The sequence below is a fragment of the Macrotis lagotis genome, chromosome 4 (assembly GCF_037893015.1).
Source record: "Macrotis lagotis isolate mMagLag1 chromosome 4, bilby.v1.9.chrom.fasta, whole genome shotgun sequence".
NCBI lineage: Eukaryota > Metazoa > Chordata > Mammalia > Peramelemorphia > Peramelidae > Macrotis > Macrotis lagotis.
This window is the reverse complement of record NC_133661.1, coordinates 221,747,227-221,891,405: the sequence shown is the minus strand read 5'-3', so window position 1 is coordinate 221,891,405 and position 144,179 is coordinate 221,747,227. Positions and strand designations below refer to the sequence as shown.

At 36.9% G+C, this 144,179-nt stretch overlaps 1 protein-coding gene across 1 annotated transcript; it reads left to right on the top strand.

Moving 5' to 3' along the window:
• Nucleotides 1-31,353: 31,353 nt before the first annotated feature.
• On the top strand, nucleotides 31,354-117,649 carry FBLN5 (fibulin 5; the record flags this gene model as incomplete). The annotated part of the gene is made up of 7 exons (XM_074236268.1): nucleotides 31,354-31,504; nucleotides 55,160-55,276; nucleotides 62,008-62,127; nucleotides 70,966-71,088; nucleotides 73,053-73,179; nucleotides 91,596-91,791; nucleotides 109,497-117,649. Coding segments are annotated over 7 exons (996 nt in total), but the record flags the coding sequence as incomplete, so codon positions are not given.
• Nucleotides 117,650-144,179: the final 26,530 nt, after the last annotated feature.

Sequence of the window (144,179 nt, the reverse complement as noted above, 5' to 3'; positions counted from 1 at the left end):
TCATAAGATGATTAAAAAAAATCTATGTGATGGCTTAGCTTGGAAAAGGGGAAATATTGGAGGAAGGGAGACTTGAAAAAATCCTAAAACTATTTTAATAATCATGGGAGACTATGGTGAGGGCTTCAGCTAGGATTGTATCTATGAATAGAAATAATAGGAAAAACATTGAAAGTTGGATTTAGAAGACTTGATAACTGATTGTATATGGAAGTGGGAAGTGAATGACAGGGGGATTATAAATGAATCCAGAGAGGCAGATTGGCAAAATGAAAAGAACAGTGGGTTTGGAATCAGAACACTTGAGTTCTGATCTAAGTTCTATTATTAGCTATATGTGTGACTTAGGATAAATAATTTATCTTCTTTAGTCCTTAGTTTGCTCAACTAAAGATGGGTTGAGATTAGATAAGCAATAATAATCCTAGTTCTAAAATTCTATGTTTCTAAATCGTCCTCAAAAGCCAAGATTTCCTCCCTAGTCTCCAGAGAATATATCTCTTTGATATAGAGCCTATAAGCAGAATTATCTTTTTCTTTAGCCTTTTTTTTCATGCACTCTGTCCAAATGAGATAGTTCTTCCCTTTTGTTTTATATCTCTAGCTGGTTCTGCTCACTTGATGTATAGTAGCTCAGCTCAGTTCAATTTAGCAAACATTTTTTGAAATAGCTGTTATCTGTAAAGCAGTGAGGAATGAAAAATGAAAAATTATATAGAACCTTCCCTCAAACAGCTTATACTTTACTAGAGGGAACATGACAGTGACACAAATACCTATTTTGCAAAATATATTGTGAGAGGGCCAGGGAGATATAGTCAAAGTGCTATTGGAAAATATGAAGGAGAGTACATATTCACCCAAGGAATGTGGAATTAGAGAACTGTTTATAGAGGAGGTGACCCTTGTACTAGGTCTGAAGGAAGAGAAGTCTTAGGAATTATGGAACAGACAAGGGAATATATTTTAGGTTTGTATGATAGTTTTTTCAAAGCTAAAGGTGGGAGATAGCAAGACAAAATTGGAGAATAACTAGCAGTCTGGTTTGGTTGGAATGTAAACGAAATAGAGTGAAATAAGAGTGAAATGTTAGGTTGGTACCAGATTGCAATGGGCCTTGAATGTCAGGATCCTATAGGCAGTAGGGAATCACTGAAGGCTTCTTAACCAGGGAACGGCATCTGTATATTAGGAAGCTTTCTTTTAGCTTCTGCTGAGGAATTATAAGCTTCTCTCTTTTAGTAAGGGTTTCCCTTGACCTGCAGCCCTACAATGATGGTACAGTGGAGGTATAGTGCAGTATTCTTTTACTTTATTGTCAAGGTTACCCTACTTCCTTCAGCTAGAAAATATTTCAGACCTGAGATCAGGAAAGTGACTCCTAGTCCCTTTTATCTTTATGCATAGTTAGCAACCTCTCTAGTGCCTAGGAATGGAAGTTTTCTCAATGACCTACAAGTTTTTCTTGGCTTTTCTATTATGTTCCTTGGTCCAGCCATGATTTTTTTTCATTATGTTCTGCTCTGAAATTAGCCAGTTATGTGTCAAAAACAGGAGGTGTTGCCAAACTATGGATGAAATATGCATTTAACTGGATCAGTCATATCTAACTTCTCCCTTGCCAGAAAATCCAGGCAGAGGTGAATGTGTTACACCCTATGGTGTCTGGTTGCTGGAAGACAGGAGTTAGGATGATATCCAGCCAGGTGCAACCATCAAGAACATCAAAATTTTGGGCAGAGTAGAGAGCACATGGTGGAAGCCTATTTTTTCAGTGTTTCTTAAATAAGGCATATATGTGGGTATAAATGCTTACATATGTACAAACATTTTGTGTGTGTGTGTGTGTGTGTGTGTGTGTGTGTATAAAATACATTTAGTAGGAGGTGTTATATTCACATTTTCTTTTTTTTTTGGTGCCAATCTATGATTTCAACAATTCATACAGCTCTCTGTACTGATGCAAGTTCATAAGTCCTCCAATAACTTAAAGTCTTAGAGAATTGCCCCAAGCACCAGAAGACTAAGTGAACTGCCCATGGTTACATGGTCTGAATAAGCCAGAGGAAGGATTTGGACCTAAGTCTCCTTGACCACAAAGTCAACCTCTACAGACTCTCATACCCAGAACAATTCAGTGGATTAGTAATTAGGAGATACAACAGCACTGTCAACATAGGGAACAATCTTTTGATCTGCAGATTGATGATAGATATTAGATGTACATGGTGATACCAGAAAATCCTCTGACCCCCCTAGAGTTATCTGCTTCACTGAATAGGGGAACTGTGAATATTGGAAAGGAGAGGCAGCGAGTACCATGGTATTTACAGTTGGATGCCTTACTTAAGAAATAGTATTTTTATTTGCCCCAAGTGAGAAGGTCAGACCTGATTAAGTGATTCTGAAACCTCAGACACTTGGGAAATTTGAAACACATTTGATCAGCAGTGGGAACTATATAAAAACTAAATATAATAAAATATTGAACATAATGTCAGAAATCAAATTTAGTGCTACCACCAATAGTTCTATCTAAATTAATGCATAATTGACTAATAGATTATCTTGCCAAATTTATGAAAATGGCAAAGAACTCTATTCTATCTGTGGGACCTGGGACCTATAACCTTATGGCTCACATTGATTTTTTTAATTTCTAATTTTTTTGAACTTGTCTGTACTACAAAATCAGCACCTTTTTGTATTCTATTTCCTTCTTTTTAGTGCTTTATTTTGTTTATATTGATATACAGAGTATCCCAAAAGCCTAAAAGTGCAGATTAAATGATTTAAGTTTATTTTATTTATTTATCTATTTGTTTGTTTATTTATTGCAAGGCAATGGGGTTAAGTAGCTTGCCCAAGGCCACACAGCTAGGTGTCTGAGACCGGATTTGAACTCAAGTACTCCTGACTCCAGGGCCAGTGCTTTATCCACTGCGCCACCTAGCTGCTCCTAAATGATTTAAGTTTATAACTACACTTAGAATTTGGGGATATCATAAAGTGATACCTCGTTCCTTTTTTGATTTTAACTAGCTACAGGCAAGTTACTTATCTGTCTGAGTCTCAGTTTCCTTAAGTAAAGTAGAGATAATTATCCTTTTTTTAAACCTAGCTCATTGGGTTGTTGTTTACCCTTTGGGAAACTTAAAATGCTCCATATATAGATATGAACAATTATAGTTATCATTTTTGGATCCGAAGCTAATTTCCAAGATTCCTTCCAGTTCTAACATTCTGTGTTTTAAGTTCCATTTTAGTTATGAGTCTCTTTCAACAATATTATTTTGTGTTCTAAGAACCTTGACATCTTTGAAATTATATGATTTTTAAAATACAGTATGGTGTTTACTTATTTCATGTGTTTTCTCAACTAGTCTGTAGACCACTTGAGGGCAGGGACTAAGCCTTATAATCTCTTCAGCATCCTTTCCAGGGTTAATCACATAGTAAGTGCCCCATATAGACTTTTGAAACAGTGGATATGGAAACATTTTTAGAAAGAAAGAATCTGGCTTCAGATTTCAACTCTTCTACCTACTAATTGTGTTACTTTGAGAAAATACAGAAGATAATACTCAAACTATCTACTTCATGTTGTGAGAATCAAATGAGATCATGTAGGTAAAATGCTTGGGAAATCACAAAATGTAATGTAAATTTTGGTTATTATTTGAAAGATTATTTTCATTGTTCTATTAATCTATACTCTTGGTGAGAGTAGTGCTATCTGGATTCCTTACTGAGGCTTGAGAATTCTTTCCCTCTTCCAACTCACATCCCAGTTCTCTTCTTCATTGTAATTCTGTATTGTCAGCAGATAGACAGGACTGAGCTAGGCCAATCAATGTCCAAGAGAGTGTTTCTCATTCTTTAGGGGGTTGTCACTTCCTGGGGCTTTTAGGACAACCTTTTTGCCCCACCAGGGTGATTTCTATTCTACACTCTTACAGTACTGCTGCCTCTTAGAAAACATACCCACTGGTGCCCAGAGCCCCAAGAGAAAGCTCTGCATACTCAGTCTGACAGATAAAAACTTTCAGTGGTTGCCAGGGTGAGATTGAGAGTCAATGATTTCCTCCAAGAATGCCAACTTTATTACCAATAGTAATGGGTCACATTTATATGGCACTTTAGAGTCAACAAAATGTTTCTTCATAACATTCTGTGAAGTTGATAGTGTGTACTATAATCTTCATTATATAGTGATACTCAGAGAGGCAAATTAATTTATGCAAGGACACATAGCTAATAAATAGTGGAATCATGCCTTGAACCCAAATTTTAACTCCCATTCACTCATCTGTAAATATAAATATAAATATAGAAGGGATTTATATCTATGCTTATATCTATACCTATATATATATATATCTTTTTATCTATGTCTGACAATATTTTTGTATCTATTTATATGCGTGTCCCTGTATTTGAATCTATATGTCTGTATTTGTATTTATATCTATCTCTATCTTGTTCCTATATATCTAAGTATGTTTGTATCTACATCTCTATCTCTGTGTGTAACTACATCTATATCTGTGTCCATGTCTTTACATCTTCATCTATAGCTTTATCTATGCCTATAATTAAAGCTTTTATCTTCCTATATGTGTAGGAACTAGATTTATGGTTTCATTAGTTTAAGGAGCTCCTGTTGAGGAATTTCCTTTCTTACTTCAATTGGACACTTTCTTTGTCAACTGAGAGAATTCCCTAGAGCATTGACAGGTGAAATGACTTGCCCAGGGTCACACGAGCTTAAATTTGTCAGGAGGGACTTGAAACAGTCTTTCTGGTTATGAAGTCAACTATCTACTTTATAATATTGCCTCAGAAAATACTCTTTAGAAATCAGGAATATTGTTTTTTAACACCAGTTGAAGAATATATTTCTCCAAGTAACTGTCTCCCCTCATTGCTTCCCTCTTCAATCCCAAAGATACTAGATGTGTTGGGATCAAAGGAGCAAGCACATGGAGCTGCCCCAGTAGTCTTTGGGATGACTCTTTCCTTGAGAGCTGGCAGAGGATTCACATTCATGGGATTCTTTTCCTCCTAATGCATGTCAGTGACCTCTTTTCTCTTTTAGTTGCCAAGCAGAGCAGGAGGGGAGATCAGGACACCAAGCACATAAGGCTGACCTCTTCTGACTCCCACTCCCCCATCCTCTGGTGAGACAGTTCAACAAGAGCCTTGTCACAATTTAGGTTTGAAGGCTGGCTGGGAAAACCAGAGTGGGAGTGGAAGCTTAAAATAATGGAACTACTGATATAATTGTATTTAGAACCTTAGTTCTGGAAGAGACCTCAGGAATTATCTCATTCAATTCCTTTATTTTTACAGATGAAGACATTGAGGTCTAGAGAGGAGAGGTGCCTTGTAAAAGGTCACATGGGGAATAACACATGGCAGAGCCAGTACTAAAGACTAGCTTAGTCTTGTGCCCACTGGACTGCTATTCTCTTTGGAGGTTTGTCAGAATTCCCTGCATCCTCTTTAAAGAATGGCAGGAGAGGCTGCCAAAGCTGACTAATTAGCTATACATATTTCACAAGTCCTTAAAATTCCACCCTAGTTCACTGAGGTCTGGAGAAAATGGACTTTGCATCTGGAATAAACACAAAATTGGCATCTCCAGAAGTTCCCATGAAGCAACACATCATCACTAGAGAGATTAGGTGAACTTTTAAAAACTTTTAAAAACCTCTCTAACTTCCATTTCTGTTGACAAAGGAAATCAACTTGTCTTCTTATGAGTGAGGTGGGGTATTGTGTGGTCTGAAGAAACATGGAGCATTTTGCTCAGCTGATAAGCTCAAACTTGAGGGATATAAACAAGATTCAGATGGGTAAAAGAAATTCATTCTATCTCAAGCTGGGCTATCAAATAAGATCATAGCAACATAAGCTTCCATATGATTCCATAATCTCTTTTTTATGTTACTAATAGGTCATGTTGGTATAGGATTTTGTTGTTTGTAAAGAACTTTATATGTATTACTCTTTTTGATCCTTGCAATAGCTCTATGAGGAATGTCATGAAATATCATCATTACCATTCCATAAAAGAGGAAAAAAATCAAACAATAACCATTAAGCACCTACTATGTGTCAGATATTATGCTAAGCACTGGAGATACAAAAATGAGGTAGAAGACAGTCTCTTCTTTCAAGATAAATGACTTTGGGAAGGGAGCATGCAAACAAATAAATGCAAAAAAAACTACATATGGGAAATAATTAACAGAGTGAAGGTGCTGGAATTAAGAAAAGATAGGGAAGATTTCCTGTGGAAGGTGTAATTTTAGTTAGGACTTAATGGAAGTCTTAGAGTGGGTCAGAAGTAGGGCTGTTAAATAGTCAAAAGGAGGTCTAAAGCAAACTACTTTGGTGGTGTGGTATAATTTGGAGTGTAGCACAGAAAATCATGTAAATGAAGGTGCCTTCATTGTGAGAGAGAATATAGTGGAAGTTATGAGGAAAAGCAGAGGTGAGAACCACAATAACTGGTAGTAGAGACAACTGAGGGCTGTTGTACCCCATGTTTCTGGAGAAATACTATGTGATGCAAGGTATAAGAAGGTAGGGACAGAGAGGAAAGCCACAGGGAAAATCTGTTTTCCCTGTGCTAATTAGAGGTCTGTTTAGGACTTTTGTCTTGTGTGACTTTAAGTAAATGAGCTTCTTTTTCTGGAACTCAAATTTTTCATCTGTGTAAAGAGTTAGACTAGTTGATCTTTGAGGTCCTTTCTAAACTCTAATTCTTATGACTCATCCAGGGTCACATACTTAGTAAATGGAGGGAGGGTACTCTGGTGCTAGGATTTGTTCCTAAACCATCTGACTCCCAATTGTGATGTTCTTTCTACTACATTTATTCTGTTCCTTTGATCTGATGGAGAAATTCATGGTTCTGAATAGGAACTATGTGTAGGCTTATTGATCTCTTATGTCCTACTCATCATATCACAACTTTGCAAATGCTTCTATGTATGACTTGGATCTATGTAGGTATACTTGAAACAATTTTGAAATATAAGTAGATCTGAGATTATTACCTCCATTTGGCATATGAGAAATGTGAGACTCAGAGAGGACCAGAGATTTGCTTGAAATTAGACAATTGGTTTCTCCCAGAGCTAGGACAATAAAGATCTAATCAACAAGTCAATCCCCACATATTTATTAAGGTGGCACTAGGTGGCACAGTGTCTAGAATTCTAGTCCTGGAGTCAGGATGATTCCTCTTACTGAGTTCTAGTCTCACCTCAGTCACTTATTAGCTGTGTGACCCTGTTTGCCTTAGTTTACTCATCTGTAGAATAAGCTGGAGAAGGAAATGACAAGAAAACCCCAAAAGGGATCACATATATGGGACTTTAAGGCAAGAGAACCTTAGCAAATGAAAGTGTCAGGAAAAGTTTGTGTGGAATAAATGTTTATTCTACCTGGCAGAGGCGAGGATAGAGTGAATTCCAGCAGTGGACACTGGGATAAAGGCAAGGAGTTTGGAGATGGAGTAGCAGGTGTGAGAAACAGCCAGAAGACCAATTTGGTTGAATCATGTATAATGAGACTGGAAGAGTAGGTTGGGGTCAGGTTGCAATAAGCTTTAAAAGTCAAAGAAAGGAGTTTATATTTAATCCTTGAGGAGATAAGTTGGCATTGGAGATTATTGAGTTAAGAATGTGACATGGTCAGATCTATGCCTAAGGAAAATCTCTTTGGTTGTTTCTTGGCATATTTGAAATATTTTTTGAGAGGTCATTCCTATAGCATAGGAAGAAAATAATGAGGGCTTCCTCCTAAACCAGTGATACCCTCTAGGGTTTTCCTTCACAATAATACTATGAGCTAGGTAATGAAAATTTAGTGTCAAAGATTAGACTTGAACTCAGGTTCCCTGAGACTAAGTCCAATAGATATTCTTTCCTTATGTCACAGTACCTCACATGTGGCCAAAATTTAGGCAGAGCAAATCATGATTAATGTCCTTAGCAGTGAATTACTCCACAAGGAGGAGTCCCTGCTCCTAAGTCACCAGTTCAAACCGTGGATGATGTTTCCTTTTGCCAGATCCAGGAATGAATACATCAGACGTGCCTGTAGGAAAGAGGTTGTCAGTGGATGGCACAAAGATCAGGAATGAATTGAGGTTGTTAGCAACCTGATGTAATTCCATGAGACATCTGGCATTGTCTTTATGATGCAAGTAGCCAAGCTTACCAACTGGAACCTCTCACAAGATTATTTAGAAAGCCAAGAGCCATAGAGATGGCCAATGGAGAAAAAGGGATATATGGAATAAAAATGAGATTCATCTGGGAAACCATTTAGCCCTTGCCCTCCACCCTTCTCCAGTACCCAGTGATGAGTGATCCTACACAGGCTAGGAAGATTTTCCATCATTTATGCCATAGTAACATCAATCTGATAGCAGCTAGGTGGCTCGATGGACTTGGATTCAGGATGACCTGAGTTCAAGGTCTCTGACATTTAAGAGCTGTATGATCTTAGGCTAATTACTTATATAACATTTTGCATGTACTCCTATGACCCAATCTGCTTTATTATTTATTCTATATGATAAGGTTCCTTCCAGCTCTGAAATTCTTGGTTTATGGCCCCTTCTAAAACTTATAAACTAGGGTTCTAAGTTCATTTCTAATTTTGATATTTTATATAAACATTAGTTTAAAGTCCCATTTACTATAAAATTCTCATGTTTTAATTTCTTTGACATGTTTTTAAGGTTTCTTTCAGCTCTGGTATTCTTTGATTCTGGTAATAATTATAATAATTTTTATTTATGTAGTGCTTTAAACTTTGACAAAAACACTTTTTACAAGGTAGGTAGTAGTATTATTCCAGTTTTATTGATAAAGAAATTGAAACTCTGAGAGATTAAATAATTTACCCATAATGACATTTATTAAGAAAGGAGACAACCCAAGGCTCCTAATTTCAAATCCATTGTATCATGCTGAACCTAATGGCAAATAGAACAATTGTTGACTAAGGGGATCATGAGCAGCTGATACTGAAGTATGGGAGAATAGAAAATGTAGTCAAGGTTCTAGTAGAGATTTAAATAATAAAAATTTACATTTGTATTGTGCTTTCAACTTGACATTTTCACATCCATTATTTCATTTTAACTATATATCCTATGAGATATACAAGTTGGAAATTTTTCCCAATTGTACAGATATGGAAACTGAGGCTCAGAAAGGTCAATGATTTGTCTAAGAACTCATAATTAGTTAGTGGCAGAGTAAGAAATGGAACTTATGTCTCTAGAGTATCAGCTTCTAGGTTTTTTGCACTCGACCACTCAAGAATATCCTATTCTCTCTGAAGTTTATGTGTCACCCTTTGTGCCTTATTTTAAGGTCCAAGAGGGCAAGGAACCATCAGAAACTTTTGGATCTGTGCCTATTCTAATCCTTTCTTAACTCATTGTTTATTTTATTTTATTTTTTTTCCTTGGTCTTATTCAAATGGTCCTTGGACTATAGGTGATAGAGTAATGGGATATTTAAAGTAGAACCTACATGAATGAATTGAACTAGCTGGATTACAAGAGGGCAATTGTCAGATCCACAAGATTTGAAAAATATTTGGCTCAATCCTGTACCTGTGAATCAACAATGCATTTAATGTGCTGTCTTTCTGTATTATTATGTATGTAAAGCTTATGTGTTAAAGTACAACAAAGATATTATTGACTCTATGATTCTCTGCTTCTGTTTCTCTCTGCACCTTTTCACCTTTCTCCCTAAATTTCTATTACTATTTATGGCTCCATCACATACCACCAAGTTATTAATTTCTCAGCGAGGTTTGATAAAGTCTCTAATCTATCCAGTCTTTTATTGCAAATTATCTTTGTTGCAAGAAGTCAAAAAATATCCTCAAGGCTTTTTCTTTCCACTACTGGCTGCTTCATTAAGCCTTTCCTCCTTTTACCTTCTTTAGTTCCTCCTGGTAGCCAGATCCAATAATTTCTATACTTTGTGCATCAGCACACTTTACTTATCCTGATTATACAAGTAAGAAGGAGGTAAGTATGCCATTGATTTGCCACAGAAAATCAAAGGAGGTCTAAAGTTGGTTTTGCCAGTTTAGAACCTAGCTTAGATGAATTCATAAGACTCCTGAAGAAGATAGATTTCTAGAGCCTCCCAACTTCAGATTTGGGTCCTGTCTCTGTTGTTGCAGGAGGGGTGGGAACTTGACTTCTACTTTCAAAATATGTGATGAGGATAGAATAACATTTAACAGTAAGGAGAGTTTTAATGTGAGTATATGTAAGGATTGTATGTTTAAGTTCTTAAGGTTGTACATATAAATTTAACATCAGTATGTTGGAATTGAGTGAGTGGAGGCAGATGGGGGACTTCACTTTTATCCCAATAGTTATTCCACTTATTGCCAAAATTGAACTGAAAATTTCATGCATCAGTTTTGTCATCAGTAAAAAAGGGAATAATCATACTTATATTCTGCTGGCACCAGTGTTTATCACAGTACCTTTCAAATGCCATGCCTTTTACAGTTGCTACTTCATACCTCATACAGCTACAGTAAAGTTCAATGCTTTGTAAATTGTAAGGCACTATATAAATGTGAACTACTATTGCTTATTTATTTACCATTCTGATAACATCCATGCCTAATTGTAATATAAACGACATTCCAGTAGAATGGGCTATTCTAGTAGAATGCAGACTTATTAAGTTAGAAAGCCTTCAGGCATAATTCTGGGAGCAACCTACATGCTTAGCTAGGTTCAGAGAAGTTCATTAATGAGCAACAACTCAGGAAGAATTCCTTTTCATATAATTGTCTTATCTTGGCCATGACTTCTTTACCTTTTCTGCACCTCTACATCAAATCTTGAGGTTGTATGATGGGAAAGAGCACTGACTTTGAAGTCAAAAGTTCTTGTTGTTTATTCATTTCAATTGTGTTTGACTCTTGATGATCCCTTTTGGGATTTTCTTGGCAAAGATACTGGAATGGTTTGCCATTTCCTTCTTTATCTCTTTAGAGATGAAGGAAATGAAAGAAGTGACTTGCCCAGGGCCACACAGCCAGTATGTGTCTGAGGCCAAATTTGAACTCATATCTTCCTAATTCTAGGTCTGACTTATCAACTGTGCCACCCAATTGCCAGTAGTCAGAAGACCTAAGTTAAAATCCTGTCTCTCATCCATGTGATCCTGTGTATATCAATGAGGCTCTTTAAATTTCAGTTTCTTCATCTGTTAAATGAGGGGATTGGACTCTTTCAGGTCTAAATTTATGATCCTTTGATGTCTTCTAGCTGTTGTTCTATGAGCCTATGGCCATCTGCTAATTCACAGAGAGTCTGTGATCTCTTTTATTGGTAAAGGAAGCACCAACTCTTCTTATATGTATTTTGATCATCCTCCAAATCTCCTACCTTGGCTGTGGGTATTCCCCACCAGCAGCTATACAGAGCTGTCTTTTTCTTTTCCAACACACTTTCTCAGTTACTCCTGAGTCTCAGTGATATGGCTATTCCTGCTAATGGTTGTTATTGTTGTTTAGTCATTTTTCTAACTCTTGGTGACCCCTTTTGACTTTTTCTTGCAAAAGCTATTGGAATTCTTTGCCATTTCCCCTTCAGTTCTTTTTACAAATGAGAAAACTGAGGCAAACAGGATTAAGTGACTTGAGAGCTAGTAAGTATCCAAGGTCAGATTGGACTCAGACCATCACCAGTGACACTACAGGGCTGGCACTGTGCTACCCAGCTCCTTTCTGCTAATGGAGCAGATTTCAACTCAGCCATGACTTGCAGTATGATCCTGGGTGATTCTTTCCTGTGTCCTCAAATAAAATCCTTCATTGATAATATCTTCTCAGTGGACTGGTGGTCTTGCTTCATAGCATTTGTTCAGCATTTTGAGTGTACTCCAACCTCATTCCTGCCTGGTAGAATTCTCCACTTCTTTCAAGACTCATTATAATCTTGTACTTGAAACCTGTTCTGATGTCCTTAATGATTAGAACTTTTCCTCTCTGAATTACTTAGCATTTATGTGATTACATATGTATATGTTTTCTTTCTTGATAGAAGATAAGCTTCTTGAAAGTAGGAATTATTTCATTTTTTGCTGCTGTATTATCAGTGCTTAGCACATAGTAGTAGGGCACTCAAGAAATACTTGTTTTAATTGTTTGAGTAATTGACTTGTTTATCTATCTATTATCCCTAGCTCTTGCTTTGTAAATAGGTCCCTTTCTTTTCCAGGCATTCCTCTCTTAGATGATAGATTTAGCTTTTGATGTACTTTATGAACAGCTATGGATGATTAAAAATTTTTCTCAATATTCACCCTATTGCTCTCTAGGGTATTTGACACTATTCATCATCTCCTCTTGGATACTCTTTTCCTTGGATTTGTATACTTCTATACTTTCTTTTTATTCCTACCTCTCTGCCTGCTCCTTTTTAGTCTCTTTTGCTGGATCATCCTCCAAATCTCCTACCCTGACTGTGGGTATCCCCCACCAGGATCTATACAGAGCTATCTTTTTCTTTTCCAACACATTTTCTCAGTGATCTCATCAGTTTCCATGGATTCAGATTCTCATCATATCTATGCATATCTATATATTCAGTCTTAGTCTTTCTATCTCAAGCTCCACAACCAGTCTCTCGAATAGTAATAGTACTCCTAGGACATCTTGCATCCCACTTGGCTACAATAACCATCAAGTTGCTATCCTCTCTACTATTTTAAATTTTTTTTATTTAAGGCAATGGGGTCAAGTGACTTGCCCAAGGTCACACAACTAAGTAATTATTAAGTATCTGAGGTACTCAGGTATTCCTGACTCCAGGGCCGGTACTCTATCCACTGAGCTACCTAGCTGCCCCTATCTTCTCTACTATTAACACCAACTGCTATCTTAAAGGCAAGTAAACCCAGCAACCCAAGTTCAAAAAATTATCTCCCAGATCACCATCCCTGATTTTCTCTCTTGATCCCTAAAGGCATTTTATAGGAAAAAAAATCTTTATGAAGAAGACTTCCCAAACTGAAGACCAAGAAAGACAGTTCATACCACCAAAATCCTTGGTATTCTCAAATAGTTCAACATCAAAAATACATTTGTAGTATTAATGGAAATGACATTAACAAAGATGCATTACCAACTGTTTTGCTGCTGTGTGTTACAGGGCTTGCCATTTGAATAACAATTGAAACTCCCCTTTGGAATCATCCTAGATTCTTCTTTCTCCTTCCCCAATCCATTCTTTGCCAGTGCTGTTGATTCTGCCTCCACAGATCTCTTTCATCTGCCCTTTTCTCCATTCACAAAGCCACCACTAAACTTGAGACCTCCTAAACCTTTCCCTGGACTATTGCAATTACTTCCTAAATGTGTTTTTCTTTTTTCCAGTCTCTCTTCAAGCCATCCTCTACACCAAAGGTGCCAAAAAAAATTGCAGATGCAGTATTACTGAATGTAATCCAAATCAGATAATAATGTAATTAGGAAATATTGAACAAAGTAAATAAAAATGCAATAGAAAAGAGAAGATGTTAATATAGGATTTTCTAAGTCAGTATGAGACTGCAAATGATCCTTATGTATGGTTGAGTGGTTTCTGTATCTGTTTGATTTTTTTTTTTTAGGTTTTTTGCAAGGCAAATGGGGTTAAGTGGCTTGCCCAAGGCCACACAGCTAGGTAATTATTATTAAGTGTCTGAAGTCAGATTTGAACTCAGGTACTCTTGATTCCAAGGCTGGTGCTCTATCCACTGTGCCACCTAGCCGCCCCATCTGTTTGATTTGGATACCACTGCTCTACCCAGTTGCCAAACTGATATTACTAAAGTCCATACTCCACACTTCCATACTCAAGAAGCTTCAGTGACTCTCTATTACCTCTAATATAAGATTTTTTTTTTGTTTTTGTTTTTTGTTTTAGGTTTTTGCAAGGCAAACGGGGTTAAGTGGCTTGCCCAAGGCCACACAGCTAGGTAATTATTAAGTGTCTGAGACCAGATTTGAACCCAGGTACTCCTGACTCCAGGGCTGGTGCTTTATCCACTATGCTACCTAGCCCCCCCCCCCCCCCCCCCCCCCCCCCCCCCCCCCGCACTGGCCTTGGAGTCAGGAGTACCTGGGTTCAAATCCAATCTCAGACACTTAATAATTATCTAGCTGTGTGGCCTTGGGCAAGCCACTTAACCCCGTTTGCCTTGCAAAAACCTAAAAAAAAAAAACTCTGACATTTCTAAAGTCCTTTACAATCTGCTTCCATCTCATCTTTCTAGACTTCTTACATTATTTCCCTTGTATACTCTACATTCTAGGGAATTTCTCATGCTTTTCCATGTATATATCATTCCCCACCTCCCCTGGTGCCTTTGTACAAGTTGTTCCCATGTCTAGAATTCTCTCTCTCTTCAACTGGGTTTCTTCTTTAAAAGCTAAGTTCAAGAACTCTCTCTTTCTTCCTCTGTGTTAGCTTCTTTAAAAGCTAAGCTTGTGTCACCTCCCAATTTCCCAGTTGTTGGTATCATTCCCCTTCCAAAACTGTTTGGAATTCATTTGTATATATTTTCTGATTATTTGAACCTATTGCACCTCCACCCAAATGACTCCTTGAGGTCAAGATTTATTTGGGGGGTTGTCTGTATCCCCCAAATCCAGCACTATGCCTGACAGAATGTCTCTTAATAAATGCGTGTTGAATTTAATTGAATTAGGGATGATCTATTCCAATTCTCTTCTTCTAAAGACAAAGGCCCCTATAATCATAGAAGTGACTTACCCAATATATTTCATGGGTAGTAAGTGGAAGAATCAGAATTTGTTTGACTTATATATCAAGGCTCTGTTTAAATTTCAGTATTCCACAAATCATCTTGAATTACTTCAAATACTAGTAATCCCTCAGGTTTTGCTTCCCCCTTTGGAGAAACTGCTATTAAGTTTCTCATCAAGGATGGAAAAATATTATGGGATAATGATGGATGCAGCAAATGGGTTAACGAACTAGAAAGTAGTGAAGACCATAAGAGATAGAGAAACTTGACTTTTAAATCTCATAAGGAAGGAATCTTTGCCAGGATCAAATTCCAGTTCAGTCTCTTGACAGTCTTGAAGACAGTGTTTCCTTCCAGAAACAAACATAGAAAGCCACAGGCATGTTAATAGGGTCTCGTCAACAAGTACCCTGAAACTCTTCAATCACTGGTCCTGACCAGAAGTTGAGAGAGCTGTAATGGATGTTAAGCCACCCACTTTCTTTCTGGAATTTGGAATGCTTCGTGTTATGGTGTTGGTAGCTATGCTGTCCATATAGCAGCTTCCTAGGTAGCATAGCAGCTGCCAGGTATCCATTATTGATTAACCACCCACAGAGATCTTTGGAACAATCCAGAATGTATACACACACATGGCCTCTCTACTCTGGTGATGAGCATTCTGAGGTCTCCAAGTTGATGGAGCCAAGAATGTAGGGTAGAAAGATTTGGGGAAGCAGGGGTGATGAGGTTATTAAAAACAAACAACATAACATTCCTTAGGGCTGATAATTTCTTAACTTATCTACAGGACTGAGCTACTGAATTTATAAGAAAATTGGCCCTCATTTCCATTCATCAGACTGAGAAGGGGATGAGGTCTTAAAGATCTAGCCCTCATTTCACAGAGCAAGAAAATAAGATCCAGAGAGATTAAGTGAATTGTTCAGTTTAACAAAATTAGTGAAACCAGGATTCCACTGAACTCTTTCCACTAAATCATCTTTGAAGTCTAGTTGCCAATTTAAACCTGGCATTTAATATTCTCAAGTCTCTGGAGTCCAAAGATCCTGGATCCTATGGGTTCATTTTGATGAGGAGACTCCAATAATTTCTTAAATAACTAGAGTTTCTTTTGCAGTAGTTTAACACCCATCCTCTTTTTTCCACTTTACTCTCTCCCACCCCATCCATTGACCTCTTGCCTCTTTATTTCTTGGCAAGATATCTATGTGTATTGTAGAAAACGAAGGCAATTTTTTTTTTACCAGCATTGGGTGTCCTTCCCATGAATCCAGAGTCCCACAGCTGATAAAAACCTGACCATGCAGAAACAGCTGTTTTTTGGCAAGGAGTTCCTGAAAACAATAATAATAATTTAAAAGCACATTGCTACAGAATGGTGTGTGGGAAGATGAGGAATGCATAGATCAGATAAAAGAAGTTACAGATCTTGCCAAGAGAAGACTCACTCAGAGATCTTACTTTGAAATAGCTAAAACTAGTCTGATTTATTTTGTATGAATACAAAATCAATTTTCCAATATGTATCCTATAAAAAGAAATACAACTTATTATTACTATTGGAGAGTTGGAGTTCCTGGCTTTTGGTTACCAAATTTTGCCTATGATAATTCCTCATAATTTAGAAAAGTAGTTGGATTGAACAGCTTCATAGTAGTTCCTATATATGGAAGTTGGATGGGAGAAGGGATTATTGAAACAAAAGACCAATGTGCTCTGAACAACCTCTTGGCATGTGTGCCCATTGGTTGACCCAATATTGAATGTACACTTCAGTGATAAGTGCACGAATCATCAAATTCTGGAATTATAGTGAGGAAAGGGCATAACAGGGTTGGTTAGGCTCTTCCTATCCTTTAACAATGATCTGAGCTCCAGCAATGGTTAAAAGATGGCTGATGGCACTTTCTGTGAAACATCCTCTGGGAGACAATTCCATGACTTTCCTAGGGTAATATTGCAGTGGTTCATAACCCTTAAAAACCTGCAAATTCTTCCTAATGTGCTGTACTCACACTCCTTTTCTTTTATTCTCAGAACCCTAAGGTAGAGCAACCAGGACTATATCCTAGGGTGCTAAAATTAGAGGGTATGCAGCTGCTCCCTCCCAAGTCCCAAGTTTCTCTACCTGTCTTTATTGTAGAAGATTTATTATCTTTAGTATAGAAGTTATCCCTTTAACTATTATAAGAAACTATGTGATATCTCAAAGCATATTCCTTCCCTGGTGGCAACACCCAGATGAATTTCTTGCTCTGCCTCCCTTTCCTCCTTACCAACAGGAACAAAGTTTCCTAGTTGTGCTACTGTTCATTCCAGCCTTGGCAAAAGAAGTAAATAGCATTTCATTGTCATCTGTAGTAAATAAAATTACTATAAAGTAGCTAAAGTGAGCAATTTACACTTATATAGCCTTCTAAATTTTTCATAATGCTCTTTACGGTGTCTCTAATTTTATTTTAATACTATGGTGATACTGCTTAAAGGCTTTGCCACTGGACTGAACATTCTGGCAGGTCCTTCCAAATTGGCCCCATTTGCAGACATATATACATATTTAAACGAGTGTCTATGAATGTGTGTGTTTGTCTATATATGTGTATATATATGCATATGTATGTACAATTATGTCTATTGTGTTCAGGACCAGTTTAGCTAAACTAAAGAGGCTTAACAACAGGTAGATGGCAAAGTGATGAAATTTTAGACCATGGAAGACTAGCTGCTAAGTAAGTTGTGATCCGGGATAGTAATGAAGGTCATGCTGGTAAAAAATATTTAATTAAGAACTGCATGTGTTAAGTGCTGGAGATAAAAAACAAAAACAAAAAAAATCTAAGCAGCAAGAACAGATTCCTTACCTGCAAGAAATTCACATTCTAATAAAAGGAAGACTACACATTAAAAGCTGATTGAGGGGGAGGTTTAGGAAGAGAGGTGGAGAAGGTATTTATGCAGGAACATAATAGAAAAGTACAAAGAGTTGGCAGCATAGTTGGGAGGGGAATGAAGGGTGGTTAGCCTGATGTACCAGGGTCAGAAGACCTCAGGTGCTGTGGGAAGACCAAAAGTGAGGAGGCAGTTGAGGAAGCATAATGGATATCAAAGATCTACCAACTATTTAACAGCTGCTATGACAGATTCTCAATTCCTTTGACCATTGCTGTAGTGCATGAGACTATTCTCTGTCCTGTTTTCTTCCTTTTATTAAATCATCAGGATTACAGTAGTCAAGAAGTATACTGGTGATGAGACAATATGATTCAACAATTTAATTACACAAACATTTGTTAAGTGACTACAATATACCAACCACAAGAAGAAACTATATGCATTTAAGTAATTATTGAGCAATTACAGTGTTCAGTTTTGCTTGGATTGGAGAGAAGTTTTATCTAGTGACCCTTGAACAATAGCTAGATTTAGCCTTCTGCCTAACCTCATAAAAGGTCTATATGTTTCAATTCCATTTCAGTCTAGCTTCCCATGAACACTTAGGAAGTAAATCTCACTGAACACTCAGTTTTTTGTGAACTCTTCCCTAATATTTTTCTTTTTTCCCCCTCATTTGTCTTCATTTCTCTTTAATTTCTTGTTTTCTTGTAATCCCAAATTGGTTATCATTCTAGAAGAAGAAGAATAGGGATAATAGGGGTTTAAAATCACATTTTTCTCTTTATTCATTCATTGGCACACACGGATGATTCATGGTGATTGGACACATTTTACATAAAGACATCAGCATAAGAGGACAGTATATTGCTTGCAATAGAGGTGAGGAGTGAAAAAGGAACCTTAGAGAGATTATCTAGTCCAACCACCTCATCTGTAAAATGAGAAATCAAATCAGAGAAAAAAAAAGAATAGCTTAATATCACATTAGTCCTAAGTTTAAAGTAGGAACTTAAAATCATGTATTTTAGTGTTCCATCTTAATCTTTTACAGTATATTGTTTGTTGAATACACATACTTTTTCCCGCAATGCTAATTTAGATGTTCTATTTAAATTGGGGGAAACTAGCTTGACACAGTGGATAGAATGTTGGCTCTGATCTCATGAAGAACTAAGATCAAATTCTACTTCAGACACTTATTAGTTATATGATCCAGGGCAAGTAACTGAACTGTTTGCCTCAGTTTCTCCTTTGTAAAGTGAGCTGGAGAGGCAAACCACTCAACTATATTTGCCAAGAAAACTCCAAATAAGGTCTTAGAAAGTCAGACATGACTGAAATGACTCAACAATCAACAATTCATTTAAATTTTTAAAAAATGCTCTTTCCCTAGACTGTATTTTTCAGAAGTTTTTCTCTTGGTCATTTGGCTTGGTGATGCCCTGCATGTTTCCAGATGCTTCTTGATTGGGTAATATTACCATGCTGGAATCATGAATGCAAGGCTAATGTGTTTGCTGTTAGAATCCAAAATGACCTTAATGGACTAAAACAATGAGAAGAATCTAATTAACTGAATTTTAAGTTGAAATAAATAATTTTTGCTTAGATCATTCCCTTGGCATATAGAAGACAATAAATGCTTATTCGCTTTCTTTGCCTTCTATATGGGAACAGCTACTCAGTGGGACAGATTTGGGGTGGGAGGAGTAAATAGTAGATCATGAAAATAAGGGTTTTAGTGGATTTTAGGTGTAATATAAATCAACTGAGTGATGTGACTTAGCAACTAAAAAAAAGCAAAGTAATTTTTGTCTTGATTTTCATAGCAGTAGTATCCTAGGTGATAGGGTACTTCACCCCTATCAGATCATATCTAGAATATTATGTTCAGTTTTATGTGCCACCATTTTGGAAGGATATTGATAAACTAGAACATACTCGGGAGAGGGTGATCAAGATGCTTAGATAATTGGGAACCATGCCATGGAGCATTTGTTAAAGGAATTGGGGATGTTTACCCTGGAGAAGAGAAGACCCATTAGAGATATAACTCTTTTCAAGTACTTGAAGGGTTTCCCAGAGGGAAAACTCAAAACAAACATTAGCTTGCCCCAAAGGGCAAAAGTAGGATCAGATGTTTCCTCAGTTTTTAAATGTTCAGTGCCCTAATCTCTCTTGACAGGCAGAGTAGCAACATCATAATAATACTGACTATGGAATCAAGAAGAACTGTTTTCAAGGCTTGCCTGAACTATTGCTATGGCCTCCTAATTAGTCTCTCTACTTCCAGTCTATCCCTGCTCTATTATATTGTTTAAAATAATTTTTCTAAAAAAGCAACTTCATATTACTTACAGGATAAAATACAGTGTCTTACACATAAGAGGGTCCATAGTTATCTGTTGAACTAGAAAAATAGGAAGCTTTTGACCTAAATAAAAGGAAAATTTTCCCTAAAATAATCAGAACTATCTGAAAGTAGAATGAGTTATCTTAGAAAGTAATGTTGTTTTTATCATTGGTGGTCAAAAGAACTTAAAATTACAGTTGAAAGGGACCTTAAGGATCATCTAGTTTGATCTTATTTTGCTTAAGAGAAAATTGAGGCCTAGAGAGAAAAGTAACTCGTCTAAGGTGACTAGTAGTAAGAGGCGAGGTAGGAGTTGAAACTAGGTCAATTAATTTCAAATTCAGTGCCCTTTCTATTATATTTAAAAATATTTTTGAATGAAGGCTGTTTTGTTGTAGAAATATTGCTTAGTCATTTATGCCAAAAAAAATTTAAATTATTGTTTTTCAAAAATAATTGGTTTCCTTTGTGATCTTGTGCATTTTATGTATTTAAAAACATTATTCTGAAAAAGGGTTCCTTAGGCTTCACCAGACTACCAAAGGGTCCATGTCACTGGAAAGTTTAAGACCCCCTGAGCCCCCAATCTAGATGACTTCTGAGACTTTTCCAATACTGTGATCCCTTGAGTCTTCAGTCTATCCATAGAATCTTCATTTTGTTCTTTCTCTTCCAATTATCAGTTCATTCAAGGAAGAGTTAATTCCCTTGAGTAATCCATGACACCTATTCCTTAGCATCTCAGAACTGTGAATTGTCAAAGAATTTTAGTTCTTAAAGAAGTTGACTTATATTTCATAAGTTTTTATGAGAGCTTCCAAGAAGAAACTTGGAGTAAGTTTCTTCAGGTCTAAAGAAATTTCAGATAGGTTTTTTTGTCTCATTATACTTGTATCATCAGTGATTAATCCAAAAATCTGGCACTTTTTGGACCCTTATATAATAGTAACAGTTGGCATTTATATTGTGCCTATCCTGTATCTGGCACTGTGCTGAGCACTTCAGATATATCATCTCATTTGATCCTAACAGCAACCCTGGTAGGTAGATACTATTATTATCCCCATTTTAAAGTTGAGGAAACTGAGGCACACAGTGGTTAAGTGTCTTGCCCAGAGTCATAAAACTAGTAAGTGTCTGAGTACAGGTTTGAACCAGTCTGTTCCTGATCCAACATATGATACACTGTACCACTATGCTGCCTCTACTCATATGGCTGTTGATTGATTTCTAAGGTATTCCTTTGTTCTAAAACTACAGCTTTTTATTAGAAATGATTTACCCCCCAAATGAACTGAGGTTCAAACTGACTTGCCCAAAGACACAATTGGTTAATGATATAGTTAGACCTAGATTCTCAGTCTCAACTTGTGGTTCAGTACTCTTTCCAAAATATTAAAACAATCAAAAGAACAAATAAACCAATCTAAGCTCTTGTGGGAACTGCCTAAGTCAATGTTCACTCTTAAGGTTGGGCGGGTTGCTGTCCTCAGTGGTTACAAAACCTCAAGGCATTCTTAATTAAAGCAATTAAATAAATAAAAAGATGAAAGAAAAACATCATTACCCCTTAAACTTTTGAACCAAATCCTTCAATCTTGGAATGAGGGCCTAATAATCCACCTTTTGAAAATTGGATCTCAAAAAAAGAAAGTCTTAACAATTCAATAGCTAACTTCTGAAAACAGGTTGAAATGTAGCCAGGCCTTACTATAAAGGTATCAGAAATTGGGTCACATTCCTTAGATCTAGAGGGGTTACAGGAAGAAAGAAATTGGTGATTGGTATGGGGATGCCCCCAAGCACAAGTCAAGCAATTACCCCAGTCGTTTTGGATACGGCCTGGACTGCCTTTTTTTCAGCTAGGCAACAGATGAGGAAAGCCAGCAAGACAGAATCAGGAAGAGTTGAGTTCAAGTTCAGCTACAGACCATAGTGGCCATGGAATCCTGCTCAAGTCTTAACTTCTTAGTGACTTGGACAACTTGTTAAAACTATCACTTGTAGAACAAGTGCCAACTTACTTTGGCAGAGGGAATTTCTTCTCCAGGAGTTCCTTATAGTAATGAAATCACAGTTTCAATAAAAAAAAAACAGAAAAACAAACCACCATGAAAATGTTAAAGACCTAATAATAATGCTAAATACTATAAAAGGCGAACTTTATTCTTTGTATAATGTGTCTTATGCTGCTAAGCTATGAATTTTTAAAATTCAATTTACTTTAAAAATATTGTTGTAAATCAAAATGACTTAGAAAAACTATCAATAGAATCAAACCTAGGAATAAATCTCTTCCCTTAGTTCCTCTTTATATAAATATCCCATTCTTCTAAATGATTTTTACTATATATATATATATATATATATATATATATATATATATATATATACATACATACAAACCAACATTTGTTCCCTCAATGGTGGTTGCTGTATAGGCAATATAGAAATAATCCTGCAACAGGAATCTTGATTTTACAAATATTACCGTGTTTGAACCTCATTATATTTCTGGAGGAGGTATTATGATCTCTATTTTACAGCTGAGGAAACTGAGGCAAAAAAAAAGCTAAATGACTTGTCCAGGGACACCTAGCTAGTAAGTGTCTGAGGTCTGAGTAGGATGGGTTGTAGTTCTGTCTTTGTCACTAAAAAATTTCAGATTCTGTTTCCTCATGTGTAAAAACAGCAGTTAGGCTAGATTATCTGTAAAGTATTTTCTACCTCTAAAACTATAATCCACTGCTAACAAAGTGTATCTTACCTATTTATAGTGCAGCTATGGAAATCAAATTAAAAAGTGCAGCTGAACATGCTTTGAAAGATACAAAATATATTATTCAAAACTGATTGAGCTAGTAAATGTTGAGGGAGGGAAGGAGGAAGGAAAGAAAGAAGAAAGGAAGGGAAAGAGGAAGGGGAGAGAAGGAGGAAAAAGAGGAAAGGAGAAAGGGAGAAAGGAAGAAAGGAAACTTAGTTTCTGAGGACTGGGGAGTTTTGGAAGTACTGAGGGAAGTTCCAAGATGAGACAGCATAGCTTGGAAATCTGGAGGCCAGGAACAGGGTGGGAAAACTCATAAACTTACAGAATCTCTGAGTTGGAATAGACCTCAAAGACCCTCTATTCCTTCTTACAACATACCAGAAAAATAATTATGTCTTCTTTAAAGATATCTGAGTTAAAGGTGCATGGCAGCAGTTAAAGGTACAAAAAATGAGCAGCCTTTAGGAAAATTTTTTAAAGAATTATTTGCTTCCTGAACAAGCACTAAAAACTGAAGGACACATGGATTGCAGATGTACTGAGAATTCTCTAAGCTAGTTCTCCAGGACTGAGATCTTTAATTAAACAGGTGTTTGGGGAGTAGGTCCTGAATAGCTTCCAAGCTTGGCTAAGCTACTCTCCTTGGGAAATAGCACCGTCCAGCCCTGCAACAGGCCTGAAACTGGCTTTGGTTTGAGTCTGAGGAATGTGCCATTGTTATTTTCTACTTTCTTATCGAGTACAATTAGTTTGAGGGGAGAAGGAAAAAAAAATTTAGCTGGGAAAACATGTTATTTCACTGGGTAAAAATTTACTACCAAGGAAATAATTTTATTAGTGTCCAAAAAAGGAATAATGAAGGAACTTGGGAAACATAATACCCTTCATTTTATTTTGGACATTCTATCTCTATGTCACCTAGCTAAAATGTTTCTCTTTGGCTGATGTGTGTTCTTATAAAAGAAGAAAGATGAAAACTAGGTCATAGACCAGTAAGTAGTAGCTCTTTCTTACTTATTCACACAAGAGAGGGCAGACTAGATGTAGATAATTCATCCAAATTACAAGCATATATTAAGTGTCTACTGTATACAAATCATTATGCTACAAAGTTTAGGTAAGCCACAGTCACCTACTTTTGTATCTTTCAAACATGTTTAACGTCTATCCCTTTTCTAATCCATGATTGCCAAAAAAGATTTTCTTTTAGCACAAATCTGACCTTGTCAACATCTTTCATCCCTCAATAAACTCCACTGCCTTCTAGTTATCTCTTTTTAAAAAAAATTATTTATTTAAGGCAACGTTGCCCAAGATCACACAGCTAGGCAATTATTAAGTGTCCAAGGTTGGATTTGAACTCAGGTCCTCCTGACTCCAGGGCCAGTGCTCTATCCATTGCGCCACCTAGCTGCCCCTCCCCTGGTTATTTTTTTGGTCAAATTAAAACTGTTTTGCTTGTCATTTAAAGTCATAACTTGGTTCCATCCTACCATTTCAGTCTCATCACACATTATTCTCTTTCAGCAATGTAGTCTAGCCAATCTGGCCTCTTTGCTATTCCTCCTAGGATACTCTTATCTCCCTTCTCTGAGTCTTTGAACTGAAATACTCTCCCTGCTCATGTAGATTAGGTTTAAGAGTCACCTTCTATGAGGTCTTTCCTTTTCCAGCCCCCCTTCCTGCTTTCCTACCTCCTGGTGCCTTCTCTGCCTAGGTTATCATGTATCTGCTTTGTTTTTATCTATATATGTGCATGTTTCATCCTCCATTGATAGAACTGAGATTTGAATCCAGACTGAGATTTGAATCCAGGCTGTGATTTAAAAATGTAACATTCTTTTCACTACAATAGCACACTGGCTACCTTATTCAAGGATCAATGGTTTCATTGGTACAGGGACACCATTCTTTTATGTAGATGACAATCTTAGGCCTAATTAAATAGTTTTATGAATCATTATAGTTGAAACACTTTAACACTTCTTGGTCAAAAGAGAAGTGTCTCCAAAATGAGTTAGGATGGAAAGCGTCAGATGATCCACTCTCAGATCCACATTTTAAGGTTTATATTTTAAGGCCATATTAAACCTGATGCTCCTCTAGCATAGTTTTTTGAGAGCCTGGGCTCATTTGCAAGTCCTAATTAGGCATTAGAGAGGAATTTAGTAGAGAATGATGCCAAAGAATCATTCATATTTGGTGGAGGAATGAAAAGGCACACACATTAAAAAAAAAAAGTCACCCCCCCCCTTAAGTACTCAGTTCCCCCTTTGTTCTATTCCAGTCACCTCTTGGGTCAGTACTAATGTCAGTGGGGCTGGGGCATGTCTGGGAGACATGGGAAGGAGGGCCTCCTTGGCTAAATTCTTCCTTTTGGAACTTCCTGCCTGTGAGACACTGTTACATGTTGCCAAGGATAGTTGCAAAGTCTAGACTTCTAAAAAATGGAATAAATTTCAATCTTTCTTAAATATTATGAGTGTTAAAATCTGGAGGCAGGGTAATAGACTAAATGACCCCTCCAATGGCTATGGTATCTGTACTCTATTTTCAGAAATCACTTATTGAATATCTACCAAATCCCTGGGCTGCTAGGTGGCACAGTAGATAAAGGGCCAGAAGTCCAGAAGACTCATCTTTCTGAGTTCAAATCAAGCTTTAGATACTTACTAGCTGTGTGACTATAGTCAAGTCACTTCACCTTGTTTGCCTCAGTTCTTCATTGATCAAAATGAATTGGAGAAGGAAATGACAAACCACTCCAGTATCTTTGCCAAGAGAACTCCAAAAGTGGTCACAAAGAGTTGGACATGACTGAAAAATTACAAACAACCACAAACAAGTGTCCAATACTGTGTTAGATATCATGAGGATGAAACCAACAAAATAGATGGAGAACCTGCCTTCAAAGAACACTTGTTATCATGCTGGGGGAATAAAACATGTCTGCTTGGATCAGCTATAGATAAAAAAGGAGTTATGATTGTATAGAGCAAACTATAACAAGTTTCAAGACCATTAGATGGTACCTACTCCTGGACCTGAATTCAAATTGGGAAGATCTGAATTCAAATTGGGACTTAGTCACATACTTGCCACTGAACCCTATGTAAATTATGATTAACCTCTGTTTCAGTTTCTTCACCTATAAAATGAATATACTAATAGTATCCACCACCTTCCAGTTGTGGTGAGGATCAAATAGGATAATATTTTTCAAGGTGCTTAGCATAGTGACTGGCATTAGATAGGCACTTAATAAATACCTGTTTCCTTCAAGGGTTCAATAAATAAGAGAATGGTCAGAGTGGACTGAAGGAAAGGTTTTCTGGAAGGGGGAGTCTAAGTCAGATCTTTTTTTTTTAAGGTTTTTTTTTTGAAAGGCAAATGGGGTTAAAGCGGCTTGCTCAAGGCCACACAGCTAGGTAATTATTAAGTGTCTGAGACTGGATTTGAACCCAGGTACTCCTGACTCCAAGGCTGGTGCTTTATCCACTGCGCCACCTAGCCGCTCCTCTAAGTCAGATCTTTAAGGAATTTTATAATATGATCTGGCAGAAGGAAGGGTTGAAAAGACCACTCAAAGTAGAAGAAACAGAATGATTGTGAGTAGCATAGGGATATTCTGGTTTTGGCTGAAGGGGAGAAATTTAGAGAGTTTATGTGACACATGAATTCCTTGAGGAGAAGGAGGTGAAGGGAGTATGAACTCGAGGCCAGCCAAGGAGCAGGGAAGAGGAAGTTCAGATTCTAGCTGGCTAGTAGGATTGTAGACTGTGTCCTAATTTCTCCTTGGCTCTGTCTCTCCATTTCCAAGAGAAATTCCTCATCAGACCTGGGTCCTTCTTCTCCCCAGAGATTTCTCTTCCTTCTTTCCAAATGGATCAACAAGTAATAATTCTGGTGGCAATTAGGGGGAATGAGTGGATAGGGACCTAGATCAGGAGTCAGGAAAACCTGAATTCAGATTCTCAGCTGTGCATCATGGGCAAGTCACTTAACCTCTTACTGCCTTAGTTTCCTCAAAAGTAGAACAGGGATAATAATAGCATATCCTCTCTTGGATTGTAGCAAAAATAAAATGATAATTGTAAAGTGCTTTGCAAACTTTAAGTTGCTATATAAGTGTTAGTTATAATTGTTATTATTATTATTACTATTACTTCCCCTTTTTAAATTTATAAGATAGAAAATATATTAAAGCCTTCCTAGAGGAATAAAAAGAGCAGGGGACTCAAATCTAACAGATAAGACTTGCAGACCTTCTGACTCTAAGGGTCTGTCCATTCATTATAATAACAAATTGTCCCTTCCATTCAACTAATTTCTCTTAATTTTTGTATTATTCTTACATTATGAATTATATAGTTGATTTAAGGGCAAATTTGCTTTACTCCAGATAAAAGACTGGTAAATAAGAATGAGCAAAATGTCAGAATTCTTGGGTCATTTGTTGAGGAGTAATAATCAGTATTGGAAGTCCTGTGCAAGAGATTGTAGGACTTTCAAAGAAGTAGAAGACATTATCTTTTACCTAGAGGAACATACAATGAAGCTAGGGAGCAAGACATATAAAGATAAAAAGAGAATGTTCACTATAAGGTAAAGTAAAAATACTAAGAGATGGATGAGCAGAAATACCACAGGAGTTTCAGAAAAGAGAGAACTGGAGAATGAGCCAGGAAATTCTGTTTTTATCCTTGCACCACACTTAGTAGCCCTATAAGCTTGGGCAAGTCTCTTTTCTAGTGTTCACTTTCTTCATCTGTACAAAGGGAGCCTTCACTAGATGGGTTTTTCAGATTACTTCCACCCAGCTCTAAAATCCCTTGAGTTTCTGAGATCACTTTAGGGTGGGATAGCTAGGGAAGTCTTCAGGATGAAGAGGAAATGCTTAGAAATGATTCCTTTTTAAAGTGGGTTTTGTGAAATCACAGCAGCTGTTCTTCAGGATAAGAATCTCTTTGCAAGACTGAGACTTTGAGAAAAATGAAGTCAGAGAAGCAATATACCTTAGATTAGTGGAAATGCTCATTTATGTTCCAGTGAGGTTCATTGTTAAACTTTGATCTGCTGCCACATTCTGGAGAAATCAGAGAACCACTGGTCTTTTTTCCCCCGCTGCCTAAGGGAGTCAATTTTCCCTTATAATAGAAAGATGAAGGGAAACCTTAACCCGAAAAAGGGAGTGTAGGAATATATTACAGTTGAATTGCTTCCCAAGATACTTTGAGGATTGATAAATTCTCAATTACGTGGAGATGTAATTGCCTCCATTTATACTACAAGGGGTTGAAGCATCAGAGCCAATACTAAAAAAAATGAGATAATGAATAAAGAATTAAATGCCTGCTAGATTAACTCAGCATCATTTTCTTTCAGATGGAGGTAACTACTCTTGAATTAAATTCATCAAACACATACATATCTTATATAGCCTTTCCCATTAACCCTTTCTTCCATCCCCCCCCCCCCCCCCCAAACCATAATTTGCACTTGAAAAATGAAGATAGTCACTCAGGTTACTTGTACTTTTCCACTGAACCAAAAAAGGAGACCATGCCAAAGAATGTCCTTGGAGTGATTCAATGTACTTTTCTTTCTGTTATTTAAGTCAAATATATTCAACATAGGCATTTCAGCTGTGAGATGGAATGTACGAAGAGTCATTTTTGCCCTACTTGGAAGTACAAAGTTTGCTTGTTCAAGGGCTCCTTTCCAGTGTTTGTCATGTTTGTCAGGTGTACTAATTGTGTATATAAGAGACTATAATAATAATAATAATAATACCTATATTATTATATTTCACCACTAAAATATTTCTCCAATGCTTCATTATGGCATGGAAGTGACCTAGGTTCTTTTCAAAGACCATGTTAGCAAGTGAAAAACTCTGAACTGCCACTCAAATTCTAGCAAAGCTAAGTGTTCATCAATTGCTACATCTCCCTAGGGCCATATGTGCTTTATATTCCACCATGAGCATCTTTTAGCCATCTGCTCTAATGTTGGTTTTTCTTCTTCTACTTCTTTTTAGTTCTGAAACCATAATGAAGGTAATACTTTAATTTCTACTCAGAAGGATATGTCAAACAACTCCCCTACAGCTTCTCTCACCATCTCTGTTATTCCAAAGCAAAATATCCTTCTCTGGCCCCACTCCCCCAATACATGTTGTCTCCTTATGTTAGATAGTAAGTTCCTTGAAAACTGGGACTAGAGTCTCATTTTAGATTTTTCATTCTCAGAGTTTAATATAGTTCTTGACACATGGGGCTTAATAAAGGCATTTTTGTCCATTCATTAAGAAGACTGGCCACCAAGTGATTTATTTTTCTGTCTCATCAATGTTTGAAGATGTCTATTAACTAGAGAAGGATTGTGATTTATGTTAGGCGGTACAGTGATTAGAGAAGCTGGATCTAGGTCAGGAAGACCTGAGTTCAAATCCTGATTTAAGCAGTTCTAGCTGTATGACCTTTGACAAGTCATTTAACCTTGTAAAGTGGGCTGGAGAAGGAAATGGCAAATCACTTCAATATTTCTGCCAAGAAAACCCAAACCCAAAGGGATTATGAAGAGTTGGACACTTCTGAAATGACTGAATAAAATGCTAATTATAGCTATTTTAATATAAACACATATCTAGATATCTATGCTACATGTCCTGCATATGGTATATTACATAAATACAGAGTGCTGGGAACTGCCTTCAGTCATTCTCCCATTTCCCCCTGACTTCCTTATGTCTGCTCTCACTCTCTATTCATTGTAGGATAAGAAAAGCATAGAGTGAACATTCCTGAGACAATGTTTTTCCCAGGATAAAATTGTCATACATCATTCACTGTGCCTGAACAGTGTAAATATGTGCTGGCTGATAGTATATTTATTATCACATATTTGAGCTATGGATTATTGCTGAAGGGGCAGCTTGCCAAGTATTATTAGTCTCCTCCCCTGGGAAACAATGCTTAATGGGTAGATCTAATTGTGATTGGAAGGCAGAAATGGGCATGAACATGGAAAACATTTGATATCTCTACTATATGTCTGAAAGCTAAAAAAAGCCTTATTGTTAGATCCAATGGTGCAGTGGATAGAGGGTTGGACTCAGACTCAGGAAGAGCAGAGTTCAAATCTGACTATAGACATTTACCCTGTGATCTTGGGCAAATCACCTAATTTTTTTCCCTCAGTTTCCTCATAGCTCCTCCCTCCCAGGGTGCAGGGGATTTAAGAGGATCAGGGAAGGCAGTGGTGCAGTGGTTAGAGTCAGAGAGCTCTTTTCCCTGAGTTCAAATTTGTCCTCAGACACTCACTAGCTCTGTGATCCAAGGCAAGTCATTTAACCCTGTTTGGCTCAGTTTCCTCATCTATAAAATAAACTGGAGAAGGAAATGGCAAACCACTCTAGTCATCACTGCCAAGAAAAACCCAAATGGGGTCAAGAAGAGTTGGACACAACTGCAAATTGACAACAACAATACCTCCCAGGAATATTTTGAGGATCAAATGAAATAATTGTGAAGTACTTGGCACCATATTGTTGTTAGCTATTTAAAATTAGTATTTGTTATTATTATCCAGAGACTGTCCTCTGCATTTGAAATTAAATCACATAAAAAGTTAACCATGTTTGAATTTAGTTAAATTCAAAAGACATTAGTTAACGAACTATTTTATGCAGACAAATATAGACCTTTAAGATTATAGTGTTCCTTGTGTTCAATATTAATTAGACATTTGCTCCATCTTTCATAGAGACCCTATATGGTATTTTGGAATCCATTTTAAGAGAAAGAAACAGTCAGAAAAATCAAGTCATTTGTCCTTGGTTATACAGATAATACATGAAATTCAAATATAGGGCTTCCTGATTCCAAGTTCAATCATCTTTTTATTGTACTTAACTTTTTCAGTGAGGCAATGAGGACTTGGAAAAAAAGGGAGTCTACAGCCAGTCAAAGAGATACAAGGTCTGAGAAGGGCTTCTTTCCTAAGGAAATACAGACAAACTTGAATGCTTAGAGGGGGGTAGATCTAGGTGGCAAAAGGACTGAAGAACAAACCATATGGAAATCTTTTAAAAGGTCTTGGTGATATTTGTCCTGCAAAGAGAAGACTTAGAAGGGATTTGATAGTTGTCTTCAAGTATCTGAAGGGTTATCAAATGGGAAGAGCATTAGACTTGGTGCCAGATAGCTATATTTGAAACAGTTAATAGAAGTTATAGAATTTGATTTTGACTCTGTGAGAAGGAAAAATTACTAACAAGCAGAGTTGTTCAAAAGTAGAATAGCCCAACTGGTAAGATAGGGGATCTTTCTCATTGGAGGTCTTCAAACAAAGTGATCACTTGTTGGACAATTTTAATGGATGTTATTTGAGTTTCAGATTAGAATAGATGATCTCTGTCTTTTCCAGCTGTTACATTCTGAGATGTAGTCTGTGCCCATATAAATAATTGCTATCTGTGGCTGCTCCATTATTGACAATGGATCTAACATTTTTTGGTATCTATCTCTTTTGTAGATGTTGATGAATGTGCAACAGATTCTCATCAGTGCAACCCTACCCAGATCTGCATCAACACTGAAGGAGGATATACCTGCTCTTGTACAGATGGATACTGGCTTCTGGAAGGCCAGTGTTTAGGTAATGCCTCTTTTTATAATTTAGTTTATCTAGGGCGTTAACAGTAATAAGGATTATAGTGCTTTCTAAAGGGTTTTTGAACATGCCCTGATGACATATGGTTTAATTCCATCAATTCCTGAAAGCCCTCTGCCATTGTTATCAATGTCATTTTTATAAAAAGGCTTCAGGGCCTAAGATTTCATGGCAACATGTTCTACACTGTATAAATAAGAGCAATGTAAACCTAGTTCTGACCTCTAGGATTAAGAGTGAGACCTTGAAGGTTGGAATGTAGCAAAGCAGGCATAGGAATCCGTTCAGAGATAGACATATTTCTTAGGGTCCAGTTTGGTTAAGATGCAACAATTGAAGTACACCCAGGATAATCTAAGTTCACATATCCTTATAAAAAAAATAGCATCAGGCTATATTTGCATTCCCAAAGCTTCATGAGAAAAGATTACCCATCAAAACCTGCCAATTGAACATTTGTGTCGTACATTTGGCATTTGTAACATGTTTTAAAATTTTTATTATTTTGGGTTTTGTGCCCATTTTTCTTTCTTTGGGTTGTATTTTAGGCAAGGAAATGAATTCGTGGTGCTGTCCAGCTGTCATGTCAGTTTCTATGGGTGTGATTACTGTGCTGTGTTTTCCTGGAAAAAACCTTGTCAATTTGAATTTTCTAAGACAAGATTATGTTGTTTGAACGTCCCCCTTAGAGGAACTGGGAAACATCCAAAAGGAGTTCCTTAAGGCACAAAAGGGAGGGAATGGGTGTTTCTCTTTCCAAGGTTTTCTTGATGAGTAAAGTTGAGTTTTAGTGAAATTGTCAGGATCACAGATCTTTCCCAGGACTAAGACTGCTCCATGAAAGGATGGGTTGAAGGAGTTGAAGTTAAACATCCCCATCCCTAAGATCAGATGACTTTAAAGGAATAGAATAACTGTCTTCAAGTATCTGAAGGGACATCATTTTGCAGAGGGATTAAGATTTGTTCTACTTGACTGCAGAGGGTATTATAGAGAAACATGTGAGAAAAAGCATCTCAAAGTAGAAGGGACTGCCTCTTTCACTAGATGGCTCAGGTATAGATTGGATGACCACTTGGGAATATTGCAGAGGGGTTAATGCATCACGGAATTGTTAGACTGTATGTCTCTGAAGTTTCATGATTCTATCTACACTATCTAACATCTTGAGCCAGGTTTTAATTTATACATATGCCAAATTAGAGCATGTGGGCCATTATATGATCACATGAGAGATAATGTGTATTTTTATCACCCCTATTTATTATCACTAAATTTTGTGCCCCTGCTTTGAGCATGAATAGATTAGTGGCACAGCTAATCTACTTCACTTAGACTGAACACTTGTGTCTGTTTCACAGGAAGTGAATCAAATAAGATAGGTGAATGATAAGAAGAGCAACGTAGGTAAGGAAAATTGCTGATTTTTGCCATCTTCAACTGTGGTGATATTTTTATTCCAGGGGCACAGATTCTGTGACTTATAGTAACCTGCCACAACTTACTAAAGGCACCTTTAGAAGAATTTACTTTTATGCTACAAAACCAGTGACAGATAATACATGCTCAAGGATGCCTTTCCTTTAGGAAGTCTTATAGGATGGGTTCTCCTCTTAAGGCTATCTTCTTGGCTTTAACTACTATGCCCAACTGAACTTTCCTGAAGTGGTCATCATTAATCTTGAAAATTAAATAAACAACAAACACCACAAAATTCCAGAGGAGTTTCAATTTCCATTCTGAGCAGTTGCCTTTATCTTCCTCTTCTGTTTTTTTAGCTCAGGCTTTTGCCACACCCCTCTCTCTGTTTCTCATGCCTGGACTTTCCTGTCACCCAGCCCAGGCTGGACTGAGAATGGGATTCCCTGCCCATTAATCTTTGGACTGATTCCATTTCTGTTTCCCAGTCTTCCCTCCCTTCCCAAGTATTGTGCTGAAAGCTAGGTATATGACCTCACTAAGATCTTGTCTGACTCACCTAGAATCAATTCCGGACTTTTATTGTCCTTGAGATATAGCTGATATATTTGTAATTCAGGTTCTTGGTGACTTGTGTGTGCATATATGTACATGAGAGATAGAGAAAGAGAGGGGGAGACAGAGACCAAAACCAAGAGATTAAACATACAAAGTGAAAAAAGAGATTCTTGGTCAGAAGAAGTTGAGTGTTTTATCACTTAATAGTGATGGTGATGATAACAATTCACATTGATAGAATACTTCAAGATTTGGAATGTTCTCTCTTTACTATAGCCTTGTATAGAAGACTGGGCCAGTATATCCTCCATTTTATAGATAACATATGAGGTAAAGTCCCTTGCACAGTCATATACACACACACACACACACATATATATATATATATATATATATATATATATATATATATATATATATTTATACCAGTTTGTACTCTTGGTTTATTCTAGTTTTCCAAGCCTTATCTTTAATTAAAGGTTTTTTTTTTACCTGCATGGGCTATATGTAACAGTCAATGTTCCAGTGAAAAGGGTCCTGAGAATTTACTAGTTCTAGGGAAAAGGGTGACCCAGTGAATAGAGTGCCTTAAGTCAGTTAGACTCCTCTTATTGGTTCAAATCTGGCTTCTGACAATAATTGTATGGCTCTGGGCAAGTCACTTAGCTCTGTTTGCTCATTTGTAAAATGAGCTGGAAAAGGAAATGGCAAATCAGTCTCGTATCTTTGTCTAGAAAACCCCAAATGGGGTCACAAAGAGTCAGACATGCCTGAAAAATGTTTGAACAACCATGCTAAGTGCCAGAGAAATTTAAAAGAAAAGGGAAAAACACTGTCTGCTCTCAAGGTGTTCAGATGGAGGAGACAACATGAAAACAATTCTAAATAAGTAAAAAAAATATATATGTATATGTATATGTATATGTATATTACCTTTCATATATATATATATATACATATATATATATATATGAAGATTTTATTTATTTTGAGTTTTACAATTTTCCCCCCAATCTTCCCCCCCCACCAGAAGGCAGTCTATTAGCCTTTACAATGTTTCCATGGTATACATTGATCTAAGATGAATGTGATGAGAGAGAAATCATATCTTATTAGCTTACATTTTAAGGGAGAGTTCATCCCATTCACATTCAAAGTTATAATTACTAATTCTTTATTGCCCTCCATGCTATCTTCCTTCTGTTTGTATTTTTCCCCTTTTCTCCCTTTATCCATAGTCCCCAGTATTTTGCTTCTGGATACTGCCACCTTCAGTGTATTTGCCCTCCTATGTCAACCCCTCCCATTTCTTTCCCCTTCTTCCTTCCCTTCTTTCTGTTAGTTCCCCTTTTTCTTCCCCTCCATGTCTCCTCCCTCCTCTTTTCCCCTTTTAATACTTGAAAGATAAGATAAGTTTCTGGGGCAGCTAGGTGGCATAGTGGATAAAGCACGGGCCCTGAAGTCAGGAGTACCTGGGTTCAAATCCGGTCTCAGACACTTAATAATTACCTAGCTGTGTGGCCTTGGGCAAGCCACTTAACCCCATTTACCTTGCAAAAATCTAAAAAAAAAGGATAAATTTCTTAATTAACTGAGTGTTTGTGTAAGTTAACTTTAAGCCAGATATGATGAGAGGAAGATTCAGGTGGTTCTCAGCTTCTCCCTTCTTCTCCTCTATTACAATAGGTCTTTTGTACCTCTTAATGTAATGAGATTTACCCCATTCAATCTCCTCCCTCTTCCCATCTCTTTAGTGTCCCCCTTTTTAAGGGGGTGTTTTTTTTAGGTTTTTGCAAGGCAAATGGGGTTAAGTGGCTTGCCCAAGGCGGCACAGCTAGGTAATTATTAAGTGTCTGAGACCGGATTTGAGCCCAGGTATTCCTGACTCCAGGGCCAGTGCTTTATCCACTGTGCCACCTAGCCACCCCGGGGGTGTTGTTTTTAAATCATTCTGAGCCACAGAAAAGTCATGAGTGTCCATCACTTCTGGCTAAGTATATTTTCTCTAAAAGAGTTACAATTCTCAAGAGTTATGAGAACCTTTCTCCCAAGTGGGTACATAGATAATTTCATCTTATTGGATAGCAGTTTTTGTTCCCCCCCCCTTTTAACCTTTTCATATGTCTCTTGAGCCTCCTGTTTGATGTCCAAATTTTCCATTAAGCTCTGGTCTTTTCATCAGGAAATGTTGGAAGTCTCCCATTTTGTTAAATGTCCATCTTTTCCCCTGGAAAAGAAGGCTCAGCTTTGCTGGGTAGTGGATTCTTGGCTGCATTTCAAGCTCCCTTGCTCTTTGGAATATCTCATTCCAGGTCCTGTGACACCTTAATGCTGATGCATCCAGGTCCTGTGTAATTCTTACTGTGGCTCCTTGATATCTAAATTGTTTCTTTCTGGCTGCTTGCAGGATTTTCTTTTATCTGATAGTTCTGGGATTTGGCCACAACATTCCTTGGTGTTTTCATTTTAGGATCTCTTTCTGGAGGAGATCAATGTATTCTTTCAATGACAATTTTGCCCTCTGATTCCATGATATTAGCGCAGTTTTCCATCACTAAATCCTATAATATTAAGTAATGGCTTTTTTTTTCTTCAGTGTTTTCAGGAAGACCTATAATTCTCAGGTTGTCCCTTCTCAATCAGTTCTCAAGGTCAGTGATTTTATTTCCCTTTTGTAACTCCTTTTCCAATTGGTCAATTTTATTTTTGAAAGAGTTTTTCATTTGACCAATTGAGGTTTTGAGAGAATTACTTTATTTTTGCATTTGTCCAATTGCATTTTCCAATGATTTGTTTTCTTGTTGAAAGGTGTTAATAGTCTCTCCCAAATCTTCCAATTGATTTTTAAACTCCTTCCTGATTTCTTCAAGGAAGTCTTTCTGTGTTGGAGACCAGATCACAATCTCCTCAATGTTTCTAGGTCTCTCTAAGTTAGGGTCTTTTCTTTCTAGGAATTTTTCTATGGACCCCCCCTTCACCCTTTCTTTTGGCTGATCTTCATTTTACTACGACCCCATCTTCATTTTACTACGCCCTTATGTTGGCAAGTGGCTAGTTCACAGAGATTTGGTGTTGAGATCCCTAGAGGCTTTACTCACTGGGTTTAGTAACTCTGCATGGGCTGGCCAGAAGGCTGTGTTTGCTTTCTCTGGAGTGTCTGTGATCTTAATTTGAGGCCTTCTCCCTTAACTTGGAGTGGATGGATGAAGCTGTTGAGTATTTTTATCTTTGATCAATGGTGGATTTTTCCCTAGGGCAAGGTAATTGCTCTCCTTATTCATAGCTGAGGGAGGTCTTCTGCTCACAAGCCTGGGGCAGAGGTGGGCTGTAATTGTTTGTTCTCAGAAGAGGCTTCAGCAGAAATGAAGCACTAGAACTCTCCTTCCAGCTCTGCCAAAAAACTCCTGACCTTCAGTGCCACAACCAATGCCTCTGTTCACTAGTTGGCTGATCATGCTAGCCCCGCTTTTCGGCTTTTAGGCTCTAGTCTGTCCTGCTGATCAGGTTAGTGGAGCTCTCAGACTCTCACCCACCCTGTCTCCAAACAGACTGGTCACACTTTCAGGGTCTCAGGATTTCACCCACCCTGCTGATCAGGCTAGTCTAGTTCTCAGTCTGTGACCCTGTCCCATGCTCTTGTCAGAGTCAGCCCTCTGCGCCCAGTTCACCCATGATCCCGGAGGACAAACCCTGAGGTAGATCTTCTTCTCCTAGTTTCTCTTTCTGGGTTTTGTGGATCAGATTTCTGTTAAGAGGTTTGTTTCATATTATTTATGAGAGAAGATCAACAGATTAGCACTGTGCCTATCTTCTCTGCTACCACCTTGGTCAGAAGTCCTCTAAAATATATTTTAAGATAAAGTGAAAGATAGACTTTTTAGAAGTAAATCAGGGAGTCAAAGAGATGTAGGTAAAAGGGGAAAATATTCTAAGCTTGGGGGACAGTAAAAGTCACAGAAAGACAAACCAACCAACCAACCCACAGAATATTTGCAAGGAAACAGAGTCCATTGACATTAAATCACAGACTATGTAGAGGAGAGTAAGATGTAAGAATGACAGATTATCAAAGGCTTTCAAAGTCACATAGAGGACTTTCTATTTGACACTAGAGGTGGTAGGGAACTAGTGAAGTTGATCGAATGGGGTCAAGTGTGGAAGGGCAGCACTGGACCTGCACTTTAGAAAAATCAGTTTGACAGGTGATTATAGGATAGACTGGTACCTCCTAGCATGAGGATAGGAGTTGTGACCTAGCACTTGACTCATTGAAGAAGTAAGAAGAATCTTCTGGAATCTTCTTCTTTGAAATTTCCTTTCCTTGGGCAGTTAGGTAGCACAGTGGATAGACTACAAGCCCTGAAGTCTGAAGGACCTAAGTTCAAATTTGACCTCACACACTTAATAATTAGCTAGCCATATGACCTTGGGCATGTTACTTAACCCCACTGCCAAACAAAAACAAAATTTCTTTTCTTCTATGGCCAAAGGGCTATAAAAGCATGACTTGGCAATGCCACTGCTAGGTCCATATTCCAGAAAAGATGAATTATGGGAAGAAAAATATCTCTATAGGGATATTTATAGTAGCTCTTTTCTGGTGGTGAGGAGCTGGAGATTGAGGGGATGCCCATGGTTGGGGAATGAATGAACAAATTGTGGATATGATTGAGATGAATTGCTGTCCTGCTATGGAAAATGATGAACAGGACAATCTCAGTAAAAAACTTACATCAGCAGATGCCATGAGAAATGTCCCTTATACAAAGTAACAGCAATATTGCAGGTCTATGAGCTGTGAATGACCTATCTTTTCTCAGCAATGCTGTGACCCAAGAGAACTCTGAAGGACTTATGATAAAGAAGACTACCTACCCTAAAGACAGGACTAATGATGTCTGAATAGAGACTGAAGAATGCTTTTTTTTTTAAATTCACTCTATTTTTCTTGAGATTTCTCTTTTTGGAGGGTGAAGGATATGTCTATTCTTACAAAATGGCTATTGTAATAATGTTAAAAAATAAATAAGTAAATAAATAAAAATGAGGCTCAAAAAAAAAAGAAATTCCCTTTCCTTGGTTCTATCCTCTGGGATAGAATTTCTTCTAGAACTCCAAATATAGAGAAGCCCCTAAAGTCTTAGTGCAGCTACCAAAAAACTTAGACTTTTAAAACATCCTATGTTTGAAGGCAGCTATCAGGTCTTCCCTACCTCTACTCCACACTTTATCTACTATAGGTTAAATAAACAGTCTTACTTTCTTCACCAATTTATATTATAATTTTAAAACCGTGTTTTCCAGATGACTTACAGCTTTTCATTGTTGTTCATTGCCCAGGAGTAAACATAATATTCCACATTCGATTTTCCTGGGATACAATACTAACTAATAATAATAAAAGTTGCAGCCACTTAATTTCTAATGGGTGCTTTCCCTATATGATTTTCCATTAGATGACACTGATCTGACATACTTATTCCAGTAGGTGGCACCATCTTATAAGTATCAGCTAAAATTAATTCACTTAAATTCACTTAAGTGCCTATTATGTGCAAAGCACTATACTAAGTGCTGGACATACAAAGATAAATTATAACATACACTTCTATGTTCTGATGACTGGGACATGGAGGGGAATGCAACATGTATAAAGCTAAGCATAATACAAGTAGTGTATGATGGGGTTATACCCATACAGAGAGTCCACTCAAAATACTTGAGGAACATATGAGAAGGGAGAAAGAATTTTTAGTTTAAGAATTAATGGGGGACTTCCGGCGAAGATGGCGGAGAGAAGACAGGCACAGTTCTAAAGTCTCCTGATCTCTTCCCCATTTATCACATGAAACAAACCTCTTAAAAGAAATCCGACCCAAAAAACCCAGAAAGAAAATCCAGGAGAAAGAACATCTACTTCAGGATTTGTCTCCCACAGCAGCTTTGGCGGAATTAGGGCGGGTGAGTCTGGGCTCAGAGGGAGGATCAGCTCCAGATCAGTCAGATTAACAGCTGAATTGGAACCTGGAGTCTGAGGGCTGGAGAGCCGGACCTGCTGGATCAGTGGTGGGGCTGGATGAAAGGGGCTCGGGTCCACGGGGAAGCAGAGGCGCTGGTGTTGGTGTTGTGCCCCTGGAGCTTGGGGACCAGGCTGAGGGGACAGTTCTGGTGCAGGAGAGCTGCAGACATCATCCCTGGGCTCCTCAGGTCTGAGAAACTCTGAGTCCACGCCTCCATTGCACAGAGGCCCAGATGTGTGAGCAGAGGAACCAACCCAGCTGGGGAATGACCTCAGGCCAGGGTAAAGCCCACCATTGACTGAAGGCAGAAGAATTCAGTAGCTCCAGCTCTTCCCTTCAAGCAAAGGGAGAAGGCCTCTCAACCAAGGTCACAGACACTCCAGAGCACCTCCTACTGGCAAGCCAGAGAAACTGCACTCAGTAAAGCCTTTAGCAATCCCAAGCCCAGGTGAACCAGCCCCGCCCCCCAACTCAAGGTCTTAGCATAATGAAGAAGGGTCAGCGGAAAGGTGGATCCACAGAAAAATTCCTGGAATGGAAAGACCCCAACTCAGAGAGAACTGGAACCTCTGAGGAGAATACAATCTGGTCTCCAGCACAGAAAGACTTGAAGAAATAAGGAAGGAGCTTAAAAATTTGGGAGAGACAATTAATACCTTGCAACAAGAAAACAAAACCTTAGAAAGTATAATTGGACAAACACAAAAGGAGAATAAATCTCTCAGATCATCAATTAGACAATTACAAAATGAGAATAAATCTCTCACATCATCAATTGGACCAATACAAAATGAGAATAATTCTCTCAGTTCCTCAAATGAGCAAATGCAAAAAGAAATTAATTCTCTCAAAACCTCAATTGGTCAAATGGAAAGCTCTTTCAAAAGTAGAATTGACCAATTGGAAAAGGAGTTGCAAAAGGTTAATGAAGAAAACTCCTCCCCCCAAAAAAGAATGGAGTCTACAGAAACTAATGACTCCATGAGACAGCAAAAGTCAGTTAAACAAAATCAAAAAATAGAAAAAAATAGAAGCAAATGTAGAATACCTCATCAACAAAACCACTGACCTCGAGAATAGATCGAGGAGGGGCAACCTGAAAATTATAGGACTTCCTGAAAACACTGAAGAGAAAAAAAGCCTGGACTTAATATTACAGGATCTAGTGATGGAAAACTGCCCTGATATCATGGAATTGGAGGGCAAAGTAGTTATTGAAAGAGTACATCAATCCCCACCAGAAAAAGATCCCCAAATGAAAACACCAAGGAATGTTGTGGCCAAACTCAAGAACTATCAGATAAAAGAGAAAATCCTGTAAGCAGCCAGAAAAAAACAATTTAAATATCAAGGAGCCACAGTAAGGATCATGCAGGACCTGGCTGCATCAACTTTAAGGGATTGGAGGGCCTGGAATGAGATATTTCAAAGAGCATGGGAGCTTGGAATGCAGCCAGGAATCTACTTTCCTGCAAAGCTGAGCCTTCTCTTCCAGGCAAAAGATGGACATTTAACGAAATGGAAGAATTCCAAAAATTTCTGATGAAAAGACCAGAGCTAAACAGAAAATTTGGACATCAACCAGGAGGTTCAAGAGACACATGAAAAGGTAAAAAAAAAGGGGGGTGGTAAAAGGAAAAAAATGCAATCCAGTGAGTTGAAACTGGCTATATCCCAGCATGGGGTGGGGGGAGATTCTCATAAATCTTGAGAAATGTAACTCTAACAGAGAAAATACACCTAGCCAGAAATGATGGACATTCATGACCTCTCCATGAGACTACTATCCAATGGGATGTAACTGGCTTTAACGCCACTTGGGAGAAAGACTCTAATAACTCTCAGGAATTTTAACTCTATTTGATAGAATATACTGAACTAGAAGGGACAGACACTCAGAATTTTCTATGACTTAGATAGAATGATCTAAAAAAAACTACCTCCCTAAAAAGGGGGGCAGGAAAGAGATGGGAGGAGGGAGGGGATTGAATGGGGTAAATCTCATTACACTAAGAGGTACAAAAAAAACCTATGGTAATAGTGGGGAAGAAGGGAGCAGAGGAGAAACAACTGAATCTTCTTCTTATCAGATTTGGCTTAAAGTCAACTATACATACTCAGTTAACTTATAAAACATCTAACCTTTCAAGTATTAAAAGGGGAAAAGGGGAGGGGGGGTGGAGAAAGGGAAGTGGAGTGGGGGAAATAAGGGGAAAAAACAAAAGGAAGGGAAGGGAAAAGGGAAAAAGGGAAAGGGGAAAGAAAGGGGAGGGTGTGATATAGGAGGGCAAACACACTGAAGGGGGTGATATTCAGAAACAAAAGACTGGGGAATATGGATAAAAGGGGGGAAGGAGGAAATACAAACAGAGGGAAGATAGCACAGAGGGCAATAAAGAATTAGTAATCATAACCTTGAATGTGAATGGGATGAACTCTCCCTTAAAAGGTAAGCAAATAGCAGAGTGGATTAAAAACCAGAGTCCTACAATATGCTGCTTACAAGAAACTCATTTGAAGCAGAGAGATACATATAGAGTAAAAGTAAAAGGTTGGAGCAAAATATATTTTGCTTCAGCTGAAGTAAAAAAAGCAGGGGTAGCAATCCTTATCTCAGACAAAGCAGCAGCAAAAATAGTGTTAAAAGAGATAAAGAAGGACACTTTATCCTCCTAAAAGGTACCATAGACAATAAAGTCATTTCAATACTGAATATAAATGCACCCAGTGGGACAGCACCCAAATTCTTAGAGGAGAAGATGAAAGAACTACAGGAAGACATAGACAGCAAAACTCTACTAGTGGGAGACCTCAACCTCCCACTATCAGATCTAGATAAATCGAATCATAAAACAAACAAGAAAGAAATTAGGGAGGTAAATAGATTGTTAGAAATATTAGATATGATAGACTTATGGAGGAAACTGAATGGGGATAGAAAGGAATACACCTTTTTCTCTGCAGTACATGGAACTTATACAAAAATTGACCATGTACTAGGACATAAAAACCTAATGATCAATGGCAGAAAGGCAGAAATAGTGAATACATCTTTCTCAGATCACAATGAAATAAAAGTCATATGCAATACTGGGCCAAGGAGATATAGACCCAGAACAAATTGGAAACTGAATTTTAAAAAATGAGTGGACCAAAAAACAAATTATAGAAAGAATTAACCATTTTATCCTAGGTAATGATAATAATGAAACAACATACCAAAACCTATGGGATTCATTCAAAGCAACTCTCAGGGGATACATTATAGCTCTAAATGCTTATATGAATAAATTGCAGAAAGAGGAAATCAATGAACTAAACATGCAACTAAAAAAATTAGAGAAAGAACAAATCAAAAATCCCCAATTAAATACCAAATTAGAAATTCTAAAAATTAAAGGAGAAATTAATAAAATTGAAAGCAAAAAACTATTGAATTAATAAATAAAACCAAAAACTGGTATTATGAAAAACCAATAAAATTGATAAACCTCTGGTCACTTTGATTAAAAAAAAGAAAGAAGAAAACCAAATTGCTAGTATCATAAATGAAAAAGGTGAACTCACCACCAATGAGGAGGAAATTAAAGTAATAATTTGAAATTATTTTGCCCAACTCTGTGCCAATAAATTTGATAATCTAAGTGAAATGGATGAATATTTACAAAAATATAAGTTGCCTAGGTTAAATGAAGAAGAGATTAAATACCTAAACAACCCTATCTCAGAAAAAGAAATTCAACAAGCCATTATTGAACTCCCTAAAAAAAAATCTCCAGGGCCTGATGGATTCACAAGTGAATTCTACCAAACATTTACGGAACAATTGGTTCCAATCCTATATAAACTCTTTGGAAAAATAGGGAAAGATGGAACTCTGCCTAACTCTTTCTACAAAACCAATATGGTACTGTTACCTAAACCAGGAAGAGTTAAAACAGAGAAATATAGATGAATATAGATGCAAAAATCCTAAATAAAATCTTAGCAAAACAATTACAACAAGTCATCACTAGGATAATACATTATGATCAAGTAGGATTTACTCCAGGAATGCAGGGTTGGTTCAATATTAGGAAAACTGTTAGTATACTCAATTATATGAACAACAAACCTTATCAGAAATCATATGATCATATCAATAAGATGCTGAAAAAGCTTTTGACAAAATACAGCATCCATTCCTATTAAAAACACTAGAGAATGTAGGAATAAATGGACTGTTCCTTAAAATAATTAGCAGTATCTATATGAAACCATCAACAAGCATTATATTCAATGGGGAGAGGCTAGAGCCATTCCCAATAAGATCAGGGGTGAAACAAGGGTGCCCATTATCACCACTACTATTCAATATTGTATTAAAAATGTTAGCATCAGCAATTAGAGAAGAAAAAGAAATTGAAGGAATTAGAATTGGGAAGGAAGAGACAAAATTCTCACTCTTTGCAGATGACATGGTGGTCTACCTAGAGAATGCCAAGAAATCACAATTAGCAATTTTAGCAAAGTTGCAGGTTATAAAATAAACCCTCATAAATCCTCAACTTTTCTATATATGTCTAGTAAGAAACAGCAGGAAGAGCTAGAAAGAGAAATCCTATTCAAAGTAACCTCAGACAATATAAAATATTTGGGAGTCTATTTGCCAAGACAGACTCAGAATCTTTTTGAAAACAATTATAAAACCCTTCTCACACAAATTAAATTAGATTTAAATAACTGGGCAAATATCAACTGCTCATGGATAGGTACAGCTAATATAATAAAAATGACAATTCTACCAAAGCTAAACTATCTGTTTAGTGCCCTACCAATCAAAATTCCAAAAAATTACTTTAATGAGTTAGAAAAAATTGTAAGTAAATTCATATGGAGAAATAAAAAGTCAAGAATTGCCAGGAGCTTAATGAAAAAAAGTGCAAAAGAAGGTGGCTTAGCCCTACCCAATCTAAAATTATGTTATAAAGCATCAGTCATCAAAACTGTTTGGTATTGGCTAAGAAATAGAGTGGTGGATCAGTGGAATAGACTAGGTGTAAAAGCAGGAAATGATTATAGTAATCTGCTGTTTGATAAACCCAAAGAGTCTGGCCATTGGGATAAAAACTCCGTCTTTGACAAAAATTGCTGGGATAATTGGAAGTTAGTATGGAAGAAACTTAGATTAGACTAACACCTCACACCCTTTACCAAGATAAGATCCAAATGGTTACAGGACATAGACATAAAAAACAATACTATTAGCAAATTAGAAGATCAAGACTAGTCTACCTGTCAGATCTATGGAAAGGGGAACAGTTTATGACTAAGGAAGAGTTGGAGAACATCACCAAAAACCAATTAGATGATTTCAATTACATTAAATTAAAAAGCTTTTGCACAGATAAAACCAATGTAACCAAGATCAAAAGAAATGTAGTAAATTGGGAAGCAATCTTTACAACTAATGATTCTGACAAAGGACTCATTTCTAAAATATACAGAGAACTGAGTCATATTTTTAAAACAAAAAGCCATTCCCCAATTGACAAATGGTCAAAGGATATGCAAAGGTAATTTACAGATGAGGAGATCAAAGCAATCCATAGCCATATGAAAAAATGCTCTAAATCATTAATTATTAGAGAAATGCAAATTAAAGCTTCTCTGAGGTACCACCTCACACCACTCAGATTGGCCAGTATGACCAGGAATGATAATGATCATTGTTGGAAGGGATGTGGGAAATCTGGGACACTATTACACTGTTGGTGGAGCTGTGAACTCATCCAGCCCTTCTGGGGAGCTATTTGGAACTATGCCCAAAGGGGAACAAAAATGTGCATACCCTTTGACCCAGCAATACCACTACTGGGTCTATACCCTGAAGAGATGAGGAAAAAGGGTAAAAACATTACTTGTACAAAAATATTTATAGCAGCCCTGTTTGTGGTGGCAAAGAATTGGAAATCAAGTAAATGTCCTTCAATTTGGGAATGGTTTAGCAAACTGTGGTATATGTATGTCATGGAACACTATTGTTCCATTAGAAACCAGGAGGGACAGGATTTCAGGGAAACCTGGAGGGATTTGTATGAACTAATGCTGAGTGAGATGAGCAGAACCAGAAAAACACTGTACACCCTAACAGCAACATGGGAGTGAGTTCAACCTTGAAGGACTTGCTCATTCCATCAGTGCAACAATGGGGAACAATTTTGGGCTGTCTGCAAAGGAGAGTACCATCTGTATCCACATAAGGAGCTGTGGAGTTAGAACAAAGTGCAAGGACTATTCACTTTAATTTAGAAAAAAACCCAGATATCTTATTGTCTGATCTTGTTACCTCTTAGACTTCTCTTCTCTTTAAGGATATGATTTCTCTCTCATCACACCCAATTTGGATCAAGGTACAACATGGAAACAAAGTAAAGACTGACAGAGTTCTTTCTGTGGGGGGGGGGGAGTGGGGGGAGGGAAGCAAGATTGGGGGAAAATTATAAAACTCAAATAATGTCTTTAATAAAAATAAATTAAAAAAATAAAAGAATTAATGGGGGCAGCTAGGTGACGCAGTGGATAGAGCATGGCCCTGGAGTCAGGAGGACCTGAGTTCAAATCCAACCCCAGACACTTAATACTTACTTAGCTGTGTGACCTTGGGTAAGTCACTTAACCCCATTGCCTTGCAAAAACCCTAAAACAAAACAAAATTTAAAAAAATTAATGGAGGGATGACTAGATGGTGCAGTGGATAGAGCACCAGCCTTGGAGTCAGGAGGACCTGAGTTCAAATCCAACCCCAGACACTTAATACTTACTTAGCTATGTGACCTTGGGCAAGTCACTTAACCCCAATGCTTTGCAAAAAACAAAAAAATAGTTAATGGAAAGTCCTTTAGAGATAATGACAACTGATCTTATGCTTGAAGGAAGAGAAGAATTTAAAAAGGCATCAACAAGAAGGGAGTGAATTCCCTACTTGTCTCTTCTAGGGTCTTGCATATTGAATTATCTTCTCTCTTCCTAATTTTTGACTTCCTTTTATTCTTTGAGTAGTACTAGACAGTGCATAGAAAGCAGACCTCCAGGAAGAGAAGCCTTGGGTTCAGACACACCCCTGACACATATGGGCTATGTGACCCATGTGGCCCTGTATAACCTGACTCCACTCTACATGATTATGCATCATTAACTTGTTGGTATTGTAGGCAATTCTCCAAGACTATAAACTGCAGAGAAGGAGCTGACTTGTACTGATAGAGAGAGTTTCCTTATATGGGAATTTCTTTTAATCAATTAAAGTCCTTATCCCTATTTTCTCCTTATTTGATTCTTTTCTCATTGCCTATAATATGCTCAGATTTCTCTCTTCCTTTAAATATCTTCATTAGATTCTACTATCCTTTCAAGTAACCATACCATATCTTTCTTCTTTTTCACAGGAAAAAAAAATTGTTTATACTTGTTGCCAACACTTTCTGGCCAACCATTTGGTTCTCTCTTGCTCTTGCTTGATTTCTGACTCCTTTCCTTGACTGAAACTCCTCTCTCCAAGATCAGCAATGACTTCTTTATTGCTAAATTAAATGGCTTTTTAATTGATTTCCATCCTTTTTGATCTCTCAGAAATGTTAATGCTGTTAACTACCCAACCATAGATATTTTTTCCTCCCTAAATTTTGGTCAGTGTTTTCTTCCTACCTCTTTGACAATTCCTTCTCTGTCTCCTTTGTAGGGTCATCATCCTTATTTCATTCCTTCTATATTCTCTCTCACTGGTTGTATCTTCCAAATTTAGGTTTACTACCTTTATTTCTGTCTTTTTTTAAACATAATCACTTTATTTATTTTCATGTTACTACAATAGTCTTGTTGTAAAAATAAACATAATCCCCCCCCTCCCCTGGCAAAGATAGAGAAACCTCAAGAAAAATAAATGAGAGGGAAAAAAGTATACTTCCTTTCTGTCTTGAGACTATTCCTGCATCTCTAGTTACTTGTCAGACCTCTTCATCTGGGTGTCTCATAGGTAACTCAGATTCAACATGTCCAAATTATCTTTCCTGTTTTTAATTAATTCTTAATTCTTACATTCTAATTCTTTCCACATCTTATTAATTCACCTATCCCCAACTCTGCCAACATCCTTGACAACTCAACCCTTCTCTATCTGATAACTCTTCTCATTGACCACTGCAATAACCTCCCTGCATTCAGTGTCTTACTTCTATTCTTTCCTGCACACAATTGCCAAATTGATATTCTTAAAATGCAGATTTGATCATATCATTCCTCACTTTGAGAAGCACTAGTTCTTTTGCCTTTAGGATAATATACAAACTTCCCAGGTTGAAGTCTACCTTTCGAGGCTTATTATATATTATTGGACATCATTCCACTTTCTGTACTTTTTTTGTCCTTTTTTGTCTAGAGGCAGCTGAGTGACATATGAACAGAGTTCTGGACCGGGAGTCAAGAGGGTCTAAATTTGAATAATTACGCCCTGAGCAAATCATTAGAATGCAGGCTTCTTAAGGCAGGGACATTTTCCCTTTTTCTTTTTGAATCCTCCTTGCTTAATACAGTTCCTGGTTAGTAGAATGTACTTAATCTATGATTGTTGACCCATTGACTTAATGACCATACTCCTCCACCTCTCTAATGAAAGAAAGACAGAGAGGCAGCTACATGTGCATCGGATAGATTACTGGCCCTGGAGTCAGGAGGACCTGAGTTCATATTTTGCCTCTGACACTTAATAGCAACTGAGTTGTATGACCTTGGGCAAGTCACTTAACCTCATTGCCTTGAAAAAACTGGAAAAAATGAGAAAAAAGTGCATTCATTTTGTCAACTATTCTCCACAACTGAGATTTGTTAGTATGATTTCAGAGTGCAGTTCTCATTAGCACTGTTCCCATTGACAGTCCAAATACCTAAAGATAACTTTTAAAAACCTTTCTTTTCCTCTGAGTAATAGTGATAAGAATTTTACATCAGAAGATGGGTTTTTTGAGTAAGGAAGTGGCATTAGGGCAGGCTTTATCAGCATTGTGATACACTTTCCAAAACTTCATAGTAATATATTGGAAAAATCTTTCTATTGGGAAAAGTTGTCCAGAGACTTTATAATAACTGGGAAAAGAATGAAAGTGTCAGTCATTCAGATTCCTACTAAAAAAAAAATAGCTAGTCCTTATAAGCCCACAGATACAGTGTGTCTAAGCAGGTGTGTTAGTGTATACATCATTGACTGAATGCCCATATCCAAGCCTTTTGCATCTCAAAAGGCAGATGCTTCCCTAGAGACAGTACAGATGGGGAGAAGAGCTGTGTTTATCAAGTGTTTATTGTCTCTTCTGGCTCAAGGAGTGGCTCCATTCTTTGCCCTCACATCCTGGTGTTGATTGGATTCACATGTCTCTCCAGTTGAATTGTTACTCCATACTCCTCCTAAACCAATCTTTTGTTCTTGACAGCTGAACACATTCATTCTTAATGACCTTGGCCAGGAGTCCATTGGAACTATGCTAGGGATTCCTTTCCTGTCTTAGATTAACTCATTCCCTCTACAGACAGTTCTTTATACATATGCATAAATACACATGTTATATATTTAGACACATATTTATTTAAAGAAATTCTTGGAACTAGAAGGTAGATTTTTAGGGAGAATAAAATTAAGGGGAAAATAAAATTTTAGGGAGAATAAAATAAAATTAGCAATATTTTTACAGCCAGGAAAAAAAGCTGTGATCATTGCTTTATATAATTCCTTGACTGCTCCAAAATCTATAACTTATGTGTTAAGACAAAGGGCTAGACCATATTAATGGTCTTACAACAGTATCTGATGTAAGAGTTTTTTTTGGTATTTGCCTAATAAATGTGGTTCTTTGAAACCAGGGCATCATAGTTGCTTAATCATCTGGCACAATGCCGACAGATAGAAGGTATTTAATAAATGCTTGTAAAGTTGAATTGGACCACAAGATCAGGCACCTTAGGCAAAAAAGTAGAAAAGAATTGGTATCAAGATCTTGCTTTCTTGGCAGTTGAGAAGTCAACTCTCTTGCTGAGTGTGTATTATATTAAGTGGATCTTAGTAGTCAATCTCTAGGCTCAAGCTGGTTTCTTCCTCCTCTGCCACAGGACATTTTCAAAAGCCACTACCTCTGGCTTTTGATATGTCCTAAGGTAATTATAAATAGATAAACTATCTGATTCATTCATTAACATCCATTTATGCATTCATTCATTAAACATTCAAAGAGGGGCGGCTAGGTGGCTGTGGATAAAGCACCGACCTTGGAGTCAAGAGTACCTGGGTTCAAATCTGGTCTCAGACACTTAATAATTAACTAGCTGTGTGGCCTTGGGCAAGCCACTTAACACCATTTGCCTTACAAAAAACAAACAAACAAACATTCAAAGAGGATGAATAGCTCCTCAAGGTCAGTTACAGCACTGATGGCAAATTCTTCAATCTGAAAAAACTACAAACCAAGACCAAAGTCGAGGGAGTGCTGGTGCAGGATCTTCTGTTTGCAGATGATTGTACACTCAATGCAACTTCTGAAGCTGAGATGCAATGATGTATGGATCAATTCTCTGCTGCCTTAACTAATTTTGATCTAACAATTAACACCAAGAAAACACAGGTGCTCCATCAGCCAGCACAACACCATTCATATGTGGAACCATAGATTACAGCAAATGGAGAAGTTTTGAGTACTGTGGAAAAGTTCATTTACCTTGACAGTGTCCTTTCCAAGGAGGTACACATTGACAATGAGGGTGACAAATGCTTGTCCAGAGCTAGCTCAGTATTTGGGAGGCTTCTAAGAAATTGTGGGAGAGAAGAGATATTAGACTGACTACCAAATTGAAAGTCTACAGAGCCATTGTGCTGACATCATTGTGAAACCTAGTCAAGCTACCAGTGCCTTGTCAGGAAACTGAATCATTTCTATTTAAATTGTCTTAGGAAGATACCAGACACTGAGGTCCTTTCTCAAGCTAAACTGTCCAGCATTCCAACATTACTACAGAGAGGCCAACTACGATGGGCTGGAACTTTGTTGGAATGCTAGATGTATGTTTGCCAAGAAAACTATTTTATGGAGAACTCATACAGGGCAGGTGCTCACAAGGGGGTCAGAAGAAGAGATACTGAGACATCCTGAAAATCTCATTGAAGAACTTCAGAATTGGATTGTATAGCATGGGAGACACTAGCACAGGACCGCCTAGCATGGTGTACCCTCATCAGTGAGGGGGCTGCCTTCAATGAGGAAGACAGAAGTGAAGCAATTGAAGCAAAGGAAATGTGACATCTGTAAGTTTAGATAACCCACCCCAGGTGTTTACATGGACTATTTGTGCCCAACCTGTGGTAGAACATTCCAAGTTCATATTGGTCTTATCAGCCACAGTGTCTCCCTCCTCTGCCACAAGACATTTGCAAAAGCCACTTCTGACTTTTGATATGTCCTGCAGTAATTATAAATAGATAAACTATCTAATTCAGTGTCAAACATAGTGATGTCATTTTAGTTTTCTATTATTTTATAATAGACACAACTCTAATTTCAATAAGAAAAGTCACATTTATAACATTTGTGTGTATTTTGCATAACATTATCTCACTCAACCTTGACAATAAATCTGTGAAGTAGATATAAATTTTTTCTCCATTTTAAAGATGAGAAAAATGAGGCTTAGAAAGGTCAAGTGATATCCTGGGTTTCACTGAAGGTAAGTGTTGGAGTAAGCATTTGAATTTGTATCTTCCTGATTCCAGGTCCTGGACTCCACTATTTTTGTCCCTTTTCTGCCTCATTGCAAATAGCAATTGCTTCTGTCTTGGCCAGAAACCCTAGGGGGTCATCCCACCTCCACCCCCTTGATTTTTTTTTTGTACTATGCAAAAGACTTCTTGCTTCTTTTCTTTCTTACCTGCTTTAATCACAGAGAAACCCTGAGTGTCTATTCTCCAACTTAAAAAAAAATCCTAAAACAATTTTCTTTTTTTTTTTTTGTAAGAGGTTGTTCTTGATCTCTTTACTTTTTCTCACTTTTACCTAACCTTAGTGACCATTTGTGACCTGGGAAAGATCTAGCTTTAAAAGGCCAAGATCTCCCATTGCAGCCATGGCCATCTCCTGTCATCCTGATCTATATCTGGTCATTGGACCCAAATGACTCCAGAGGAGAAAGTAAGACTGGTGACTTTGCACAGCATCCCCTCACTTAAATCCAATCCACTTGCATGTAATGACATTTTCCAGATGTCATGGTCTTCTTCAAGAACAAAGAATAAACAACATCTGCCTTATAAATAAGTCACATAGTAAAGGCCATTTCAATAATTTTGTGCATGGGCATATTCTCTGCAAGGATCACAATGCTCTCTAACTTAGTAAAGAGATTAACAGTTGCAATAGCCTAAAAAATCATCATCCTTTGATGAATTTAGTAAAAAGGTTCTATGAATTTATAGTACCTATCTAGGTTGCTACTTAGTCAACATACATACTTATCCATCATTGAGATTATACTTTAGGTCTTCCTAGATTGGTAGGATTTTGGGAAGAACCCAAGGTTCCATTTATGAAATAATAAGACTTCAGAATCAATGAAGATTAGCAAAGGATTTGCAAGTCATTAGATCAATCAACCAGCTTTGTTGATTAACACCCACTGGAATGGAAAGATGAAATGAAATAATTTTTGTCCTCAGGTAAGTTCATAGGCAACCTATATATACATATATGTATAAACAAAAAATATCAAAAATAATTATAAAGTAATTTTTCAAGGGAAGGCAATAATAACAGCTAGAGTATAGAATGAGTAAATCAGAAAAAGTTTCCTGTAGAAAAGGTGTTTAAGTTGAGTGTTGAAGGAACTTAGGGAGTATAAGAAGTGTAAATGAAGAAGGGATGAATTCTTGGAATAAGGGACAGCCTTTGCAGCTGTCTATTTAAATCAAATTCAATTAAAATTTTTTTCCTAGCCATGTATTTGAACTGAATTGATTGCTCCTGGGGTGAGGGTGGAGTTATCCAAGAAGCATGAGATATAATTCTTATCCTCAAGAAATTTATTATTGAATTCTCAGAAGGGAATAGTAGATAGGCCCCAAGTAGATAGGGCCCAAGTAGATAGACCCAGACCAAGGTGTATTCCCTTTCTGGATAAAAGATCTCAATGCTAAAACCAAAGTAAAAACCAAAGGTTGGGTCAGGAACAAGGGTTCATTGGAAATGCAAAAGCCAAGAGTTGATTGAGATGATAATCTGGGGGTCAGCAGGAGTTTTTGAGATAGGGAGGTAGGTAAAGAGGTCAGAAGGCATAGTGCTAGAAGTGTCAGGAAATGATTGTCTGATGCAATCTGTTTCTTAGACTGTCTGATGCAATCTGTTTCTTAGAATTACTACTCTTTTATTGTGGTAGTGTATTTTCCCCCACCTTGCACTGCTTAGATATATAGACTCTCACATGGATATGGGTACTGGGACTACCCTCTTTACCTGCATTATATTAATTAAGGGCAGCTTGCCCTTACCCACAGTGGATAGAATACTGGGCCTGGAGTTCAAATTTGTACTAGTGGCCCTAAGCAAGTCACTTAACAATGTTTGTCTCCACTTCTTCTATAAAATGAACTGGAGAAAGAAATGGCAACCCCCTCCAGTATCTTTGCCAAGGAAACCCCAAATGGGGTCATGAAGAATCAGAAAAGAATGAAATGACTAAACAACATATTTATGAAGTATATAGATGGGCATTGTCTTTTTCTTGGAACATCTGCTTTTCAATAACTTGCTCAAACAGCTGCTTTTCTTCCTTAGGTGTTGATAGTTAAGGCTGATAACCTTTATACAAGGTATGATGGATAGGCAGATTTTACTGAAATTTTCTTTAAAAATTTTCTGGTAGCCTTTGCTTTCATATCACTTTCATTTCTGAACATATATCCCTCCCCACTTAACTATCTTTTGTAACAGAATAAAATGAAAGAGAAACTCATCAGTTAGACAAAACTAACACATCAACCGAGTATGATAGAAATATCAATGTTCTACATCCATAGCCCCTTATTTAAATAAGGGAGGAAAAAACATTTTCCTATGTCTTCTCTCATAATTATTGTGATGTTATTTTCTTGCATATTTCATTCTGCATTAGTTCATCTGTCTTTCCGTTCCTTTTATGAATTCTTTGTCATCATCATGTCTTATAGTATAGTAATATTTCATTTGCTTCATTTCCCACAATTTGTTTTCAGTTCTGCTTTAAACATGTCAATGCATGCTGGAATGAGTTCATACTGCCCCTCATAAAAGTGATTAAATTTTTAGTGTGATTATTTATTTACCTTAGAAATCAGAAAACCACATTTGAATTATTGTTTTGTTGGCTGTGTAGACTTATTGTTATGGGAAAATGTTAATAACACCAATTAAATTTAAAAGTGTGTCATGTTTACATTTCCCCCCCAGAGAGCCAGTCATTAAACATTGACTAGCACATTCCTCTGAATATGAGTTCTTTCTTCCTGCCTTTGACTTCATTGGAGTATATTCCTAGAAGGATTATTGAGCAAAAGAATATTGACATTTTGGTCATTGAAAAACAACAATATATTTTCAAATTGTTTTCCAGAATTGACAGCCCCATCAACTCTATAGTCTGTCTTCCTAGCCCTTCAAACAAATAAATATCAGTCTTTTATTTTTGTCAATTTGGTGATTGGAAAATCTGGTAACAAAGGCTACCAGAAAATTATTCGAATTTTTCATTATTGATGATTTGGATCAATTTTTTATATTGCTGTTAATTATTTGATTTTTTCTTTTGAAAACTCTCTATCCTTTGACCATTTATCCACTGGAGAACAACCCTTGGCCACTTGATGTTTTTAGACAAAAAACATATTAGATGAAATAATTTTACTTCCATAGAAAAAAGGTAATAAAATGTCCTAATATATAATAGTATCATAATGGGTCATTGCATTACTACTGGGGAGTTTTTTATAATGGTACTTGTTATTGTGTGTGTATATATATATATATATATATATATATATATATATATATAGTGTATTATTGTGTATGTATAGTATATTATTATTCTATAGAGTATGCCTTATGTGTTGGGTGTATTTTTGGTCATTTTTGTGTGACTCACATTCATTTAGGTTAGGGACTTTCTATTGTAGTCATAATAGTGTCATAAGCATTAGGATGATGATAGAAGATCTAGAATATTAGAACCAGAGATCATTTAATCCAACCTTATTGTTTGCTAGATGACTGAATTAAAAAAAATAAACCACACACACAAATAATGGCTTGTTTGAGTTCATATATAGAGCTTCTTGATGGCCTATCTGGAACTTAGAATTAAGTTCCTTGATTATTGGCCTAAAACTCAGGTTTAGACTCCTTCTAATCTACCATGATGGCAGTGGTGGTGAGGTGATATTTATTAGTTGAGATAGCAATGTTAGTAATGGTGATCTTGATGGGAGGAAGGGAATGCAGATAATGGGGATGAGGATGGAGATGGAGATGGGGATAGAGATTGGGATGTGGATAGAGTTGAAGAAGCAAGAGCAAACTGACCTTTCTTTCCTTTATATTTTCAGACATAGATGAGTGTCGCTATGGCTACTGTCAGCAACTATGTGCTAATGTCCCTGGCTCTTATTCCTGTACATGCAACCCAGGATTTACCCTCAATGAGGATGGAAGATCTTGCCAAGGTATTTCTCATTGTGCAATAACTTTAAAAATTGAAAACCTAAATTATATTTCTATTTTAAATTTACATTCAGAGCCTGAACTTTTTAGACATGCTAAAACATTAAAAGATATCCCCTTTCCTCATTGCTCCTCTTGAAAGCTTCCAGAAACGTAAGTATTGATCATAGTCAACTACATAAATTGTCCTGTGGGCAGGAAACTCTCCTGGGGTAAGAACTTCAGCCAACTATCATAAAGCCTAGGGTTTCTTAGACACAGCTGCATTTGATGTCTCATATTTGAAACTTGCCTTATTTATTCTCTTGGTTCCTTGAGAGCTATGTCAACAATCAAATTCAAGAGACCAAACCAAACTTTTCAAAAAGAGCTCCTTTATCTATGGTTCATTTCTCTTTTTCCTCAAAGAGCTAGGGACTATTTTTGTGTTTACATTGAAATTGGAAGCCTTAGGATGAGGAACTTCTCCTTCCACTGCTGCTGCACAGTTTGTAGTCCCAGAGAGTTGCCCAGAACACTGGAAGTTAAGTGACTGGTACAGAGTAATAGAGCCAGTGTGTATCAGAAATGGAATTTGAATCCAGGTCTTCCTAGTTCCAAGGCTCACTCTACTGCAATATGCCATACTGACTGGAAAAATTAAAAATGATTTTAAACAGAGTTTCACGACATATTAGGCATCCTATCTCCCCCCCCCCCCAGTACCCAGTAAACAAATATGCCTTGGTGCTTTAGCTCAGGTTTACAGGTCTCTCTTGCCAAAGAGGGGAATGGGTTAAACCCATGGATTTTCTTAAATTATTATTTTTTTTTGCAAGGCAGTGGGGCTAAGTGGCTTACCCAAGGTCACACAGCTATGTAATTATTAAGTGTCTGAGGTCGGATTTGAACTCAGGTACTCCTGACTCCAGGGTTGGTGCTCTTTTCACTGTGCCACCAAGCTGCCCTGATTTTCTTAAATTCTTAATGTACTACAATGTCTCTTGAGGGACAGAAACAATCCATTTGAATGGTCTTAGGGAGATTCTGAAGAGCACCAGGCAGGAGAAGATATCAGATTCTGAAGTACTTTCTTGAATTAAACTTTTTCAAACTCTACTACAGACAGTGCAGCTCTGATGGGCTACATGTTCAAATGTCAAACTTATGCTTGCCAAAGAGACAATTTTATGAAGAACTCACACAGTAAAGGTTCATAGGAGGGTCAGAAAAAGTGATACAGGGATACTCTCAAGTCTGTCTTAAGAACTTTGGAATTGATTTGTAACATGGGAGATACTGACACAAGACTGCCTAGCATGGCGTGCCCTCATGAGAGAAGGTGCTGTTCTGCTTGAACAAAGCAAAATTGAAGCAGTGCAAAGGAAATGTGGGATGCACATTCCAGGTATTCTCATGGACAGTTTGTGCTTGATCTTTGGTAGAGCATTCTGAGCTCATGTTGGTCTGATCAACCACAGTCAGACAACTCTAACAGAGTGATGTTGTATCGGTCCTTTTGGAGAACAAAGTACAACAACCAATCAATGTACTAAGATCAGTGCTAAAGGACACATTAATATCCACATCCTGATATTTTGGCTCTGAGTTCCCTTGTATAGAATGGGGAGGGCTTGAAACCTGTTTTCACTTGTCTCCAAGTCTGGGGGTGACACTGCTGGTCTGTGTTGTGTTTCTTACCCCATTTTCATCAAAGCCCTTGGGGAATCTGCACCTAAGCCCATTCACAAAATCCCCAAGGATACATCCCTAAGCATAAACTACCATGGATTTGTGCCCAAATATGCCCACAATCCGCTGGTGTTGGTTCAAATTCCCTCATTCCTTATAGTGCCATTGCTTTCTAACCTTACTTATTCTCATGATATATTTTAATCTTCATTCCTGCCACTAGTGTTTCATTCTTCTAGATCTCTGAATCTACTCAATAAATATATCACTCATATATTCATGTACCCAGAGGTCTATTTCTACCTCTCTATATACTATTTCATTGATTACTAGTGTCAGGAGAATGATCTGCCTGCTATTTTTTATATCTGGTGGGCTAATTAATATCTAACTTTTCTTTCTTCATCTATCCAGAGTGTTGCTGTACCTTTTCTTGAATCCATATGAGTAGATACCCAGACTTAGACCTGCTTGCATTAAAATTCCACCTTAGAGTCTAAACAAATCTCTCAGTCTTTCTGAGTTTGTCTCCTCATCTGTAAAACAAGGGGTGCGAACTGGATGACTTGAAGATTCCTTCTACTTCTAAATCTATGTTGCTATATAAAAGACACACAGCTGCTTCTCCTTAAGATTTGAGCACCTGGGTCTGTTGAAATAGGAGGGGCTCACACAGTTTATTGGAGTCACAATTTATTGTGAGTCCAAACTATTTGACCTTGGGTAAGGTCAGTTCATCTCTTTGAGTCTCATATTTAAAATGGAAATAACACTTGCACTATTTCATAGGCTTTTTGGGAAGAAAGTGCTTTATGGATGCTCACATGTTATAGAAATGTGAGTTATTACAACCTTAAGGGCAGGATGAAGCCTTTGTAGTCTCTATGGTGGGAGGGGTAGGTTGTTTTCCTTTCAAGCAGGGCCCATTTGGGCAGTTTTTATGTCTTTGTCTGTAACCTTCCCACCAATCTTAGGGCTATAGAGCATGAAACTCAGAACAGAGGTTACTGCATAATTTCCCTTTCCACCCAAGTCTCAACAAAAGCATAACGAAACAAAAGTACAGTCTGGTTTTCACATAATCAATTCAAATGCTGATAAGTCAGAAAAACAAATACCACTACTAGCCAGCAAGGTTCTCATCTGATCTTTTCTTTTACTCAGGAAGTGAATATGGCCTTCAGACCTCAGGAATTAGGGCATGTCCTGTGGGGGGTCGTGGGCCTTGGCATACTCCCAGTCAGTCAGTGCAGCAGACACAGAATGAGGTCTTTGTCTCAAGGCTGTCACCAGACTTAACAGGGACAGTTTCCTCATTGCACCATTAATGGTCTGGCCTGCAAGCTTTGGACCTGGCTGGGCTAAGTTAGATGAAGGATATTATGACTCAATCAGTTGGATCATATCTACATTGTTGGATAAACAGGAAGGGATCAGAATTAGAGTTTGATCCCATGTTCCCTGTTAGTCACTCCTCCAAGGCAGTGCCTGAAAATAAATGATTCTGAGAAATTTCTATTGTGCTCATATTGTCAGTATAGGTCCTAGACTGTTGGGGTTGGCAAGGACCTTTCAAATCATCTACTCCAGGGATTTTTAACCATTTTTATGTCACCAACTCCTTTGGTAGTCTGGTGAAACTGAAAGATTTCTTCTCAGAATGACGTTTTTCAAAGCTTGAAATAATAATAATAATAAATGCATAATTATAAAAGAAACTGATTATATTGAAATAGTAATTAAAATATTTTTAAAAGTTCACAGGGCAGCTAGGTGGCACAGTGGATAGAGCACTGGCCTTGGAGTCAGGAATACCTGAGTTCAAATCTAGCCTCAGACACTTCATAATTACCTAGCCATATGGTCTTGGGCAAGCCACTTTAACCCCATTGCTTTGCAAAATCTAAAGAAAAAAAAAGTTCACAGACTCAAAAAAAAATTCACAGACTCCAAATTAAGATTCCTTTATTTCAGGGTGGTTCAGAATCCTAATTTTACATAACTGAGGCCCAGAAATAGAAAATGATTTGCCCAATAAGTAATATGTGGTGAAACCAAGACTAGAATCTGGGTCTCTTGACTTAAATGCTGAACTTTTCCTTTGGAGGTGCCAATGAGGAGCAAGCAGAAGTTTAGGCATCCTTGTGCACTAGCTCTTCTGCAAAGGACAGTTCCTGGCTCCTTTCAGTGTGGGAGGATAAGGAAGTTGGATACAATGTTAGAGGGTAGCTAAGTGGCACAGTGAATAGAATGCCAGGTCCAGGGTCAGGAAGATTCATCTTCCTGAGTTTAAATCCGACTTTAGATACTTATTGGCTCTGTAACCCTGGGCAAGTCACTTCACCCTGTTTGCCTCAGTTTTCTCATCTGAAAAATGAGCTGAAGAAGGAAATAACTAAACCATTCCAACATCTTTGCCAAGAAAATCCCAAAAGAATCAACTTTGTGTCAATAACTTTGTGTCAGCAAAGAGTCAGCTCCTGAATGATAACAACCAACTGTGTCATACTTGGAAAACTAACACAGGGAATATCTTATGGCCAGCAGGATCTGTTTCCCAGGGTACTGGAATCTAGTAGCCAGCTCAGGGTGTGTGATACCAGGTCAGGTCAGCTTGGTTATAATGCATATCTTCCATATCTTGGATAGACATGTGATGAAGAATGATATACATATTCAGAACCAAATTGTCTGCTAATATTCTCAGGAACAAACATACCAACTTTGAGGGCCAGGTAGGTTTAGATACGTGAATTTGCAGATTTGTGCTATGGAAATATATATTTTTTAATCACCAATGCCTCATATGCACAGTCAATATTTGTAATAAGAACACACTATTATAGAACATTTTATGCTTTTCAGGAAACTTTTATATGTTATCTCATTGGATCTTCACAACATCCTTTGAGTGAGATAGATCCTACATAGGTTTTATGACCTACTCAAAGTCATACAGTTGGTTTGTGATGGAGTCCAGATTTAGATTCTTTCTTTACTCCTAAACAGTAGTAGGGAACCACATGAAGGTATACAAAAGGTGACTGGAGTATTTTCTTGGGGCTGTTTGTCTGTCTCATTTTTCTAGAATGGCAACAGCTGGAGGGGCATTTTCCATTGCCATCCTAACTTTGGGCTCCTCACTCTCTTGTCCCTAAGTGATTCCCATTAGAATAGCCCCAATCTCCTCATCTCCCATTCAGCCTCAATCTCCACCTAGTAACCAAGCATCATGGAAATTTTCTTGGTTTGGTGGGAAGCTAGTCTAATCCCAATTTCTACTAAAGAAAATGAACCTTTGTTTGATAGATTGGAAAGGGATGATAGCATAATAGAATCAAAAATTACAAATTGAATTTCTAAAATTCAACTCTGTAGTCAGAGTTCATTCTAGCTTCCTCATTTTATAGTTATGGATACCAAGCTATAAATAATAAATGACTCCTCTGAGGTTATATAGCTAATATGAAATTTAATAATAATGATAATAACAATAGATAAAATAATAACTAGCATTTTATAGCACTTTAGGTTTTGCAAAATTTTTTACAGATATCCTGCAGCAAAGCTGGGGAATAGGTGCTATTATTCCTATTTTCCAAATGAGGAAACCAAGGTAGAGTAGAGGCTAAGTGACATCTAGGAAGCCAGTGCTATTGTTATCCTCATTTACAGATGAGGACACTGAAACAGAATAGAAGTTAAGTAACTTATCCAGGATCGTATAGTTAGTAAGTAGCTGAGACAGGATTTGAACAGTCTTTCTTAATTCCAAGTTCAGTACTTTATCCACTGCACTGCCTAGTTGCTAGAGATGACACTAGACATTTGCTTCCCTGCTTGGTTTCAGTTTTATGGGTCAAGATGTCTTACCCACCCAGGAAAAGCTCATAATTTCTAAAATTACAAATTGAATTTCTAAAATTCAACTCTGTAGTCAGAGTTCAAATTCAACTTCAGATACTTAATAGTTGTATGACCCTAGACAAGTCACTTAGTTTCTTCATTTATAAAATGAGGAAATGACAAACCACTCCAGTATCTCTGCTAACCCCCCTCCCCCCACAAAGGTCCCAAAGAATCAGGCATGACTGAAAATGACTAAACAAAAAACCACCATGGAGTTAAGTCTTGACTGGCACTATCTCTCTCAATCTTCTCTACCCTCTATTTGGAGGGTGGGGATGGGGTAAAGTACCAAATTCCTTCCAGAATCTTCCTTTGTAGAAGACAGAAACTGGATTAACTTGCTTTGTTTCCACCGAAAAAGATATCCCTGCATTCAGTATTCCCCTGCTGTCCCATCTTGCTACCCCGTCTGGATTCCTTGCCTCCTTTTGTATGTTGTCTCTCGCTTGAGATTGTAAACTCCTTGAGGCCAGGGGCTTTCTTTTTATCAGTTGTATCCCTAGTATTGGGATACTGGCTCATGATGGATACTTAATAAATGCTCACTGAATTGGATATGAACAGTTATTACTGATTCCGAATATAGCATCCTATCTACTGTGTCCTACTGCCTCGCCATAATTTAGTTTAACCCTTTCCTTTTTTTTTTCAGAAAAAGAATTTGATTCTCAGTCACTCAGATCACACAGAATTAGTAGCAGAACTGGAACTTAAGCTAAGGACTGTGTAGAGCTGGGATCCCTATCCCTATCTCTATCTTTTAATTTCCCTTTAAACAAGGACCTAATATATTTAAGTAACAATAATACTAACTCTTTTCACTTGTATAAGGGTTTATAGTTTCCAACCAGATCGTGGTTGTTAAAGGCAGTGGTCTATAGAGTAAGAATTCTGGTCTAGGAAATTTGAGTCAAATTCAGACTTTACTGCTAATTAGAATATGGCCTTTGCTAAGTCTTTTAAAACAAAAAAACAACTTCTTTGGATCTTTTTTTTTTCCATTTGTGGAATGAGGAGAATGGTCTAGATAATTTCTAATGACCTTTTTAGGTTTAAATTCTAGGATCCTTTTCAGTTGCATCAATCTGTACTGTTTGACATGGAAGGTATGCTGTGAAAAAAAAGGAAGTAATGAACTTTGTTTCCCCTCCAGATGTGAATGAATGTATGACAGAGAATCCCTGTGTACAGAGTTGCCTCAACACATTTGGCTCTTTCATCTGCCGCTGTGACCCTGGCTATGAACTTGAAGATGATGGTGTCCACTGCAGTGGTAATAGCCTTCAGAGGGGTGACCCCCATTCAGTATCTGTGGACTGGAGAGAGAATGGGGTTCTTTCACAGCTATTTCCTCCCACCTTCTGGCATATCTTTTGTTTATAAGCATATTTCAATAAGACCATAATCCATAGGAAACAGATGTGAAGTTAAATTGGTGAGGGGAAGGGGTTGGACTGGGGCTGAGAAAAAAGCACTAACAAAATATCCACAGGCAGAACTAGTATTTGGCATGGGTACTTGATAATTGTCTACCCTGTGCATGCATGCAATTATTCCTTCAATAAAACTTTTATAAAGCACCTGATACACACTGGGAAGGAACAATATATACCTTTTATACACAATGATTTGTCAATGCATTAGAGAGGTACAAAACAAAAAAAAAAGCTATGTGAAGTTTCTGGATGAAGATCCTGGTGGTTCATGGAAGACATTGTGCATTTAAGTTAGGCTTTAATAAATGGGTGAGTTTTCGATAGGTGAGGTTGGGAAGGGGGAGCATTTCAGGAACAAGGAAAAGTGGCATGCTCCAAGGCACAAGTCATGGTGGCATGAGAACACAGATATTCTTGGGGGTTAGAAAATAGCTCAACCACTCAGTTTCACATTTTCACATTTCTCTGACCCTTTGGTTATTTCATACTATAATATAAATTGTCCTTAGTCCAGTGAACAGTGCTTTTACTTAATGAATGCTTAAAAAATGAGTGTGGTATGAATGAACAAGCATGGTGACCAAGTGGTAAGTACCTGTCCTCCCTATGACAGCAGCAATTAAGACAATACTAGAAAGTTTGACTGATGCCAGATTGTGGATGTCCTTGAATGCTGATCTAAGACCATTACTCAATATGTGATAGGAAGTCATTAAAGATTTTTGAGTAGTGACAGCTTCAGTTAAATGCATATAAGGATTATTCTGATAGTTGTACAAAGGACAGCTCAGGGAAAGGAAAGGTATAGTTGTCTAGGTGGAAGGTGAAGAGAATATACTAGTGTGGTGACAGTGATGATAGAAACAGGGTGATGAATATAAGGTGGAGGTGGAATTGAAAGGACTTGGTAAGTAGGCAGTAGAGGAAGAGTCAAAGATGATACTAAAGTTTTGAAAATGGGAGAAAATGATGAAGTCAGAAGGGAGAACATCTTTATGGCCAGAGATTTAGTGGAGCAAAGTGTTGTCTTTCTGGAGGTGAAGGGAAGGGGGAAGACCCCTATTATAATTTCTTCTTTTTGTCATTTGTCTTGGAATTGACTAGAACTCTAAAGGACAACACAGGACAAGCTTAGAAAGAATCTGGACTTTTAGTTTTTGTTCACTTGAAAAAGAAAAGAGAGAAAGGAAAGACTGCCATTTTGATAAAAGATGTGGAATGAAAAATCTGAACTTTTCTTTGGAGCTATTCTAGTATTCTTGCTGCCCTGACTTGAGGTTACACAATCTGTTATTATGGTACTGAATGTGTACTGTGCCTTTCTCCCTTTTCCATTCCTCGAACCAGCACTTAAACAATGATTGGTCAATTGGAAATTTGGGAAGTATAACCCTGGATCATGAATACTGTAGCATAATGTTACAAATACTGTAACAAGGGAGTGGCCTTTTCTCATGGCCTATGCCATAGTCTTCAGATGTCCTCTCTCCTTTATAGGGTCAGAGGTGTTCTAGGACTTCCAAGGTATACCATTATAGACTGTAAACTCTGGTACTTTCTGGAAAGATTTGGTTAGGGTGTGAGGGATGCATTATATGTTTGTCATTTGAAAACTAGTTTGGCTATGACCACCAGAGATATGACCATCAGATAATAAATTATTTTGGTCATTATTCATAATAACCAGCTTCCAAATACTTGTAAGGGAGAAAGTATTGACCTAATAAAATTACAAATTCAATACAGTTCAATTAAAAAAAACCTAACATTTTATTTGTGGCTATTTTCAATTACAAGCTGTTAACCTGCAAATTTAGAGCCCAAGCCCAATCAGTCCCTGCTCTGGAGAAGCTTACATTGTATCTGGGAAGGAAAAAAGATATATAACTAAGCATACAAACATGTTGAAGCATACAGACATCAAGAATTTATACATTGATGTGGCTACATTTGATGCAAACCTACAAGGGAACCTGAAATATTTTGTAACTCCTTACTCCCATACCACAGCTGCTGTTCCTGCAAAGTTGGGTGCCCCCTCCCTCCCTCCATTGAGCTATAGACATTCATATAGGCTTGAGATTTTTCCCTTTTGCAAAACAGATTCTCAGAGTTAGCTACTTAGTCCAAACCCACACTTAGACATGAATATATTTTATATCTCTGACAAGCAGTTGAACCTTCTGTCATTAGTGATGGGAAAGAAGGCAACAAACTTTTATTAGGTTGCTACTATGTGCTAGATTCTGTGCTAAGTAGCTAATTTTTTTTTCAAGGCTCATTTGAGCTTCACAGCGGTCACATCAGGTAAGTGCTATTGTCCTCAGTTTACAATCCAGAAAACTGTGGTTAAGTGATTTGCCCTGGCTAACCACCTAGTAAGTGTCTGAGTCTACATCTGAACTCAGGTCTTCCTGACTCCATGCCCAGTATTCTATCCACTCTGCAGCCTAGCTGCCTGATGGAATAACCATTCCACTTTTAGGTAACTCTGCTTTTAGGAAGTATTTCGTTATATTGTATTGAGCTGAAATCTGTCTCCATGTAGCTTAGTTTTGCCACATAACAAATTTAATTCCTTCCACTTCAGATATCTATCCACTCTCCAATTCCTCGTGTAAGTTGCCCTGAAAGAGTTATTGATTTAATGAAATAAGGATCTAATATAAATTCACTCTATTGCCTGAGTGTTCATCTTCAATTTACTCCATTCCCCTCTTGACAATATAGCTGAAGTCTTCTCAGTCCAATCTTTTAAGTCAGAAGCCATTTAGTAATTATTCAGCTCTAAAGGATATTCAGCTCCTGGTTATTAAAGGAATCAGAAATTGCCAAAAGGCATAGAGAAATCCAAATGCCATTTTCCTCATGAGCACTAAATCTTTTACCAGAGTTGCTAACTGATGCAAAACTGACCTACTTACTGGGGTCAGTTCCTTATTTTTTCCTTGTCTATGTGGATAGTGAACAAAAGTAACAATGACACAGTAGGTTCTCAATTATTTTAAGAAAGGCTCAAAGAAAATAGGAGAAGCTAAGCCCTGGATAGTCTTCCTCTAAATCACTGAAAGTTGACTAGAGGGGAAAAAAACCTGGGCTATTTTTTCCTCCCTGCTCCCATATTCCTCTTTTCCTTGCATACCTTATTGCTTTGTCTCTGAGACTATTTGTAAAGCCATTAGCTAAAACTTTACGGGATTGTCCAGATTCTTTTCTTGAACTGGAATTCCATTGCATTGAATAGAGTTAAGTCCTTTTTCATTTAAACCAATTGGGGAAAATGTCAGTTAGAATAGGTGAAATGTTTAGAGAATATTTTAATAGAAATACATTTTATTATTTTTAAATGAACATACCAATTTCGAGGAATATAAAATGCTAGTTTGTTGTTAGAATAAAAATTTTTCAAAATCTAAAGAGGCAAGATAGTTGATTCTTTGAAATATGTTTCTTTTAATCTTGCTTACATTATTTCCTTAGCAAGCTATTTTTGTGGGGCAAAGATTTAAAATTTTTAATACCTACTTCCTGTATTAAGTATCCAGCAAGTACAAGTCTCTGGGAGGTCTATAGAACTATGGTAAATGATACAGGGCTTTCCCCTACTACAGTTTAAGTACCTTTCCTTCTGAGATTGCTTTCTATCTACCATCTATATATCTGCTATCTACTTAATGGTTTATATGTTGTCTCGCTCTTTAGAATTGCACCCCTCAAGGGCAGAGATTTTTTCCCCCTTTCTTTTCTTCCTTTGCTTATAGTTTACTCTTAAATGACTAACTGATAAGACATTCACAAAAAGTGCAACAGAAAATAGAATATCCCCTGGATTTGGAGTCAGAAGACCTAGGTTCAAATTCTGAAACTTTCATTTCCTACCTGTGTTGTCTTGGGAAAAGTCATTTAATCTCTCTGGGATTCAAGTCTCCTTCCCTGTTAAAATGAAAAAATTGGTACTTGGTAAATGAAGGAATTGGTATTGCTATCAATTGGTATAGTGGCTAGAGCATCGGGTCTGGAGTTAAGAAAACCCAAGTCTGGTCTCAAACACTAACCATGTGATGCTGGACAAGCCATTTAATCTCTTTTTGCCTCAGTTTCCTCTTCTATAAAATGGGGAATACCTATCAAATGAGTCAGCACCTACCTAGCAGGGTTGTTGTAAGGATCAAATGAGATGATTTTGAAACACTAGAAACATAGTAAGTGCCATATAAACAGCTATTATTGTTTTTAGTAGGAACTTAAATATTTACTGAATTGAATTCAGAGAGATCAGTATGACAAGCTGCTAAAATGACTCTGATCAAAGGTCAGATAACTTTAATGCTCTAATAAAAGGTCAAAGATACTTAATGCTTTGGATATCAAGAGAGATCATTGTGGCCTAGATCTGTCAAAGATTTCTTCATAGAGGAAGGTAAACTTGAACTTGGCCTAGCATCTAGCACATACCTTATATATAATAGTACAGTTGGTGTTTATTGGATTGGATAGGTAGAAAAGAGAAAACATTTTGAGTAGGAAGTGAGGAGGGGGAGCATAAAGGAAGGCATAATATTAACAGCAACTCACATGCATATATTGTATATGTGTATATATTTACATATATATGCATATTTACCTTAACAGGCCACACATGAACATATGCACATATACATACAAATACATGTATGTATGTATCTTTCTCTCTATCAATATCTCTATTTTTTTATAGATTTTTTTTTTGCAAGGCAATGGGGTTAGTGGCTTGTCCAAGGCCACACAGCTAGGTAATTATTAAGTGTCTGAGGCCAGATATGAACTCAAGTACTCCTGACCCCAGGGTTGGTACTCTATCTACTGCGCCATGTAGCTGCCCATATCTATATTTTTTCTTTTTTACAAAACACTTTCCTTCCAATAGATCTAAGAGGTATATGCACTGTAAGTATTGGATTTCCCAATTTATAAATCAAAAATACTGAGCCTCATACAGATGGAACAATTATTAAAGGTGATAGAGTAAACAAATGGTAGAATTGAACCTTGAACTCAGGTCTTCTGATTTATTTCAGCAGTCCTACCTGACAATACTGTTTCAGCATACTCCACATATAAATCACAGCCCTGCTAACTTCTAGCACCGGATATAGTACCCCCTAGTGGTCACATAAAATTCGTATCTGAATTATGTATTTAGAATAGCTTCTTACATTGGTTAGGTGCTTTTACAGCATATGCAGTATTTTTACATCTGAGTTGATCCTCCTGATAGAGCTGTAAGAAAGACAGAACATGGTAGGTCTAATAGTTTAAATTGGTCAAATGAAGAAACTAAAGCTGAGAGACCCTAAGTGACTTATCCAAATTACACATCTGTTAAGTGGGGGAGCCTTGGTTTCTGAATGAAAATATCCTCACAGTCCTATGAAAATGTTAATATTTCAATAATGTTCTTCAGAGGATATAAATTTAGAGAAATAATTCTAAAATTGAGAAGATCAGTTACTGTCCCAGAATGGTGAGCAACCATCTCATGCACTTAGCTTGTATTTGGGCCAGCCCCACTCATAGGATCCTAAAAGTGGTATCATGCAACCTCAGATCCCTTAAAAAATGCCTTAATTTAAAAGATCTTCTAACTTCTAAGTGATTTGGAGTCCAGAGATTCTTGGGTGAGGATTTCAGTAGAAATGAACCAAGAAGCTCCTCATTCTAAAGAAGTAAGAAGTAATGGCCATTTCAGGGGGAAAGAGGGTGATAGAAGCTGGCTTTCCCTAACATAGTAAATATGACATAAGGGACAGAGTGCTGCAGTTGGAATTAGGAAGACATGAGTTCAAATATTGCCTCATATACTTCCTAAAATGTATGACCCTGGAGAAGTCAATCTCTCAATCACAGGTTCCTCAGTTTGGGGACAATAATGCTAGTGTTATTAAAATTAACAAGTGAGACAATATTTATCTACATATCTACTTTACAAAATTTAGTGTGTGAGATAAATTCAACTTTCAAATCTGTATACTCAAAATAAATTTTGCAAGAATGTGGCCCTTTTCTAAGTGTCACTAAAAGGCCACTAAAAGGAAGAGAAAAGGACTTTTCATTCCTGCAGAAAGAGTTACATCAGGTTTACAACACCTGCTAGTTTCACAGACTAGAAAAGGAAACTCATTTACAAAGTTACCTACCCTGGGTAATTCTAGCTGCTAATGGTATGTGAATCAGGGAGTAACCTGAGGACAGGTCACATGGGAAAGAAGAGAAAGAGAGAAAAACATGTTTTTTTTGGAAGAGTAATCAAATGAGGCTCAAATGAAGGCCATGCTGCCAAATTCTGCCTGTAATGAACAGTTTCATTATTTGGGAAAACTCCCATTTCACTCACCATGGCTGACAGTGAAAAATTATAAAATCACCCTTACAATAGCTTCTCTTCTCTTTATTCTGGCCCTTCCCAGTCCAAAGGATAGGCCAGAGAATACTCTCTCTGCCAATTTTGGGACTGCCTGGAACCATTCATAAAGCCCCAAAGGAATAGATATTTCATATGCCTTAGGAAAACTTCTAAAGCAAGAGAAAAGCAAGAAAGATATATTCTCTTCCCTTTTTCTTTCATATACTCAGAAATTTCCTTCCTCAGCAGTGCTTTTTTTTAAACTTACTGTAACTTTAAAATAATTGCTAGGCTCGTAGATTTAGATTTTAAAAGTCAACTAGTTGAATCCATCATTTCACAGATGAGGAAACTGAGACCCACCAGTCAAGTGTCATGCCTAAGATCACTAGAGATAGTATCTAACAGAACTAGGATCCAAACCTGTCTTCTGATTAAAAACTCAGTTATCTTTCCTTTGTATAAAATGGCTAGAGAGATTTTGAAAAGGCAATAGATTCTCTGTCTACAGATTTATAGAATAAGGATAGAATTAGTTAAGTTGGGGGAGGGTCATCACTATAAAATGGGTGAAAATTTTGATCACAGAAATCTCTACTAATGTATGGAAAGGTCACATATTTATTGCATCACTGAGGGAGTTAATAAGGAGGCAATATTTATCTTTCTATCCCTTTTGTAAAACTTAAAATGCTATATAACTGGAATTATCAGTCTGTTGAAATATTGGGAGGAATTGGTATCCAGGAATACAACACTTTCCTAATGTAAACCCTTAAATTTCATGAAAAAAGTCTGCAGGACCAGAGAGGAATTCCACATATAGAGAAGATCAGCAGATAAATGGACCCTTGCTCTTGTCATTTTTCTAAAACTGACCTTATCTAGAAACTTACTATTTCTCTAATACATCTTCAGTATAATATAGTGGAAAGAGTATTGGGTTTGGAATAAGGGGATTTGGGTCTGAATCTTGGCTTAGTTACTAACTGTGTGAATTAGCAAAGGTCTCCCTCCAAGTTCTCAGTTTTCTTCCTTATTAGTATAATTAGGGGGTTGGACTAGTAAATATTTAAGGTATTTTTCCAATTATAAGTCAAATGGCAAATAGATTGATGGGCAGGTGAGTTACTAGAAGGTCTCAACAATTAAATATCAGACATGAGTTCATCATTCAATTCAATTCAATTCAAGTCATCTAGTATGTATTAAACATCTCTTATGAACAAAGCACTGTATTCAACCATTGGGACTACAAAGACAAAACTGTCCCTGCTCTCAAGGTATTTATATTCTTGAGGAAGGATATGAAGGATACGCAGTCCTAAATGCATAACATTTTGTGAATAGGGTGAATAATTAGAAAGATCAAGAAATGCTTTTCTAGGTAGCTTCTGAGGTTAGCCTTGAAGGAAGCTATGGATTCTAACAGGTAGAGGTGAGAAGGTGAGGCCCCAGTGTGTAGGTTAGTTTCTATAAAGACAGGTAGGTAGAAAAATGAAAATCTAAGTTCAGAGACTAGGAAGTAGACTAGTTTTGTTTTGTTGTGGTCTGAGTTTGGGGAGATAAATTTATCTCAAACTATATCATGTTTTAGATTCAGATAATTTGAAAAAAAATTAAATGAGTCCACAGTCAAACAGATTCATTCAGTTCAAGGAGCAATAGGGATCTACTTGAGAATTATATCGAACTTCTCAATCACTGTGACATCTGCACAAACTTTGACTTGAACTGAGCTCCCTGCAAGGGGCAGGGAGGAGAAGAAAGTTGGGACAGAAGGAGTAGGAGGGTTACTAGGCTTCCACCAATTCCATGTGTATACAGGCAGTACCCTGAATAGATCATTTTCCAGGAATCCATTGAGACAGTGTAGTACAATGGAAAAAACAAACCAAAAAACTTCATGTCTGGAATCAATGAAACTAACTCATTATTAAGTCAATCACTTTGACTGTAATTACTTTGCCTCATCTGTAAAATGAGAAAACTGGACTGAGTGATCTGTAATTTGAAGATAAGGTCCTTCTATAGATAAACACCAATGACCCTAATTTAGACCTGAAAATGGCACTGGAAAGCATGCTATCTCCATTTTTCCTTTGAGGTTTTTTAATTACTTGAAAAATTGAAAATTTTACTTGATTTTGTAACTGGTAGAGGTAATAGAGAGGTGGGGGGACTATATTGACATTTTTAGTGAATTTGTTGAACCTCTTGTGACAGGCAATATAGATATGTCTAGGGAAAGTTGACTTTAATTCAGCAGTCTTTGTACTTGTTGCCCCCCCAGATATGGATGAGTGCAGTTTCTCTGAGTTCCTGTGCCAACATGAATGTGTAAACCAACCTGGCACATATTTTTGCTCTTGTCCTCCTGGTTACATCCTGCTGGATGATAATAGAAGCTGTCAAGGTAAGTCAAAATGACAGAAAAAAGCATATGAGGCAATGGGGTTGGTAGATTGGGGAAGGGAGGGTTATGTTCAGTTCTGTGCCAGATTCTGTTCCATCTTTTACTGCTGCTAATACCAGAGACAGTACTTGGAGTAAGGAGCTGTATGCACCAGAATTTATACCTCTTCTTCCTTTTTTGCTCTTCTCTTCCCTGCTACTAAGTAAATGGGATTTTTAAAGAGAAGGAATGGAATATATCCCACTGACTACTGGGATTAGTGATCAGAGATTTGTGTCCCTTGGTGTTACATTTGTCGATAGTTGTACTTTTTACTATCCTGGGAACAAATGATTTTTTGCCTTTAGCTTAGATTGGGATGATGAAAGACATGGTCAAGTTCAATGGAAATTGAGAATTATCTCTGAGTATTTAAAGCCACAAAGTCAGAAGACCTTTACAGTAATTTTCACCTAGAGGGCTCCAGACAAAGTCTATGAAAGAAATATGAGGTAGCTTTGTAGTGTTACAGACTGGTAGAAGTAGAATCAAAGTTTTATCCCTCTTAACCTCCTTAAAGATCTTGATAGATCATTCAAGGGCAAGGAGTTTCTCAGGGCTGCATTATGAACATCTCTCTGAGAAAGAAGGTGTGATTAGAATCTGGAAACAAAGAACTAGAATGCAGATATGAGGATAGGTGATGTGGAAAATAGGTGACGTAAGGTCAGAGGAGCTTAATTATGGAATATGATTGAATGGAAAAATAGGAACTAGAGCCAAGAAATCCACATCCAGGGTGGAGTGGAAGCAGGTGACATTGCAAGAAATATGCAGAAGGTGGGTTCTGATAAAGCAGGTAGCCTACTTTGCATTAACACTATCTCACAATTGTTGGTAATTATATACAAACTCCCTTTTCTACCTGCTAGTGCTCCCACAATCCTCTGCACTTGTGCTTGTTGGTGATCAACAGATTGGGCTAATCCATTTGATGATCCATGATTTCTATATCCAGAAACTGATATAGCTTTAGAAACAGCTGAACTGAATGATGTTAACATAGCTTCCAACTAATAACTGCTTAAAAAGAAAGACTCCACTAGGAGTGCTCCAGTTGAATTTGGTTTGGATCATACCAGTTGAACTTGGTTTGGATCATAGAACTCAACAAGCTGTAAAAGATGGAGAGTCCTTGAGAGTTTTAATTCAGTCACTTTATCTTCCTGAATCTACTGAATTCACAATAGACTTTGTACCTCTCAATGGTCTCTCAGAGCCTACAGCTTGCTTCTGTTTTGGCTGGCAGGTCTCTTTTGTGTTATCTGTTCTATCAAGAGATAATTCTAGAAAGTTGTAATTGAAAAGAGCTGTCAAGTTCCTTTATGAGGGTCTCTCCAGGTAAGTTAGCCAAGCCACAATTGCCTTGAACCATATTCTTAGACTGGTCTGTTTCATACCAGGACCTCTCTTGATTTCCAGTGCTCTTCTGGAGGAAAGCTTTGGTCATACTTTTCTCCTCATTTCATTGAAAAATACTGAGGATGAATTTAGTCACAGTCATTGAAGGTCCACACTCTTGCCCAGTTAAGGAATAGTACAACTATTCTGTCCTCAGACTTTCCCTAGAACTTTTTAAAAAAGCTTACATTCCCTGATTACCAGGTCTGCCCTCAACTTTTTATACTCATGGCTTGTCTATACCACAAGGCATCAGGGAGCAAAGGAATAACAAGGAAGCTAACAAACTGTGTGGAAAAGATGGCCTCCTTGTGCTTTTTTAGTTAACAAAACAAAACAAAAAATGTTTCAAACTATCTCTCCTTCTATCTTCCCAATTCCACACAGAGGCCTGCTGTATTGAACTATATAACTAGACTATTTTTTGGGGGTGGGGGGAGGGTGGTGTCAGATCTGTCATTACCCTACTTGGAGATATCTCTTCAAAAGTTCTTCATTGACTTTGTTCCCTTTTTGCCTTTCAGATATCAATGAGTGTGAGCACCAGAACCACACCTGCATTCTTCAGCAAACTTGTTATAATTTGCAAGGGGGCTTCAAATGTATAGATCCCATTCGCTGTGAGGAACCTTATATTCAGATTAGTGACAAGTAAGTTGTATATTCCCAAGTGGGAGTAATGGTATGGTGGAAAGACAACCAGATTGAGTCAGAATCAATCAATCAAACGATCAATAAGCTTTTATTAAGTACCGTGCTAAGCATTAACAATGCCAAAACAAAAGGCAAAAACAGTCTGACCTCAAGGAGCTTATGTTGAACAGGACTTCTGTTCAAATTCTAGCTTAATTCCTAAGACCATGAGCAAATGACTTTCACTCTCTGTCCTTATTTTCAAGAGGTATCAACAGAAAGGTCAAATATATAATAAAATAGGATGTGAAAGTGCTTCAAGAATGTGAAGTTAGCACAAATATCAATCAATAGACATTTATTAAATACCTACTATATACCATGCTCTTTACTAAGCATTGGGGGTTACAAAAAGAGGCAAAAGACTGCTTGGTAAATCTTAAAGCACTATATGAACTCAAATTATGATTATCACTTGCATGTTCTAATAGACCTACAGCCTTATCAGTATACTTATGCCCTGATTATCCATCTTGGATAATAATTTATATAGACCCTTTGATTCTTTACAATTCCCATCCATATCTTTCTTAAAATTTTCTATAATAGAGAAGTTTTCTTTTGGTTTCAATAATGTTGATTATCAGTGATTTTAAAATAGGAGAAACTAGGAAAATTCTGGCACATTTTTTCTATTTGTTTTATTTTAAGTAAAAAAAAATTAAGATTATCATCAAGTAACAAAAGTAATACTATTCCAAGGAGCCATGAAACAGGAGGGGCATGTTCTGGTAGAGATATATGGAGAATTTTTTTAAATTTCAAAATGAGGGAGGGGTCAAAGTGAAAAATGTTAAAAATAACTCATGGCACAAAACTCATGAATTACTGTTCATAATTTGTAGCATAATTCTTTCTCCAAATAGACTGAAATTGAACCTTTCCTTTTCTATTACTTTTCAATATTATTCGAACAAGAAGTCATAGACATGAGGGTATAGTTAAAAGAATGCTGGACTGAGAATTGAGAGACCTGGGTTCCTCTATTACTGTCCCTTATACCAATTAATTGTGGGATCTGTGGCATCTCAAATTTTCTGAGTTACAGTTTGCCCATCTTTAAAATGAAGAAAGATTTCAAGGGAGATGGGAAAAAACTTTATCTTTTGTCACTCATCTCTAATTGAGATTTAGCATGATCTTCAATTGTGAATTAAAAAATTATTCTGAGAAGAGAAGTTCATAGCCTTTACCAGATTGTCAGAGGTCTATGACACAAAAAACTATTAAAAATTATAGTAGAGATGACTCAACAAAATCAATCCAATTCAATATTTTAAAATTACTGTTGTGTACAGAACATTCGAAAATCTTTTACAACTCTGTGACTCTCTGTTCTCTTGATGACAAAAGCACATAAAAACACATTCCTTCTGGTCCCTCCCCTTCTTTCCCCTCCCCTCGATCACTAAGGAAGAGACCTCCTCAGAGGATATTTATTTAGGTCAACTCATACTGAGACAGGAATCTTCTCTATTCCCACCTAGTGGCCATTCTGCATTTGCTTAAAGACCTAGTGATGGGGAATTCTTATTTCCCCAGGCAGTTTATTCCATTTTTAGACAGCTCTCATTAGGAGGTTTTTTCCCTCCTTAAATTGAATGAAATGTACTTCATTGACACTTTCTGTCTTCCTAGTCTGGGCCTTGGGGAAGAACAATAAGCATAACACTAATGCCTTTTCTATATGATACCTCTTCACTTGAAGCCAGTCTCATATGTCCTTCCTGCCAAATAATGTCCTCTCCAGGCTTAACATCCTCAGTTCTTTAACATGAATATTTCTTGGTTTTTTCTGCCCTACCAGTCTGTGTCCTCACTCTAATATTAATACCTAGAACTAAACATAATAATCCTAGAAGTGATTGACTGGCACTCCATTCTATTCCATTCTCTAGCTGCCCACATGAGGTGCATGTCATGGTATCATCTCCCTGATATGATGGTCTTTGACAAGAACAAAGGACAAACATATTTTTTAAATTAATGTTATTTTTCAGTTAAAAAGTATTTGTTTTCGCTCCTTCCATTGCCCTTCTTATTACTGTAAACAAAAAAACAAAAAACAAAAAAAGCAAAAACCTTCAACAAATCCATTGTAATAAATATGCATGTCAAGCAAAACAAATTTATGTATCTGGTATGTCCAAAAAAATGTATGTCCCACGCTTCATATTTATTCTGACACTCTTTCTCAGGAGATTGTAGAATCCTTTATCATTTTTCTTCTGGAATCTGTCTTTCAAAATTATTTATTTTCTGTGTTGTTATTATATAAATTGTTGTAATTTTGCTCACTTCACTGAGCATAAATTCATATAAGCCTTGCCAGGTTTTTCTGAAATTATCCCTTTTATAATTTCTTATGGCATAATAATTCCCATTACATTTATATACCATAATTTGTTTAGCTATTCCCTAATTTTTTTGGCACCCCTTATATTTCACTTCTTTGTCATCCCCCCCCCAAAATAAGAACATATATGTCCTTTCCCTCATTTTTTTGATCTCTTTTATGGTATAGGTCTAGGAATGGTGGTGCTAGATCAGAGGGCCGAAGGTCAAAATTCACTAGGGCATGGTTTCAAATTACTTTCCATGATGACTGTACTAATTCAACTGACAGTATATGAATGTGCATGTTTTCTCACAGCTTTTCCAACATCTGTCATTTCTCTTCTTTGCTATTTTGATGAGTATGAGGTAGAACCCTGGAGTCAGTTTTATTTGAAATTCTCTAACTAGGGTGATTTAGAGCATTTTTTTCCTCAGGCTATAGATAGTTTGGATTTCTTCTCTAGATAGATTCTATGCCCACTTATCAATTAGGGAATGACTTTTATTAATTTGAATCAGTTCCTTATCTAATTTAGAAATGTGATTTTTATCAGAGAATCTTGCTACAAAGATTTTTTTCCAGTTAACTGTTTCCCTTCCATATAGCCATGTCTTCACCTTCTCCCCCTGCTGTTGTTGCTGGCTACTCCCCACCCCTGAGGATGCCGCACTATCTTTCCTCTTTCTATTTCCTATTTACTTTTTTTTTTTTTTGCAAGGCACTGTAGTTAAGTGACTTGCCCAAACTAAGGACTTGCCCACAACTAAGTAAGTATTAAGTATCTGAGGCTGGATTTGAACTCAAGTCCTCCTGATTCCAGAGCCAGTACTCCAGCCACTGGATCACCTAGCTGCTACCTCCTATTCTCTTTTAATGCTTCATTTAAAATTGTCAAAGAGGAATGAAAAAATGTTTGATGCTTCTAAGATCTTTGTGATGAGCAAAGCTTTATAACATGCTAATTGGAAAGTGATGTATTTAATAACCTTTAGAAGAAAGCCATGCTCTCCACATTTTGACTGTAGAACCATTGGAAGTCTTAGCAACAAATTACTGCTTTATTAAAAAAAATTAAAATTGAACACTGAATTCTAGGATTCAAATCTAAGGGCTTCGAAGGAAACTAGATGTGAAGGCTAGGTCAGCATGATGGCATAGGAGATAGAGTATTAGAGCTGGAGTAATGAAAACTCCTCAAGTTCAAATCTGACCTCAGATAATTACTAACTGTGTGAACTTGGGGAAGTTACTTAATCCTGTTTGCCTCATGGCAAATCACTCTAGTATCTTTGCCTAGAAAATCCCAAATGGGGTCATGAAGAGTTGGGTACAACTGAACAATACAAGCAAACATAGAGTTGGAGGTGAAGGAGCACATTGAGACACAGGAGCATTGTCTGATAAGCAGATTCATTTGACTGGAATATAGAGAGTATGAAGGAAAGCAATGCTTAATAATCTCAGAAAAGTAGACTGGACCCAGATTGTAAAGAGCTTTAAATTCCAAATACTGGAGTTTATATGAGTCCTAAAAGTAATAGGGAGCCACAGGAGTTTACTGAATATGAGGGTGATATGGTCAGATTTGCATTTTAGGAGAATCCCTTTAGTAGCTATGTGGAAGGAGAACTGGGGTGGGAAGAGATTCGAGGAGGAAGATCAATTAGGTGGTAGTATGGGTAAAAAATAAAAAAAGGCCTGGACTAGGATGGTGGCTGTGTGAGGGAAGGGAGGGGATGTATTGTGGAGAAAGAGTCAGCAAGATTTGGTAACTGAATATAAGGTAGTGAGGAATAAGGAACAACTGATGTTGACTGAGATTATAAACCTGTGTGCCTGGAAAGATGGTGGTGCAGGCAAACTCATCTTCATTCCTTGATAAGGCATCAGAATTTTGTGAGGAGGCCAATTAGTTAATAGTCTAGGACAGAGTACTGATTCCATTATCTTCCTTTTCATATTCATCTTCTATTCAGCTTTCAACATAATTATCATTTTAAGACTCAGTTAACTATGTCAATGATATTTAACACCTTTTAGCAATCTAGTTAATTTGACATTCTCTCTCTCTCTCTCTCTCTCTCTCTCTCTCTCTCTCTCTTTCTCTCTCTCTGTATATGTATGTGAGTGAATATATTTGGAGTTTTCTTGGGGAAAAAATACTGGTGTCATCTGCTGTTTCCTTTTCCAACTCATTTTGTAATTGAGGCAAATGGAATTAAATGACTAACCCAATGACACACAGCTAATAAATATTTGAGGTTGGATTTGAACTTGGGTCCTCCTGACTCCTGGACTGGCACTCTATCCATTACATCACCTAGGTGGAATTTGGAATGTCTAATTGCTTTTAAGACAGCTCCAGTGCCAAATCTTTTTACTTTATAGGGTTTTCTCCTTCCTTAAATTGTCTTATATTTTCTTAATCTGTATAAATGTTGGAATCTCCTTCAGAATGCCCTCCTCAAGGACAAGGGCCTGCTCTATTTATTTATTTATTTATTTATTTATTTATTCATTCATTTATTTATTTATTCATCTATTTATTTGTTTGTTTGTTTGTTTGTTTTTGCCTTTGCATTTCCAGGACCTCCAAGCACAATATTTTTTTAATTAGGGGGTCTGGAACTAGGGATCTAGAACTAAAAGTCTAGGATTAGGTACTAGACTTGCAAATTTATTGCTATAAGGAAACCTCAGGGAAGCAGTGATTTGCAACTTTAGAGTCTTAGAGAACAGCCTAGGGGAGGCTGTGATTTGCTCAGTCACAAAGCCATGTGTCAGAATCAATACTTAAACTCATTTTGCTGACTCTGAGGGCAGCTCTCTATCCATTATTCCTTACAGATAGAAGGTATTTACTAAATGATGAATTAACTGAAATAATTATAATTGATAGGGAGAGACAGAAAACAATGAAAAAGATACAAGAACAAAAAACCCCAGCAATCTGGGGAAGAAATAGTTCTACATACCAAAATCCCTTCTTGAGAGCATCTCAAGCATGGTAATAATAGTATGACTCATATTTCTAAACTATTTTTAAGTTTGTAATACATTTCCCATATGTTGTTATTTGTCTTTCATTCTGGAAAAGGACAATTGATATGACAAGGGTTATATCTTAATTTTCGAGTGAATTGGATTTACGAGAGGCAGAGCTATGCAGAGTCATTAGCCTCACTCTTTTCTCCAGGGAATCAGAGTCCAGTGGCAAGGCATAAGTCAGGATGACTATTGTTGACCTCAGATGCAAAGGCCTTTATAAGCCAGTCTTCTTAGTTTGAGACAATGTCCTTCCAGTAGTTAAAAGCTAAGTAAGAACTGAGTGACAAAGATGGCTTAGTTTGCCTTCTTAAAAGTTTCAATCTGGCAGGTTCATATTTCCTGTGAGAAACTGAAGTGTAATAATTCCATCTAATTCTAATTTCACTTCAGTTCTATTTAACCATTTAAGAGTCAGATTGGCTTTTTTTTGGTACTAAATAATATTTTTTCAATTATATGTAAAGATAGATGTTGATATTTATTTTTATAATATTTTGAGTTTTAGATTTTTTTCCTCCCTCCATTCCCTTTCTCCTCCCCAAGACAGCAAAAAATCTGATATAAATTTTAAGTGTTCAATCAAGTTAAACTTATTTCCATATTAGTCACATTGTGAAAGAAGAATCAGACAAAAGGGAAAAATCACAAAAAAAAGGAAAACCAAAAACCAAAAAAAATGAAAATAGTATGTTTCCATCTATATTCAGACTCCATATCACATCTCTAAATTTGGTTAGCATTTTCATCATGAGTCTTTTGAAACTGTCTTGGGTAATTTTATTGCTTAAAGTGTTAAGTCTAGCATTGTTTACCATCATACAATGTTCTTGTTACTGTATTCAATGTTCTGCTCACTTCATTCAGCATCAGTTCATGTCTTTTTGAAATCTGACTGGTCATCATTTCTTTTTTTTTTTTTACAATTTTGAAATTCTTTTGTTTTATAAAAATATTTTATTTGTTTCCCAATTATATACCATAGTAGTGTCTACCAATATTTTTTTGCAAGGTTTTGAATTTTGCAATTTTCCCCCTCCTTCCTTTTTCTCCCTCCTCCCCCCAAGAGAAGGCAATCTGATAGTCTTTACATGGTTTCCATGATATGCATAGATCAATAATGAATATATTAAGAGAAAAAATATCTGCTTAAGGAAGAAAGAAAATATTAGGGATGGCAAAAGTATGCAATACTTAACTTTTTAAAAATTAAAGATAATAATTTTTGGTCTTTGTTTTTTCTCTGCATACAGATGGTATTCTCCATAACAGAGCCCCCAAAATTGTCCCTGATTACTGCACTGATGGAGTGAGCAAATCTGAGAAGGTTAATAATCATCACTGTTGTTGTTAAGGTGTACCTGGTTCTTCTGTTTCTGCTCATCTCATTCAGTATCAATTCTTGCAAGGCTTTCCAGACTTTTCTGAGATCCCATCCCTCCTGATTTTTTTTTTTTTTTTTTTTTTAGTTTTTGCAAGGCGAATGGGGTTAAGTGGCTTGCCCAAGGCCACACAGCTAGGTAATTATTAAGTGTCTGAGGCCTTATTTGAACTCAGGCACTCCTGACTCCAGGGCCAGTGCTCTATCCACTGTACCATCTAGCCACCCCCCGATTTCTTACAGAAAAATAGTGTTCCATAACATACAAATACCACGATTTGTTCAGACATCCCCCAATTGATGGGGAATTTCCAATTCTTTGCCACCACAGAGCTACAATGAATATTTTTGTACAAGTGAGATTTTTGCCCTTTTTCATGCTTTCTTCAGGGTATAGGTTCAGTAGCAGTGTTGTTGGATCAAAGGGTATGCACATTTTTGTTGCCCTTTGGGCATAATTCCAAATTGCTCTCCAGAAAGGCTGAATCAGTTTACAATTCCATCAGCAATGCAATTGTGTCCCAGATTTCCCACATCCCTTCCAACACTGATCATTATCCTTTCTGGACATATTGGCCAATCAATTTGCATTTCTCTAGTCAGTAATGATTTAGAGCAGTTTTTCATATGACTATAGATAGCTTTGATTTCCTTGTCTGAAAATAACCTTTGCATATTTTTTGCTGGTTATCATTTTTTCTTTATTTTTTACTTAATATTTATTCTCATTTTGTACAAAGAATTTTTTATTAATAAAATATTCTTGTTTAAGAGTAAACAAAGTACCTCCTCCCCCCATAAATATAGACTTGCTTGAGCAATAAAGTAAAGGGGAGAGAAAAAAATTAAAATTAAAAAAATAATAGTAATAATTGTAGGTATGGCCAGGTGGTGCAATGGATGGAGCACCAGCCCTGGAGCCATGAGCACCCAAGCCCACATCTGGCCCCATAAACCCAACAATCACCCAGCTGTGTGACATGCAAGCTACCCGAACCCCACTGCCCTGCAAAAACCAAAAAAAAAAAGAAAAAAAAAACCCAAAATAAAATAAAATAGTAATAATAGTAGGGCTGGCTAGGTGGCAGACAGAGCATTGGCCCTTGAGCCAGGAGCACCTGGCCTCAGACACCCAAAGATCACCCTGCTATGTGGCCCCAGGTGGGCCACCCAGCCCCATTTTCCCTGCACCCCCCCCCAGAATAATAATAATAAAAAATGTGCTTGAGTCTTTGCTCCAACACCAACAACTCTGTCATGGGTGGATCACATTCTTTATGATAAGTCCATCGCAAAAGTTACTTCCATATTTTTCCACCGTTGCCATTGCTGATTGCAACTCCCTCCTTTCTTATTTCTCCACTACCATGTACTATATTTTCTCTCTCCTTTCACTCTGACTCTGCTGTAGTGTAGCTGAGTGGTGCGGCAGACAGATCCCCCATACCACCCCTTAGGCCCAGCATCTACCTGGCCCTATGGTCTCGGACAGGCCTTCCAATCCCAGCTCCTTGCAAGAAGTAAAAAAGAAAATGTGTTATATCTGACCACTCTCCCCCCCATGATCCATCCTCTCCTCCATCACTCACATCCCCCCCCTTCCTCCTGTCCCCCCCCTACTTACTCCAGATGCCTATACCCCATTGAGTATATATGCTGTTTCCTCTCCTAACCACCTCTGATGAGAGTGAAGACTCCCTCATTCTCCCTTTCCATATCATTGCAATAGCTCATTGTAATAAAGAAAAATCTTATTATATGAAATATCTTGGCCTATTCCCCCTCTCCTTTTTCTTTCTCCCATTACATTTTCCTTTTTTCTCGTGACTCCATTTTTACACCATATTTTATCTTCAAATTCAGCTTTCTCCTGTGCTTCAACTATAAAAGCTCCCTCTACCTGCTCTATTAACCGAGAAGGTTCATATGAGTATTATCAGTATCATTTTTCTATACAGGAATACATGTAGTTCATCATCAAGTCCCTCATATTTTCTGTTTCTCCTCCAATCTCTATGCTTCGCCCGAGTCCTATATCTGAAGATCAAACCTCCTGTTCAGCTCTGGCCATTCCAACAGGAACATTTGGAATTCCCCTGGTTCGTTGAAAGTCCATCTTTTTCCCTGAAAGAAGACATTCATTTTTGCTGGGTAGTTGATTCTTGGCTGCATTCTAAGCTCTTTTGCCTTCCAGTATATTATATCCCAAGCCCTATGAGCTTTTAATGTAGTTGCTGCTAAGTCCTGTGAGATCCTGACTGCAGCTCCATGGTATTTGAACTGTGTCCTTCTGGCTGCTTGTAATATTTTGTCTTTGACTTGGGAGTTCTGGAATTTGGCTATAATATTCCTAGGGGTTGGTTTTTTGGGATCTCTTTCTTGGGGGGATCAGTGGATTCTGTCCATTTCTATTTTGCCCTCTGCTTCTAGGATATCAGGGCAATTTTCCTGTAGTAATTCTTTGAAAATGATGTCAAGGCTCTTTTCCTGATCATGACTTTCAGGTATTCCAATAATTTTTAAATTATCTTTCCTAAGTCTGTTTCCCATATCAGTTGTTTTTTCAATGAGATATTTCACATTTTCTTCTAATTTTTCATTTTTTTTTTTGGTTTTTGAAGTATTGATTCCTGATTTCTGGTAAATTCATCAATCTTCTTGAGTTCTATTCTTTGTCTGAAGGATTTGTTCTCCTCAGAGAGTTTTCTTATCTCTTTTTCCATCTGGCCAATTTTGCTTTTTAAAGCATTCTTCTCCTCAATATCTTTTTGAACTGTTTTATCCATTTGACCTAAGCTGGTTTTTAGCATGCTAGTTTCTTCAGCATTTTTTTTTGATTTTTTCCTTAACTAGGCTTCTGACTTCATTTTCATGTTTTTCCTGCATCTCTCTCCTTTATTTTCCCAGTTTTTCTTCTAACTCCCTCATTTGATTTTCAAAGTCTTTTTTTTTGAGCTCTGTCATAGCCTGAGCCCAATTTCTGTTTTTATTGGAGTCTTTAAATTCAGAAGCTTGTGCTTCCTCATCTTCAGACTGGGTATTTTGATCCTTCTTGGGCTCATATGCAAAATATTTCTCAATGGTCTTCCTCTTGTTTCTTTGTTCATTTTCCCAGCCTAAAGCCTGTTTTGGGGGTGCTTCCTGAGCTTTTGGGATACTCCCACAAGGATCTCCGTGTGTGAGGCTCTGTCCTCCCTCCTGGTCTGTGAATGACCATAAGCGCCCCCCTCTGCCATGGGGCTGAGGTGGGGGGAGAGGCTGCTCTTCTATTGGGGGGGCCTAGACTGGGATCAGGATCTGAATGTGGTCAGAGCCCCAGCGACCTGATCTCAGGGGCAGAGGACAGAGCTAGGCAATCTCTCTCTTCACTCCCCTCCCTAAATTCAATGGGCTCATGCCCTGGGGGCTCCTGCTTAGGGGCTCTGCCTGCTTCTGTTCCTGGATCTGGGCTGCAGTGGCCACGCTGCTCTCTGTGTGTCCTGAGGGCTGGGCTTCATGTGCTTGCTCTGGCCTGGTCATCATTTCTTAAAGAACAATAGTATTCCATTATAGACATATGATACAACTGTTCAGCCATTTCCCAATTGATGACCATTCACTTTGATGTCTAATTCTTTGTCACCAAAGAAAGAGCTGCTTTCTGTCTGTCTGTCTGTCTATCTATCTATCTATCTATCTATCTATCTATCATCTATCTGTCTCTCTATCTGTTCATGTGGGTCCTTTTCCATTTTTAATGATCTCTTTGGGATACAGATCTAGTAGTGGAATTGCTGGATCAAAGCACATTGTACAATTTTATTGATTGTTTAGCATAGTTCCAAATTGCTTGCCAAAATAGAGTTTACAATTCCATTAACAATACATTAGTATTCTAATTCTCCTACATCTTTTCCAAAATTTATCATTTTCTTTTCCTTTATTTTAGTCAATATGGTAGGTATGAGGTAATATCTGACAGTTATTTTAATTTTCATTTCTCTAATTAATAATGACAGCGTATGATTTTAGATAGCTTTAATTTCTTAATCTGAAAACTGCCTGATCATATCCTTTGATCATTTATCAATTGAGGAATGATTTGAATTCTTATAAATTTGATCCAGTTATATGTATATTTTAGAAATGAGGTCTTTATCAGAAACATTGACTGTAAAAATTATTTCCTTTTTTTTTTTTTGGTTTTTGCAAGGCAATGAGATTAAGTGACTTGTCCAAGGTCACACAGCTAGGCAATTATTAAGTGTCTGAGGCTGGATTTGAACTCAGGTCCCCCTGACTCCAGGGTCAGTGCTCTATCCACTGTGCTACCTAGCTGCTGTTCTTCTATTTTCTTTTAATATTAATTGCATTGGTTTAGTTTGCACAAAATATTTTTGATTTAATATAATCCAAATTATCCATTTTGAATTTCATAATGTTCTCTATTTCTAATTTGGTCATAAATTTTTTCTTTCTTCATAGACCCTGAATATTCTTTGCTCTTCTAATTTGCATATTGTATTTTCCATTATGTAAAAATCAAGTACTCATTTTTTAAATTAGGTTTTTTTTTTTGCAAGGCAAATGGGGTTAAGTGGCTTGCCCAAGGCCACACAGCTAGGTAATTATTAAGTGTTTGAGACTGGATTTGAACCCAGGTACCCCTGACTCCAGGGCTGGTGCTTTATCCACTGTGCCACCTAGCCACTTGCTTTGTACCTATTTTCTGCCATACTATTGTCCAGTTTTCCTTTTTTTGACAAATAGTGAATTCTTATCCCAGAAGCTAAAGTCTTTGGGTATATAAAACAGTAGATCACTATAATCCTTAACTATCATGTCTTGTGTATATAATCTATTCCGCTGATCCACCACTATTTCTCCACCAGTACCAAATCAGATTAAACTTTAAAAAGAAATGTTTGCTTCGTGGATATAACAAAAAAAAAATAGACTTCCCCCTTCTTGTAGCTGGGAGCAAAATCTTCCTTACTTTCCCTCTGTCTCTGAGAAGGGAAAGGAGATTAGAATCTCACTTTCTACAGAGCATAGTTTCACCAAGTTACAGATTCAAAACACCCCTGGTCTTGTATAGCAGGACCCTGACTTTCATGGTTTCCAACAATATCTGGCCTGGTATGTCTGTGTTGAAACAGATCAAAATCACAAGCCATATTCAGGTCTAAATGGGGAGGAGAAAATGGGTCTTCCACACCCCACTCCCCCTTCATCCCACACAAAGTTTTAGTGTGTGGTACCCATGTTGTAGGTGAGCAAGATTTTCACAAACACACACACACACACACACACACACACACACACACACACACACACACACCCCTTTATCACCAGAAAGAGAGCAACACTGCTCTAGTTAAGTAATTTTAAAGACATGACTAGTTCTACCTACATAGGCAACAGCAAAAGGCTAGTCCTACTCACATGCTAGGGAAAGTCATCTCCCACATGGAAATCTCCATCTTAAGTGTACAAATGAGGAAATTCAGACAGGTGAAGAATATGACAGGATAGGAACTCAAGTCTGCTTAACACACAGCCAATTATTGCTTTTTATTACTTCGATACTAAGATCAATCTATTATCTCTTCAATGTGGACAACTCCCTTCAATGGGGCAGAAGGCAATCTAGTTATGCTTTTTCATGAGAGAACCAACATATTTAATGATATAATTAGGAGAGTTCAAGCATAGAGAATGTTGGATTGAATCTAATAAGATGAAATTTAATTGAAATAATTGTAAGATTTACTCTTAGTTTCAAAATATTAATTTTTATAAATGCATTATAGGGAAGATAGGACTAGGTAGCAATGAGCCATCCATTAGGTGATAAATTCCTTTGTCAAAGCAAAACATGAAACAGAAAAATGCAAATTGGCTTTTAGTGGTAGAAAGGCAGAAGGAAGGACCTAATTTATATGCTATTGTTTTAAATATGTTATTTTAAATAAACAATATCACATATTGCTGGATAAAATGAAGCATATAAATATTGACATTTTCAATATAATTGAAGAGGATAAAAAGGAAATTGCATCAAAAAACAAGAATGTCTAGAAAAGGAAGTTTAGTTAGAGTAAGGAATGATCAATATAAACTCCATTATTGTTGTTATTCAGTAATTACCAACTGTTTGTGATTCCATTTAGTGTCTTCTTGGCAAAGATATTGGTGTGACTTGCCACTTCCTTCAATAGTTCATTTAACAGAAGAGAAAACTGAGGTAAACAGGGTTAAGAGACTTGCCCAGGGTCACACAGCTAGTAAGTGTCTGAGGCTAGATTTGAACTTAGGGAGAAGAATCATCTAGACTCCAGGCCTAGCACTCTATTCACTGTGCCATCTAGCCCATGTAACCCATTTCTACCTCCATAATGCCAAGAAATCTAGAACAAGGCTTCTAGCATATTGGATGAATCTCTCATGGAAAGGCAAAACTAGATTGCCTTCTGCACCATTGGAGGGAGTTGCCCACATTGAGTAGATAACAGGTTGATCCAAAAGTAATAAAAAAAATAGTAATTTAAAAAAGGAACAGTCTATTTCTAGAGTCAAAGAGCCCCTTCATGGACTTTTCTTAAAGATTTCACTTTAAGAAGAGGCAGACTGACTGCTCCTCAAAGATGAGACAAAAGAGATCTTGGTTTTTTATTTATTTACTTTTTTATTCTCATTTTGTACAAATGTTTTTCTTTACATTAATAAAATACACTTGCTTACAAGTAAACAAAATACCCCTCCCCCCATGAATATAGATAGACTTGCTTGGGCAAAAAAGTAAAGGGGGGAGAAAAAAATTAAAATAAAAAAAATAGTAATAATTGTAGGTATGGTCAGGTGGCGCAATGGACAAAGCACCAGCCCTGGAGCCATGAGCACCCGAGTCCATATCCAGCCTCGTAAACCCAATAATCATCCAGCCATGTGACATGCAAGTCACCCGATCCCCACTGCCCTGCAAAAACCAAAAAGAAGAAAAAAAAAGACCAAAAATAAAATAAAATAGTAATAATAGTAAGGGTAGCTGGGTGGCAGACAGAGCATTGGCCCCTGAGCCAGGAGCACCTGGGTCCGAATCCGGCCCCAGACACCCAATGATCACCCTGCTATGTGGCCCCAGGCAGGCCACCCAGCCCCACTTGCCCTGCACCCTCCCCCAAATAATAATAACAAAAAATGTGTTTCAGTCTTTGTTCCAACACCATCAACTCTGTCATGAGTGGATCACATTCTTTATGATAAGTCCATCACAAAAGTTACTTCCATATTTTTCCAATGTTGCCATTACTGATTGCAACTCCCTCCTTTCTTATTTCTCCACTACCATGTACTATATTTTCTCTCTCCTTTCACTCTGACTCTGCTGTAGTGTTGCTGAGTGGCGCAGCAGACAGATCCCTGGTCCTGGGGCCAAGAAGCCCTGAGCCCCCATACCACCCCTCAGGCCCAGCATCCACTTGGCCCTATGGTCCTGTGCAGGCCATCCAGTCCCAGCCCCTTGCAAGAAGTAAAAAAAGAAAATGTGTTATATCTGACCACTGTTCCCCCATGGTCCATCCTCTCCTCCTTTATTCACATCCCCACCCCTTCCCCCTGCTCCCCACTCCTTCTTACTCCAGTTGTCTATACCCCATTGAGTATATTTGCTGTTTCCTCTCCTAGCCATCTCTGATGAGAGCAGAGGTTCCCTCATTGCCCCTTGCCTCCTCCCTTCCATATCATTGCAATAGCTCATTGTAATAAAAAAAATCTTATTATGTGAAATAGCTTGGACTATTCCCCCTCTCCTTTTTCTTTCTCCCATTCCATTTCCCTTTTTTTCTTATTTACTCCATTTTTACACCATATTTTATCTTCGACTTCAGCTTTCTCCTGTGCTTCAACTATAAAAGCTCTGAGATGGTTCATATGAATATTATCAGTATCATTTTTCTATACATGCAGTTCATCCTCCTTAAGTCCCTCATATTTCCCCCCTCTCCTCCAATCTCCATGCTTCACCTGAGTCCTGCATCTGAAGATCAAACTTTCTGTTCAGCTCTGGCCATTCCAAAAGGAACCTTTGAAATTCCCCTGGTTCATTGAAAGTCCATCTTTTTCCCTGGAAGAGGACATTCAGCCTTGCTGGATAGTGCATTCTTGGCTGCATTCTAAGCTCTTTTGCCTTCCAGTATATTGTATTCCAAGTCCTACGAGCTTCCAATGTAGCTGCTGCTAAGTCCTATGTGATCCTGACTGCAGCTCCATGGTATTTGAACTGTGTCCTTCTGGCTGCTTGTAATATTTTCTCTTTGACTTGGGAGTTCTGGAACTTGGCTATAATATTCCTGGGGGTTGGTTTTTTTGGGATCTCTTTCTCTGGGGGATCGGTGGATTCTGTCCATTTCTATTTTGCCCTCTGCTTCTAGAATATCAGGGCAATTTTCCTGTAGTAATTCTTTGAAAATGATGTCAAGGCTCTTTTCCTGATCATGACTTTCAGGTATTCCAATAATTTTTAAATTATCTTTCCTAAGTCTGTTTCCCATATCAGTTGTTTTTTCAATGAGATATTTCACATTTTCTTCTAATTTTTCATTTTTTTGGTTTTGAAGTATTGATTCCTGATTTCTGGTAAATTCATCAATCTCCCTGAATTCTATTCTTTGTCTGAAGGATTTATTCTCCTCAGAGAGTTTTATTATCTCTTTTTTCATCTGGCCAATTTTGCTTTTTAAAGCATTCTTCTCCTCAATAACTTTTTGAACTGTTTTATCCATTTAACCTAAGCTGTTTTTTTAGCATGCTATTTTCTTCAGCATTTTTTTTGGATTTCCTTGACTAAGCTGCTGACTTCATTTTCATGTTTTTCCTGCATCTCTCTCCTTTATTTTCCCAGTTTTTCTTCTAACTCCCTCATTTGATTTTCAAAGGTTTTTTTGAGCTCTATCATAGCCTGAGCCCAATTTCTGTTTTTCTTGGATTCTTTAGATGCAAGAGCTTGTGCTTCCTCATCTTCAGACTGAGTATTTTGATCCTTCTTGGGCTCATTTGCAAAATATTTCTCAATGGTCTTCCTCTTGTTTCTTTGTTCATTTTCCCAGCCTAAGCCTGTTTTTTGGGGGTGTTTCTTGAGCTTTTGGGACACTCCCACAAGGGTCTCAGTGTGTGAGGTTCTGTCCTCAGGTGACTCCCCCACTGCTGTGAGCTGAGGCTCCCAGTGCCCTGGGGCTGCCTCCGGGAGGCTGAAGTTCTTTTGCTCTGGCGGGCCACCCCTCTGGCGGCTGCCCCTCCGGCCCCGGGGAGCAGAGCCTTTCTGCTCTTTTCCAGGTTACCTTGAGTAGGAGAACTGCCTCACTGGGTCCCTTTGTGGGTTCTGTCTCTTGAAAGTTTAGTTTATGAGTTTTTATCAGAGAGCTCCTTAGACTGGATCCCTTCATGTAGCTATCTTGGCTCCGCCCCCACAATCTCGAAATCTGGTTTAAAGATAAGTTGGAGACAATTGACTTTAAGGTCCCTTCCAATTCAGAGATTTTGAAATTCTGTGATTATTATTCCCTTCTTTATATATCAGAAAACTAAAGTTCAAAGAAGTTGTACATTAAGTTCATAAAAATAGGGCTGTTATGAGAATTGAATTAAATATTAGATGTAAAAAATTATTTAAGTGGAAGGTGATGAAGAATCTATTTTTTGATCCTAGAATGACTAACCTCCTAATGAGAATATTCTGCACATAGCTAGACTGGTCCTTGGATAGCAAACATAGTCTGTTTTAAAAACTGTGACTGGAACTTTTCCAGACTGGAAAAGCTTATTCTGCTCTGGCAGAACTGCGGAAAGCCCAGGAACCATTTCCATGCCACAGTGAAGCACTGAAGGAAGAATTTTGTTGAAAAATCAGAGGAAGGCCTCTAGTTCTTTGGGAAGAACTTCTATGGGGTATTGCCTGAAAGATATGGAAAAGCACTGTATGGGATGAGAAGACTTGGATGAGTTGTAAATTGCATCAGTGGAGGGAATACTTATAGTAGTAAGTTTTTTTAAAAAATTTTTATCTATGTTCTAAAAAACTGGTCAACTAGGTTTACTCTACAGAATGTCCCCAATGTCTTAGTGCAGTTTTAATCTATTAAATCTTTTTTTAAAAAAGATTTTATTTTGAGTTTTACAATTCCCCCCCCCCCATTCTTGCTTCCCTCCCCACCACCCACAGAAAGCAGTCTGTTAGTCTTTATGTTGCATCCAATGGTATACATTGATCTAAGTTGAATGTGATGAGAGATAAATCATATCCTTTTTTTTTTTTTGCAAGACAAATGGGGTTAAGTGGCTTGCCTGAGGTCACACAGCTATGTAATTATTAAGTGTCTGAGGTCAAATTTGAACTCAGGTACTCCTGACTCTAGGGCTGGTGCTCTATCCACTGTGCCACCCAGCTGCCCCAAGAAATCATATCCTTAAGGAAGAAAAATAAAGTATAAGAGATATGAAAATTACATAAGATAATAGTTTTTTTCTAAATTGAAGGTAATAGTCTTTGGTCTTTGTTCCAACTCCAAAATTCTTTCTCTGGACACAGATGTGCAGACAGCCCAAAATTGTACCTGATTGTTGCACTGATGGAATGAACAAGTCCATCAAGTTTGATCATCACCCCCATGTTGTTGTTAGGGTGTAAAATGTTTTTCTTGTTCTGCTCATCTCACTTAGCAACAGTTCATTCAAATCCTTCCAGGCTTCTCTGAATTCTCATCCCTCCTGGTTTCTAATAGAACAATAGTGTTCCATCAAATACATATACCACAGTTTGTTAAACCATTCCCCAGCTGAAGGACATTCACTTAATTTCCAATTCTTTGCCATCACAAACAGGGCTGCTATGAATATTTTTGTACAAGTGATGCTTTTACCCTTTTTCATAATCTCTTCAGGGTATAGACCCAGTAGTGGTATTGCTGGGTCAAAGGGTATGCACATTTTTGTTGCCCTTTGGTCATAATTCCAAATTGCTCTCCAGAAAGGTTGGATAAGTTCACAGCTCCACCAACAATGTATTAGTGTCCCAGATTTCCCACATCCCTTCCAAAACTGATCATTGTCCTTTCTGGTCATATTGGTCAGTCTGAGAGGTGTGAGGTGGTACCTCAGAGATGCTTTAATTTGCATTTCTCTAATAAGTAATGATTTAGAGTAATTTTTCATATGACTATGGATCGCTTTGATTTCCTCAACTGTGAATTGCCTTTGCTAATCTATTAAATATTAATAAAGCAATATATAGGGATAATCTGTATGATATAACTCACCATCAGTAACCAGAATATAATATTCTCTGGTTAACCTGGACAATAAAGATTTTATATTTGTTGTTCCTATTGAAATGTTGAGACAAGAACAGAAAGGATCTAAATTCACAGCATTGTAGTTGGTACAATATAAGCTCTTTGAGGTCACACAGGATTTCATTTTTTGTCTTTGTGTCTGACCCCATATAGTACCTTCCAGATGGTAGATTGTTGGTGTTTCAATTTCTATACTGCTCAACGTGTTAAGAAAGGGAAAGAAATGCAGCAGGTCATATGGAGAGGATTTGTATAGTTATACTGCTATTTCTTCCTCCTAAAGTCGCTGTATGTGTCCAGCTGAAAATCCTGGCTGCAGAGACCAGCCCTTCACTATCCTGTACCGAGACATGGATGTGGTATCAGGACGTTCTGTTCCTGCTGACATCTTCCAAATGCAAGCCACCACTCGGTATCCTGGTGCTTATTACATCTTCCAAATCAAATCGGGGAATGAGGGCAGAGAATTCTATATGAGGGTAAGTGTTCAGTTCTAATGATTATTAACAATTGTTCTTCTAATCTTAAACACCAAAGATTTATAGGATTGTGTTGATGGATTTGGATGTTCTCAGGAGGCAAAGGGTAGGTGGGATGGGCAAGGAAATAGCTTGGTATGATGGAAACAGAAATAGGGGGCCTGTATTCTAGTCCCAATTCTGCCCCTATTTTTGGCATGACTTTTTCTCAGTTTTTGCATCAATAGAATGGAATAATTGGGACAGATCAGATTGTCACTTTATTCTCAGTCTGTGACTCCATATTGTTACCCCAACTCAATTAAAAAGCAATTGAGAAATATTTACCACAATAAATAAAATAAAAAATAAAATACAATGTGATTTTTTTTTCAAGTCATTATATAGCTTACAGAAATCCCATTTCTATTTGAGTTTGACACGATATGGATAAATGACCTCTAGGATCCTGCCAGCTCCAACATCCCTTGTTATATATATTCTAATTTGTGTCCCTAGGTCATTTCCAGTTCTAAGTTTCTAGCTCTAACTAGTGTAAGTGGAAAGATCATTGGATTTAAGATCTGGGTCCAAGGTTCAGGTCTTCGACTTTTTAATTAAATGACCTTGAACAAATAGCTTAACTTCTTTAAGCCTCAGTTTTCTCATCTGTAAAATAGGACTATCAACTTCATGAGGCTATTGTGAGGAGAGTATTTTATAACCCTTAAACCCATATAAATGTGAAGTTTTATAATGATTAAAGGTCTTTCTAGCTCTGACACTGGGTGATTCTGTGACAAAGAAGACATGGTTCATTTATTGTAACTCCAATTTGGCTGGTAGAATGGTACAAACAAAGAAAATAATGCCTTAAGGTTTTTTGTTATCTTATAAAGGAAGCAAGACAGAGGATCATACTTATATATTACCAAGTTTTCTGTGGGATATTTTTGATGTCTTCTCTATCTTTTCTCCTTACTGACCTCCCTATCCAATTATTTCCTGTTATGCTTGAGACTTTTCCTTTGCATTATATTTAAGGGTTGTGGGAGTGATTGGAATGAACCCCTAGGCTGGAAAAGGGATTTTTATGATGAAAAAGAAAGGTAATGGTAGGATAAGAGTGAAGGTTCCTTCTCATATAATCCCAAACCCATAAATAGCTACTGATTTCTGATTGATTTATATGTCTGTGAAAGCTTTTGAGGTGCAAAGTTTAGAAGATTATAAGAATTGGTCACTGCTGTAGTAGTTATATTTTGATATTTCTAGACTGAGGATCTTTCAAATATTTATTTGCAATTTGGAATATAACTGGAGGCAAGTATCAGTTTTCTAGGCTTTAAAGATAGATGCTGTTGTGATAGCTGGTCACAGATTGAAAACCTCTGGTAGGTACTGGGAATGAAAGTTAAAAAACATCACAAACTCTCCCAGAGCTACAATTACTGGGGCAAATTCATTAGGATGTAGTGAGGTACAAAGGACAGTTCCACCAAGGATAATATGAATCAGGAGGGGGAAAGTTTTACCCTAGTACAATGGAATGCACAGGAATGACTGAAGGCTTACATTAACATAAAGCAATAGAAGAGGATGATGATAACATGTGGTCCAGGTTGGCTGGAATATATATTCCAGTATGTGCTGGGACAGCTAGGTGGTGCAGTGACTAGAGCACAGGCCCTGGAATCAGGAGGACCTGAGTTCAAAACTGACCTCAGACACTTAATAATTGCCTAGCTGTGTGACCTTGGGCAAGTCACTTAACCCCACTACCTTAAATAAAAAAGAATAAAAATTTTAACATCTGTCACCCTAGTATGTGGATGGTGTGGTATGAAATAAGGCTAGAAAAGATAAGCTAGATCCAGTCTGTAGAGGACTAAATTGACTAATACTAAATTGAGATGTTTTATGTCCTATAAAATATAACTATAGTTGTAGTTATCTAATGCTTGGTAGTGTTTTATCAGCTCCCTGCCTCTTATTAATTAAATGACCTTGGGCAATTCATTTTCCTTCTAGGGACCCTAGTTTCCTCACCTATAAAAATGTGAGGATTAGACTAGATGAACTCTAAATTCTTATGAGATAATTTCTAGATCTGTATATCTAGTCCTAGTCTGTCTCTTGAGTTCCAGTCCCACATTGCCAATTGCTTTTTGGAACTCTTGAGCTGAATGTCCTATAGATGTCTCAAATGCTGCATTTTGTCTCTAGTCTTTTCTCAGTTTAACTATTTCTGTCAAGTATATCACCATCTTCCTAGTCACCCAGGCTCACAAAACTAGTGTCATCCTTGATTGCTCAGTCCCATTCTCTCCACCTTTCTAATATGTTGTTCAATTCAATTCAGTATACATTTATTAAGCACCCACCAATGCCAATAATCAGTAACGGATGCTAATTGCTCGGAATACAACTAAGAAAGAGACAGTCCCTGCCCTCAAGGAGTTTATAATCTAATTGCTGGTGATACAATTAAGAAAGAGGGTCCCTGTGCTTAAGGAGTTTATAAATTAATAGGGAAAGGCAACAAAAAAAGTAAGTGGGAAAGAGGGGGGCTGCCAGAAGTTACCTAAGTTGGTGGTATGGAGTCTAAACCAAGTGGAGTAGCTGATGGAAAGATGAATTAGTTGGAAAGTTCAGATCCTAGCTCTCCATAAAAGAAAGCTTTGTGAAGGTTTAGTTAGTGCTCACCCTCCAGACCTCCAATTAAACGGAAAAGAAGGCTGAGGCAGTTGAAAAAGTGTTGAGTATCCAAAGCAAAGTCAATTAGCTTAATAATGAGATTCCAGATGATCATTTTATAGGGTAGAGTATGAAGTTTTGTGTGCTGCAAACCAAGAATACTGATGGGAAAGTGGAGAGTTTCATCTTTGACACATCTCAAATATATCCCTCTCTCTTTACCCTTATAGCCATCACTCTAGTAAGACTTACTTAGACTTGCTTTCCCCCACTGCAGTCCATTTTTCTGCTCAGTTGTCAAAGGGATTTTCTTAGAACACAGGTCACTGCCTCTCAACCCCTCATTAAACTCTAATGACTCCCTATTATCTATATCTATATTCTTGTTCTATTCCATAAAATTTTTTGTGATTCCTATGACATTGTCTCTTTGCATCTCTAGATCACCTTGTTTATTATAGTAATAAACTCTAGTGGATTTCTATTTCTTCTAGAATAAAATAGACACTTCCATGTATGACATTTAAAGCTATTTACTTTAGGACAAGTAGGTGGTACAGTGGATAGAATGCTGCTGGGCTTGGAGTCCGGAAGATGCATTTTTCTAAGTGACTTTAGGCACTTAACTAGCTGTGTGACTCTTGCCTCAGATGATTAATTAGCCAGGCAAGTCACTTAACCCTGTCTGCTTCAGTTTCCTCATCTGTAAAACAAGCTAGAGAAGGAAATGACAAACCATTCCAGTATTTTTTTCCAAAAATAAAAAAAAACTCAAACAAAAAAAATCCAAATGAGTTCATGAAGAATTAAGCACAAATGAAAAAGAATGATTAAAATACTAGTCCTTCATTAAACATTTATTAAATGCCTTCTAAGTGCCAGGCACTATTTTTAGTTGTTCTTTTTACAAATATTATCTCATTTAACCTTCACAACAGTGCTTCTAGATAGATGCTCTTATTATTCACATTTTACAGTTGAGGAAACTGAGGCAGATAGCAGTACCTTGATTTTCCCAAAGCCACAAAACTAGTGTTTTTTTTTTTTTCAGGTTTTTGCCAGGCAAATGGGGTTAAGTGGCTTGCCCAAGGCCACACAGCTAGGTAATTATTAAGTGTCTGAGACCGGATTTGAACTCAGGTACTCCTGACTCCAGGGCCAGTGCTTTATCCACTGTGCCACCTAGCCACCCCACTAGTAAGTTTCCAAGGCCAGATGAACTCAGATTTTTCTGACTTCAGTCCTAGCACTTTATTCACTAGGTGTGCCTAGTGAATTCACTAACTGGATCATGGAGTTCATGAAAGATACTGGGGTTGGATATACAGATTTGGGATTCATTTGTATATAGTTGAAGTCATGTTTATAATTGAAGCCATGGGAATGGAGAAAATTATCTAAATAAAAAAATATAAATTGGAAAAGAAGTCAGATTAGAGAAGATTGAGGAAAGAGATTTTTTTTTTTAGGATTTTGCAATGCAAATGAGGTTGAGTGGCTTGCCCAAGGCCACACAGCTAGTTAATTATTAAGTGTCTGAAGCCAGATTTGAAGCCAGGTACTCCTGACTCCAGGGCCAGTGCTCTTTCCACTGTACTATCTAGGCGCCCCCAGCTAGATGATTTCTAAGCTCCCTTTTGGTTCTGAAGCTATTATCCTATGGTATATAAAGCCTCTTTTAATTAAATTCTACAGTCCTATGGTCATTTTTTTAGAAAGACATACTGACTCTGGAGGTCTGAAAACATGGGTTTAAATTCTAACTCTGACACTTACTATCTATATACAAGTCTTTGAAATGACAGTGAAGTATAAGGGTCAGTACACTAGACTTTGAGTCAGAGACCAAGGCTGAAATCCTGCCTTAGACACAAGTGACATCACCCTGGGCAAGTCATTTAACTCCTCTTTTTCTTCATTTCTTCATATGTAAAATGGGGGATATAGACCAAATGGTCTTTTCCAACTCTAAATCTATGAACCTATGTCTAACCATGTATCTTTTGCCTTTCCCTTCTCTAGTGATGGCAGAGTGGAAGCAGGTACTATTCAGATAGACAGCTCTTGATTGTATCTGATCATGGCTTTTATCCTTACTTCCCCCTCCCATTCTAGTGCATGCTATTTGTGGTATCTGGAACAGAATGAAACATCACTGCTGTGGACCTCCCAGGAATACTACTATTTACCACAATGGCAGCTTAAGGAGAGAAAGTATCAGGAAGATTTGTGCTACACCACACCTCTCAGCTTTAAATCTGTACCCAGATAAGTGGAGCAGTATATAGAACCCCGAGTCTAGAGTCAAAAAGACCTGAGTTCAAATCTGAATTCAAACACTTAAATAGGTATATGAATCTGCCGAAGTCAGTTCATCCTGTTTGCCTCAGTTTTTTCAACTGTAAAATGAGCTTTGTGATAGCACCTAACTCACAGGGTTACTGGAAGGATTCAGTGATATAATTCTAAAGCTTAGCACACAGCCAGTGTGCCTGGCATAATAGGTTTGCAATTTGCCCTACTCCTTTTACTTTTCTTCACAACAGCACCCCCCCCCCCCCCTTTTTAAGGCTTTTTGCAAGACTTAAGTGGCTTACCCAAGGCCACAGCTAGGTAATTATTAAGTGTCTGAGGCTGGATTTGAACTCAGGTACTCCTGACTCCACGGCTGGCGCTCTATCCACTACACCACCTAGCCACCCAATCCATGCCCTTTTTTCATGACCATGTAAAGACTGGTTTCATCCCAGATACACGAGATTCCTTCCTTCTCTCTGACTCATGTTGAGATCATAGCGAGACAGAAGAGGACAACAGAACTACCTTGTTGCCACCACCAAAGGATGCTGTCTCAATTTAGCTATCAGCCATTGATGCTCCAGGTCTCCCTCAATATATGGTATTTGCCTAACCTTCCTCTGTACAATGATGCCTCCTCCTTGGGATTTTTTGCTCTTGGACTCAGTCCATGATTCTTGCCTTGTCCTCCTGATCAGCTGCCTTTGTGAGCTCCAGGTTTTGACCTTAGCCCAAATTTCTGTTTGTTCTCCTGGACCTTGGTTTTTTGACACGCCCTAGCCCACACCCTTCCATCTCCAGGTGTGTTTTTCTCTCTTAAGGCCTATCTCTTGCCTCTAATCTCTGGTGTGCAATGACCTGATTTCCCAAACCTTTAGGGGGTGGAGACACAGAAGTTATCCTAAATATTTTAATGCCAAAAGCCAAACAAGAGGGAAAAAAACAGGGGTTACATACTTGTAAAATGAGTTCCTTTAGGAGATAGCCTTATTCTTTGTATTTACATTCTCAGAATTAAGCACATTTCTGCCTCATAAAAGGTACTTAATGTATTCTATATAAGTTCTAAGAATTCATATTCCAACTTCTTGTCTTAACTGTTTCATCTCAGGTACTGAGGTAAAATTTTACCTTTCTCTCAGAGTCCTTCAAAAGTAAAGCATGATAATGAAATGTAATTTGTTTGAGCCCTCACCAATATGCTTTCTCCTCTCCTAAACCCCAGATTATTATCGAGACTAGTTTAGTCAGTCAGTCTTAAATGACTTTTACAAAAGGTTATTTACTAAGGTAATGTGGAAAAAAGAGTTGTGACATTTTCCCCCTACTATATTTAGAGGCTATGGTTGGACTCAAGCTTAGGGATAAACCACTGCTTCTGGTTGTTGGAAGTCCTTTCTTCCCATTCAAGGATACCCAGGAAGTTCCCCTTAAGCATAGTAACTCTGCTTGTCCTTGGCTCCCAATGCAGACACTGTCATTGCTGTCCTGGGAGACAATGCTAGGATACTAAAGAGAAGATCAGAAATCCAAAATTTTCTGAACCCTTTAAAGGCTGTGAAAAGTCCTCTGGTGAAGGGGAAAGAGAAAGAATATTTGTGCAGTGCAGAAGCCTAGGCCTATCTTTCCCTTCCAGGTGGTTTTTTACTCAGGGGTGTTACTGGAAAGTCAAGCTTATTCTAATTTTTAGAATTTTCTGATTCCAGATCACTGGATGCCTTTATACAGGAGCTAGAGAACATGATAAAATTCCTCAGTCAATTGGAACAGACTTGTGGTTTGATATTATTCTACTTGATCAAATGGGCTTTTGAAGACTGAGTATAAAGCTTATGATTGATTATCTTATTATTTACTTTAAATGGGATAGGGTTGAATAAATCAATCAGTCCTATCCTTATATTTATAAATGCTTGTTTATTAATTGTTTGGGGAGCCTTAGGGTTCAAATAAATGATTGGTTCTGGAAATGGTTTTGGCCAACTGTTTCATCTACTAGTATATAGTGAAGTTTCTGGATTAGTTTACCAATTAGGAACAGAGGAATTCCCTGAAATTTCAGGATCTTTATACCAAGAACTCTGCGTCTTAAGTTAAATGGTATATTTTCTTATCTGTTGGGATGAACTGCCCATTGGTCTGCCCCTTACCTCACAAGGAATTGTCATCTAGTAGACGATATGAAAGAATTAATTTAATAGATCTTGGAGACTTTCATTATTTTCTTTTAACTTTAAAATAGCTAACTATTGAATTCATTGGCTTAGCTATAGAAGCAGAAATAATGGTAAAATAAGTCAGTTCCTTCAGGCAAGACCCAAAGCCAGAATTTTTCTTGGAATACACTTGCCCTGATTAATCTTTTTTTAAAGAAGATTTGGCCAGGTCTACTTGAAATGAATTAGCAGAAAGATTCACTAAATTGGGGGGGGGGGTAATTAACCACTGATTGACTCATACTCTTCTTGTAATATATACTCACACAGAGTCCTATCTTCATTTGTATCCAAATCTACAGCAATTCTTCCAGCATTCCTCCCCTCCTGACAGAAATGAATAATATATAATATGGAAGAGCCTCTCTAAGTTACGGGGTAACAGATCTGGTTCATAGATAATTTGATCCAAGGTACAATAAGAACTAGGCTTATCCATATGTTATCCTGCCTACCTCATTGGATAAATGGGGATGTCTTGATAGAGATTCCCTTTTTCTAGTCCCCACTCTGAGAACTGCAACTTTCCTAATACTCTTCCTATTCCTGATCCTTGAGATTAAATTCCACAATGATCAGGATTACCAGTCACAGTTTTGGTGAATTCTGGAGCTTCAAAGGATTTAATAGATTTGACCTTCATTCTGCAAAGATAGCTTCCCTCTAGGCCTTGACTTCTCTTTCTGGTTATATTGAGTTAAACAGCAGGCCCCCAGTTCTATCTGAACTAGTGATCCAGGAGATTTTGTCTTTTTTTTTATTCAGTATGGCAATATTATAATTGTTCAATTTTTTTTTTTTTTTTGGCAAGGCATTGGAGTTAAGTGATTTGCCCAGGGTGATATAGCTAAGTCTGAAGTCAGACTTGAATTCAGGTCCTCTTGACTCCAGGGCCATTGCACCACCTAGTTGTCCTCTGCCCAGTCTTAATATCAACCATTCATATACTTCCAAGTACTTCTTGGCCATTTGTTGCCATGATTTTCTTAATTTTGATATTGCTTGGAATTTAGGAAATATAACATCTTACTTAATATATTACTAGAAGCATTGGCTGCAGTAGATATCTACCTTCCCTAGATATGGCCCCTAGGTAGACTATAACCAATTGTCTCTTGCCAATTCTGGGATTTCTGGAATATATTCAATTTTGGGACATATTCATATATCATCATATTGGTCTTGTAGTCTTGCTATTAACTTAGTCCTAGAAGCATGAAACCCAACTATATAATCTACGCATTCAAGAATTCCTCAGAAAAAAATGTTATAAAAAGAATAAGGAAACCTTCTGTGTCTCCTACCAGGCCTTTAATACGGAGCAGGGAATTGAGGCTTTGCTATGATTAAAGAGTCTTGAATTCTACTATTATCTGGAATTAATATTGGACCAGCTGGCTCAGATGGTGCAATTAGTCAAACCTGGCCTCCAGGGAGTGTCCAATCTGATTTGGATGCTGGAGGGTAATGAGCAGAAAATACCCTTTGAGATATGTCATGGCCCATATGAATATTGGAGTAGGCCATATGGCTTATACAATGACCCTGCACTATTTCCTGGGTCCACAATTTCCATTTTTGAAGAATTGATGAACAGTGCGGCATGATGTAGCTTGGCTCAATAAAAGTCTCATCTGTGTCTGAGATCTCTCTCAACATTTTGAAACCATCTGAACCATTCTCCAGTGCCTAGACTAACACCACTGCCAATTGAAAAAGTAACAACTGAAAAAGAAGAGATGGAATTCATGGAGAACTTATATAAATTCACTTAAGGGGAAAGTTGTATTACAATACCAAGAGATATGTGATGTCTCAAAAGTTTGGAAAACTTCATTTTCAGTTTTACCCTGATAGACCTGTACAGAAATATTTAAAGGCATTCTAATAGCTGTCAGATGCAGGTAGTATATTCTTTGAGATCAAATAACATATTTCCTTGTCTTCCTTTTGGCAACAAACATCTCCCCAAATTGGTGAAGGTGTTCCACCAATAATATTTGTACTCATGAAAAACTTCTAGGGAATTGATGGTATCCCAGCCCACACTGAAAAGAAGAGGAGGCCGGGCAAGGGTGTGCTGGTTTAACAACCAGATTTTTGGAGGAAAAAAGTATTTTTGATATATTCAAGTTTAATTTTCTTATTAAGATTTTCTCCATCAGAGGTTTAAAAAGCATTTTTAGTGTTTATTTCTGAAATGTAAATGATCATCAAGATAACTAGGTGGCACAGTGCATAGAGTGCCAGGCCTGGAGTCAGGAAGACCTGAATTCAAATTTGGTCTTAAACATATACTTAAATACACACTAGCCTTAAAAACAATTAAATATATGTGTGACCCTGGGCAAGTCACTTAATCCTGTTTGCCTCAGTTTCCTCATCTGTAAAATGAACCGGAGAAGGAAATGGCAAACAACTCCAGTACCTTTGCCAGAAAATCCCAAATTGAGTCAGAAAGAGGCAGATAGGATTGAAATGATTGAACTACAACTGTTCATGCTGAAAATTTAATAAAAGGTCCTTGAGAGCCAATTCAAACTAGATTCAGCACACCCCCAGAAGGCTATCATGGCTCTGCTTTAAAAGGACATTCTATCTGACTGGTTTCTCATGTGAGTAGTCACCCTTAATTTTGTCTTTTTTCCTCATTTGTACTAGTGCTTTCTCACACCTGTTCCATGCAAGTCTTCTGTCTGTCCTTAGATCTTCGGCTCTTGGACTCAGTTCATGACTTCTGTTCTCAGGTTATGGATTGTTTACCTGTCTAGTCCTGCCTTCAACCTCAACCCACATTTCTATTTACTCCTTTGGATCTTGATTTAAACATTGCTCCCTTTCTCTTCAGTTGTGTTCTTTACCTCTGGTTTTGTTGATTGTTTCTAATCTCTCTGACACTTCAGGCCCCTTTGAACACCCTCACTTATGACCTTGGGCCTCAGTTTATTCTCTTTTCATCATCTATTTTCTCAAATATAAAATGAGGGGGGTGGACTTGTTGATCTCTGAGGTCCCTTCTGGTTCATTGAACCAAAGTACTAAAGCCACAAGCCTCCTCTCAAGTTAAACAATTCATAGCCTTTCAGTTGCTGAGGAATTTTCCATGTTTTATGTAAGAAGAAACTTGAGTACCATCTTACCTTTTCTGACCCTTTCTGTGCATTATTTTTCCTATTTAGCACTGTGTTCAGGACTGACATCCTCAAAGTCAGTATAGATTGAATATTGCATAGAGAGCTGTCCTTAGAGCCAGAAAGACCTATGTAAAATCTTATTTCTGACACATTTTAGCTATGGGACCTGTACTAGTCAATTCACCTCTCAATACTTGAATGAAATTATATGGAAAGTGCTATCCTGCTGTAAAAGTGGGAGCATCTTCATTTGAGAAATCTACCTGCATTAATACATAGGTCCAGTTCCTTATCCCTACTAATATTATGTATGATAGTTTGCCTGAATTTCCTTTTAGAATTTAGCAGTTGAACTATTACTGAGGATTTTAAGGAAACAATTCTGAGCCAACAACAGCTCTGAACAAGTACAGTCTCTCTCTGTTTCTGTCTTTCTTACTCTTTCTCTGTCTCTTTCTTTCTCTCTGTTGCTTTGTCTCTGTCTCTGTCTCTGGTATCTGTCTCTGCTTCTCTCTCTCTCTTTTTCTCTCTCTCTCTCTTTCTCTCTCTCTCTCTCACTGCTGGATCAGCTCTTTTGGAACCCTGTTCTTTCCTGTGACCCGTAGAGAGTGCAAATGAACTGTCTTGATGGATGACTGGTATTTATTGTCATCCAGGTGGTTTGGGGACATGATCATATCTGGCAAAGGGGCCACAGTCACAGGATTCTAACCATGCCAAGTTTTCTTTTACATGATCTGTATGGAGTAGAGTGACAGAGCCAAGCTGAGCTGACATTCTCCAGCCTGGCTGTTTCCTGATTGTCAAACAATGCTGATCACACATGAAAATGTGCTCTCTGATCTAAGGCCAAATTGGGAGTGTATATGCAAGAAGGGGGTGAGGGGAGAGGGGTGGCTAGGACTGCATTGGTCTGGGTGGGCCAGGGACCCCTTTCCTGTTTAGCAAAGGTAGCACCCTGTGGGGGCAATGATCTTCAGCATCCTTCAGGATCCATTTATCATAAATACTGTGGAGAGGTTGGCATGGTTTTCCTTTAAGGAATGTGTGATTGGGATAAATCATTTTGTCAGTCTCTTCCTTTTCAACATTATTTACTCAGGTGAAATCATGTAAGAATGAACTTCATAACTCACTGATTGTTAGGAAAGGAAAGAACTTCACAAACCATCTAATAGCATTCTCCTTTTACAAATGAGAAAACTGAGACCTAGAGAGGAGATTTTTGCTCAGAGTTATACAGTCAGTCAGTTATAGAATTCCAGTGATCTCTCTACATCATAAAAATGTCACAATGCGTAGATGTGAGAGGGGTTGTATCTCCCTCCTTCCCTCCTCTCCTCCTCTCATCCCCTTTTTCTTGTCCTGGAAGTGGTTTTACTTCATCACCAGCAGAGAATCTAATGATGAAGGGCAGGGGACTTAGGGACAAGAAAGCACTGTGGAATGGAAAGCACATTGGTCTTAAACTCTCCCTACAATTACCAATTATATGAGCTCAGGTAAATCACATGACCTATCTGAACTTCAGTTTCTTTCTCTGTAGAATGAAGATAATACCTCTTGCATTCCTTGTCTTACATATCTGCTATGAGGAAATTATTTATAAACCTTAAATACAATCAATCATTACTAAAATAGGGAGTATTATTGTTTCTAAAACCCAGATGAAAATAATAGCAGCAGGAGTCTACATAGACACTGTCCCTCTCTCTTACAACACTCTGAAGATCATAGATTTAGGATTTGAAAAGGACCTTAAAGATCATTCAGTCCAAACCCCTCAGAGACTTATCCAAGATCATCCAACAATTATTCAGCAGTCAGGCTATTTGAACTTAGGGCTTTTGACTTCAGAGATATACTCTTAAGGCTCTCTGCATCATGCTTCCTCACTTTTTTGTTTTTGCAAGGCAATTTGGGTTAAGTGACTTGCTCATGATCACACACAGCTAATCAGAATCAAGTGTCTGAGGCTGGATTTGAACTCAAGTCCTCTTTACTTCAGGGCAGGTGCTCTAATCCATTGTGTAATCTAATTGCCCCATTGTCTCCCACCTTTACAGCTGATAGTGGCTAAATCCCCTGAGAAGAGTTAGCATGAATTCAGCGTTGGTCTATATGTAATTGACTCTCCTATCTATCTATACAATCTTAGTCTTTCTCCTGAACTCCAATACTACATATTATCAGTTCCACTTGGACATTTTGAACAGGATGCTCCATAGGCATCTCAACCTTAAGATGTTCAAAATAGAACTTGTCTTTTTACCCAAATCCTACTTGTTTTCCAACTTCCCTATTATTATAAAGGACACATTTCTTCTAGAAATCCAGGCTTGCCACCTTGATGAGAAAAGATGAGCTCTCTTTTGAATATGTTGAGTTTGAAATGGCTATGGGAATCTAATTCAAAATGTGCAATGGGCAAGTGGTGTTGTGGACAGAGCACTGGGCTTGGAATCAGGAAGACTCATCTTCATGAGTTCAATTCCAGCCTCAGATATTTACTGGTAGTGTGATTCTGGGTAAGTCATTTCACCCTATTTGCCTTATCTGTAAAGTAAGCTGAAGAAGGAAATAGGAAATTAAGCATTGGATATGACTGAAACAACCAAATAATAATGATGACAACAAAATGAATAAGAGATAATAAATGAATGAGATGATAATAAAATGAGAGAGAAACTAGGGCTAGATAAATACAGCTGAAAGTTGCAGAGATAATCATTAAAACCATGGGAGCTGAGATCACTAAGTTAAATGGGATAGAGGAAGAAAAGAAAGAATTCAGGACATATATTTGGAGGGGGGAAGGGGATAATCACCTTTAGAGTAGGATCTAGTAAAGGATACTAATTAGTTATGGTTACACAGGAAGGAGACCCAGGAGACACCAAAACCTAAAGAGAGTATCCAGAAGAACAGTTTCAAAAGTTAAAGTGAATAGAGTGCCTGGCCTGGAGTCAGGAAAACAAGACCCTAGGCAAATTATTGACCTTGTCTGCCTCACTTTCCTCATCTATAAAATGAGCTGAAGAAGAAAATAGCAAACCACTACAGTATTTCTGTTAAGAAATTTGCATATGGAATCACAAAAGTCAGTCACAATCAGAATGACAAAACAACATAATGATTCCTTCTTCTACCTTATGACCGCTAAACCCTATATCCCTCAATTCTTTCCCAGGCCATCACCCCTGCACTAGCTACATTCTCCTTTCTCCTCTGAACTTTGCTCTTATTTATTTATTGCTGAACTGATTTAGACAAAAATCATACAGTCATACTGACTGAGTCCTGACTCTAGGCCAAGAACTCTATTCACGTACCACCTGGTTGCTTCAAAGGAATCATATGATAGGGAAAGGTGGGGATAATAAAATATTATCAGATAAAGAAATTTCAGGGGCAGCTAGGTGGCATAGTGGATAGAGCACTGGCCCTGGAGTCAGGAGTACCTGAGTTCAAATCTGGCCTCAGACACTTAATAATTACTTAGCTGTGTGGCCTTGGGCAAGTCACTTAACCCCATTTCCTTGCAAAAAAAAAAAGAAATTTCAATATTTATGAGCATGGCAGTGGAACATATATATATATATATATATATATATATATATATATACACACACACACACACATAGGTAATAACAAGATCAAAAGTTTGATCCTTTCTTTGTGATGCTGATATGGAATAAGGTAGTTAAGAGAAATTAAGTAGATTGAGGAGAAGTTAGGGTCTTTGAGGAAATATCAATACGTATATTGAAGTCTTCTAGTGTAGTGGAGAGAAAGTCTGGGACCACACACTGAAGGAAGCAGAATATCCTGAGACTCAAGAGATAACAGCCACTATAATTTTTATTGGAGAATATTTTTTGGATTGAATGAGGAATGAAGGAGAAAAGGTTACTGGATGATGTTGGTAATGGGAGAGCCTGGAAATGGTAATGGGGTGGAAATACCTCTTTTCCATCATGACCAGTGACTCAAATGAAAATGAAAATGGGACTGAAAATGGTGGCCAGGAATGAAGTGTCATTCAAAGGGAGTTAGGCCTCAGTGAGAACCAGACGATGTAGGTATGGGGAAAGGAAAAGGCTTAAGAAAAAAAAGTAAATTTGTTAGCTATGGAGTAGGCATTCCAGAGAAAGAAATAAATGGAGTGGTAAGTCTGGAGTAGGATTATGGTGAGGGGTAAAAAAAGGGGATTTGGTTGAGGGAAATGACAGTAAGGGAACAAAGTAGGAGATGGGAATGGAATAATGACAACCAAGGAGTTCAGAATCTTGGGAATAATTTGGAAATTTATGCTAACCATTGAGAAATGGGTCTAGAGAGAGGTCTGTTGAGGAAAGAAAATGACTAGATTTTTTAAGGTCCTCTGTTGAGGTCTAGCCTGGGAAAATTTTTTTGAATCTTAATTCTGTTCTATCATGTGTTAGCTCTCCTCTCAACTTTGTATCATTTGCAAATTTTTTGTTTAGATTAGATGTATATTTTCTTCTTGAGTGCTTCCCAACACTTCCTGCGCTGACACAGTGTTCCACTGTTAATTCTTTTTTTTAAAATATTTTTTTTTATTTAAGGTGCATTGGGGTTAAGTGACTTGCCCAGGGTCACACAGCTAAGTAATTATTAAGTGTCTGAGGCCAGATTTGAACTCAGGTACTCCTGACTCCAGGGCCAGTGCTCTATCTACTGTGCCACCTAGCTGCCCCCGCATGGATAATTCTTGACAAAGGAGGGACTCATCTCAGGTTTCCTGACTCCAAGATTGGCTCTCTAGCCATCATAACACACTACTTCTCCCTGTGCCTCAGCCTGGCCTTTTTCCTTTCTTAAAAATCTTAAGATACTGCAATCACTCCTTTCCAAGGTGACAATTATTTCTACTTTAGGATCCAGTTCCTTCTTTTTGGTAAGAATCAAGTCCAGCAGAACAATTCAACACATTGATTCCTCGTTCTTTTGAAAGATGGAATTTTCATTAAGGCAAACTAGAAAATAATTCTTATTTTATTTTTTTAAGCATTTCCTCAATTGATCTGAATATGGCATGATCTCAAGATCCATTATCTCTTTGGTTTTGTGCTTTGGACTCTCTTCATCTTTCTCTTGTTCTTCCTAATATGTGATAGACAATATGTCAGATTACCAAAAAGACACTTTATTTTTCTTGTTGTTAACATTGTCTCTGCTTTTTTTCTTCTTCTCACCCCTACTACATCTCTCTTAATTCAATCTGTTTGCATTACTTTTTTTGTCTCCTCTCTTGCATTGTTGATGCATACTGAAGTTCATAATCCATAAAAATTCTCCAGTCTCTTTTGGACTAACTGCTCTTTAGCCATGTCTCCCCCATGTTATATTTATGAAGTTAATTATTTGAAACAAAACATAAGACTGTCACTCCTTATTAAAAGTCATTCTATTCAATTTAACCTAACCTTGAGATATTTGTAAAATGCTTAACATAATGCCTCACACATAGTAGATGTTACATAAATACTTATTCTCTTCCCTTGTCAAAATGGATGTTGGTTGCCACTGGATTCTTATATAAATTTTAAAGAGAGGTCTTGTAATAGAAAAATATTCCTAAGAAGAAAACTAATTATAAGGTCTTAGTCTCTTATTACAGATTAATACGTCTAATCCCAGAACATTCTTTAGTTCTAAACTTACTTTTCCTTTCCCTTTCAGGGGAAAAGCCTTGATATTTTCTAAACATACAATTCTATTAGGTCTTCTCACTTTCAGCCTTTTTAATTATTCCATTCCTTTTATTTTTTTTATTCATGCTTCTATTTATCATTCTTTCTCTGGAGGTGGATAGCATCTTCCTTCATATGTCCTTTGCAGTTGAATCAAGTAATTATACAAAATAACTTTGACCAATATTGTTGTTCAAACAATATTGTTGTTACTATATACAAAGTTCTCTTGGTTCTGCTCATTTCATTCTTCATTACTTTATATAAGTCTTTCCTTATTTTTCTAAAATCAACCAGCTCATCATTTCTTACTGCACAGTAATATTCCCTCAAAATCATATACTACAACTTGTTAGCCATTCTTCAATTTAATTTCATTGGAATGAATTACACTCTTACACAGACATAATCCATTTATGTCCTTCCTTCCCACCCTATATTTTAGGCGTAACTATGAGATTGAATATGTCTCTTTGCTTTAAGACCTTTTGTTTGTTTTACTTGTTAGCCAGCTTTGTGCATTTGAAGTTAGATATCTGAAGTCAGATATTTTATTGATAATTCCTTTTTTGTATTTTGTCTTCTGTGAATTGCATCTCTACTGCTATTCTTCCTATGGTAACTGCTTGTACCTTCCTATGCTGTGGCTACTCAAACTCAGTATACTTGCCATTTGTCTCCCTGCCTTTTTTCTCCTTTTGATTAGATGTACAAGATTCTGGGCTATATCTCTATCTCTATCTGTCTCTATCTGTCTCTCTATCTGTCTCTCTATCTCTATCTGTCTCTCTATCTCTATCTCTATCTCATCTCTATCTCTATCATCTCTATCTCTATCTCTATAGCTATAGCTATAACTATATCTATCTGCCATCTATATCTAATTATGCATATATGTGCGTACATATGATATGATGAAACTGCATCTTAGAGAGTTGATGTTACTTTCCCAAGATCACAAAATTAGTCATGACAGAATTGGATCTAAAAACTAAAATCTCAGTCCCTAGGATTTTCCTTTTCTGTCCTGCACTGCTTGAGAATCTAGGAAAGAAATGTTCTTCACTATGGAACTGGTCTCTCTGAATTATTGTCTTATTTGATCTTATCTCTAACACTTAATTCTAGTGATTTCCCTTTATTATCTTCAATTTATCCTGTACCATATTTTGTTTGTACATAATTAATTACATGTTTTCTCCTTCACTAGACTGGTAGTTTCTTGAGAGTAGGGATATTGTTTGCCTTTTTTCTTTATTTCTTTTTTGTATCCATAGAACTTAGCATAGTCCCTGACCCATGTGTCCTTAGACAAGGGATTGTTTCTCTGACTTTTAGTTTCCTACACTTATGACTATTGTGGTTATAGAGGTGGTGAGTTTTCAAAGATTCAAAGTTCTGGCAGGTCTCACCAGACTAATAAAGTTTTGAGTATGGTCCAATTACCAACATAGCTATGGCTCGTTACTAGCAGGTGGGTCATAAGGTGATGAATTCTTTGAGTATGGCCAATCAGGAACCATACTAAAAAGTAAACAAACAAACCCTAAACTTCAAATGGGAATAAAGTAGTTCTTGTGAAAAATTGCTCTGAAAACCTTAAGATGCTATAACAATGTGAGATATTTTTTACTATTTCAGTTTTGTTTCTATTCTCTCTATAGCAAACTGGACCCATCAGTGCCACCCTGGTGATGACTCGTCCTATCAAAGGGCCTCGGGACATCCAGCTAGATTTGGAAATGATCACTGTAAACACTGTCATCAACTTCAGGGGCAGTTCTGTCATCCGACTGAGGATATATGTGTCACAGCATCCTTTCTGAGTCCTAAGCTGGAGTTTTTAACACTCCTCTATGCCAGAGAGAAGAGAAAAAAAGAGAGAAAAAGGAACTTTATCCCTTTCCTGCTGAATGTTTTTCTCAGGAGTCAGTGCTAACTCTGACTCCTCAATCAGTATCACCCTATTGATCTGCTGGTCCATGACACTCTGAGGGAAGCACTGCCCCCATCCCCAGAAGTTTCTATGATATGTGGAAGTGTATTATCACGTAGCTCCTTTTGATATCAGTGGTGATTTTAAAATTTGGTTATTTCTGTCTTTTTTTCTCTGATTAGGTTTGACCAGGGTATGATTATAATGCAAGGGACTGTGAACACCTCTCCTCTGCTCAGTCCTTCCCTTTTCTTCTTTCCCCTTCCTATCTGGAGCTCCAGTGCTGCTTTGCAATGGCCCCAAAGAACTGGTGGAGAATACTGGGTGTAGCTAGTTTGCTCTTGCATGTACTGAGAAGGCTATAAAAGTCAAATTGTGGCAGGATGTAAGCATTTTTATAGAGTTTGTTTAAAAAAAAAACATGTCTGGAATTGTCAACCATAAAAGAAGTTTCAGTTGTTCCTAAATTTGTCTGATGGTTTAATCCTTTCTTGACCATCTTGGGCTCATGAAAAAAAAAAGAATGGGAATGGGGAATATGGGGGTGGTATAAAAAGGTTTCAACATGTCCTTAAAAATTACTTTCATATTTGATTTTTCCAAACCCATTTTCATACCCATTGTAGCACAGCATATGATAATATATATATATATAACTAACTTCAGTAGTCTGAGGATTGATGGTTCCACCCTTTGGAGTAGATATTCTTTTCATAGATGCAAAGTCCAATTGTTTCACATCTTACCATATGGTCTTCATGAGATACCTTGTCTGAAAAAAATCATCATATGATGACCAACCCTCTAATGATCACCTTTATCATAATAAGTCATATTTACATAACACTTTAGTATATGAAAATACAAACATCAAGCCAATTCAATGAGGTAGGGAGTACAAGAAGTGTTATCTCCATTCTATAGATGAGGAAACTGAGGTTTAATGAAATGATTTCCCAGAAATATTTGGAACAATTAAATGACCAAGCCAGGACTCAAGTCCAGGTTTTCTGAATCCAAGTGCAGTATAATTTCTACTACAGTCCTTTGTCTATTCCAGAAGGACCCTTTAATCATATGTTCTCTAGAATTATTCCACAAATAAAATTTGGAGGTAGAGGACTCCAACCCAATTCAGTGATAAAAAATATATATATATATTTTTTCACCTTGACTTGCCATTATGAGACAACTCTAGATTTTACTTAGCCCTAGAGTTATTGAGGCCTAGAGCAGAAAGATCATGAATCATATTAAAGTAAACTATTTTCAATAGTTTTTAGTGAGGAAGGAGAGGTTAATCTTGAGTTAGCCAATGGATTTGTTATATTTTGATCCTTAAATCTTTTAAACTCTTGGGAATTCAGTCTCCTAATCTAGAAAATTAAAGGACTAGACTAGATCTCTAGGTCTTTTTTCAGCTACAAATTTTGTGATCTATTTTTTAAAAAAGATAACTGCTTGTTAGTATTCAAAATCATCCAATGTAAGGATGAAATAAAGTTTTGGTAGACTTTATTAATCTAGAAAGTCTGTCAAGTCCTTGCCACAAAGTGTACTTAGATGCTACTCAGAGTATCTGACTAAACAGCATCTTTCCTGTTTATTAGAATCTTGGGTTTTTTTTCCCCTAAGATATTTTTCCCCTAAGATATTTCTTTTAACCCTCCTAAAATCTTCCACTCAATTTGGTAGGGTAAAGTGGCAGATGTGGAAAGTGAATGCCGCTGACTGAGGTTACAGACTTAATTTGTGGTATAGGATGGAGAGGGACTATCAAGGCAATTTGGTAATGGACTTGATGGTTGGTGCTCTGGAATCCCCAAGGGAATTTGAGGTCTTGGTAATGATGACCAATTTGGAGACTAGACAGGTAAGTCTTGATCTCTAACAGTAAATTCATTACAATCAAGTTGGAAGGTAACATTGATTTGAGGTAGTTTTTTTAATTAGTTAAGTAATTTGTTGGGAGTTATATCTTATTTGTTTTATAGCTGGAATGGACCTTAGTGATCATCTAATTACCCCCCCCCCCCAATTTTACAAATGAAGAAACTGAGACCTGAGAGGACCAGGTTGGATGAAAATGATGCAAGTGGCAAGTAGCACCTCTGAGACTGTACTAATATTCCCCCTCTAAAACTGTTGGATCTTCATTAGGGAAATCACCTCATATAGATTCTTGAATAAGTGCCAGGAAAAGCAGGGAGTTATCATACCCTTTAATAATAATAAAGGTTGTCCTTTATTCTTGAAGAAGACTATAACATCAGAGAGGTGATGCCATGACAAGCACATGAATTAGATTTGAATGAGGGGGTGCTCTGCTAAGTCACCAGCCCCATTTTTTCCCTCCAGAATCATCTGGGCCCAGTGATCAGATAGGAATCAGGATGACTGGAGATGACTCTGGATGCCAGGCAATCAGGGTTAAATGACTTACCCAAGGTCACACAGCTAGTAAAAGTCTGAGGCTGGATTTGAACTCTCACCCTGACTCCAAGGCCAGTGCTCTACATATAGTGCCAGCCCTTTTTACTTTCATGTAGATATATTTCCTCCTCCCAAGAAAGAATCCTGGTATGCCTTTTTATGAGGAAAGATATTTTTATATGTCCACACTGCCTACCTGCTCTTATAGTCTTTGGCAGTTTTTAAACTGAAAACAAGCACCTTCAAATTATTTCCATTTGCAATTATTCAGTCAAGTTCTACTGACCAAGAGAAAAACTGCTAAGAACCAGACTCACAGCCTGGAAAACACACATCTTGTTATTTCACCATTTCATTCCACACACCCTGCTGTCTGCTGGTACAGTTCCATTCTCTAGACTCAGATCATAGACTTACAGACTGTTAGAGTTGGAAGGAACCTGATGGCTCATCTATTTCAAATCCTTTTTACAGATCAGGAAAATATGGGAGACAGGGTGGAGAAGTATAAAATCCCTTTCTCTGAAGAGGACTTGGGTTCAAATTCCATTTTAGATGCTTACTATCTATGTAATCTTGAACAAGTCACCCTACCCACTCAGGCCCACATTTTCATATCTATAAAAAGATAATGGTGAACTAAAGTATCTTTGAGATTCTTTTATCTATAGATTCATAAGACCTAGATCCAAGATAAAAATACAGTTTTATCTCCCCCACCCCCCCACCTCATGGATTCTTCCCTTCTCATACAGATCAGTGAGGAGAGGTAAGGGTCTCAGATATTGACTTCCATTTTGGACTTCTGCACTTATAACTGCAAACCTGTACCGCTGAGTTCTTAAGTTTTAACACAATGGAAGGATCAGTTTTCATTTTACTCCTGGAAAAGAAGAAAAAGAGACTGAATCTTGGTGATTTAGAGACCCATTAGCCTCCAAGGTGCCATATCTGGAACTAAACTCAGATCTCTTAGGTCTGGACCTTGTTTGTTCACATCAAAATGTGGCACAGAGCAACTCATAAAAACCTTCAAAGACTCAAGGGGCTCCTTGGACATTAGATTGCTCTTTCAAAACAATACTGTGATGAGTTAAGTGTAAATGAATCAGGAGCATGTGGCTTCAATTTTCCTCAAAATACACTTGGGCTTAAAAATTAAAGGGGGGAAAAATGCTTGGGGCAACGTGTGCACTGTATTGCCAAACCCCAAACATTTGGGAAACAGTTCAAGAGACTCAGATCATTTCAACAAACTGTTTGCTTCACCCACCCCCAGGGAAAAGTAGGATGTTATTATTTTCACAAGATTGAGGATAAACTGGTTTTTGGGGCAACAACATTGTCTTCCATTGTGATGAGGATTGTTCTCCTCTATCACTTCTTCAGACATAAATCTTCCACACTTGACTTTAGTTAATCATTTCCTATGTTGGTGGAATGGGATTGCTTTCTCCTCCTTACCCTACCCTGCCTGAACACAAGAATTTAGAATCACAGAAAATTAACTCTCTAGAGACCTTAGAGAGACCCATCTCAGGGGGTTTTAGCTTGGAGTCTGTGAATGTTTTGGTAAAAATATTTTGACAACACTTATTTCAATATAATTAGTTTATTGTATGCTTTTGAAAATATAATTCGGAGTCCATAGACTGCACCAGACTGACACAGAGGTTAAGAATCACTAATTCAGATTAACCTAATTTTTCAGTTGAGGATCCAGAGGGTAAGAGAAGAGGAATCTTACCCAAGATCAATATCTAATTAGATCAAAGGAAACCAACCTTAAAAGGGGGAGAATAGTGAATTAGGATTTAGGACCAACAATCAGAATCTTTCCCAAGTTATAATTTTACCTAGTGATTTACTCATCATAGTGCTTTCTAAATGGGACAAAACTCACCTACCTATTATTATTGACTCATATGCTTGAAAACCTAGTTGGGTAACAGATTTGATCCTTGGGATGCTATTTTCCTAGTCTATGAAATCATTTAATTAATTTAGAAATTTTGATTTTTATCACACAATCATTGTAATTCAAATGTATCTTTGAGGCCCCAAAACTATTGTTTTGCAACCACAAAAGAAATTAAAGGATGTAGTAACAAACTGTGGAAAAAATACTAGACAAGGACATGGGAGAGACAAGCTTTGGTTCTAGCTCTGGCATTAGCTAAGTAATCTTGAGCAAACCACATCTCCTCCTAGCCCTGGTTTTCCTCTGTAAAATTAGAGGACCAGACTAGAAGCTCTTGAAGGTTTATTTGTAGGTCCAGCAATGTGGGGATCACTTAATCTATTTGGGCCTCAATTTTTCTATCTGTAAAAGGAGAGGAGTAAAATGATATGATTTTTAATATCCCTTACAGTTCTAAATTTGTGGTATGGTATTTTTAAAGACTATGAATGATAGTCCTTGCTAGGAAGCCTTACCATACTAAAAAGCACCCCAACTTTGGGAGAAGAAGAAGAGAAGGTTTGAATATGATTAATCATTTGAAGAAAAATGTTTTTGTTGCTGAAAACTTGTAGTGAGACTTCTTGATCTGTAATTGCTCCCCAAGAAGTAACAATAATCAGTAACTATGAGTGAAATGAACTCATTAAAAAGTGAACAGAAGTGTCAGCACAGAACAGATTGTTAATGGACTCTGATACTGGAAATCATGCTTTAGATGGCAATGATTAGCACTTTTTTTTCAGGTGACTGGAATGCTGTTGAGCACTAATGGCAATTCAAAGGCAGCCACACACAGAGCACTGTCACATCTATTGAAAGACACAGGATAGAGAACTATGCAATTGTGGTGCATTGGAGTCCTGAAAAAACACAGTGCTATTTGGTTGGCAGGGAGTCACAGGGTAGGTTTCACTTGAGGAAGGAGAATTTTTTGGTTTTATTCTGTTTCTCTTTCACCTTGGATCTTTATCTGATGCTCTCTTTTCAATATGCTATTCAATTTACATGAACTACTCCAGTCCTGGCTTACTTCTTATGATGTCTACTGTAATTTGAAGTAGTAAATGGCTAAAGTTTTTCTGAGGCTTTATATACAAATTCTTTCTTAATTTCTTTCTAGAATAGAATTAGATTTGCTATAATATTTATGAAGGGCCTTCAATATTACCCTTGTGAGAGTATGGCTCAATAACTTTTATCAAAAAATAAAAATATATTTGGGTCAAATTGGTCAAAGTCAATGAAGTTAAAATAAAGTCTTGCATGTTTAAACATGAGTTTATTTTAGTATGCTATTCCTTTATGCTGGCAATTGTAATGATTCATTAGTATGTATATTTCTTACTTTTTGAAAAAAATGGATATTTCCCCTTCAAATTTTATAGTTTCATATAGGGTCTCCCTCCCTCCCTGGTCCTATTTTATCCAGAAATGCTGAAAGACAATAATTTTTAAGTATTTTTCAAACACTGAAGCCTTATTAGATCATAATCTATTTCCTTTGGTAAAGTTAATGGTCCTTAATTAAAGAAATGTATCATTCTACATATTCAAGGAGAACAAATGATTCACTGCTTTGGATTTTCTTTCTATGATGAAGGATAATAACTGATCACTATTCACTGATTGTTGAACTCTAATAATAACTTATTGTTGGAATGTCCTCTTCTTTTCTAAGTACTCATGCTTCAAGGTTCATTCATCTTATTCCCTGATGCCCTGTAAAATCACTGAGTTTGGCAAACAGGTTTTATTCAAACTTTAGTAATATGTACACAGTAAGTGCTTAATGAATATTTATTATTTAATCATCAGGTGGAATTGCTAGTCACTAACATGAACCTATTCAGAAGGAAGGATCAGGTTCTGGGCCAGTTTGATGTCCATACTGGTGTTTATCGTGCTTTACCTCGTTGAACATTACTACTGGGGAGATAACAAACTTTCTGTGATTTTCAGAGTGGGCAACTTTCCCTTCCTCAATTCCAGTGATCCCTCAGAGTTGCTTTCTAGTATATGTAAATTATTGTGAATTTACCCAATCAGAATCAGTTCTTTACACCCACCTCTAGAAAATTTCTCTCCTGAACTCATTAAGTGATTTTTGTCATAATAGCACCATCTTTTCATAGGATAGACAGCAGTGTATATAATAAAACATCTACCACATGGTTGTACACTAATAAACCACCTAGATTCAGATAACCCCCTAGAATAGCATAAAGATCACACTGAAAACAGTAATTCTAGGAAAATTACCATTCAGTTTACTTAGCTGCCTGGTTACTCCTAAGGTCCAGCAAACAATACAACAGTCTACAACTGATGTTCCATTCAAATCCAGTATGGCTAGTCTTTAGGTAAAACTACTAGAACTCTGAACTTAGGACTCAACTTCTCCCAAGATTCAGAAACTAAGAACTCTAGACTTAACAATGGGAGTCAAGCATTCAGGACCAGTTGCAAAATGAATTCCCTCTAGATGTTGCTTTTCTTTTTTAGTATTCTTATACTAACATGCTAACATCATCCTGGCTAGTTTCTTATTTGTGGAACAAGAGAAGTTTCCTCAGCAACAAGTCCCCACAAGGAGAGCTTGCAACCATTCCATCCTTGCATTATCTCATTTAAACTTCAGGACAGCCATGGCAGGCTCCTGAGAGGAGGGATGAGACAAAGTTTCTATGCTTATTTTCTGGTATTTTCCAAGTAAATCATCATGTTGTGTATAAATAGAGAAATTGTTGCCTTCTTGTTGCAAATGTTTAGTCAACAAGTATTTATTAATAGAGTCAGCCACTGTTCTAAACTCTAACGATAGAAAAAAAAAGCAAAACACTTTCTGGGAATTCACAATCTAATGGAAGATACACATGCAAGCAACTATGTTAAAACAATGTCAGATGATATATATACTGGGTACATCAGAGACTCTTCCACTAAGGGGGATAGGGAAAAGTTTCTTGTAGAAGGTGGAATTTTAGTTGGGATTTGAAGGAAACCAGGAGACAAAGAAGAGTAAGAGAATTCCAGGCATGAGAGATTGCTAGTGAAAATGAATGGTGTCTTTAGATGAACTATTATGTGTCTTTAATTTCTATGTTTTTTCTCATTACTATCACTAGCATTCCTAGAACTAAATCAAACCATATTGAGGACAGGGGGGCATTCTAGTTTTAGTCTACTCTTTATTGACTTTGATATAGATTTTATATCATACTTAAAATTGGTCCTTCAATGACTATACTTTTATGATTTTTAGCATAGATGTTATACTTTGTAAAATGCTTTTTTTGGAAATCTATTGATATAATCATATAGTTTAGGTTGCTTTTGTTTTTTATAGGAGTGATGATGTTAATTGTTTTTCTAATTATGAACTATCCTTGTATCCTTGTTCTTGGCTGCATCCAGCTCTGTAATGGTGAATTATTTTTCAATATATTGGTGTAGTCTTTTTACTAGGCTTTAATTAAAATTTTTTTTTGCAACAATCACAGTGAAATTGGTCTATCATTGCTTTATCTATACTTCACTGGTTTAAATATTAGAACCATATTTGTCTCATAAAAGGAATTTGACACATATTTTTTTCTCAAATTTTGAGAATAATTTATTTGTTAATTACTTTAAAATCTGTTAAAATTCATTGGAAAATCCATGTCAGTGGAAGGTCTTTTTCTGTGATAGGAAAAAAAGGGTTTGAACATAATCCAATTTAACTTTTAGAGATTGAGTCTTTTAATATACCAATTTGTTAATTTGAATATTTTCTCTTTTGCAGATAATAATCCATTTAAAGAATTCAAATCTGATCAATATTTTCTTTCTTCTCTACCTTATAACTTCCTTTTCCTTTTTTTTAACTTTTGTAATTTACTTCTCTCTTTTTTTATCAACATAATTTGAAGTTTGACTTTTTTTATCTATGATTTTATCAGTAGAAATAGCAGTAAATATATTTCATTGCCATCTGTCTTGCCAGTGGCACTGAAGTAAACTATTCCCTTTTAAAATATGAACTCTGAGAAGAGGAACTATTCACTTTTTTGTAAATACCTTCACTGCTTAGCACATAGAAAGTGGTTAATAACTTCTTTATTCATTCTTTCCTTCATTCACTTAATTATCTAATTTTCAAGATTTCTCCTTTTTGAGCTTTTACAAAAGTTTCTTAAAGCTAAATGCCCAGTCCATTAATCCCCTCTTTTTTACTTTGTAAAAATATATTATCAGAGATTTAGTTTTTCCTCAGAGGATCACTTTAGTTCCATCCCCAAATTTTGGTATATTTTTCATCATTATTCCCTTTCATATAGTTTTTGTTTCTGTGATATATTCCTTGACTTACTCATACAGGATATTATGATTAAGATTTCACTTTGGTCTGTATTTTTACTTTTGTTCCATATTCATTGTTTTTTTTTTTTTTTGTTATTGTCTTTGTTTAAATTACTTAGGGTTCTTTTATTGACTTCTTGACTGTAAGTACATAAATCATTATGTGGATAAGCACAACCAAAACTAAGAACATACTCTTTTCTTTTTCTTTGTTTCTTTCCACATCCAGTTTAGTGTGTGGTAAAAAAACAAAAATACAAAAACAAAATCCCCCCCAAAACTTCCTCTCCTTCCTCCTTAGTATAAGTCACATTCTTTTGCAGTGCCCTTTTTTAAGGAAAGCCAAGACACTCAATAATTTAGTCAAGCAAATTGTTTTTATTTATTTCAATTAGTATAAACATTCTTAGTTATTTTACCCATTTTACTTAGTAATGAGTATGGATAGTCTCTACACCACATAATAGGAATCATTTAAGTTTTTGGAAATTTACTATAGAGTATACCCAACCCAACATCACTTAAGTACCCAAACTAATTTTAACACCAAGATGGTGAATTGGAGGTCTGAGGGTAAAGGGTATAGGGAAATGGATATGGACAGAGATACCCTCTAGCTGTGGACAGGGAAGCTGGGAGCCAAATTTTGTCTGATTTAGTCTCTATGGGGGTTACAATCTGTCCCCTCTAGGCTCCAGGAAAATAGAATGATTTTTTAAAAGAGTGATTTCTTTACAAATTTCAGGTAATTATAAATGTAGACTTTCTGGTTCTATTTTGGGGGGTTTGGTCTCCTACAAAAATGGGCTATTTGTCTACAATTAGCAGTGCTGACTGGATAGTTATGATTAGTTTTTTTAAAAACTGATCAATCAACTTTTAGCAGATGAAATTTGCAATCATGAGTTTTTATGCTAAAACACAAATATAATGATGTCATATGTCAAAGTGATTGTTGAAGATTTTGTGAAAAAGTCATGAAAAATAGATGTGGCCACCCTGTCCAATTAAAAGAGTATTTGTGAAGATAACCAGATATCCTGATTATGAGCATCTGGTTATCAGAACTACAAAATCAAATTGTTTACATTCTTAGGAGCTTAGAATATCCATGATCATTACTTATTCAAGATGGAGTCACTCATGCCAGAAGTGCTATTTAATAATTATGTTATAGTCTACAAAGGATATATTTTGTATTTTTCTTTCTTCTATTCTTTTCTAATTTTGTTATACTCCAATGGATGTTTTTTTGAGTAAAAATCATGTGGTGCTGCGAATTGGTTTTTATTTTTGAAATTTCCAGTCAGATATCATTAATCTTTTTTTTGTTTTTAGGCTTTTTGCAAGGCAAATAGGGTTAAGTGGCTTGCCCAAGGCCACACAGCTAGGTATTAAGTGTCTGAGACCAGATTTGAACTCAGGTACTCCTGACTCCAGGGCTGGTGCTTTATCCACTGTGCCACTTAGCCGCCCCCAGATGTCATTAATCTTTGAGATGAAATGTCTTCAGCAATTTATTCGGTTATATTTTGAGCTTCTATATTTCAGTTGGGTTTATTCAGTTCAAAGAGGAATATTAAAATCTATTACAGTCTTTTTGTAGTCAATTTTTTCTTTATGAATTTAGATGCTGTGCCATTAGAAGCATTTAGTTTGATATCGATATTATTTTATTATCTATCATACTTCAAGTTCAGTGTGGTATCCAAGATATTCTCTTTTAGCACTGTGAATTTTATTTTTGCATTGTGTGATGGAGTGATTGCAATGTTAATCACTTTAATGTATTATTAAATTTTGATCCAGTCTTTCATTTTCATTTCAAGTCTGTCTTTATGTTTTAAAGGAGTTTCATATGTAAGAAATTGAGTTTTGTTTTGTTTTCTTTTACTGGACTGTTTAATCTATTCACATTTAAGGTTATTACCATTCAGGCAATTTTCAGTTTTCTTCCATTTATTTATTTTACCTTGATTTTATCTCTCTTGTTTTTTAAGGCAGTACTTTATCTCTATAATTAGTTTTGTTTACATTGCTTTGATGCCAACCTATTTCTACAAACCCTCCTACCAGTTCCTGTCGATTTGCCCCACCCCAAGTTCTTTGAACTTATTTAAACTGGTAAATAAAAAGAAAAAAAATCTTTTCCTTTTTCTCCTCATTTTCCATGTCCAGTTTAGTGTGGGATGTAAAATCTTCCTATTCCTTCCTTCCTACCCCCTTAGTTTGAGTCACATTTTTTTTTTGCAGTATTCTTTTCTAAAAACATTTTCAATTGCTTTCTCCTTTTTCTTATTTATTTTCTTTTCGGTGTCACATAGGCAGATAGGGACTTTAGTGCCTGAAGTCAGGAAAACTTCAGTCCAAGATCTGCCACAGATATTTACTAGTTATGTAGTAAAAAGGAAGTCATTTAACTTCAATTTCCACAACTGTAAAATGAAGATAATAATAATAATACCAATCTCCCAGAACTGTTGAGAGGATGAAATGAGATCTTTGTAAAATATTTGTACTCCTTCTCAAACTCATTTCTATATTATATCCTATTCTGCTTTTTTCCTGCTGTTTCACTCACAGATGTATCAGTTATGAAGGATGGAATAAATAAAAGCAGTATTGTATAATGAATATTTTTCTGTGTCCTGAGTTATAAGGACTGGTTTTATTTTTTGCCCTTACTGTGATATTTCTCTATTCCTAAGACCATATTAGTTAGAATCTGATTTTATTTTCCCCCTACTCTTCTGATACTAGTTTTTATTAGGGATTATTCATGTGAGATGGTTCAGAGAGATATCAACCTTTATTAGAGAAGTGAGTCTCTTAACTTGCAAATTCCTTAGACAAAACTTTATTTCTCTCGCCACTCTATTGCTTATCTCCCCTCTCCTCACTTACAGGATAATAGGTTCATTGGAAGTCTAGAGTTGGAAGGAATTTTAGGAGGAATCTAGTCTCTTTCCATTGGACCAGGTGATTTTCCAAATACAACTTTTCTCTATTTTCTCTTTCCCACAAGTGATAATGGTTCACTAATAGGGAGGGCATGATAAGATAAACCCAGGAGTTTTAATTCAGCATTTTGGCTTCTTCTTCTGATTCTTTAAGTTTTCCATAAGTGGAAGAACACATTGATCCTTTTCGTCCCTTTGCTTCTTTTTTTTCAATTCCACAGATCAATCTCTTTAAAAATGTACTGCCAAAAAAATCAGAGACTTTATTTCTCTATTTAGTCTTTTTTTCCCCTTTTTTTTAAAAAATATTTTATTTATTTTGAGTTTTACAATTTTTCTCCTAATCTTGCTTCCCTCTACCCCAACCCCCACAGAAGGCAATCTGTTAGTCTTTACATTGTGTACATGGTATACATTGATCTAAGTTGAATGTGATGAGAGAGAAATCATATCCTTAAGGAAGAAAAATAAAATATGAGATATAGCAAAAATAATAAGATAACATTTTTTTTCTAAATTAAAGGTAATAGTCTTTGATCTTTGTTTAAACTCCACAATTCTTTCTTTGGACACAGATGGTATTCTCCATCACAGATACCTTATAATTGTCCCAGAATATTGCACTGATGGACTAAGCAAATCCATCGAGGTTGATCATCACCCCAACATGTTTCTCTGGTTCTGCTCATCTCGCTCAACATCAGTTTATGCAAATCCTTCCATGTTTCCTTAAATTCCCATCTCTCCTGGTTTCTAATAGAACAATGGTGTTCCATGACATGCATATACCATAGTTTGTTAAACCATTCCCACTAGTAGAGTTTTGCAGTCTTTGTCTTCCTGTAGCTTTTTCAACTTCTCCTCTAAGATTTGGATGCTATACATTGGGTGCATGTATATTTAGTATTGAAATTACTTTATTGTCTATGGTACTTTTTAGGGTGATATAGAGTCCTTCCTTATCTCTTTTAATGCTATCAATTTTTGCAGCTGTTTTATCTGAGATAAGGATTGCAACCCCTGCTTTTTTCACTCCAGTTGAAGCAAAATATATTTTGCTCCAACCTTTTACTTTTACTCTATAAGTACCTCTCTGCTTCAAATGAGTTTCTTGTAAGCAGCATATTGTAGGATTCTGGTTTTAGATCCACTGTGCTATTCACTTATGTTTTAAGGGAGAGTTCATCCCATTCACATTCAAAGTTATAATTACTAACTCTTTACTGTCCTACATGCTATCTTCCCTCTGTTTGTTTTTCCCCCTTTTCCCCTTTATCCATATTCCCCAGTATTTTGTTTTTGAATACCACCACCTTCAGTGTGTTTGCCCTCTCCTATCAATCCCCCTCCCCTTTCTTTCCCTTTTCCCTTTTCCTCTTCTTCCTTCCCTTCCTTCTGTTAGTTCCCTTCCCCCCTCCCTGTCCCCCCTCCCCTTTTCTCCTTTTAATACTTGAAAGATAAGATAAATTTCTTAACTGAACTGAATGTGTGTAAGTTAACTTTAAGGCAAGTCTGATGACGTGAAGATTCAGGTGGTTCTCACCTCCTCCCTTCTTCCCCTCTATTACAATAGTCTTTTGTACCTCTTGATGTAATGAGATTTACCCCATTCAATCTCCTCCATCCTCCCATCTCCTTACAGTCCTCCTTTTTTAAGGAGGTATTGTTTTTAAATCATTCTGAGTCCCAGAAAAGTTATGAGTGTCCATCACTTCTGGCTAAGTATATTCTCTGTAATAGAGTTACAATTTTTTTTATTTAAATTTATTTTTATTAAAGATATTATTTGAGTTTTACATTTTCCCCCAATCTTGCTTCCCTCCCCTCCCCCCCCCCCCCACAGAGGCACTCTGTCAGTCTTTACTTTGTTTCCATGTTGTACCTTGATCCAAATTGGGTGTGATGAGAGAGAAATCATATCCTTAAAGAGAAGAGAAATCTAAGAGGTATCAAAATCAGACAATAAGCTATCTGTTTTTTTTCCAAATTAAAGGGAATAGTCCTTGCACTTTGTTTAAACTCCACAGCTCCTTATCTGGATACAGATGGTACTCTCTTTTGCAGACAGCCCAAAATTGTTCCTGATTGTTGCCCTGATGGAATGATCAAGTCCTTCAAGGTTGAACATCACTCCCATGTTGCTGTTAGGGTGTACCGTGTTTTTCTGGTTCTGCTCATCTCACTCAGAATCAGTTCATGCAAATCCCTCCAGGTTTCCCTGAAATCCCATCCCTCCTGGTTTCTAATAGAACAATAGTGTTCCATGACATACATATGCCACTGTTTGCCAAGCCATTCCCCAATTGAAGGACATTTACTGGATTTCTAATTCTTTGCCACCACAAACAGGGCTGCTATAAATATTTTTGTACAAGTGATGTTTTTACCCTTTTTCCTCATCTCTTCAGGGTATAGACCCAGTAGTGGTATTGCTGGGTCAAAGGGCATGCACATTTTTGTTGCCCTTTGGTCATAATTCCAAATTGCTCTCCAGAAGGGTTGGATGAGTTCACAGCTCTACCAACAGTGTAATAGTGTCCCAGATTTCCCACATCCCTTCCAACAATGATCATTATCCTTCCTGGTCATACTGGCCAATCTGAGAGGTGTGAGGTGGTACCTCAGAGAAGCTTTAATTTGCATTTCTCTAATAATTAAGGATTTAGAGCATTTTTTCATATGGCTATAGATTACTTTGATCTCCTCATCTGTAACTTGCCTTTGCATATCCTTTGACCATTTGTCAATTGGGGAGTGGCTTTTTGTTTTAAAAATATGACTCAGTTCTCTGTATATTTTAGAAATGAATCCTTTGTCAGAATCATTAGTTGTAAAGATTGTTTCCCAATTTACTACATTTCTTTTGATCTTGGTTACATTGGTTTTATCTGTGCAAAAACTTTTTAATTTAATGTAATTGAAATCATCTAATTGGTTTTTGGTGATGTTCTCCAACTCTTCCTTAGTCATAAACTGTTCCCCTTTCCATAGATCTGACAGGTAGAGTAGTCCTTGATCTTCTAATTTGCTTATAGTATTGTTTTTTTATGTCTATGTCCTGTAACCATTTGGATCTTATCTTGGTAAAGGGTGTGAGGTGTTGGTCTAATCTAAGTTTCTTCCATACTAACTTCTAATTTTCCCAGCAATTTTTATCAAAGATGGAGTTTTTATCCCAATGTCCAGACTCTTTGGGTTTATTAAACAGCAGCTTACTATAATCATCTCTTGCTTTTACACCTAGTCTATTCCACTGATCCATCACTCTATTTCTTAGCCAATACCAAACAGTTTTGATGACTGATGCTTTATAACATAATTTTAGATTGGGTAGGGCTAAGCCACCTTCTTTTGCACTTTTTTTCATTAAGCTCCTGGCAATTCTTGACTTTTTATTTCTCCATATGAATTTACTTACAATTTTTTCTAACTCGTTAAAGTAATTTTTTGGAATTTTGATTGGTAGGGCACTAAACAGATAGTTTAGTTTTGGTAGAATTGTTATTTTTATTATATTAGCTCTACCTATCCATGAGCAGTTGATATTTTCCCAGTTATTTAAATCTAATTTAATTTGTGTGAGTAGTGTTTTATAATTGTTTTCAAAAAGATTGTGAGTCTGTCTTGGCAAATAGACTCCTAAATATTTTATATTGTCTGAGGTTACTTTGAATGGGATTTCTCTTTCTAGCTCTTTCTTGCTAGACATATATAGAAAAGTTGAGGATTAATGAGGGTTTATTTTATAACCTGCAACTTTGCTAAAATTGCTAATTGTTTCCAGTAGTTTTTTAGATGATTTCTTGGGATTCTGTAGGTAGAGCATCATGTCATCTGCAAAGAATAAGAGTTTTGTCTCTTCCTTCCCAATTCTAATTCCTTTAATTTCTTTTTCTTGTCTAATTGCTGCTGCTAACATTTCTAATACAATATTAAATAGTAGTGGTGATAATGGGAATCCTTGTTTCACCCCTGATTTTATTGGGAATGGCTCTAGCCTCTCCCCATTGAATATAATGCTTGTTGATGGTTTCAGATAGATACTGCTAATTATTTTAAGGAACAGTCCATTTATTCCTACACTCTCTAGTGTTTTTAATAGGAATGGATGCTGTATTTTGTCAAAAGCTTTTTCAGCATCTATTGATATGATCATATGATTCCTGATAGGTTTGTTGTTGATATAATTGGGTATACTGACAGTTTTCCTAATATTGAACCAACCCTGCATTCCTGGAATAAATCTTACTTGATCATAATGTATTATCCTAGTGATGACTTGTTGTAATCATTTTGCTAAGATTTTATTTAGCATTTTTGCATCTATATTCATCAGGGAGATAGGTCTATAATTTTCTTTCTCTGTTTTAACTCTTCCTGGTTTAGGTAACAGCACCATATTGGTTTCGTAGAAAGAGTTAGGCAGAGTTCCATCTTTCCCTATTTTTCCAAAGAGTTTATATAGGATTGGAACCAATTGTTCCTTAAATGTTTGGTAGAATTCACTTGTGAATCCATCAGGCCCTGGAGATTTTTTTTTAGGGAGTTCAGTAATGGCTTGCTAAATTTCTTTTTCTGAGATAGGGTTGTTTAGGTATTTAATCTCTTCTTCATTTAACCTGGGCAACTTATATTTTTTGTAAATATTCATCCATTTCACTTAGATTATCAAATTTATTGGCATAGAGTTGGGCAAAATAGTTTTGAATTATTATTTTAATTTCCTCCTCATTGGTGGTGAGTTCACCTTTTTCATTTATGATACTAGCAATTTGGTTTTCTTCTTTCTTTTTTTTAATCAAATTGACCAGAGGTTTATCAATTTTATTAGTTTTTTCATAATACCAACTTTGGTTTTATTTATTAATTCAATAGTTTTTTTGCTTTCAATTTTATTAATTTCTCCTTTAATTTTTAGAATTTCTAATTTGGTACTTAATTGGGGATTTTTGATTTGTTCTTTCTCTAATTTTTTTTACTTGCATGTTTAGTTCATTGATTTCCTCTTTCTGCAATTTATTCATATAAGCATTTAGAGCTATAATGTATCCCCTGAGAGTTGCTTTGAATGAATCCCATAGGTTTTGGTATGTTGTTTCATTATTATCATTACCTAGGATAAAATGGTTAATTCTTTCTATAATTTGTTTTTTGGTCCACTCATTTTTTAAAATTCAGTTTCCAATTTGTTCTGGGTCTATATCTGCTTGGCCCAGTATTGCATATGACTTTTATTGCATTGTGATCTGAGAAAGATGTATTCACTATTTCTGCCTTTCTGCCATTGATCATTAGGTTTTTATGTCCTAGTACATGGTCAATTTTTGTATAAGTTCCATGTACTGCACCAGAATACTTCCCCCAGCCTAGTCCCGAAGCTGCAGGGGGACAGCACCAACACCAGCGCCTCTGCTTCACCGCGGACCCAAGCCCCTTTCATCCAGCCCCACCGCTGATCCAGCAGGTCTGTTTTCGGGCCCTCAGACTCCCGGTTCCAATTCAGCTGTTAATCTGGCTGATCCAGGGCAGATCCTCCCTTGGAGCCCAGACTCACCTGTCCGGATTTGTCCAAGGCTGCTGCAGGAGACAAATCCTGAGGTAGTTGTTCTCCTGGCTTTTCTTTCTGGGTTTTCTGGATCGGATTTTTTTTTAAGAGGTTTGTTTCATGTGATAGATGGGGAAGAGATCAGGAGACTTTAGAACTGTGCCTGTCTTCTCTCTGCCATCTTGGCTGGAAGTGTAGAGTTACAATTTTTGAGAGTTATTAGAATCTTTCTCTAAGGTCAGGATTTAGCTTGTTTCATCTTATTGGATAGCAGTTTTTTTCACCTTTTTTTAAAACCTTTTCATGTGTCTCTTGAGCCTCCTGTTTGATGTCCAGATTTTCTCTTTTTATTTTCATGTTTTTGGTTTTTTGCAAGGCAAACAGGGTTAAGTGGCTTGCCCAAGGCCAAACAGCTAGGCAATTATTAGGTGTCTGAGACCAGATTTGAACCCAGGTACTCCTGACTCCAGGGCTGGTGCTTTATCCACTGCACCACCTAGCTGCCCCCAGATTTTCTATTTAGTACTGGTCTTTTCATCAGGAAATGGAAGTCTTCCAGTTCATTAAATGTCCATCTTTTCCCCTGGAAGAGAAGGCTCAGCTTTGCCAGATAGTGGATTCTTGGCTGCATTCCAAGCTCCCTTGCTCTTAGGAATATCTCATTCCAGGCCCTTCCATACCTTAATGTTGATACAGCCAGGTCCTGTGTAATCCTTACTGTGCCTCCTTGGTATTTAAATTATTTCTTTCTGGCTGCTTGCAGGATTTTCTCTTTTATCTCATAGTTCGGGAATTTGGCCACAACATTTCTTGGTGTTTTCATTTTAGGACCTCTTTCTGGAGGGGAATCAATGTATTCTTCCCATAACTATTTTGTTCTCCTGTTCCATGATATCAGGGGCAGTTTTCCATCACTAAATCCTGTAATTTTAAGTCCAGGCTTTTTTTTTTCTCTTCAGTGTTTTCAGGAAGTCCTATAATTCTCAGGTTGTTCCTTCTTGATTGATTCTTGAGGTCAGTGGATTTGCTGATGAGGTAGTTTACATTTTCTTTTTTTTTTGATCTTTTGATTTTGTTTAACAGAATCTTGTTGTCTCATGAAGTCATTAGTTTCCACAGATTCCATTCTTTTTTTAAGAGGAGAATTTTCTTCATTTACCTTTTGTAACTCCTTTTCCAATTGGTCAATTCTATTTTTGAAAGAGTTTTCCATTTGCCTAATTGATGATTTGAGAGAATTATTTTCTTTTTCCATATGCCCAATTGAGGATTTGAGAGAATATTTTCTTTTTGTATTTGTCCAATTATATTTTCCAATGTTTTATTTTCTTCTTGCAATGTGTTAATTTCTCTTGAGTTTCTTTTCCCAACTTTTCCAATTGATGTTTAAATTCCTTCCTGATTTCTTAATGGAAATCTTTCTGGGTTGGAGACCAATTAATATTCTCCTCAGAAGTGCTAGATCTCTTTTGGTTAGAATTAGGTCCTTCTAAGTATTTCTCCATGGGTCCCCCTTTTCTCTGTCTTTTCTTCATTTTTCTAGGATCTTGTGCTGGAGGGGGTGCTGGCTTTTGAAGATCCTAGAGGCTTAGTAATTCCAAGGGCCAGCCAGTAAGGGGTGCTGGTTGCTTTCTCTGGGGTGATTGAAGTCCTCTCCTAATCCTGGAGGGAGGAGGGGCAGCAGGCTCTGAGTTGACCTTGAACAATGAGCTGGGAGCCAATCTCTCTTTTAGCAGAGTGGGCTCCTTAGTCCACACCTGTGCTTGAGGGGATGGGGGCGGGGCAGTGCGGTTACCCTTTGTTCCTGCAAGAATGCTCCAAAAGTATGGAGTTCACATCCTGCACTGAGCTGGATGATTTCTTGGCTACAGACCTCCCGTCCCCATGGCCAAAGACTCCATGGCTAAAGTAAGTTGCTTTTTGACCTGCCTCTCACTAAGGTTTCTGAGGCTAATGCTTCTCATCAAGGTTTCTGAGGCTAATGCTGGTTCTTTGCCCCGCCCCCTCCAATTGCTATTCCTGCACTGATACTCTGGTCTACTCTCCTAGTTCTCCACAGTCCCCTGAGACTGATCTTGTTGGTAGGTATTCTTCTCCTAGCTTCTTTTTCTGCATTTTGTTGATTGCATTTCTGTTAAGAGGTTTCTTTCACGTTATTTTTGAGGGGACACAGGGAGCACTTAATGCAGTACCTGTCTTCTCTCTGCCATCCTGGCCAGAAGTTCCTATTTAGTCTTTTCTTAATCTAGTCACACAGCTTTTATTTTTCTGTAGTTCCCTCCTTTAAAAAGAAGGTTTGGAGGATTTTCAAGTTGAGAATTTTATTCACCTCTAGGTCTTTTTTATTTTATTTTGCAGGATTGTCTCAAATGTTTTCTACCCCACTTGTTTCTTCTCTCTCTCTCTCTCTCTCTCTCTCTCTCTCTCTCTCTCTCTCTCCTCTTATCCTCTATCTCTTTTATCTCTTCCTATATCTTCTTTGTATCTTTGTCATTCCTCTCTTTTCTTCCTTATATCTTTTTCATTTCTCCTTCTCCCTTCTCTCTCCTTCCCTCCCCCTCTCTCTTCTCTCTCATACCTTTTTCTCCCTTCTCTCTCCATCTCTCCCTCCTTTTCTTCTCTCTTTCTTTTTCCTGTTTCTCAATGTCTCTTCCTTCCCCTCTTCCTTTATTTCTTGGCTGCTTCCTTACCCCTCACCCCTTAGCATTTCTCTCATGTAGTACAGGTTTGAACCTTGAGCAGCTAGAGTTCATTAGCAAATATGCTTGATCAACTGAATTTCTCCTGCCCAAATGATGAAATTATACAATGCAAGATGTAGGTAACAGGTCTTAAAAGAAGTACAAAGAAGTCAATACTTTCTTACCCCCTTGTAAGGAAAAAAGAAGTTTTTAACCAAACTTGAAATTCTTGAAAACTAATTATCAGTAGGTGGAAGGTTTGGCCACACACCAACTAGCTATTTAAAAAAGCAATGCAACTCTCAATTGATGCAGGAGATAGTTCTTAGAAATGAGGTTCTTAGAATCAAGAAGAGAACTAATTATGGAAGAAGACCTTATCAAGGAGGGAATAATTTCTTTCCCTGAAAAAGGGAAAAGTATTTATCTCTTCTTCCTTCTCATCATCTATAGTAATTTACAGAAGAACTAGTAATCTGGGAGGAGACACTACACTCAGCAGGAAGGAGTTCTAGTAATTCAAAGTACAAGATGGGAGAAATTTTGTGAGCTGAAAGAGATTTGGTCTGGCAATCAGAAGGTGAGCATTGGAGGGGGAACAAGCCCAGAGAACCCTGGAGACTGACCTACCCAAAGAGATACATGGTTTGAGAGTCTTGGGTGGGGGAGGGGGAGTGAAGAGCAGTTTGAGGACAAAAAAGAGAAACAAAGAAAATTTGGGACCCTACAGTGTAAGAGGTGAGATTTGTGTCTCTCTGACATATTTTATGTGCTCACTCTTCCCATTGATTCTTTGTATACTTGAAGGAGAATTTAGCCCAGGTTATGAAAGTGATGCTATGTAGCTACTGTTCTTTCTCTGCCACTTCAATATATGCCTTTCCTTTGTGCTAATAGGACCTTCTGATTGATCATTAAAGGTAAATAAAAGCAATTCAATTTATTGGCATGGTGCTGGTATCCTGTCCAGATTTCACAAGCAAATAACAATGAGATCAGCACAAAGGCTCTATAGTCCATCAGTTTTATAGGCAGCATAATACCTCTTCTCTCCCACACTTTCCTTCAGAATTTGAGCTAGTTCTGGCAGTGCATATATCAAATTCTCATTGTGTATATATCCTTGGAAAGTATACTGCCAAGGTAAGTGAACTTATCCACAGTTTCTCCATGCGCTGTAAGCAATAATTCCAACTCTCAAGGTCTCTCTCAAGAACTTTGGAATCAATGGTGAGGCATGGGATACATTGGCATAAAACTTCCAATAAAGAAGGCACCAAGCAAAATTCTAGTAACTCAAAAGAAACATAAAATGCATAAATTTAGAGATCTTTCCATTCCTAATGTTCTTTTTTTTTTTTTAGGTTTTTGCAAGGCAGTGGGGTTAAGTGGCTTGCCCAAGGCCACACAGCTAGGTAATCATTAAGTGTCCGAGACCAGATTTGAACCCAGGTACTCCTGACTCCAGGGCTGGTGCTTTATCCACTGTGCCACCTAGCCGCCCCCTTTTCCTAATGTTCTTATGAACTATTTGTGACCAACCTATGATAGAGCCTTCTGAGCTTATATTGATCTGGTCAATCCATTGGACATATTTGTACACTGACCCAAACATAGTAATTTTTGTCCTCTTTGTTTAGGAAAGACAACCAAAGATAAATGCAATGGTGTGAACACACAGAATACTTTGAGAGGATAGTCACCCACATCCCAGGAACCCATCTGGGTGTGATTAGATAGTGCCATTGAGTCAAGATTGTTCTACATATATGGTTTATATATATACTTCCATATGTATATGTTGATTCTCATAATAGGAGAACAGTTAGTAAATATTAAGAGTCCTTCTGACTCCTAGACCAGTGCTCTATCAGCTGTCCTCATATTTTGTAGTTATTTTGAACAGAGTTTTCCCTTTTTTGTTATTGTTTTTCCCCATTGCTATTTCTACATAGAAATATTGATTTTTGTGAGTTTATTTTTTAACCTTCAGTTTTGTCAAAGCAATTAATTACCTTGATTAGGTGTTGGTGGTTTTCTAAAGCTGAATTATCCTTAAGTTGTTCATAAAAATTCAACTTATCCTTAATAATTTTTTTAAGAATTGTTATGATCTTTTTTTGGCCATTAAGTGTTAGGACTGCATTTATCTCATAAGATTTTAGTAGACTGATTTTTCTTCAATTTTTAACATGAATTTGTACAGTATAATTTTAATTATTCTTTAAATGTTTGATAGGATTCTGTAAAGGCATCAGAACCAAGATTGTTGTTGTTGTTGTTAGGTCCTTTATAGCTAGTTTTGTTTCCTTTTCTGAGAATAGATTATTTTGTGTCCTATAGTTTGGGTATTTTATATTCTTGAAAGCAATTTTGTATTCTCAGTTTTAATGATATATAATTTTACAGGGTATATATATATATGTATATATATACATATATATACATACATACACACATATTTATACTCACAAACATATATATATATAATATATTTGTGTGTGTATATGTATATATTTGCACATAAACTTGCATACATATTTAGTTTCTATGTATCTCCCATTTTATTCTCTACTCTTCTACTCAATACCTTGCCCTCCTATTCCTTAATCAACCACCATTCAAAGAATCCCTCCCTTATACACCCTCCTATATCACCCTCCAGATTAATCTATATATATCCTTATATACCTCATTAATTTATACACCTTTCTACATATCCTATTCCCTTTTATCCTGTTCCCTTACCCTCTAATTCATTTCTTTTCCTATCTTGTCTTTTTATTTATTTCTGAATTTAGAAGGCTTTTATAGTCTTATATCTATATCTATATCAATATTTATATATATGTATTATTCTCTCTATAACCTATTCCTGATGAGAGTAGGTCTCCAGAACTACAAGCTCTCCTGCCTTATCTTATTCCTTTCTATCAATTCTTCTCACATTTCATTTGTATAAGATGGTAACTCTTTTTTAAAAAATCTATTCCTGGGGCGGCTAGGTGGCGTAGTGGATAAAGCACCAGCCCTGGAGTCAGGAGTAGCTGGGTTCAAATCCGGTCTCAGACACTTGATAATTACCTAGCTGTGTGGCCTTGGGCAAGCCACTTAACCCCGTTTGCCTTGCAAAAACCTAAAAAAAAAAAAACAGGATAAAATGCCAGAAATATAAATTTGGGGCAGCTAGGTGGCGTAGTGGATAAAGCACCGGCCCTGGAGTCAGGAGTACCTGGGTTCAAATCTGGTCTCAGACACTTAAGAATTACCTAGCTGTGTGGCCTTGAGCAAGCCACTTAACCCTGTTTGCCTTACCCCCATCTTTCCTAATAATCATCCAATTATTAATAAAAATCTTGGACATATGATTTACTTTTCCATGTATAGATAGAAAACAATTTGTCCTTATTAAGTCCCTTGCAGTTTGGTCTTTGATGCTTACCTTATAGGATATTTCCCCATGTATGAGACACATCTTAATTTTGGGACCCAAAATTTGAAAAAAAAGGTAATACATAAAGTTATTGAATTCAAGTTTTATTTATCATGAAATTCAAGGACCTTCTTCTGCTCGTAGCTTTCAGGTATCTTTTGGGCAAGTCTGGGATGTGGACACATGCTTAGTCCATTCTGTTTCATGAACTGAAGCACCATTTGTGTCTTCCTTTTAAATCAATAACTTCTTTTTCATCAGCAATTCTTCTGGCCTTATGCTGAACCATCTTTGTGGACACAGGAATTCTCATTGCCTTTTGCTTTTCAACCCATCTCTTCAATTCCTTCTCTAACTCAGGCCATTTGGCTGACTTGTCTCTCCTGGTCTTCTTCTGCCATGTCGTCTTCAGGAGGCTTTCTTCTTTCCACAGACAATCTCAGATTCTTTTCTCACTTGGAGGAGGACCAAACTGACAATTTCAGCAAATTTTCATTCACTTTTGCAAACTGGATAACTTTGAACTTGAATTTAGCACTGTATGAAAATCTTTTCTGAGCCATTTCTGGGAAGAATGTGGCAAAAAGTAACCTAATATACTGGTAACAAATGCAAAACAAAGGGCAAAGACAAGAAGTGCAAAAAAGGCAGGAAATTCAAGTAAAAAACCTACAACCACTTTATAAGATGCTCCCAGTTTTTAGACTCCAAATTTTTCAAAAAAAGAAAGTGTCTTACACATGGGGAAATATGATATGCTTATTTTTTGGTTCTTGTCTATCATATTCTATTAAGTTCAGATCTTTTACAACAAATGCCTGAAAGTTGGACATTTCATGAATATCCTTTTTTTTGTTCAGTGTTATGCTTAACTTTGAAGAGTATGATATTGTTTTGCTCTTCAATATATTTTAAAAGACCTGTAGTCCTTTAAAATAGTTGCTGCTAGGTCTTGTGTAATTCTAATTGTGGCTTTGCCATATTTGAATTGTTTTTTTCTTGTTCTTAATATTTTCTCCTTAACCTGGAGGTTTTAGCTATAAATTTCAGGAATTTAGCCATGATATTCCTCTAAGTTTCCCTCCTAGGATTCCTTTCCTGTGGTGATTGTTGAATTTTTTTCTATTTCTATGTTTCCCTCTTGCTTTTACACACTTCAGGACAATTTTCTTTATTTCCTGTAATACTGTATCAAGATTAATTTTTTGATCATCACTTTCAATTAGTTTGATTATTCTTATGTTTTCTCTTCTTTATCTGTTCTCCAAATCTATTGCTTTTCTTGTGAAGTGATTCTTTTCTATTTTTCATTTTTCTATTTTGTTTTAGTATTTCTTTGTCTCTTATAATTTCATTGTCTTCCCCTTGCTCCATTCTAATTTTCAAAGTGACATTTTCTTCTTCAAGTTCTAGATCTCCTTTTCCAGTTGCTTTACTTTCTTTTCATATTTTTCTTATTTTTCTTGAATTGCACTTTTCTTTTTTAGTTTTTTCCTTAATCTCTCTTATTTGATTTTTAAAATCTTTTTTTGAGTTCCTTTATGAATTCTTATTGAGCAGATAGCCATCTAATGTTACTCTCTTTTCAGTAAAGGAGGTTTTTGGTTTTTCTTTCTCTCTCTCTCTCTCTCTCTCTCTCTCTCTCTATCTATCTTTTTTCTTTTTGCTTCAGCATCTTCTTCTGAAGATAAACCCCACTCTTCTCTATTCCCATAGTATCTGCCTATGGTAGGGTTCTTTCTCCTTAGTCTGTTCATTAAAAAAAATTTAGCAGTTTTTTCTTATATTCATCTCTAGTCCTGCAGTGTGTGTGGGGGAGGTGGCATCTTTGACCTCATGAGCTTTGTCCTGGGCCCAACCTATGTACTCCTTCCCCTTCCAAGCCACTACTGGGACCCCTCAGCACATGATCTTACTCCCTGAAAACCATCCAGTGGCTCTGACTTTCAGTTCTTCCCTCTGCCCTGGAACCAAGAACTCCATTCTCATGTAAACATCTACAGTCAGCAGTATCCAGCACCACTGCATCTTCACTCACCAGATATGTACTAATATTTTCCGCCAAGATCATTTCTCACCTGCACAGCTGGATCTAGCATCCCTTTCCAGAAGAAGTATCCTCTCTTCCCTGTTCAGTCACCTACCTCCCTACACTGACCAGGAAGTGAAAATTTCTTGTGGCTGAAGTAGAGGTGCTTCCCAACATGGCCATCCCAGGGCTTACTTTTTGCTCTTTCAGGGAGCTAGCCTGGGAGCATTTGTGTTTCACTCAGCTAGCAAAACCCTGGTGCCTGAATCTTTCTTCAAATCTTCTCCAGTTGTGTCAGAAGGACTGTTGTTCTGCTGCATTTTTTGTTTATTCTTGTCACTCTACTTTCACTCTGAGGTGTTTTTTTGGACTTGTTGGTCATCTTTGAGTCCTAAGACCACTATTGGCATTCTAACGATCAATTCACTAAGTATCAAACCCTGTTCTTTGACTCTCCCAACCTCTTTCCCTCTGTATTTGCTGCATCCCCAACCCAGCTGCTCACCTTTCTTCTATTACTGGATAGTCTGAATCTAACTGGGGGAGACCTTTGACTCTGCCTACTCCAGCAGGGCTGACTTAAAAGATTCCCTTCTAGACAACTCCAATGAGGGGTCAGATCCAGCTACATTGAGAATAGAGTCAGGTAGTCAGGTTTTGTCACAGTCTCCCTCCATAGTGTCATAGAGGCAAGACCCTTTCCCTTTAACAACTCTACTTAGAAGGCTCTCCCAAGCTCTAGAATTGGGGAAAGCTAAATACTTCAATATTTATACTGACTCCAAAAATACCTTCCATGTATTACATACATATGGAACCATTTGGAAAGAAAGGGAAAATCTGACAGCCTGTAATAATTCTCCACCTCCCATGGGAGATTAATGTGTATTCCTGGGAGACCCAAATAGTAGCAGTATTAGATATAAGCACAACTTTTCCTCTACCACCTGTGAGAATTGCATGACAAGATATCAACTTCTCTGTATCTATGATTCATGCAACTCCATCTTTACATTCCAGTGTCCTTTCTAACAGTTCTGGAGCAAACACCCTAGCTCTTAACCTTTACTACCCACAGAATCCATTATTGACTAGGATCCCTTCTTTTCAACTTTAGCTCCACAAATGACAAAAAAGATAAACTAAGTAAACTTCCCACCTTATATGCACTCCCTATGGTTACACTATCATATGTGATCTTTCTTTCCCTAATATAGATTTTAGTACCACTATCTGCCTCAGTACTACTTTCACCATACCAACTTTTTGACCAGTGCACCCTTGGCCAGATAATGCCTCTGATTACTGTTTATACAATTTCCATTCTTGTTCCCAACACTTCCATGTTAAGTGTAGATTTTGGGAAAATATTCTTTGGTATCTTTGCAAGGGGACCAAGTATTTACTCACTTTGATGCAAAAATTCACTCCAATCTAGCTTCTCCTTCTTAGAGTTCCTGGCTACTTTCTCTTTGGGTCTCTGTTCTTACTTCCTTTTAATAATCCTCTTACTTCTTTTTGGTCCATGTCTTCTTAATCTCCTTGTCGATTTTGTCACAGACTCTGAGCATTCCATCTCCAGATGATCATTTGTGTTAAGGTATCAGCTAATTTTGACTACTTCCTTGGACTTTGTAGATTGCCAGTTCAGATCCTTCCCTGAAGCTAGGGTCTAAAATGCCTCCTTCCCACCTTTTGTCCCTGTGTTAGCTTGAAGCAATTACAGAAGATGGACCTTCATCCCTACCTCCCATGAAAGGCATTTCATTCCCATATCTCTTTAGGGAGTAGTTAATGGGACCCCAGCATTCTCTGCTCTGATTTCTCTTGCTGAGCCTGGAACTTTAGTTGTGAAAAACATGTTTACAAGTTCTTTTTTTTGAGGAAAATATGTTTTCACATCCTGCCTTAGGTTCCCCCCCCCTACCTCCTGCCTCCAAAATCCAACTGCCCCCTAATCATATCCATGATGGACGTAGATACTTGCCAAGGACATTTTGTTTATTCCACCCTATCTGTAGTTATTAACAATCCCTCTATCTCCATATCTATCTGTCTCTCTCTATTTCTCTCATCTCTCTCTCTCTTTCTATCTATCTATCTGTCTATTTCTATCTCTAAATATCTGTATCTGTATCTTTATATCTGTCTTTCATCCTAGTGCCCTTCCTGGCCTAGCCTATTGTATTTCAGTGCCTAAAAAAGCCTACTTGATTGAGAGATAGTCTGGGTCAGATAACACTTTAACAGAGTCCTCTGTGCTGAATCTCAACAATAGCAACTTCTGCTTTTTTGGATTTACTACTAGGACATATTCTTTCTTCCCTTCTTTCTTGCTCTCTATTTCCAATGGTTTGAACTTGCTTTAGATTAGTCTTTCACTGTGAAATGTTGGCTTTTTGTTAAGTTTAGATAAGCTCTAAATAAAGTTCATTCTCCATTGTTTTGTAGAGCATAACTAAATTCAGTCGTAGTATGTGTGATAAAACCATACACATTCAGGAAGTTTTTATATTTAACAGAAAATATAAATTAAGACCTTGATCCTTGTTTGGTGGTCAAGAAGACTACTGGTAACATTTATGAATAGTTTATCCTATATATCTCATAGTGAGAAAGTTTTATAAATATATTAGACCTATGTTCCTGGTAAAAAAAAAGTCTGATTTTTCTCTTGTAAGAAATGAAATATGATCTTCCTATAAATTAATTATAAACTCAGGAAGAAAAATGATTAGAAAAGTCATAAAACTTGTCCTGTCCTCATTGTATTGTAATCTAGGAAACCAGATAACTATGGATCCTCCTTTAGACCAGATAGCATTGTAGAAGTATTATTTTCTTTGATTAATAATTGTGAAACCTTATATTGTGCAACTTAATAGGTCTTCAAGTAGGTTTAATGTTTTTCTTATCGTTGTTTATATATATAATTATCCCAGTCTTTCTCTGTTCAGGTCATCTTGGATAGAAGGCCTCTGTTTATAGATTTCTAAGTAAATCCTAGAGAATAAACTTCATGCTTAACATATAGCAGAAATGTCATTTTATCTTAACCCTAAATTATTAAGTTTTACATTAGCTAAAATCCCAAGGGTAGAATTAAGACAAGAATATAGGGTTTTATGTTTCTCCCACACTCAACTCCTCATGTCACAATTTCTATTGGCTTTCTCTCTTGGGAGAGAAAGAGGCTAAGAATTCCCCTTTGGGTGGGCTTAGAGCACTTTATACTTTGACTTTAAATTCCCAAGACCTATTTCTTCATATTATAAAATGAGGGGATTGGGCCAAGTGACTTCTGATTCTATGATTCTATTTGGTCTCTCTGCTTCCACTCTCAGCTCTCTCCACTTAGAATCCATATCAGTAGGAAAATGATATTTTTTTCAAGATTTTTTTTTATAAGATTTTGAGTTCTAAATTTTTTCAGCCCCCTCCCTTCCCTTCTTCCTAACATGCTAAGCAATTTGATGTAGGCTACATATGTGTAATTATGTAAAACATTTCCTAATTAGTCATAGCTGTGGAAGAAGAAACAGATCAAAAGGAAAGAATCATGAAAAAAATAAAATAAGTGAAACAGTATGCTTTGATCTGCATTCAGAGCCATCAATTCTTTGTCTTGAAGTGGATAGCATTTTTCATCATTAGTCCTTTGTAATTGTCTTGAATCATTGTGTTGCCAAGAAGAGCTTAGTCATACATAGTTGATCAATAATAATGATATTTCTAAAACACATATTTGACTGTTTTAGTTTTCTGCTCAGAAATTTTTGATAGCTTCCAATTTATTACCTGGAACATAAATACAAACTCTTCAACTTGGCATCAGTGGACCTCCACAATTTTGCTTCTCCCTACTGTTCCAGTATTATTTTACTTTACTGTCTTTCTCAAACTCTCCATTCTAATTAATTTGGCTTGTGGCTTGTTCTCCATTTCAAACTCTGGAAGTGGCAAACAGGTGAGCTATCATGTCAGGAATATAATTTTTAAAATCATTTTTGCAACTTGAAGTCCCTTGTTTCCTCTAAGGCATAACTTGAATGCCAACTTTTATACAAAATCTTTCCTGACCTCTCCCTCCATCATAATGAATTGTTAACATTTCCCCATCCGAAATTGTTTTGTACATTGTTTTGCATAATAATAGCCAAAATATGTTGCCTATGGTTTTCCCCATTTGATATTGCTTTGTATTATTTTGTACATAATAATGTCAAAATTTATATGTTGCCTATTATGTTCTCAATACTGTGCTAAAGATGTTTCAAATCCTATATCATTTGATCTTCCCAGCAACCCTGCAAGATTAGTTCTATTATTATTATCTTCATTTTTAAAGATAAGGAAACTGAGGCAAACAGAGGTTAAGTGACTTGCCCAGTATCACATAGCTACTAAAGGTCTGAGGTTGGATTTGAACTCAGGATTTTAGGTCTAGTTTTCTGTCCAATGTACCATCCAGCTGACCCAGTTGTTATAGTTAGAATTTATTTAGTACTGTAAGTTTTACAAAGTCCTTTACAAATAATATCTCATTATATCCTCATAAAAATGCTGGAGTTAGGTATTATTTCCATCTTTTAGATGAGGAAACTGAGACAGATGGGCTATGAATTGCCCAGGGTCACACAACTATTAAGGGTCTGAGGCTGGATTTGAACTCAGATCTTCTTAACCCTGGCTCTAACACTCGATCCACTGTGCCACTAGTTACTATACATGTTGTAACTTCCTCATTGGTATATAAATTTCTATAGGTAAGTGATTATTTTATTTCTTGTTTTATATTCCTAGATATCATATAATGCTTTACTTTATATATATATAGTATAAATATATTGCATATTTATACAATATAAAAATATAGTTGTTGCTTACAACTTGGTTTGTTGTACTGAATTGAATTACATCTTTCGTATAATTTTTTTTACAATCAGCCCTTTTGTGGTAATATTGCAGTCTATGATCATTATGATTTACCATTGCCCTTGGATTTTTTGAGATTATGCCATTATTACATTATTCATAGTCATATAGCCACACTGGTAGAATATTGTTGTTAAAAGAGATGGTAGTTTTCTAAATATCCTTTGCTGAAAGTCCTACTTTGATGTCTAATCATGACAGAAAAACTCTGGGCTTTCCAGCTTTAATTCATTAGACAAACCTTGGTAGAACTGAGTAGTTTAGAAAGATTTTGATTAAGGGTCTGTGAAGGACTTATCAGAACACCAGAAAGCTTATCTCAGCATAATGATTTTTTTGGGGGGGTAGTATTAGAAACCCTTGAGAATAGTCTCCTAATGCATTTGAGTCAGTTTAGGGAGTACTCATAATAATGAAATCATGGAACATAGGATCATTAATTGAGATTTGGCAGAGACTTTAGAGGTCAACTAACCTAATTCTTTAATTTTACAGATGAAAAAACTAAGACTGGGAGAGGATAAGTAATTTTTCATTAGTTGCTTAATATAGTCACATTTGTTCCAAAAAGATGAATTTTATATTTTTATTGTATTTTATTATACTAGTATGTGTTTTGTTTATTTGTTGGTATTGTTCAGTTATTTCAGTTGCATCTAATTCTTGTGATCTCATATAGGGTTTTATTGACAAAGATACTGGAGTGATTTGCCTTTAAATAGTTGATGTATTCAAATCATTTTATCTTATTCATTCTGAATATTATAAGCTTTTCTTAATTTGGAAAAACTCAGTTACATTATTTCACAAATTCTTTTTGGATAAAACAATGAAAAAATCATTAGATATGAATAGTTTCACACAAAAGATTTCTGTTTTTGGATGGAGATGATGCAGAACAAGACTGAAGGCTATCAGAATGATCATGGAATATACAAAGGCCCCTGAGGTCAGAATCTACAGAAATAAGTAAAGGTTAGAGAGCAGCAGATATTAGATTAAGGAAAAAAATTCCTAATAATTGGAGCCATCCAAGTAGGTTACCTACTAGAAAGATTGAATGAAGTTCAGGAAAAATTTTGGTTTAAGTTCCTCTGTTTATATTTATGTCTATATGACAATGGCAAAATCATTCCTAACTTCTCTGAAGTATATATATAATATCTGTAGAGCTATAATATCTGTTGCATCTATTTCATAGGAATGTAATTAGGTATAAATGAAATAATATATGGAAAGCATTTTTCAAAAATTTTCAAAAATAAATGTCATTTGTTATTATGAGAGAAAGGATTCTTGTTTAGGTAGATGTTATAGGTTGAACTGAATTATTTTCCAACTCTTGATTACATGAAATTCTACAAAATACTAGAATGAGGAAATGAAAACACTGGCTCATTTATATTGTAAGGTCCTGTGATATGCTCCCCTTGAGAGCAGAGCTTTTTTTCTTTTTTTAGTTTTGTCTTTGTATTTCCAATACTATCAGAGTTTCTGGCAATTAGTAGTTTAACAAATGCTTGTAGATTATTTGATTAAATGACTTTTTCTAAGTCATGTAGTCAATGAGTGGTAGAATGAGACCTAGAACCTAAATCTGTTAACTTCTAATCCTATATCCTTTTCTCTAGGATGGTGGTACCTAATGTTTTTTGTTATGCAAACTTCTTTCAACTACAACTATAATAAAATGCATTATGAACTTCCAGGATACAATATAATATTCACAATTCTGCAATTTTTACTGCTTAATGCACCATTAAAAATTTTTTTTTTTTTTTTAGCTTCAGTCCTCTGTATCATCACTGAGATTTCCCAAAGGATTAAAGAACCACCAAATGGAACGTACTGCTCTAGATCACAAAACCTCCCTTTAAAAGTAGTGATGAGTTTTAGTGTCTGACCTGGGAAAATCAACTAGCACAGTCCTAGTCTCACTGAAGCTGTTGTAGCACCAAATTTTAAAAATGAACATATTTTTATTATAAATGTATTTATAAGAAGTTATTTTTAAACTTGATTTTAAATTAAGTTTATTGAGCAGTTTGATGAATTTTGGATTTAATTTCTGGCTTTCAGGGAAATCATTACTGGACTACAGGAATATTTTGTAACTCACAATTATTTTTTTAATTCTATAAAAGTTTGCACAAACAATATATCCCACAGGAGAAACTTGTGCCAGATCCCAGATGTCCAACACATTTGCTTCAGATATTAGAGTTTGTGACCTCTTGTGCTTCTAAAACCAAAACTTAAGCCCAAGGAAATGATTTTTAATAACAAGAAATGCTGTGAGGTCTTCTGGGATTCTTGGCAATCAGTGACTTCACACTCTTCCCAAGATAGGCTTTTAAGGGTAATGTTTTTAAAAATCTGACCAGAAAGTTCAATTGGTAAAAATTTTATTTTTGATCAAATCTTAGTTCCATCTATAATGGTTCCACATAGGAATGCCTGGCAGCTCCAAAACTTCTCATTCATAATAACATCTGAACTATACACAATTTCTTATCTAGGCTGGCCAGAGGCTGACAGCCATGTATATTAATTGAACAGCTAGCAGTCAGGATCATCCCCATCTTAGTCTCATAGTTTTGGAAGAGTCTTCAGAGGTCATCCAGTGCAGAGGTGCCAAATAAGGGGCTCATAATATCATGGGTAGAACCAGATTAAAATGTAATTGAGAAATATTTGAACAATAAATAAAAATACAATAAAACATAGATAATATTAATTTAGTGACTTTCTAAGTCAATAGATACTTGGAAGGGATCCTTATGTATAATTTAGTGATCTCCACAGTGATGTATTCTAATCCCCTCATTTTATATATGTGGAAATTGAGCCCCAGGGGGTTAAATTATTTGCTTGGGGTCACATTGCTAACAGATATCAGAGTTGGAAATTTGAACCCAAGTTATCTGATTAAAGGATGAACACTCTTTCAACTATGCCACATTTTGACACTGATATTAAAGGGAGCTGTGCTTAATCTTGGAATTGGAAAAGTAGTAAAAAAAAATGAGAACCTGAGTTTTGGTTCAAGAATAGGTCCTGCCAATTAACTTTATTTCCTTTGGATAATTTTAGTGAAGAGAAAACTTGTTACTTTTTATTCCTTTTGATAATTTTAGTGAAGATAAAACTGATATCAGTCAAAAGTGCCATAAAGAAACTAATAATATGGAGGCAGCTAGGTGGCGCAGTGAATAGAGCACTGCTCTTGGAGTCAGGAGTACCTGTGTTCAAATTCAGCCTCAGACACTTAATAATATAGGGCAGCTAGATGGCGCAGTGCATAGAATACTGGTCCTGGAGTCAGGAGGACCTTAGTTCAAATCCAGCCTCAGATGCTTAATTGCCTAGCTGTGTGACCCTGGGCAAGTCACTTAACCCCTCAAATAAATAAATAAATAAATAAAAAATAAACAAAATAGCCTCAAATAAAAAAAGAAACCAATAAAAATACAAGCTAAGGCTGCATAACAAAGGTATGGGATGTAGGACAAAGGAGTAGATAATTATATTATTTTTTTGTCTGAACAAATGTGAAAGACTCTTCAGTTCTTTTTTCAAAAAAATATAAATTTTCTTTAATTTATTTACATGTTACTAAAACATTCTTGTTTAAGAGAAAATATTATACCCTCCCCCCAAATATAAAATCTCATGAGAAAGGGAAAGAAAGAGATAAAAATGTGTTTCAATCTGTGTTCTGATACCATCAACTCTGTCTTTGGGGTGGATAGCATTCTTTATCATAAGTCCATCTAGAAGTCACTTCCATATTTTTCCACAGTTGCTGTTGCTGATTGTAATTCCCTCCATCCATTCCTCCCCACTACCATCTATTATATTTTTCTCTTTCCTTTCACTCTGTCCATCTTCAAAAATGTGCTGTGGGGCAGCCAAGTGGTGCAGTGGACAAAGTGCCGGCCCTGGGGCCAAGAGGCCCCAGTTCTACATCCCACCTCAGAGACCCAGCAACCACCTGGCCCTGTGGTCCCAAAGAGGCCACCAATCCCACCACCTTTCAAAAAAGTAAAAAAAGAAAATGTGTTATATCTGACTATCCTCTCTTATGATAA